The 143,632-nt window shown below is 34.7% G+C and overlaps 1 long non-coding RNA gene, 48 other non-coding genes and 8 pseudogenes across 49 annotated transcripts; 8 read left to right on the forward strand and 49 right to left on the reverse strand.

Moving 5' to 3' along the window:
* The first annotated feature begins 1,000 nt into the window (after positions 1 to 1,000).
* LOC141681183 (U1 spliceosomal RNA) lies at positions 1,001 to 1,159 on the forward strand. Its single transcript, XR_012558625.1, has one exon. It is a non-coding gene; the product is annotated as a U1 spliceosomal RNA (small nuclear RNA).
* Positions 1,160 to 2,080: 921 nt separating this feature from the next.
* On the reverse strand, positions 2,081 to 2,276 carry LOC141681937 (U2 spliceosomal RNA). The gene has a single exon (XR_012559352.1). It is a non-coding gene; the product is annotated as a U2 spliceosomal RNA (small nuclear RNA).
* A 12,374-nt stretch (positions 2,277 to 14,650) lies between these two features.
* LOC141681428 (U1 spliceosomal RNA) lies at positions 14,651 to 14,797 on the forward strand (annotated as a pseudogene).
* A 904-nt stretch (positions 14,798 to 15,701) lies between these two features.
* On the forward strand, positions 15,702 to 15,895 carry LOC141681917 (U2 spliceosomal RNA). Its single transcript, XR_012559332.1, has one exon. It is a non-coding gene; the product is annotated as a U2 spliceosomal RNA (small nuclear RNA).
* Positions 15,896 to 16,506: 611 nt separating this feature from the next.
* Positions 16,507 to 16,665, forward strand: LOC141681207 (U1 spliceosomal RNA). The gene has a single exon (XR_012558649.1). It is a non-coding gene; the product is annotated as a U1 spliceosomal RNA (small nuclear RNA).
* A 904-nt stretch (positions 16,666 to 17,569) lies between these two features.
* On the forward strand, positions 17,570 to 17,741 carry LOC141681948 (U2 spliceosomal RNA; annotated as a pseudogene).
* Positions 17,742 to 18,352: 611 nt separating this feature from the next.
* On the forward strand, positions 18,353 to 18,498 carry LOC141681379 (U1 spliceosomal RNA; annotated as a pseudogene).
* Positions 18,499 to 19,455: 957 nt separating this feature from the next.
* On the forward strand, positions 19,456 to 19,651 carry LOC141681930 (U2 spliceosomal RNA). The gene has a single exon (XR_012559344.1). It is a non-coding gene; the product is annotated as a U2 spliceosomal RNA (small nuclear RNA).
* Positions 19,652 to 20,262: 611 nt separating this feature from the next.
* Positions 20,263 to 20,421, forward strand: LOC141682257 (U1 spliceosomal RNA). The gene has a single exon (XR_012559659.1). It is a non-coding gene; the product is annotated as a U1 spliceosomal RNA (small nuclear RNA).
* A 9,936-nt stretch (positions 20,422 to 30,357) lies between these two features.
* On the reverse strand, positions 30,358 to 30,516 carry LOC141682160 (U1 spliceosomal RNA). The gene has a single exon (XR_012559561.1). It is a non-coding gene; the product is annotated as a U1 spliceosomal RNA (small nuclear RNA).
* A 611-nt stretch (positions 30,517 to 31,127) lies between these two features.
* On the reverse strand, positions 31,128 to 31,322 carry LOC141681947 (U2 spliceosomal RNA). The gene has a single exon (XR_012559361.1). It is a non-coding gene; the product is annotated as a U2 spliceosomal RNA (small nuclear RNA).
* Positions 31,323 to 32,239: 917 nt separating this feature from the next.
* LOC141681958 (U2 spliceosomal RNA) lies at positions 32,240 to 32,406 on the reverse strand (annotated as a pseudogene).
* Positions 32,407 to 33,308: 902 nt separating this feature from the next.
* Positions 33,309 to 33,467, reverse strand: LOC141682319 (U1 spliceosomal RNA). Its single transcript, XR_012559721.1, has one exon. It is a non-coding gene; the product is annotated as a U1 spliceosomal RNA (small nuclear RNA).
* A 611-nt stretch (positions 33,468 to 34,078) lies between these two features.
* Positions 34,079 to 34,279, reverse strand: LOC141681797 (U2 spliceosomal RNA). The gene has a single exon (XR_012559220.1). It is a non-coding gene; the product is annotated as a U2 spliceosomal RNA (small nuclear RNA).
* Positions 34,280 to 35,192: 913 nt separating this feature from the next.
* LOC141681478 (U1 spliceosomal RNA) lies at positions 35,193 to 35,339 on the reverse strand (annotated as a pseudogene).
* A 617-nt stretch (positions 35,340 to 35,956) lies between these two features.
* LOC141681935 (U2 spliceosomal RNA) lies at positions 35,957 to 36,155 on the reverse strand. The gene has a single exon (XR_012559350.1). It is a non-coding gene; the product is annotated as a U2 spliceosomal RNA (small nuclear RNA).
* A 924-nt stretch (positions 36,156 to 37,079) lies between these two features.
* LOC141681269 (U1 spliceosomal RNA) lies at positions 37,080 to 37,237 on the reverse strand. Its single transcript, XR_012558710.1, has one exon. It is a non-coding gene; the product is annotated as a U1 spliceosomal RNA (small nuclear RNA).
* Positions 37,238 to 38,038: 801 nt separating this feature from the next.
* Positions 38,039 to 38,195, reverse strand: LOC141681049 (U1 spliceosomal RNA). The gene has a single exon (XR_012558492.1). It is a non-coding gene; the product is annotated as a U1 spliceosomal RNA (small nuclear RNA).
* A 611-nt stretch (positions 38,196 to 38,806) lies between these two features.
* LOC141681613 (U2 spliceosomal RNA) lies at positions 38,807 to 39,002 on the reverse strand. The gene has a single exon (XR_012559041.1). It is a non-coding gene; the product is annotated as a U2 spliceosomal RNA (small nuclear RNA).
* A 904-nt stretch (positions 39,003 to 39,906) lies between these two features.
* Positions 39,907 to 40,065, reverse strand: LOC141682233 (U1 spliceosomal RNA). Its single transcript, XR_012559635.1, has one exon. It is a non-coding gene; the product is annotated as a U1 spliceosomal RNA (small nuclear RNA).
* A 611-nt stretch (positions 40,066 to 40,676) lies between these two features.
* LOC141681735 (U2 spliceosomal RNA) lies at positions 40,677 to 40,872 on the reverse strand. Its single transcript, XR_012559160.1, has one exon. It is a non-coding gene; the product is annotated as a U2 spliceosomal RNA (small nuclear RNA).
* A 902-nt stretch (positions 40,873 to 41,774) lies between these two features.
* Positions 41,775 to 41,933, reverse strand: LOC141681111 (U1 spliceosomal RNA). Its single transcript, XR_012558553.1, has one exon. It is a non-coding gene; the product is annotated as a U1 spliceosomal RNA (small nuclear RNA).
* Positions 41,934 to 42,544: 611 nt separating this feature from the next.
* LOC141681932 (U2 spliceosomal RNA) lies at positions 42,545 to 42,736 on the reverse strand. The gene has a single exon (XR_012559346.1). It is a non-coding gene; the product is annotated as a U2 spliceosomal RNA (small nuclear RNA).
* An 808-nt stretch (positions 42,737 to 43,544) lies between these two features.
* LOC141681941 (U2 spliceosomal RNA) lies at positions 43,545 to 43,741 on the reverse strand. The gene has a single exon (XR_012559355.1). It is a non-coding gene; the product is annotated as a U2 spliceosomal RNA (small nuclear RNA).
* Positions 43,742 to 45,502: 1,761 nt separating this feature from the next.
* On the reverse strand, positions 45,503 to 45,661 carry LOC141682123 (U1 spliceosomal RNA). Its single transcript, XR_012559525.1, has one exon. It is a non-coding gene; the product is annotated as a U1 spliceosomal RNA (small nuclear RNA).
* Positions 45,662 to 46,148: 487 nt separating this feature from the next.
* Positions 46,149 to 49,178, reverse strand: LOC141676803 (uncharacterized). The gene is made up of 3 exons (XR_012557148.1): positions 49,032 to 49,178; positions 47,541 to 47,732; positions 46,149 to 46,410 (listed from the first exon to the last, which is right to left on the reverse strand). It is a non-coding gene; the product is annotated as an uncharacterized LOC141676803 (long non-coding RNA).
* A 1,718-nt stretch (positions 49,179 to 50,896) lies between these two features.
* LOC141681858 (U2 spliceosomal RNA) lies at positions 50,897 to 51,092 on the reverse strand. Its single transcript, XR_012559278.1, has one exon. It is a non-coding gene; the product is annotated as a U2 spliceosomal RNA (small nuclear RNA).
* Positions 51,093 to 51,995: 903 nt separating this feature from the next.
* Positions 51,996 to 52,154, reverse strand: LOC141681342 (U1 spliceosomal RNA). The gene has a single exon (XR_012558782.1). It is a non-coding gene; the product is annotated as a U1 spliceosomal RNA (small nuclear RNA).
* Positions 52,155 to 52,765: 611 nt separating this feature from the next.
* LOC141681846 (U2 spliceosomal RNA) lies at positions 52,766 to 52,963 on the reverse strand. The gene has a single exon (XR_012559268.1). It is a non-coding gene; the product is annotated as a U2 spliceosomal RNA (small nuclear RNA).
* Positions 52,964 to 53,657: 694 nt separating this feature from the next.
* Positions 53,658 to 53,796, reverse strand: LOC141681514 (U1 spliceosomal RNA; annotated as a pseudogene).
* A 609-nt stretch (positions 53,797 to 54,405) lies between these two features.
* Positions 54,406 to 54,601, reverse strand: LOC141681924 (U2 spliceosomal RNA). The gene has a single exon (XR_012559339.1). It is a non-coding gene; the product is annotated as a U2 spliceosomal RNA (small nuclear RNA).
* Positions 54,602 to 68,144: 13,543 nt separating this feature from the next.
* On the reverse strand, positions 68,145 to 68,340 carry LOC141681649 (U2 spliceosomal RNA). Its single transcript, XR_012559076.1, has one exon. It is a non-coding gene; the product is annotated as a U2 spliceosomal RNA (small nuclear RNA).
* Positions 68,341 to 69,243: 903 nt separating this feature from the next.
* LOC141682111 (U1 spliceosomal RNA) lies at positions 69,244 to 69,402 on the reverse strand. Its single transcript, XR_012559513.1, has one exon. It is a non-coding gene; the product is annotated as a U1 spliceosomal RNA (small nuclear RNA).
* Positions 69,403 to 69,955: 553 nt separating this feature from the next.
* LOC141681928 (U2 spliceosomal RNA) lies at positions 69,956 to 70,151 on the reverse strand. Its single transcript, XR_012559342.1, has one exon. It is a non-coding gene; the product is annotated as a U2 spliceosomal RNA (small nuclear RNA).
* Positions 70,152 to 71,053: 902 nt separating this feature from the next.
* LOC141682221 (U1 spliceosomal RNA) lies at positions 71,054 to 71,212 on the reverse strand. The gene has a single exon (XR_012559623.1). It is a non-coding gene; the product is annotated as a U1 spliceosomal RNA (small nuclear RNA).
* A 611-nt stretch (positions 71,213 to 71,823) lies between these two features.
* Positions 71,824 to 72,019, reverse strand: LOC141681662 (U2 spliceosomal RNA). Its single transcript, XR_012559088.1, has one exon. It is a non-coding gene; the product is annotated as a U2 spliceosomal RNA (small nuclear RNA).
* Positions 72,020 to 100,167: 28,148 nt separating this feature from the next.
* Positions 100,168 to 100,326, reverse strand: LOC141681135 (U1 spliceosomal RNA). Its single transcript, XR_012558577.1, has one exon. It is a non-coding gene; the product is annotated as a U1 spliceosomal RNA (small nuclear RNA).
* Positions 100,327 to 100,933: 607 nt separating this feature from the next.
* On the reverse strand, positions 100,934 to 101,129 carry LOC141681809 (U2 spliceosomal RNA). Its single transcript, XR_012559232.1, has one exon. It is a non-coding gene; the product is annotated as a U2 spliceosomal RNA (small nuclear RNA).
* An 896-nt stretch (positions 101,130 to 102,025) lies between these two features.
* Positions 102,026 to 102,184, reverse strand: LOC141681330 (U1 spliceosomal RNA). The gene has a single exon (XR_012558770.1). It is a non-coding gene; the product is annotated as a U1 spliceosomal RNA (small nuclear RNA).
* A 564-nt stretch (positions 102,185 to 102,748) lies between these two features.
* LOC141681748 (U2 spliceosomal RNA) lies at positions 102,749 to 102,945 on the reverse strand. The gene has a single exon (XR_012559172.1). It is a non-coding gene; the product is annotated as a U2 spliceosomal RNA (small nuclear RNA).
* A 2,792-nt stretch (positions 102,946 to 105,737) lies between these two features.
* LOC141681957 (U2 spliceosomal RNA) lies at positions 105,738 to 105,925 on the reverse strand. Its single transcript, XR_012559367.1, has one exon. It is a non-coding gene; the product is annotated as a U2 spliceosomal RNA (small nuclear RNA).
* Positions 105,926 to 107,175: 1,250 nt separating this feature from the next.
* LOC141681952 (U2 spliceosomal RNA) lies at positions 107,176 to 107,427 on the reverse strand (annotated as a pseudogene).
* A 905-nt stretch (positions 107,428 to 108,332) lies between these two features.
* LOC141681367 (U1 spliceosomal RNA) lies at positions 108,333 to 108,491 on the reverse strand. Its single transcript, XR_012558806.1, has one exon. It is a non-coding gene; the product is annotated as a U1 spliceosomal RNA (small nuclear RNA).
* A 611-nt stretch (positions 108,492 to 109,102) lies between these two features.
* LOC141681526 (U2 spliceosomal RNA) lies at positions 109,103 to 109,297 on the reverse strand. The gene has a single exon (XR_012558955.1). It is a non-coding gene; the product is annotated as a U2 spliceosomal RNA (small nuclear RNA).
* A 1,451-nt stretch (positions 109,298 to 110,748) lies between these two features.
* On the reverse strand, positions 110,749 to 110,943 carry LOC141681870 (U2 spliceosomal RNA). The gene has a single exon (XR_012559290.1). It is a non-coding gene; the product is annotated as a U2 spliceosomal RNA (small nuclear RNA).
* Positions 110,944 to 111,832: 889 nt separating this feature from the next.
* Positions 111,833 to 111,991, reverse strand: LOC141682343 (U1 spliceosomal RNA). Its single transcript, XR_012559745.1, has one exon. It is a non-coding gene; the product is annotated as a U1 spliceosomal RNA (small nuclear RNA).
* Positions 111,992 to 112,602: 611 nt separating this feature from the next.
* On the reverse strand, positions 112,603 to 112,798 carry LOC141681551 (U2 spliceosomal RNA). The gene has a single exon (XR_012558979.1). It is a non-coding gene; the product is annotated as a U2 spliceosomal RNA (small nuclear RNA).
* Positions 112,799 to 127,748: 14,950 nt separating this feature from the next.
* LOC141681220 (U1 spliceosomal RNA) lies at positions 127,749 to 127,906 on the reverse strand. The gene has a single exon (XR_012558661.1). It is a non-coding gene; the product is annotated as a U1 spliceosomal RNA (small nuclear RNA).
* A 611-nt stretch (positions 127,907 to 128,517) lies between these two features.
* On the reverse strand, positions 128,518 to 128,713 carry LOC141681833 (U2 spliceosomal RNA). The gene has a single exon (XR_012559257.1). It is a non-coding gene; the product is annotated as a U2 spliceosomal RNA (small nuclear RNA).
* Positions 128,714 to 128,989: 276 nt separating this feature from the next.
* On the reverse strand, positions 128,990 to 129,185 carry LOC141681933 (U2 spliceosomal RNA). The gene has a single exon (XR_012559348.1). It is a non-coding gene; the product is annotated as a U2 spliceosomal RNA (small nuclear RNA).
* Positions 129,186 to 130,089: 904 nt separating this feature from the next.
* LOC141681465 (U1 spliceosomal RNA) lies at positions 130,090 to 130,247 on the reverse strand. Its single transcript, XR_012558896.1, has one exon. It is a non-coding gene; the product is annotated as a U1 spliceosomal RNA (small nuclear RNA).
* A 540-nt stretch (positions 130,248 to 130,787) lies between these two features.
* LOC141681588 (U2 spliceosomal RNA) lies at positions 130,788 to 130,983 on the reverse strand. Its single transcript, XR_012559015.1, has one exon. It is a non-coding gene; the product is annotated as a U2 spliceosomal RNA (small nuclear RNA).
* Positions 130,984 to 131,259: 276 nt separating this feature from the next.
* On the reverse strand, positions 131,260 to 131,455 carry LOC141681915 (U2 spliceosomal RNA). The gene has a single exon (XR_012559331.1). It is a non-coding gene; the product is annotated as a U2 spliceosomal RNA (small nuclear RNA).
* A 909-nt stretch (positions 131,456 to 132,364) lies between these two features.
* On the reverse strand, positions 132,365 to 132,521 carry LOC141681233 (U1 spliceosomal RNA). The gene has a single exon (XR_012558673.1). It is a non-coding gene; the product is annotated as a U1 spliceosomal RNA (small nuclear RNA).
* Positions 132,522 to 133,132: 611 nt separating this feature from the next.
* LOC141681946 (U2 spliceosomal RNA) lies at positions 133,133 to 133,328 on the reverse strand. The gene has a single exon (XR_012559360.1). It is a non-coding gene; the product is annotated as a U2 spliceosomal RNA (small nuclear RNA).
* A 909-nt stretch (positions 133,329 to 134,237) lies between these two features.
* LOC141681355 (U1 spliceosomal RNA) lies at positions 134,238 to 134,391 on the reverse strand. Its single transcript, XR_012558794.1, has one exon. It is a non-coding gene; the product is annotated as a U1 spliceosomal RNA (small nuclear RNA).
* A 619-nt stretch (positions 134,392 to 135,010) lies between these two features.
* Positions 135,011 to 135,188, reverse strand: LOC141681955 (U2 spliceosomal RNA; annotated as a pseudogene).
* Between the last annotated feature and the right edge of the window lie 8,444 nt (positions 135,189 to 143,632).

Genomic DNA, 143,632 nt, shown 5'->3' on the forward strand with positions numbered 1-143,632 from the left:
AATTCACAACAACTAAAATACAAGTTTAAATACCTTTGTACAAGTTCCGTTGTCTAATTTTTCTAACATCTTCATCCTCTCGCAGCGGAGATCTTTCTAACTTCTGCTATCTACTCAAAGCTATTCACTTTTATCCTCATTTATTTCTGAAAAATAAGAATTTACAAAGCAAGAGTGAGCCAAAAATGTCCAGCAAGTATATAATTGAGTTCCAAGCATCAATATGAAAGGAAAATTTCCGGACAAAATCTTTAAATAATTTTAGACAATTTTATCTATTTGAGGGAGTTGAGCGAATAAATATTGGCCGTTACCAGCCTTTGATTATAAATCAAAAGTAACGAGCAATTCCCAAATTCATCTCCTGAATCAGGGTTTTGTCCGGTTTTGGAATCATAAAACTTTTCGAGAGAGAATGTCGTTAATGGCGATCAACAATAAATTAGACTAGACACTAGTTCACACTCATATTCTGCTGATTAGTCAGGATATATTGTAGATCTATACCCACCCATATAGATCCATTCAGGTACCCAAGCACTATCGCCCAAGGGTCCGGTCCATCCCCGACCCATAGGATCCAGCTCATCACTGGCCCTCACAGTAACCATCCAGCCCGTAGAGTATTTTGATGTCAAATCATCTTGATTTCAAAACATTCCAATTCAGGGTTCGCAAATAACCCGGAAGAATAGGTATTTTCTCAAGAGATCAATCGATAATATAGGAACAATAATGAAAGGAACTTGCATAATTAAGAGTAATTGCGGCGAAATATAAAATAGTTAACTATTTTAAACTTAGAATATGAATGAAGTATTTGCAGTATATTACGAGAAAAGTTAGGAATACTTGCCTTGATAAGCTTTAACCACTACTACTGGTTGACTTTGGTTCGACTTGAACGTTCGGCTTTATCGTCAAGCCACTATCCTATTCTGGATACAATTCTATCCTTTATGTCCTTCGATTGGAATCTTTATACGGCCTACATGAAAACTTACTTACCTGGATGGGGTCAATGGGCGATCATTAAGGTCCATGGCCCAGGGAAGTGACATCCATTACACTTTGGATGGGTTCTTGTCTAAGGTCTACCCAAGTGGTGGAGCCTACAACATAATTTGTGTTCGGGGGCTTGCATTCGCGCGGCCCCGCCAACTATATTACATAATTTGTTATTCATGAAACCTGGTAAACCAAGGGGATTTAAAACTTGGGGTGGCGAAATCTAAAATTCGGGATTAATCAATTAAAAACTTCATTCATTTAAAGTTATTACTATTTATTGAATATTTGCAAGTAAAAATTACTCTTATTAACACACAAATGAATTTATAGTCTCTCACTAAATAAATTCATCATAATATAATATAAGAGATCATAGGTGAGGTAAATATTCACAATTACAAACATCAACATGCACATTATTGTACTGCGCCATTATCTTGTTCACATTAAGGGTTTCGTTTTCTTTTAAGTTTGATGACATACTGTGCTTAAAAATTAATTCCCCTCTTACGTGGAGTTTTTTTAATTTTAAAGGATACAATTATATCCTTTATGTCCTTCGATTGTAAATCTTGTGATGATGTATTTGACTATAATTTCGTAGTGCGAGTGTCATGTAATTTAAAATTTGGGAGTTATTTGTCTTAAATAAAAAACAAGGAATATCTATATCTCCAAACGTAATTTTTTACACCACCGGTACCTTTATGCAGTTTGCGGTCGATGAGTGAAAATAGCTTTGGGTGACATAATAACTCGGTTCGTTGAACATGGATCGAAATGAGGTACAATCTTTGTACTTGAATCTGGAAAATCAGAACTTTATTATTTATTGTCGTGCATTCTATTATAAAGGGTGAAATTGAAACTATATTACTTATTTTCGTGAAATATTATATTAAAAAGGTGAAATTGAGGCATTAGTTATAAATTGTTACATTAAGTTAAATTATATTTTAAATATATCGTCGTAGTTTTAAACTTTCATCTGGAAACAATCGGAATAGCAATTTTTTTTCTCCGGCAAAGAGTTTGTGTCCTTAAAAAAATTATTTATTGTTTGATTTGGTGGGGGTGCGCTAGGCCCGAGCAGTAGTGCAACACTTAGGCGACACATGAAGACCTCAATAGCAAGCTATTGTTCGAATCTTCCCCGATAAAAAAATTAATTTAATATCGTGTGGATCATTAGCCCACATATCAGATAATAAACTCATAAAAATAGAAACTACACTTGATCTTAGCCAAAAGGCCGAGAAAGGTATGAATGAACAAGCTATCTGACCTTGTTTATATGGATGAGTTCGGCACATCTACCGAAAAGTAACAAATTTAGTATATTGCGAGACTTGTGTTTTGTCTTCAAATTTAAACTAAAACTAAAACAGGAAAGCAATACCGGGGAACACCTTAAATATAAATGATGCAGAAAAACCGTGTTGTGAGAAACCATGTGCGTCTTTAGTTGACACGGTTTTTGTCATTGTAACCGGAAAATAAAATTAAAAAACTCCACGTAAGAGGAGAATAAATTTTTAAGCACAATATATCATCAAACTTAAAACAAAACGAAACCCTTAACGTGAACAAGATAATGGCGCAGTACAATATGTGTATGTTGACGTTTGTAATTGTGAATATTTACCTCACATATCATTTCTTATATTATATTATGATGAATTTATTTAGTGAGAGACTATAAATTCATTTGTGTGTTAATAAGAATGTTGGATATATTTGAGATGTCATGTCTAATATGTTTCATGTTTAGTTTTCAGATCTTAACTAACAGGAAATATCAGTTCTTACTGAAATCAGGACTTACTGGAAGTCAGGACTTAAGGATATCGGGACTTAGATTATCAGAAGATAATATCAGAAGATGGATATCAGAACTTAAGTACTGGAGGACTAACAGTTAAGGAAGGAAGCTGATTTACAGGAAAGAAGATCGAAACTAATACGGAATAAGATATGCATGGAAAGAGTTCGAGGACTAGAAGAATTATATAAGATATCTGGTTGATATATTTTAGGAGAAAGAATTATATTCCATATCAACTAGAAGTTATCTTGTAACTGTGTGTCTATATAAACACAGACATAGGTTTACTCTATAAGAGTTAAGATCATCAAGAAGATCATATATTGTAACCTAGCAGCTCTCGTGATATTTGTTCATCACTGAGAGAGGACAGTTCCATTGTAACAGATTTTGTTATATCGAATACATCTATTTTCTGTTACTTGTGCTTTAAATCGATTTGATTGTATTCTACACTGTATTCAACCCCCTTCTACAGTGTTGTGTGACCTAACAAGTGGTATCAGAGCTAATCTGTTAACACACATACAGTAAAGATCCAAAACAATCATGTCTGAAGAAGCAGAAAATCCAACCAAGCCCGCTAAAACTGAAGAAACTCTAAAGACTCAAACCCATAGTCGATATGAGACTATCAGGGTTATCATGCTGAGACCGTCTGAGTATCCCATATGGAAAGTGAAGATGGCTATGTTTCTGGAAGCTACAGATCCAGAATACCTTGACAGAATTTATGAAGGACCGCATAAGCCAACCAAGCTCTCTGTTGTAGTTGCAGATCAGCCAGCAAAGACCATACCAAAGGAGAAAAGTGAATACACAGCTGAAGATATCTCATCTATTGCCAAGGATGCAAAGGTAAGGCATTTACTGCATAGTGCCATTGATAATGTCATGTCAAATAGGGTAATTCAATGCAAGACTGCAAAGGAGATATGGGATTCTTCGGAGAAAAGGTGTCAGGGAACTGATGCAATCAAGAAAAACAGGAGGACTATACTCACTCAAGAGTATGAGCACATTGACTCAAAAAGTGATGAGTCATTAACTGACTTATATGACAGGTTTGTCAAACTCTTGAATGATCTGTCACTGGTGGACAAGGAATATGACATTGAAGATTCAAATCTAAAATTCCTTTTAGCTCTTTCTGAAAGTTGGGATTTGAAAGCTACTATTATAAGAGATAACTATGCTCTTGATGAAACTACTCTTGATGAAATTTATGGAATGCTCAAGACTTATGAACTTGAGATGGATCAAAGAAGCAAGAGACATGGGAGAAAGTCAAGAATAGTTGTTCTTAATGCTGAGAAGGAATCCCCCAAAGTGTCTGTCTTAAAGAAAGGAAAAGGAAAGGCTCTCATCATAAAGTCTGATTCAGAATCATCAAGTTATGATGATGATTCAGAAACTGAAAGTCTACCTGAAGTAGATGCTGATGAAGAGATGATGAAGCTATGTGCTCTTATGGTGAAGGGTATCACAAAGATAGCCTAAAGGAAATTCAGAAGGGGAAAGAAATTTTCCAGGAAAGGAAGAAGTTCTGATAGGAAGGGTTTCAGAAAATCTGAAGGCAAAGGAGGAAAGTCTGACAGAAGAGATTACTCAAATGTCACATGCTACAACTGTGGTGAGAAAGGCCACATATCTCCTGATTGCAAGAAAGGAAAGAGTGACAAAGGCAAGGCACTTGTCACAAAGAAGAAAAGCTGGACAAACACCTCAGATTCTGAAGATGAGGAGAACTATGCCTTGATGGCAAATGCTGATAACAGTTCTGATGCTGCTGAGTTAAAGGTACCTCAAATAACTTACGCCTTTCATACTGATGATATTACTGAGTTGAGATTATATCTTAAAACCATGTTTATTAGCTATAGAGATCAAACTTTAACATGTGAAAGATTAACCTCTAAAAATCTTGCTTTTAAAAAGAGGAATGATTATTTAGAAAAAGAGTTAGTTATGTTCCATCAAACTCAGAAGGATAGAGATGATGCTTTCTATGTGAGAGATGAAGTGCTAAAAATGAATAAATCTCTAAAAACTGAGTTAGAAAAGGAGAGAGACATTATCAGGACTTGGACTAACTCTGGCAGAACAATTCAGAATATACTAAGTAGTGAGAACTGGAAAGAGGGCTTAGGTTATGGAGATGAGAAAAGTGAAAAGGAACTGAACAATTTAAGCCAATTATTGTTAAACAGACTACTAAGACAAAGGTAAATCCTATTAAAATTTGTAACTGAAACTGTAAAGTCTGATTCTAAAAAGATGAAAGATGTTGAGACAAAAGTGATAGCAGAGTCAACTTCTGACAAATTAGAACAGGATAAACCAACTGAAGTTAACATAGGCTTAATGACACAGAAGCAGCTTAAATATAAGCTGAAAGAGATTACCAGTGTAAACACGGTAAAGGAAGCTAGGAAAAATAGGAATGGAAAGGAAGGTGTGAATAAAAGCAACAATTATATGCCTGTTCCTAATGCTCCTAGAAAGAAATGCTATAACTGTGGAAATTCTAACCATCTGGCTTTTTTTTGCAGGAAGAATAAGAATATAAACTCCTTACCTTCTAAGTCAGGAGTTAAGAGTCAGTCTGTTAGGTTTAAGCCACAAAATCCTTGTTTTCATTATGGTAGTGTGTGGCATTCCATTTATACTTGTAAGGAATATCATAGTTTGTACTATGATTATTATCAGATAAAACCTTCTTTGAAGAAAGTTACTTTAATTCTTTCTAGTGTAAAGTATGATGCAAAGTCTGATAATGTTAATACTGATAAGAAAATTGTTAGCATAAACTCTGATGTTAAATCCGCTGCAATAACAAACTTAAAAATGCCAAAGGATCCAAGCAAGTCTGGGTCCTTAAAACTAACCTTTAGTGGTCTTTGTGATTGCAGCGCAACATGAAGAACATCCTAGTCCTGGACAGTGGATGTTTAGGACATATGACTGGAAATAAAGCCCTGCTATCAGACTTTATGGAGAAAGCTGGCCCAGGAGTTTCTTATAGAGATGGAAACATTGGGAAAACTCTCGGATATGGCAAGATCAATCTTGGGAATGTCATCATTGAATCAGTAGCTCTAGTCTCAGGACTTAAACACAATCTGTTGAGTATAAGTCAAATCTGTGACAGAGGTTATCATGTGGATTTCTTTGAAGAACACTGTGAAGTTATAAGTAATTCAACAGGCAAAGTGGTTTTGAAAGGATATAGGCATGGTAACATTTATGAAGCCAGACTTTCAACAAGTACTGATGGTTCTGCAATCTATCTGTTGATTAGAGCATCAATTAAAGAAAGATGGAATTGGCAAAAGAAACTCTCTCATTTAAATTTCAACAATATAAATGATCTTGTAAAGAAAGATCTTGTGAGAGGACTGTCAAAAAAAGTATTTGCTCCTGATGGCCTTTGTGATTCATATCAGTCAATGTCATGTCTATTGCAAAGAAAAAATATGCTATGGTTATAGTGGATGAGTTCACAAGGTACACATGGGTGTACTACTTGCACAAAAAGACTGAAACTGCATCTACCCTAACTGGTCATGTCAGACAGCTGGATAAATTGATCAAAGATTCTGTTAAAATCATAAGTAGTGACAATGGTATTGAGTTCAAGAATTCAATCATGGAAGAGTTCTGCAAAGATCATGGAATTAAACAAGAATTTTCTGCACCTGGAACTCCACAGCAAAATGGAGTTGTAGAAAGAAAGAACAGGACTCTCATTGAAGCTGCACGAACAATGCTTGATGAAGCAAAGCTACCAACCTATTTTTGGGCTGAAGCTGTGCAGACTGCTTGATTTACACAAAATGCAACACTCATAAACAAGCATAGAAAAACACCATATGAAATAGTGAAGAAGAAGAAGCCAAATCTGAAATACTTTCATGTATTTGGTTACAAGTGTTTTGTTCTTAAGACTCATACTGAGCAGCTGTCAAAATTTGATCTAAAAGCTGATGAAGGAATTTTTGTTGGATATCCACTTTTCACAAAAGCCTTCAGAGTCCATAATTTAAGAACAAGAGTTATCATGGAATCTATCAATGTCTCTTTCGATGATAAGAAGATTACTGGACTTGAAGATTTTGATGATCATGATCAGCTGAGATTTGAGAATGAAGATTTAAATTCTGATTCTGAAAATTCAGATCCTGTAAGTTCTGATGTCATTGAAACTGTGGTAACAACTTCAAAGGAAAATGCACCTGTCCAGGGGGAGCAAGATGAAGATCCTACCACATCTCAAGACTCTCGAGAAGCATCAAAACCTGTCACTAGCTCTTCAAGTTTTGATTTATCTAGTTCTGATGAGCCAAAGTCTGATAATTCTGGAAGCTCTGATTCTTCAATTTCTGAAAAATCAAATTCATATTCTGAAGTCTCAGAGAGCATAACTGTAACGACCGAGAATTTTGCGTCGTAATTAAGAAAGTAAAGTACGTGTTATGTCATGAGATTATAATTATGTGATTAAGTGGTAATTATTTGTCTTATTTGTATTCTAGAGTTAAGGAGCGTGGATAAAAACGTTCCAATTTAAAGAGTCAGCTTAGAAGTCAAGCTGTGGTTTCGGGCCATCAGGTAGAACGGAACCCGTCCTAGTATGAAAATTAAATAATATAAAATGTGAATTATATGAGAAGTGAATGAATAAAGTATTTTGTCTTAAGAGACGTGTTGATTGGCAAAGATAATGAGAAGCGTAATCGAAACGCTGAGCGTCGGGCTGTCAGGCTGAACGTGACCCGGTACGCGTAAAAGAGGATAAAGATTTAAGAGTGATATATTCTATGATCAGACCTGAGTCGTTATGTGACTATATGCGTGTGATTGCTTGACTGTGTGCATGATTATATGTTCTGTGTTAATTTCTGTGAATTTTAAAGGAATTATGTGATTTACAAAAGGGTATATTTTAACCTTCGTGCATTTTTATAAAATCATCTGAGATGGATAAAAACATGGGAATTGTTCTTTTATCTTCATAGAGGTCCTAGAGACTTTTTAAAAATGATAAGTGAATTTAATTGTGGGTCTTTGCATTTTTAAATTGATTTTAAGTGGAAAATGTATTTATTAAAGCGAGTTTGTGAAATTCATATAAAATCAACCGCTCGCTCAAATTCTTATTATGAGTAATGGATAAAAAGCTAATTTCGAGGCCTACGCGTTAAAAATGTCATTTTTAATAATTCTCGACTTTCCGAGAGAGATATATTTTGTATTTGAATTTTATCGCATTTTAGTAAAAAGAAAAGGAATGAGTGAGTAAAAGGAAGTTGGTAAATTACTAGATTGCCCTTGTTTCTAAGTGCTATATATAACCCACTTCTCTTTCTTTTTCTTTCTTTTCACTCATTCTCTCTTTTCTCTCTTCTTTCTTTCTTTTCCCTCGTCTCTCTCCCGAACACTCTCTCTCTCTTTCACTCCCTCTCGGCCCTCTCATCTCTCATCTCTCTCACTTGCATGCAACCCCCAAATCTTACTCAAACTCAAAGATATTGCTACCTTTAGCCTTTATCTTCGGTATACTTCTTGATTCCTATTTGCATGTAAGTATTTGCAAGTATTTTGATGATTGATCATTATGGTTGTGTTTAAGAAAAACAATTTCTTGAAGCATAACTATAAGAGTGATTTTAAGAGGTTTTGGAGGTCATAAACTCGAGAGGAGATCCGTCATGGACTCTCTCAAGTTCGACCACCACCGGCCATGATCCAAAGGAGAGCCGGTGGGTTTTCCATGATGTGATTGTTAGATTTTAATGTTGCATGTTATGATTTCTTGAAAATTTGGAAAAAAAAGGGTTTTGGCTTCTTTGATAAAAATCGAGTGGGTGCTTGGTAAAATGATTTCCTTGATTATAAAATGAATGTGTGCAAGTGATTGTTGCTTAGAAAATCAGAATTTATGATTTGCATGTGAGTTTTTGCTTCGGCTTTATGCTAATAAAAGGGAAATTGAATTTTGTGACGTGATCTTGGTGTAAACTAAGTTTAATTAGTAAGAAATAGAGTTGCATGTTGATTTAAAAGAGGAGTTTGTGATACATGTCATTGTTTGGTTCTTGGATTGTGAATTTTGAATTCTTGCCGAATAGAAAATGGGTTTAGAAGAGATTGATTTGTGATTAAGTGAATGCATGCATGTTGATTGAATAATTTGATTAAGGTTTGAGTCATTAGGTGATGTTTGGCTTTGTGCTTCGAAAATCTTGATGAAAATGAGAGCAATGACTAAGTTAAGGCTTAAAACAAGTTGAAAATGTGATATAAGACTTTGCATGTCAAGATTGAACTTTGCATGTGTATTTTCTTGATGAACCCGAATGGGTCTTAGGCTTAAAAAGAGAATTGAGTTGATTTTGTTTGCTAAAAATCTTAGTGACTAATGAAGAAAATAGTGCTAGTTTAAATGTTGGATCATGCTAGAACTAAAATTGTATGGTGTGATTTTTGAGAAATTTGATTGTATATGTATGATTATGGTTCGGATTTTTATGATTAAAAGAAAGGAGAGTGGTTCTTTAAAGGTTGTTGAATGAGATACGTGTTTATTTGAATTAAAGTGAGTATTGGATTGATTTTATGGTGGATATTTGCAATAAGGCCGAATAGGCCATAAGAAATAAAGGTCAAAACTTGATTTTGGTAATTGAAAGAATGATTGAGTGTTATATGTGAAAATCTTTAATTTTGCTTGATTGGATTGTTGTTTTGGTTCGAATTAAGGAATAAAAGAAAAGGGAATTAAGTCGATTGATATATGTGATAGTATGCACGTAAATGTTTGGTTGTGAATGTGTCTAGTACTCGTAAAAGAGTCGTGTTAGTTTGATTTGAGAAATAGCCTAGGTCAAGCGAGTACGCTTTGATTGCTAGGTATATAAGGATATGAAAACTACTAGAAAGAATTGTGCTATGTGCTATGTGCTGTGTGCTTATTTGTATAAGCTATACTCGTATAGTTCGAGTCAAAGATATAATCGAGTTATCGTATAGAGAGATCGTTCCGGGAACGAGAGTCGGGAATCTAATTAAGATTTCTGGTTTTATTGTAGATTCGGAGCGTGAGGGCATTCGGGCTAGGAAAGGGAAAAGTATACTAGGTGGCAGTAGTTCAACCCTCAGGAAAGCAATTTCAGGCAAGTAACTCTGATTACTTGTATAAAGGATTATAAAGGAAATGTTGTTCATACCATGTAGAGTATTGAACTATTAAAGTATGAAACCCTTGCTTTATGAAACCCTGATATTGATTTGAAGTACCCTTGTTCTTGATAACCTGTTATTGATAATCCTATTGATTTCACCCTTTGATAATCTGCCTTTCTGTTCCAGTTCCCTATAATTCCATGAATCATATTGAACCTTTAATTATCTTGGATAACTCTGTTAATGATACCCTGTTTCTCTTGATCGCCCTAATGATCCCTAAGTTATTACTGATCCTTCAAATTTAGTACCTTATTATCTTTGATGCAGAATCCTTGAGAATTGTTCTTTGCGTATCTTTGATTAACTCCCTGAACTTTGTTTCTTTAAAATCTGAATTAAGAATGAGTTTCGACTTGAAAGAGTCCGAATGATTTCAAAGGCTTGGTAATGATAAAATGAATTTTAGAAAATCTATTGTTTTCCAACTCAAGGTTTTCCAAATGAATTCCTGATGGATTGGATTGAGACGTAAGAGGCTAGTGGGACTAGTCCAGTCATGGTAAGAGGCTAGTGGGACTAGTCCAATTTAAGGCTAAAATTATGCCGAATGGTACCTTAAAGACCAGAATGGAGGTCGATACGGGCTGATCACCCGTATATAATGAAATGGAAAGATAAGTGATCCAATCATGGGTTCTAAATGATTATTTACAAGGGAACTGAAACTTTTATTCAGTAAATTGATTTTTGGAAATGAAAATGGTTTATACTATTTTGAAAAGAGTTGATTATGTTAATGAGGAGCTTAAAGCTCAGAACCCTGAATCCTGAAATTGTTGATCATACGAATGATTCTATATCTTGAAATACTGTTGCTTTCCTCTATCGAAAGATCTATTTTGATCCTATAATGAATTGTGATGAATGTCGGCTTTTGTCCTGTTTCGAGCTTTGTTTTCTTGAAAGCCCAACTATTCTTCGGATACCCTTTCCTTATTTCAAAGAAAGCAAAAATAAATATATGGAAATCTGCCACCTAGATTAGCTAAAGTAGAATGCCCTAGTTTGTTCAAAGTATATTGAGAATTGATATTGTAGAACTGCTGTATAGTTACTTGCTGAGTTTTATACTCATTATTTTGTCTTAATCTAACTATGGCAGTTAAGCAAGAAGATGGCCAGGCTTAGGCGCACTGCTCGTAAGAGCGTACCTGGTGGTCCCTACCGTGTTGAGGGCTTCCAGTTGCCAGAGCAGGTAGTACAGGTTATGAGTGAGCTCGCGCCTAGAAAGTGGTGTTTAAAGATACAATGGGTTATCTGTCGGTTCCCAGCCGGAATCGATACTGATTATTTAATAATATTTTGGGTTTGTAAGTTATATTCTGTGATTGGTAGTTGTAATCTTGTCTCATACTTTATCCTGTTGATCCTGTTAGTAGTTAATCGGGGTTTATGCATATTTAATTAGTAGATTAGAGGTGTGTGAGTCCTCATTTCCTAACCCCGAGATTGAGGTCGTCACAATAACTACATGGGGAGCATCAAAAAATGCTGATGGAGACAACATGGATCATGGGGGAGGATCCAGTTCTAGAGATCAACTTCCATCTGCAAGGAAGTGGACTAAAGCATATACACCTGATTTAATCATTGGAGATCCTGAAGCAGGAGTCAGAATTAGAACTGCAACTTTAAATGAATGTCTCTATCATTCCTTTCTATCTCAGACTGAACCAAAGAAAGTGGAAGAAGCTCTTCAAGATGCTGATTGGGTGCGAGCAATGCAGGAAGAGTTAAATGAATTTGAAAGAAATAAAGTCCGGACCCTAGTGCCAAGACCAAAGAACAGATCAGTTGTTGGTACAAAATGGGTGTTCAGAAACAAAACTAACAGTGATGGAATAATTATAAGGAATAAAGCAAAACTGGTTGCTAAAGGTTACTCTCAGCAGAAGGGTATTGATTATGATGAAACATTTGCACCAGTTGCTAGATTAGAAGCCATAAGGATCTTTTTGGCTTATGCTGCTCACAAGAAGTTTAAAGTCTTTCAAATGGATATGAAAAGTGCTTTTTTCAATGGAGAACTGGAAGAAGAGGTATATGTTGAACAACCTCCAGGCTTTGTAGATCCTAAATTTCCCAATCATGTCTACAGGCTTGACAAAGCACTTTATGGCCTTAAGCAAGCTCCAAGAGCATGGTATGAGACTTTAGCTCAATTCCTTCTGAAAAGTGGATTTCATAGAGGCACAATTGACAAGACTTTATTCTACCTCAACCATGGAAAGGACTTACTTTTGGTACAGATATATGTTGATGATATCATATTTGGTTCTACTAATTCCAAACTGTGTGAGAAGTTTGCAAAGCTAATGTAGTCAAGATATCAAATGAGTATGATGGGAGAACTCAGCTATTTTCCGGGCCTTCAAGTCAAGCAAACGGACGAAGGCACTTTTATCTGTCAATCCAAGTATACCAGAAATTTACTGAAGAAATTTGGAATGCAAGATTGTTCAACTGCATCCACTCCCATGGCCAGTGCAACCAAGTTAGATAAGGATACTGGTAAATCAGTAGATATTACTGATTATAGAGGTATGATTGGCTCATTACTCTATCTAACTGCAAGTAGACCTGATATCATGTATGCTTCCTGTCTTTGTGCAAGATTTCAGGCTGATCCAAGAGAACCTCACTTATTAGCTGTGAAAAGAATTTTTAAGTACCTCAAGGGTACAGCTGATCTAGGATTGTGGTATCCTAGGGAATCAGATTTTAAGCTAATTGGTTACTCAGATGCAGATTTTGCAGGATGCAAAATAGACAGGAAAAGCACTAGTGGAAGCTGTCAATTTCTTGGAGGCAGATTGGTTTCTTGGTTTAGCAAGAAACAAAAGTCAATTTCCACATCAACTGCAGAAGCAGAATATATTGATGCAGGACGTTGTTGTGCATAGATTCTTTGGATGAAGAATCAATTACTGGATTATGGGTTAGAATTTTCTAAAATTCCTATTTACTCTGATAATCAAAGTGCTATTCCTATGACAGGTAATACAGTTTAACACTCAATGACAAAGCACATCAGCATTAGGTACCATTTCATAAGGGAACATGTTGATGAAGGTACAGTGGAATTGCATTTTGTTCCAACAGATCAACAGCTAGCAAATATTTTCACACAACCACTATGTGAAGCTACTTTTATAAGATTGGTAAATGAACTTGGAATGGTTTCAGGTTCTTTCTCTAAATCTGCTTAGTTTTTGTTCTCATGCATCAGACTTTATGATCAGTGTTTACAGACTATATTATCTATATGTAATCTGTGCTTAATTTGAAAATTCTTTAAATGCTGATTATCTGATATGGATTTATATACTGTGATAAGTCTTTTGAATGTTCTGTGACTATTCAATCCAATGAGGATAACTGTGCTAAATGCTGACCTAGTAGTATTTAACATACTAGAAATCCCATGTTTGAATTAGTTGTTTATGTGGAAACTCATTAACACAAGCAGATTCTGATATTGAGCCTAGTCGAGTTTACTTTGTGTATCTTATTACTAAGTAACAAACTAGATTCTTATTTCTTATCTGTCAAATTCTGATGTCAGTAAATCTTAAGAATGAACTAAGTGCTGATAAGCCTCACTTATCAAAAGAAAAGAAAAGAAAAGAAAAGAATAAAAGTCAGGTACTCCTTTGAGATCTAGAGTAAAAAATTTGAAAGGGAAGACCGAAGTGCATTGCTGGTATTAAGTAATATGCATTAGAAAAGCAAAAAAAAAATTGGTGACTTTTCACACTCTATGATTACTGGAGAAATACTCTGATGACAACATAAATTCTGATAAGCAGTCGTGACTCACTTACACTGAGAAGCCACTGTAAAAAAGAATTTCAAAAGATGCATAAAATGAGCACAAACAGTTGAGGTGGACTCTTGCATAAATTTGTTCTATAGTAGACATCATGACTGATGACAGATTTTAAGCATTTTTCTTAGCTATTCCTTATTTCTAAGATGTACTGAAGTTGATCAGACTTTAATCCTTATATGATATTTTGCTGAATGCACACACTTTCACTCCATATGAATGATGAAAATTCCTATACTGATTAAGTTGTTTTTGATAAATAGTTAAGTGTCATTTGCATAAATTCTGAGGACAAGTTCTGATGGAAGTTCTGATGATTAAAATAGTGTCAATTTCACCCTTTATAATAGAATGCACGATAATAAATAATAAAGTTCTGATTTTCCAGATTCAAGTACAAAGATTATACCACATTTCGATCCATGTTCAACGAACCGAGTTATTATGTCACCCAAAGCTATTTTCACTCATTGGCCGCAAACTGCATAAAGGTACCAGTGTTGTAAGAAATTATGTTTGGAGATATATATATTCTGTGTTTATTATTTAAGACAAATAGCTCCCAAATTTTAAATTACATGTCAATCGCACTACGAAATTATAGTCAAATACATCATCACAAGATTTACACTATTGTTGATAACAAAAGTCTGCTCTGAGAACTTCCCACATCGACCGATCTAAGGTAAAATATTCCAACAACGCTATAAGTAGAGATATACGGCCTACATAAAAACTTACTTACCTGGATGGGGTCAATGGGCGATCATTAAGGTCCATGGCCTAGGGAAGTGACTTCCATTGCAGTTTGGATGGGTTCTTGCCTAAGGTCTACCCAAGTGGTGGAGCCTACATCATATTTTGAATTAGGGGGCGCGGCCCCGCCAACTATATTACATAATTTATTATATTATTGAATTTCATGAAACCTGGTAAACCAAGGGGATTTTAAACTTGGGATGGCAAAATCTAAAATTCGGTATTAATCAATTAAAAACTTCATTTATTTAAAGTTATTACTATTTATTGAATATTTGCAAGTAAAAATTACTCTTATTAACACGCAAATGAATTTATTGTCACTCACTAAATAAATCATCATAATATAAAATAAGAAATGATAGGTGAGGTAAATATTCACAATTACAAACATCAACATGCACATATATTGTACTGCGTCATTATCTTGTTCACGTTAAGGGTTTCGTTTTCTTTTAAGTTTGATGACATATTGTGCTTAAAAATTAATTCTCCTCATACGTGAAGTTTTTTTAATTTTATTTTCTGCAACAATGACAAAAACAGTGTAAACTAAAGACGCATATGGTTTCTCACAACACGGTTTTTCTGCATCATTCATATTTAAGGTGTTACACTGTATTGCTTTCCCGTTTAAGTTTCAGTTTAAATTTGAAAATAAAACATAAGTCTCGTAACATACTAAATTTGTTGTTGGGTGTGGTTGCATAAAATTTCCAGCAAGTAACTGAATATGAATTCGTATTGCACCAAGAGTGATAGAAAAGCAGTTGACTTGCATATTATTAATTAAACATTTTTGGAAAACATTTTACGCACTAACTCCAACAGTATATTATTTTTTATTTTTCGTGGGAAAAGTCAATTTGTATGTACTCGAACAATTCATATTCATATCTTATTCCACGCTTTACAGAATTGCTTACATTAGTATTTATATGTACCTGGAGTTCGGTACCACCTCGAGATACTTTTCGGTAGATGTGCCGAACTCATCGATATAAACAAGGTCATATAGCTTGTTTATTCATACCTTTTTCGGCCTTTTGGCTAAGATCAAGTGTAGTATCTGTTCTTATCAGTTTAATATCTGATATATGGGCCACTGGTTCACGCGATATTAAATTATTTTTTATTGGGGAAGATTCGAACAATAGCTTGCTATTAAGGTCTTTATACGTCGCATAAGTGTTGCACTACTGCTCGGGCCAGGCGCACCCCCACTAAATCAAAGAATAAATATATTTTTAAAAGACACGAACTCTTTGCCGGAGAAAAAAATCGCTATTCCGATTGTTTCTAAATGAAAGTTTAAAACTATGATGATATATTTCAGATATAATTTAACTTGTTGTAATAATATATGAATATTGCCTCAATTTCACCTTTTTAATATAATATTTCAGGACAATAAGTAATATAGTTTCAATTTCACCTTTTATAATAGAATGCACGACAATAAATAATAAAGTTATGATTTTCTAGATTCAATTACAAAGATTGTACCTCATTTTGATCAAAGTTCAACGAACCGAGTTACTATGTCATCCAAAGCTATTTTTACTCACTGGCCGTAAACTGCATAAAGGTACCGATGGTGTAAGAAAATATGTTTGGAGATATAGATATTCCGTGTTTTTTATTTAAGACAAATAACTCCCAAATTTTAAATTACATGTCAATCGCACTACGAAATTATAGTCAAATACATCATCACAAGATTTACACTATCGTTGATAACAAAAGTCTGCTCTGAGAACTTCCCACATCGACCGATCTAAGGTAAAATATTCCAACAACTCTATGAATAGAGATATACGGCCTACATGAAAACTTACTTACCTGGATGGGGTCAATGGGCGATCATTAAAGTCCATGGCCTAGGGAAGTGACTTCCATTACACTTTGGATGGGTTCTTGCCTAAGGTCTACCCATGTGATGGAGCCTATATCATAATTTGTGTTAGGGGGCTTACGTTCGCGCAGCCCCGCCAACTATAGTACATAATTTGTTATATTACTTAATTTCCTGAAATCTGGTAAACCAAGGGGATTTTAAACTTGGGGTGGCGAAATCTAAAATTCGAGATTAATCAAATAAAACTTCATTTATTTAAATTTATTATTATTTATTGAATATTTGCAAGTAAAAATTACTCTTATTAACACGCAAATGTATTTATAGTCTCTCACTAAATAAATTCATCATAGTATAATATAAGAAATGATAGGTGAGGTAAATATTCACAATTACAAATATCAACATGCACATATATTGTACTACGTCATTATCTTGTTCACATTAAGGGTTTCGTTTTCTTTTAAGTTTGCTGACATATTGTGCTTAAAACTTAATTCTCCTCTTACATGGAGTTTTTTAATTTCATTTTCCGGCAACAATGACAAAAACCGTGTAAACTAAAGACGCATATGGTTTCTCACAACACGGTTTTTCAGCATCATTCATATTTAAGGTGTTCCACGGTATTGCTTTCCCTGTTTAAGTTTCAGTTTAAATTTGAAAATAAAATACAAGTCTCGCAACATACTAAATTTGTTTTTGGGTGTGGTTGCATAAAATTTGCAGTAAGCAACTGAATAGGAATTCGTAATGCACCAAGAGTGATAGAAAAGCAGTTGACTTGCATATTATTAATTAAATGTTTTGGAAAAACATTTTATGCACTTACTCCAACAGTTTAGTATTTTTTATTTTTCGAGGGAAAAGTCAATTTGTATGTACTTTAACAATTCATATTCATATCTTATTCCACACTTTACAACATTTCTTATATTAGTAGTTTATATGTACCTGGAGTTCCGTACCACCTCGAGATACTTTTTGGTAGATGTGCCGAACTCATCCATATAAAAAAGGTCAGATAGATTGTTCATTCATACCTTTCTTGGCCTTTTGGCTAAGATCAAGTGTAGTATCTGTTCTTATCTGTTTAATATCTGATTTTAAAATAATTTTTTTATCGGGGAAGATCCTAACAATAGCTTGCTATTGATGTCTTCATGCGTCGCATAAGTGTTGCACTACTGCACGAGCCTGGCGGACCCCACCAAATCAAAGAATTATTAATTTTTTTAAAGGACACGAACTCTTTGCCGGAGAAAAAAATCGCTATTCTGATTTTTTCTAGATGAAAGTTTAAAACTACGACGATAAATTTTAAATATAATTTAACTTAATGTAACAATTTACAACTAATGCCTCAATTTCACCTTTTTAATATAATATTTCATTACAATAATTAATATAGTTTCAATTTCACCCTTTATAATAGAATGCACGATAATAAATAATAAAGTTCATATTTTCCAGATTTAAGTACAAAGATTGTACCTCATTTCGATCCATGTTCAACGAACCGAGTTATTATGTCACCCAAAGTTATTTTCACTCATTGGCCGCTAACTGCATAAAAGTATCGGTGGTGTAAGAAATTACGTTTGGAGATATAGATATTCCGTGTTTTTTATTTAAGATAAATAACTCCCAAATTTTAAATTACATGTCAATCGCACTACGAAATTATAGTCAAATACATCATCACAAGATTTACACTATCGTTGATAACAAAAGTCTGCTCTGAGAACTTCCCGCATCGATCGATCTAAGGTAAAATATTCCAATAACGCTATGAATAGAGATATACGGCCTACATGAAAACTTACTTACCTGGATGGGGTCAATAGGCGATCATTAAAGTCCATGGCCTAGGGAAGTGACTTCCATTGCACTTTGGATGGAATTTTGCCTAAGGTCTACCCAAGTGGTGGAGCCTACATCATAATTTGTGTTAGGGGCCGTGGCTCTGCCAACTATATTACATATTTTGTTATATTATTGAATTTACATCATAATTTGTGTTAGGGGGCGCGGCCCCGCAAACTATATTACATAATTTGTTATATTACTGAATTTCATGAAACCTGGTAAACCATGGGGATTTTAAACTTGGGATGGCGAAATCTAAAATTCGGGATTAATCAATTGAAAACTTCATTTATTTAAATTATTACTATTTACTGAATATTTGCAAGTAAAAATTACTCTTATTAACACGCAAATGAATTTATAGTCTCTCACTAAATAAATTCATCATAATATAATATAAGAAATGATAGGTGAGGTAAATATTCACAATTACAAACATCAACATGCACATGTATTGTTCACGTTAAGGGTTTCGTTTTCTTTTAAGTTTGATGACATATTGTGCTTAAAAATTAATTCTCCTCATACATGAAGTTTTTTTAATTTTACTTTCCGCAACAATGACAAAAACCGTGTAAACTAAAGACGTATATGGTTTCTCACAACACGGTTTTTTCGCATCATTCATTTTTAAGGTGTTACACTATTTTGCTTTCCCGTTTAAGTTTCAGTTTAAATTTGAAAATAAAACACAAGTCTCGCAAAATACTAAATTTTTTGTTGGGTGTGGTTGCATAAAATTTTCAGCAAGGAACTGAATAGGAATTCGTCTTGCACCAAGAGTGATAGAAAAGCAGTTGACTTGCATATTATTAATTAAACGTTTTGGAAAAACATTTTACGCACTAACTCCAACAGTTTATTATTTTTTATTTTTTGAGGGAAAAGTCAATTTGTATGTACTCGAACAATTCATATTCATATCTTATTCCACGCTTTACAGCATTGCTTACATTAGTATTTATATGTACCTGGAGTTCGGTACCACCTCGAGATACTTTTCGGTAGATGTGCCGAACTCATCCATATAAACAAGGTCAGATAGCTTGATCATTCATACCCTTTTCGGCCTTTTGGCTAAGATCAAGTGTAGTATCTGTTCTGATCTGTTTAATATCTTATATGTGGGCCATTGGTCCAGACGATATTAAATAATTTTTTTTATTGGGGAAGATCCGAACAATAGCTTGCTATTGAGGTCTTCATACGTCGCCTAAGTGTTGCACTACTGCTCGGGCCTGGCGCACCCCCACTAAATCAAAGAATAAATATTTTTTTAAAAGACACGAACTCTTTGCCTGAGAAAAAAATCGCTATTCTGATTATTTCTAAATGAAATTTTAAAACTATAGTGATATATTTTAGATATAATTTAACTTATTGTAACAATTTACGAATATTGCCTCAATTTCACCTTTTTAATATAATATTTCAGGACAGTAAGTAATATAGTTTCAATTTTACCTTTTATAATAGAATTCACGATAATAAATAATAAAGTTCTGATTTTCCAGATTCAATTACAAAGATTGTACCTCATTTTGATCCATGTTCAACGAACCGAGTTACTATGTCATCCAAAGCTATTTTTACTCACTGGCCGCAAACCGCATAAAGCTACCGATGGTGTAAGAAATTACGTTTGGAGATATAGATATTCCGTGTTTTTTATTTAAGACAAATAACTCCCAAATTTTAAATTACATGTCAATCGCACTACGAAATTATAGTCAAATACATCATCACAAGATTTACACTATCTTTGATAACAAAAGTCTGCTCTCAGAAATTCCCACATCGACCGATCTAAGGTAAAATATTCCAACAACGCTATGAATAGAGATTTACGGCCTACATCAAAACTTACTTACCTGGATGGGGTCAATGGGCGAACATTAAGTTCCATGGCCTAGGGAAGTGACTTCCATTGCACTTCGGATGGGTTCTTGCCTAAGGTCTACCCAAGTGGTGGAGCCTACATCATAGTTTATGTTAGGGGGCTAGCGTTCGCGCGGCCCCTCCAACTATAGTACATAATTTGTTATATTACTTAATTTCCTGAAATCTGGTAAACCAAGGGGATTTTAAACTTGGGGTGGCGAAATCTAAAATTCGGGATTAATCAATTAAAAACTTCATTTATCTAAAGGTACTATTTATTGAATATTTGCAAGTAAAAATTATTCTTTGTTAGGTCACACAACACTGTAGAAGGGGGTTGAATACAGTGTAGAATACAATCAAATCGATTTAAAGCACAAGTAACAGAAAAAAGATGTATTCGATATAACAAACTCTGTTAAAATGGAACTGTCCTCTCTCAGTGATGAACAAATATCACGAGAGCTGCTAGGTTACAATATATGATCTTCTCGATGATCGTAACTCTTATAGAGTAAACCTATGTCTGTGTTTATATAGACACATAGTTACAAGATAACTTATAGTTGATATGGAATATAATTCTGTCTCCTAAAATATATCAGCCAGATATCTTATATAATTCTTCTAGTTCTCGAACTCTTTCCATGCATATCTTATTCCGTATTAGTTTCGATCTTCTTTCCTGTAAATCAGCTTCCTTCCTTAACTGTTAGTCCTCCAGTACTTAAGTTCTGATATCCATCTTCTGATATTATCTTATGATAATCTAAGTCCTGATATCCTTAAGTCCTGACTTCCAGTAAGTCCTGATTTCAGTAAGAACTGATATTTCCAGTTAGTTAAGATCTGAAAACTAAATATGAAACATATTAGACATGACACCTCAAATATATCCAACAATCTCCCCCAACTTGTAAATTATGTAAGAATGTACAAGTTAATAGATTTGATGATGTCAAAAACATTTAAGTTCAAATATAATAATAGTTTAATAAGAGTATTAACTACAACTTACAAAACATCCAGCTTTACCAACATCACTGAGTCAATCTGAATCCATAATGATTCTTAACAAAATCATTTATCAGATTAACTTCAGATTTCTTCAGAACTTCTGCTAGCTGTGCTTTGACCTGCATCAGTTCTTCTTCTTTACTGTCACCAATTTGATAAATGGCTATTCTGAGAGCTTGAATGGATGTTCTTTCAAGTCCATCACCAAGTCTGATAACCTTAGGATGTGAAGAGTTTTCATTATAACATAAGCATCTTCCTTTCAGAATAACTTCCACCTTAGCAGAATTCTTCAGCATAGGAATTTCTCTTCCATCACCTTCAGTAATCATTGCACTGTAATGAGAAGTCTTTGTACCAGAGATTCTGAATAGATCTCTTATAGCCTTCAAAATATATTCTGACCATCTTCTTGTAACATCAGATTTTACTTCCAGATGATAATGGATATGTTGAAGTTCTTTGATAAACTTCTTTAATATATCAGAATCAGCTAATCTATAAGTCCTTCCATTATTGAGAAATAAGATTAATTTCTCTTTTAGATTCTCCTTATCATGAGCATCTATCACAACTTGAGCAGACAACACCTTGTCAAGGTGCCTTTGTTTGATTTGTTCATATGGTTTGTCTGTCAATATGAAAGGATCTCTTAGAGTAACCTCTACTCCTGTTTGAATCTTCTCTTCGTCAGAACCAAATCCAACTCTATCTCTAGGTTGCTTGGCTTTCAACCCAAATGTAGCAAGTTGATTAATCATGATATTGGATTTTGGTTCAACTAGAGTAGCTTTCTTCCATAAAAGCTTCTTCTTATCAGTAATTGTCAATTTATTCAAATCAACTTGAGCATTGTCAGTAGTTGATGTTTTGATAGCTTGATCAGAATTTACTGTTTCTTCTGTACCTTCCTATCCTTTATTCTGAATAACAACTTGAGCAGTGTCAGAGGTTGTTTTAGAATCTTCACTTGTCTTTCTTCTTTTCAGAATTTGAACAGTTTCATCTTCAACAAGATTATCATCAGATACTTGAACCATTTTACACACTGGTTTCATCAGATCTTGAGAAGTTTTCAAGTCCGGTGACTTGGTTGGTTCATTAATTTTTCCTTTCCCTTTGTCTTTGGGATTACTCTCAGTCTGTGATCTAGTTCTGAACTTTGAAGTTTCAGAATTTAACTTTTCCTTGATCACAATGCCCTTTTCCTTTGGCATTGGAGGTTTCTTTGCATCAGAAGCTTTAGACTTAGGATTTGTCTTTTCAGCAGCAAATCTAGCTTCCCCCTCCTTGAGAGATTCTAAATCCATTCCTGGATTGTGTTTCAGAAATAATCTTCTTGATATCTCCTCATCAAGTGTCGGGATTTTAGGATATTTGTAATAAATAGTAGTTTGCTTCCCCTTTAACTTCAGAGTTTGCAAGAACTTTTGAGAGTCTTCAGATCCTGACTGAATCAGAATATCAGAACTTGACATCAGACTTTGCTTATCACCACTTGACTTCAGTCTTTGAGCATTAACAACATCAAAACTTGACTTGTTCTGAATAGAAGATTTTCCTTGAACTTTTCTTTGACCTCTGCTCTCTTCAGAGTTTCCCTGGTCATCACCTTTATCATCCTTTTTCTTCAGTTCTTGAGTAGGTGAGCATTTGGACTTAACTATATTCTCCCCCTTTTTGGCATCATCAGGAAGTAAGAGAGAAAGAAGAAGTTCAACTGAAGATTGGATTTCATCCAACTGAGCTTTCTGAGAAGCTTGATTAACCAGAACCTCAGCAATTTAGGCCTGTTGCTTCTCTTGAGTTTTCTCAATGGCTGCAACTTTTTCAGAAATAGGTCTGATATACCTCTGTTTGTTAAGCTTGACCACCTGATCGAGCTTATCAACTTGTTCTCTAAGTGTATCAACCTTTTCATGAGTTGCAGTATATAGACCGTGAAGATGTTTTATAGACAGAGCTGTAATCTTGAGTTGTGTCCTGAAATCAGCATTTGTGAGCAACTCATCAGCTTTTGCAATATGCTCTGTCAGAATTTTAGAACATGGAATAAAATCTGATTCATTCCACTTCTTGGTCCACTCAATACCTCTGTGAGTATCCTCCCAAGGAATAGGTGTTTCCTTTTCAACAAATTTCTTCACCAATTCTTCCTTGCCCAGAATAGGTACTGGAGTCTTAGCAGAAACACTGTCATCAAAACTTGAGGAAGATTCATTCTGTTCTGAGAGCTCAACAGTGTGTGAAGCAACTGGAGATTCAGGAATTACATCATCTAAATTCTGATCAGCAGAATTTATCTCCAGAGCTGGTGTCTTTGATGTAGATAGAGCTTCTAGATAAATAACTTTAGGTATATTCAAATTATGAATATCTATTTCAGAAATATCAGTTTGTTCTTTAGCATCATCTGTAGCTTTAATAGGAGAGATATGAGGGGTTAGAACTGTGTCATTAGCAGTGTCTTCGGTTTGAGCTGGAAGGGCTGCAATTATAATTGGTTCTTGTGAGATCAGAGATTCCTGATCCCCTTTTTCAGCTTCTTCAGTATCTTCTGATATAGCCTTAGCCAAATACCTTCTTGCCAATGAAGGAGTTGCTTCAGCTGAATCAGAATTTACAGATTTCCTTTTCAAAGTATCAGAACTTTGAGCTGCTGTTTCTTTCTGAGAAGTAACATTCTCAGCTTCAACAGATGCATGAACTCATGCTTCAATTATTTCCTCTTCACTCTCAGACTCATCTCGGAGAATCATCTTCCTTCTCTTTTGTGGAGGTTGAGGAACCGACTTTGTTCTCTTAGAAGGTTTGGAAGATGAAGGTCTGGTTGTTTGTGCTGATGGTTGAGAAGTCTGAGGTGTTCGTGTAGAGGTGGTAGGTGCTGATGGTTGAGGTTCTGATGGTTGGACATCAGGATATAATGCAGTGTATTTCACTGGATCATAGATTATTAAGGCTTGTTTGACAGATAAAGGTATTTGGAGGGGTCTCAATACAGCCTTCTTATTATCAGTAGATAATAAGTCATTAAAAGCTCTTTTGGCTAGTTTGAATGATGGAAGTAATTGATGAGCTACTTGGGGCTTATTATCATAACAAAAGCTATAAATAAGATGACTGAATCTAGAAAAATAGAAAGTATTTCTATCTTCTGTCATCCTATCCCCAATGAAACCTAAAACAACACTTGCATAATCAAAATTAGTTTGATTAACGAGAGCATACCCGATTTGTTGACTCAGGATGGGAATGGCATCAAAATTGGAACATTTGTTTGCAAAAGCCTTGGTGATGCAGTCAAAGAAGAAACTCCATTCCCTCCTTATGTAAGCTCTCTTCAATTGACCCAGCTTGGCCAATGTCCTTTCATACCCCAGACTGGCCATCATATTTTGAAGAACTGGCTCCTCAACAGTGGAATAGGGGTAGTTCTCAGGCAGCTGCAGTGCTTGGCGTACTGTAGCCAAAGTTACGACATGCTCGTCCTCCCCTGATGAAAAGATTATACTTGGGGACCCTTGAGCACCACCAACATCATACACTCCACTTCTCTAGAACTCCATCATTTGAGTTCCAGAGACTACATCAGGTTGGGTTAGAGCGTACCCAATATCAAAATTAGTGAGAAAATCCTAAATGAAGTGAAGTTTCGATGGAGCTTCATCCTTGCTAAGAATGGCGGAGTAGTTGTTAGGAACAAACTTAGGTCCATTGAAAATCACGTGTTTTGGTGCCATCTCTGTAAGAAATAAAGTGAGACAGAGAGTATTTGCAAAGTATTTGATAAAAGTCCTGAAAGAAGACCACTTCAGAGAATATTAGAGAAAGAGAGAATAAGAGAGATGAAAAATAGAAAAGTAAATAAAAGATTAGAAAATCTGTTCACTCCCAAATATATACTTTCTTCACTCAACATTATATTTTTGAAGCATGGGATACACTTTACACCTGGAAACGCATGAACGGTCAGTAAAAAGTTAAAACAGGAGTTAATGGGCACGTAAAATAGGCAATAATTATCGTGCACATGCAGTTATTCAAAACCAACACGTTAACCACTAACCCATAATGATTATGACTGTTTTTAACTTACCCAAATTTATTCTGATTTAAATATGACTGTTTCAGATTTTACCACAAATAAGTCAAGTAAAGAAAAATACCACGTAAGCATCAAAAATTCCATCAGGATTTAATATCAGAACTTAACTCATATCAGATTTTAAAAGTCATCAGAACATGGCTTCTGTACTCAAATAGTGAATATCTTTTTCTGTGATTCTTCATACAAATACTAACTTGTTTTCTTCAGAGTTTAATCATCAGAACTTCAAAAGCCATGTTCTGATGACTGTTAAAATCTGATATGAGTTAAGTTCTGATATTAAATCCTGATTGAATTTTTTATGCTTACGTGGCATTTTTCTTTACTTGACTTATTTGTGGTAAAATCTGAAACAGTTATATTTAAATCAGAATAAATTTGGGTAAGTTAAAAACAGTCATAATCATTATGGGTTAGTGGTTAACGTGTTGGTTTTGAATAACTGCATGTGCACGATAATTATTGCCTATTTTACGTGCCCATTAACTCCTGTTTTCACTTTTTACTGGCTATTCATGCGTTTCCAGGTGTAAAGTGTATCCCATGCTTCAAAAATATAACTGTTGCGTGAAGAAAGTATAAAGATATGGGAGTGAAAATATTTTCTAATCTTTTATTTACAGTACACCAAGCACTGCAGCTGCCTGAGAACTGCGCCTATTCCACTGTTGAGGAGCCAGTTCTTCAAAATATGATGGCCAGTCTGGGGTATGAAAGGATATTGGCCAAGATGGGTCAATTGAAGAGACCTTACATAAGGAGGGAATGGAGTTTCTTCTTTGACTGCATCACCAAGGCTTTTGCAAACAAATATTCTAATTTTGATGCCATTCCCATCCTGAGTCAACAAATCGGGTATGCTCTCGTTAATTAAACTAATTTTGATTGTGCAAGTGTTGTTTTAGGTTTCATTGGGGATAGGATGACAGAAGATATAAATCTTGTCTATTTTGCTAGATTCTGTCACCTTATTTATAGCTTTTGTTGTGATAATAAGCCCCAAGTAGCTCATAAATTACTTCTATCATTCAAACTAGCCAAAAGAGCTTTTAATGACTTATTATCTACTGATAATAAGAAGGTTGTGTTGAGGCCCCTCCAAATACCTTTATCTGTCAAACAAGCCTTAATAATCTATGATCCAGTGAAATACACTGCATTATATCCTGATGTCCAACCATCAGAACCTCAACCATCAGCACCTACCACCTCTACACAAACACCTCAGACTTCTCAACCATCAGCACAAACAACCAGACCTTCATCTTCCAAACCTTCTAAGAGAATAAAGTCTATTCCTCAACCTCCACAAAAGAGAAGGAAGATGATTCTCCGAGATGAGTCTGAGAGTGAAGAGGAAATAATTGAAGCACGAGTTCATGCATCTGAACCTGTGATAGTTGAAGCTGAGAATGTTATTTCTCAGAAAGAAACAGCAGCTCAAAGTTCTGATACTTTGAAAAGGAAATCTGTAAATTCTGATTCTGCTGAAGCAACTCCTTCATTGGCAAGGATGTATTTGGCTAAGGCTATATCAGAAGATACTGAAGAAGCTGAGAAAGGGGATCAGGAATCTCTAATCTCACAAGAACCAATTATAATTACAGCCCTTCCAGCTCAAGCCAAAGACACTGCTAATGACACAGTTCTAACCCCTCCTGTCTCTCCTATTAAAGCTATAGATGATGCTAAAGAACAAACTGATATTTCTGAAATAGATATTCATAATTTGAATATACCTAAAGTTATTTATCTAGAAGCTCTATCTACATCAAAGACACCAGCTCTGGAGATAAATTCTGCTGATCAGAATTTAGATGATGTAATTCCTGAATCTCCAGTTGCTTCACACACTGTTGAGCTCTCAGAACAAAATAAGTCTTCCTCAAGTTCTGATGACAGTGTTTCTGCTAAGACTCCAGTACCTATTCTGGGCAAGGAAGAATTGGTGAAGAAATTTGTTGAAAAGGAAACACCTATTCCTTGAGAGAATACTCACACAGGTATTGAGTGGACCAAGAAGTGGAATGAATCAGATTTTATTCCATGTTCTAAAATTCTGATGGAGCATATTGCAGAAGCTGATGAATTGCTCACAAATGCTGATTTCAGGACACAACTCAAGATCACAGCTATGTCTACAAAACATCTTCACGGTCAACATACTGTTACTCATGAAAAGGTTGATACACTCAGAGAACAAGCTGATAAGCTCGATCAGGTGCTCAAGCTTGACAAACAGAGGTATATCAGACCTATTTCTGAAAAAGTTGCAGCCATTGAGAAAACTTAAAAGAAGTAACATGCCCAAATTGCTGAGGTTCTGGTTAATCAAGCTTCTCAGAAAGCTCAATTGGATGAAATCCAATCTTCAGTTGAACTTCTTATTTCTCTCTTACTTCCTGATGATGCCAAAAAGGGGGAGAAGGTAGTTAAGTCCAAATGCTCACCTACTCAAGAACTGAAGAAAAAGGATGATAAAGGTGATGACCAGGGAAACTCTGAAGAGAGCAGAGGTCAAAGAAAAGTTCAAGGAAAATCTTCTATTCAGAACAAGTCAAGTTCTGATGTTGTGAATGCTCAAAGACTGAAGTCAAGTGGTGATAAGCAAAGTCTGATGTCAAGTTCTGATATTCTGATTCAGTCAGGATCTGAAGACTCTCAGAAGTTCTTGCAAACTCTGAAGTTAAAGGGGAATCAGACTACTGTTTATTACAAAGATCCTAAAATCCAGACACTTGATGAGGAGATAGCAAGAAGATTATTTCTAAAACACAATCCATGAATGGATTTAGAAACTCTCAAGGAGGAAGAAGCTAGATTTGCTGCTGAAAAGACAAATCCTAAGTCTAAAGCTTCTGATGCAAAGAAACCTCCAAGGCCAAAGGAAAAGGGCATTGTGATCAAGGAAAAGTCAAATTCTGAAACTTCAAAGTTCAGAACTAGATCACAGACTGAGAGTAATCCCAAAGACAAAGGGAAAGGAAAAATTGATGAACCAACCAAGTCACTAGACTTAAAAACTTCTCAAGATCTGATGAAATCAGTGTGTAAAATGGTTCAAGTATCTGATGATAATCTTGTTGAATATGAAACTGTTCAAATTCTGAAAAGAAGAAAGATAAGTGAAGATTTTAAAACAACCTCTGACACTGCTCAAGTTGTTATTCAGAATAAAGGATAGGAAGGTACAGAAGAAACAGTAAATTCTGATCAAGCTATCAAGACATCAACTGCTGACAATGCTCAAGTTGATTTGAATAAATTGACAATTACTGATAAGAAGAAGGTGTTATGGAAGAAAGCTACTCTAGTTGAACCAAAATTCAATCTCATGATTAATCAACTTGCTACATTTGGGTTGAAAGCCAAGCAACCTAGAGATAGAGCTGGATTAGGTTCTGACGAAGAGAAGATTCAAACAGGAGTAGAGGTTACTCTAAGAGATCCTTTCATATTGACAGACAAACCATATGAACAAATCAAACAAAGGTACCTTGACAAGGTGTTGTCTGCTCAAGTTGTGATAGATGCTCATGATAAGGAGAATCTAAAAGAGAAATTAATCTTATTTCTCAATGATAGAAGGACTTATAGATTAGCTGATTCTGATATATTAAAGAAGTTTATCAAAGAACTTCAACATATCCATTATCATCTGGAAGTAAAATCTTATGTTACAAGAAGATGGTCAGAATATATTTTGAAGGCTATAAGAGATCTATTCAGAATCTCTGGTACAAAGACTTCTCATAAGGTGATGGAAGAGAAATTCCTATGCTGAAGAATTCTGCTAAGGTGGAAGTTATTCTGAAAGGAAGATGCTTATGTTATAATGAAAACTCTTCACATCCTAAGGTTATCAAACTTGGTGACGGACTTGAAAGAACATCCATTCAAGCTCTCAGAACAGCCATTTATCACATTGGTGACAGTAAAGAAGAAGAACTGATGCAGGTCAAAGCACAGTTAGCTGAAGTTCTGAAGAAATCTGAAGATAATCTGATAAATGATTTTGTTAAGAATCATTATGGATTCAGATTGATTCAGTGATGTTGGTAAAGCTGGATGTTTTGTAAGTTGTGGTTAATAGTCTTATTAAACTATTATTGTATTTGAACTTAAATGTTTTTGACATCATCAAATCTATTAACTTGTACATTCTTGCATAATTTACAAGTTGGGGGAGATTGTTGGATATATTTGAGGTGTCATGTCTAATATGTTTCATGTTTAGTTTTCAGATCTTAACTAACAAGAAATATCAGTTCTTACTGAAATCAGGACTTACTGGAAGTCAGGACTTAAGGATATCAGGACTTAGATTATCAGAAGATAATATTTGAAGATGGATATCAGAACTTAAGTACTGGAGGACTAACAGTTAAGGAAGGAAGCTGATTTACAGGAAAGAATATCGAAACTAATACAGAATAAGATATGCATGGAAAGAGTTCGAGGACTAGAAGAATTATATAAGATATCTGGTTGATATATTTTAGGAGACAGAATTATATTCCATATCAACTATAAGTTATCTTGTAACTATGTGTCTATATAAACACATACATAGCTTTACTCTATAAGAGTTACAATCATCGAGAAGATCATATATTGTAACCTAGCAGCTCTCGTGATATTTGTTCATCGCTGAGAGAGGACAGTTCCATTATAACAAAGTTTGTTATATCGAAAACATCTGTTTTCTGTTACTTGTGCTTTAAATCGATTTGACTATATTCTACACTGTATTCAACCCCCTTCTACAGTATTGTGTGACCTAACAAAGAATAATTTTTCCTTGCAAATATTCAATAAATAGTACCTTTAGATAAAAGAAGTTTTTAATTGATTAATCCCGAATTTTAGATTTCGCCACCCCAAGTTTAAAATCCCCTTGGTTTACCAGATTTCAGGAAATTAAGTAATATAACAAATTATGTACTATAGTTGGAGGGGTCGCGCGAACGCTAGCCCCCTAACACAAATTATGATGTAGGCTCCACCACTTGGGTAGACCTTAGGAAAGAACCCATCCGAAGTGCAATGGAAGTCACTTCCCTAGGCCATGGAACTTAATGTTCGCCCATTGACCCCATCCAAGTAAGTAAGTTTTCATGTAGGCCGTAAATATCTATTCATAGCGTTGTTGGAATATATTACCTTGGATCGGTCGATGTGGGAATTTCTGAGAGCAGACTTTTGTTATCAATGATAGTGTAAATCTTGTGATGATGTATTTGACTATAATTTCGTAGTGCGATTGACATGTAATTTAAAATTTGGGAGTTATTTGTCTTAAATAAAAAACATGGAATATCTATATCTCCAAACGTAATTTCTTACACCATCGGTAGCTTTATGCAGTTTGCGGCCAGTGAGTAAAAATAACTTTGGATGACATAGTAACTCGGTTCGTTGAACATGGATCAAAATGAGGTACAATCTTTGGAATTGAATCTGGAAAATCAGAACTTTATTATTTATTATCGTGCATTCTATTATAAAAGGTTAAATTGAAACTATATTACTTATTGTCCTGAAATATTATATTAAAAAGGTAAAATTGAGGCAATATTCGTAAATTGTTACAACAAGTTAAATTATATCTAAAATATATCACCATGGTTTTAAACTTTCCTTTAGAAATAATCGGAATAGCGATTTTTTTCTCCGGCAAAGAGTTCATGTCTTTAAAAAAAATATTTATTCTTTGAATTAGTGGGGGTGCGCCAGGCCCGAGCAGTAGTGCAACACTTAGGCGGCGTATGAAGACCTCAATAGCAAGCTATTGTTCGGAACTTCCCCAATAAAAAAATTATTTAATATCGCGTGGACCAACGGCCCACATATCAGATAGTAAACATATCAGAATAGATACTACACTTGATCTTAGCGAAAAGGCCGAAAAAGGTATGAATGAACAAGCTATCTGACCTTGTTTATATGGATGAGTTCGGCACATCTACCGAAAAGTATCTCGAGGTGGTACCGAACTCCATGTACATATAAATACTAATGTAAGCAATGCTGTAAAGCGTGGAATAAGATATGAATACGAATTGTTCGAGTACATACAAATTGACTTTTCTCTCAAAAAATAAAAAATAATAAACTGTTGGAGTTAGTGCGTAAAATGTTTTTTCAAAACGTTTAATTAATAATATGCAAGTAAACTGCTTTTCTATCACTCTTGGTGCAAGACGAATTCCTATTCAGTTCCTTGCTGCAAATTTTATGCAACCACACCCAACAAAAAATTTAGTATGTTGCGAGACTTGTGTTTTATTTTCGAATTTAAACTGAAACTTAAACGGGAAAGCAAAACAGTGTAACACCTTAAATATGAATGATGCGGAAAAACCGTGTTGTGAGAAACCATATGCGTCTTTAGTTTACACGGTTTTTGTCATTGTTGCGGAAAGTAAAATTAAAAAAACTTCACGTATGAGGATAATTAATTTTTAAGCACAATATGTCATCAAACTTAAAAGAAAACGAAACCCTTAACGTGAACAATATATGTGCATGTTGATGTTTGTAATTGTGAATATTTACCTCACCTATCATTTCTTATATTATATTATGATGAATTTATTTACTGAGAGACTATAAATTCATTTGCGTGTTAATAAGAGTAATTTTTACTTGCAAATATTCAATAAATAGTAATAATTTAAATAAATGAAGTTTTTAATTGATTAATCCCGAATTTTAGATTTCGCCATCCCAAGTTTAAAATCACCTTGGTTTACCAGGTTTCATGAAATTCAGTAATATAACAAATTATGTAATATAGTTGGCGGGGCCACGCCCGCTAACACAAATTATTATGTAAATTCAATAATATAACAAAATATGTAATATAGTTGGCGGGGCCGCGGCCCCTAACACAAATTATTAGGATCTTCCCCGACAAAAAAATTATTTTAATATCAGATATTAAACAGATAAGAACAGATACTACACTTCATCTTAGCCAAAAAAACCGAGAAAGGTATGAATGAATAATCTATCTGACCTTGTTTATATGGATGAGTTCGGCACATCTACCGAAAAGTATCTCGAGGCGGTACGGAACTCCAGGTACATATAAACTACTAATGTAAGAAATGCTGTAAAGCATGGAATAAGATATGAATATGAATTGTTAAAGTACATACAATTGACTTTTCCCTCGAAAAATAAAAAATACTAAACTGTTGGAGTAAGTGCATAAAATGTTTTTCCAAAACATTTAATTAATAATATGCAAGTCAACTGCTTTTCTATCACTCTTGGTGCATTATGAATTCCTATTCAGTTGCTTGCTGTAAATTTTATGCAACCGCACCCAAAAACAAATTTAGTATGTTGCGAGACTTGTATTTTATTTTCAAATTTAAACTGAAACTTAAACGGGAAAGCAATACCGTGGAACACCTTAAATATGAATGATGCTGAAAAACTGTGTTGTGAGAAACCATATGTGTCTTTAGTTTACACGGTTTTTGTCATTGTTGCCGCAAAATGAAATTAAAAAACTCCACGTAAGAGGAGAATTAAGTTTTAAGCACAGTATGTCAGCAAACTTAAAAGAAAACGAAACCCTAAATGTGAACAAGATAATGGCTCAGTACAATATATGTGCATGTTAATGTTTGTAATTGTGAATATTTACCTCAGCTATCATTTCTTATATTATACTATGATGAATTTATTTAGTGAGAGACTATAAATTCATTTGCGTGTTAATAAGAGTAATTTTTACTTGCAAATATTCAATAAATAGTAATAAATTTAAATAAATGAAGTTTTATTTGATTAATCTCGAATTTTAGATTTCGCCACCCCAAGTTTAAATTCCCCTTGGTTTACCATATTTCAGGAAATTAAGTAATATAACAAATTATGTACTATAGTTGGTGAGGCTGCGCGAACGCAAGCCCCCTAACACAAATTATGATGTAGGCTCCACCACTTGGGTAGACCTTAGGCAAGAACCCATCCAAAGTGCAATTGAAGTCACTTCCCTAGGCCATGAACTTTAATGATCGCCCATTGACCCCATCCAGGTAAGTAAGTTTTCATGTAGGCCGTATATCTCTATTCATAGAGTTGTTGGAATATTTTACCTTAGATCGGTCGATGTGGGAAGTTCTCAGAGCAGACTTTTGTTATCAACGATAGTGTAAATCTTGTGATGATGTATTTGACTATAATTTCGTTGTGCGATTGACATGTAATTTAAAATTTGGGAGTTATTTGTCTTAAATAAAAAACACGGAATATCTATATCTCCAAACATATTTTCTTACACCATCGGTACCTTTATGCAGTTTACGGCCAATGAGTAAAAATAGCTTTGGATGACACAGTAACTCGGTTCGTTGAAATTCGATCAAAATGAGGTACAATCTTTGTAATTGAATCTGGAAAATCATAAATTTATTATTTATTGTCGTGCATTCTATTATAAAAGGTGAAGTTGAAACTCTATTACTATTGTCCTGAAATATTATATTAAAAAGGTGAAATTGAGGCAATATTCGTAAATTGTTACAACAAGTTAAATTATATCTGAAATATATCACGATAGTTTTAAACTTTCATTTAGAAACAATCGGAATAACGATTTTTTTTCTCAAGCAAAGAGTTCGTGTCTTTTAAAAAAATATTTATTCTTTGATTTAGTGGGGGTGCGCCAGGCCCGAGCTGTAGTGCAACACTTATGCGACGCATGAAGACCTCAATAGAGAACTATTGTTCGGATCTTCCCTAATAAAAAATAAAAAATAATTTAATATCGCGTGAACCAATGGCCCACATATCAGATATTAAACTGATAAGAACAGATACTACACTTGATCTTAGCCAAAAGGCCGAGAAAGGTATGAATAAACAAGCTATCTGACCTTGTTTATATCGATGAGTTCAGCACATCTACCGAAAAGTATCTCGAGGTGGTACCGAACTCCAGGTAGATATAAATACTAATGTAAGCAATTTTGTAAAGCGTGGAATAAGATATGAATATGAATTGTTCGAGTACATACAAATTGACTTTTCCCACGAAAAATAATAAACTGTTGGAGTTAGTGCGTAAAATGTTTTCCCAAAACGTTTAATTAATAATATGCAAGTCAACTGCTTTGCAATCACTCTTGGTGCAATACGAATTCCTATTCAGTTACTTGCTACAAATTTTATGCAACCACACCCAACAACAAATTTAGTATGTTGCGAGACTTGTGTTTTATTTTCAAATTTAAACTGAAACCTAAACGGGAAAGCAATACTGGGGAACACCTTAAATATGAATGATGCAGAAAACCGTGTTGAGAGAAACCATATGCGTCTTTAGTTTACACGGTTTTTGTCATTGTTGCCGGAAAACACGGTTAAAAAAACTCCACGTAAGAGGAGAATTAATTTTTAAGCAGAATATGTCATCAAACTTAAAAGAAAAATAAACCCTTAATGTAAACAAGATAATGGCACAATACAATATATGTGCATGTTGATGTTTATAATTGTGAATATTTGCCTCACCTCACCTCACCTCACCTATCATTTCCTATTTTATATTATGATGAATTTATTTAGTGAGAGACAATAAATTCATTTGTGTGTTAATAAGAGTAATTTTTACTTGCAAATATACAATAAATAGTAATAACTTTAAATAAATGAAGTTTTTCATTTATTAATCCCGAATATTAGATTTCGCCATCCCAAGTTTAAAATCCCCTTGGTTTACCAGGTTTCATGAAATTCAGTAATATAACAAATTATGTAATATAGTTGGCGGGGCCGCGCCCCCTAAGACAAAATATGATGTAGGCTCCACCACTTGGGTAGACCTTAGGCAAGAACCCATCCGAACTGCAATGGAAGTCACTTCCCTAGGCCATGGACCTTAATGATCGCCCATTGACCCCATCTAGGAAAGTAAGTTTTCATGTAGGCCGTATATCTCTACTCATAGCGTTGTTGGAATATTTTACCTTAGATCGGTCGATGTGGGAAGTTCTCAGAGTAGACTTTTGTTATCAACGATAGTGTAAATCTTGTGATGATGTATTTGACTATAATTTCGTAGTGCGATTGACATGTAATTTAAAATTTGGGAGTTATTTGTCTTAAATAAAAAACAGGGAATATCTATATCTCCAAACGTAATTTCTTACACCACCGGTACCTTTATGCAGTCTGCGGCCAATGAGTGAAAATAGCTTTGGTTGACATAATAACTCAGTTCATTGAACATTGATCGAAATGAGGTACAATCTTTGTACTTGAATCTGGAAAATCACAACTTTATTATTTATTATCGTGCATTCTATTATAAAGGGTGAAATTGAAACTATATTACTTATTGTCATGAAATATTATATTAAAAAGGTGAAATTGAGGAATTAGTTCTAATGGTTACATTAAGTTAAATTATATTTGAAATATATCGTCGTAGTTTTAAACTTTCATCTGGAAAAAAATCAGAATAGCGATTGTTTCTCCGGCAAAGAGTTCTTGTCCTTTAAAAAAATTATTAATTATTAATTCTTTGATTTGGTGGGGTGCGCCAGGCTCGAGCAGTAGCGCAACACTTACTCGACGCATGAAGACCACAATAGCAAGCTATTATTGTTAGGATCTTTCCCAATAAAAAAATTAATTTAATATTGAGTGAACCATTGGCCCACATATCAGATATTAAACTAATAAGAACATTTACTACACTTGATCTTAGCCAAAAGTCCATGAAAGGAATGAATGAATAAGCTATCTGACCTAGTTTATATGGATGAGTTCGGCACATCTACCGAAAAGTATCTCGAGGTGGTATGGAACTCCAGGTACATATAAACTACTAATGTAGGAATAAACTACTAATGTAGGAAATGCTTTAAAGCGTGGAATAAGATATGAAAATAAATTGTTAAAGTGCATACAAATTGACTTTTCCCTCGAAAAATAATAAAAAATAAACTGTTGGAGTAAGTGCATAAAATGTTTTTCCAAAATGTTTAATTAATAATATGCAAGTCAACTGCTTTTCTATCACTCTTGGTGCATTACATATTCCTATTCAGTTGCTTGTTGAAAATTTTATGCCACCACACCCAAAAACAAATTTAGTATATTACGAGACTTGTGTTTTATTTTCAAATTTAAACTGAAAATTAAACATGAAATCAATACTGGGGAACACCTTAAATATGAATGATGCAGAAAAACCGTGTTGTAAGAAACCATATGCGTCTTTAGTTTACACGGTTTTTGTCATCGTTGCCGGAAAATAGAATTAAAAAAACTCCACGTAAGAGGAGAATTAATTTTTAAGCACAATATGTCATCAAACTTAAAAGAAAAAGAAACCCTTAATTTGAAGAAGATAATGGCGCAGTACAATATATGTGCATGTTGATGTTTGTAATTGTGAATATTTACCTGACCTTTCATTTCTTATAGCAATTATGATGAATTTATTTAGTGAGAGACTATAAATTCATTTGCGTGTTAATAAGAGTAATTTTTACTTGCAAAAATACAATAAATAGTAATAACTTTAAATAAATGAAATTTTTAATTTATTAATCCCAAAAATTTAGATTTCGCCACCCCAAGTTTAAAATCCCCATGGTTTACAAGATTTCAGGAAATTAAGTAATATAACAAATTATGTAATATAGTTGGCGAGCCGCGCAGACGCAAGCCCCCTAACACAAATTTTGATGTAGGCTCCACCACTTGGGTAGACCTTGGGCAAGAACCTATCCAAAGTGTAATGGAAGTCACTTCCCTAGGCCATGGACCTTAATGATCGCCCATTGACCCCATCCAGGTCAGTAAGTTTTCATGTAGGCCGTATATCTCTATTCATAACGTTATTGGAATATTTTACCTTAGATCGGTACATACAAATTGACTTTTCCCTCGAAAAATAAAAAATAATAAACTATTGGAGTAAGTGCATAAAATGTTTTTCCAAAACGTTTAATTAATAATATGCAAGTAAACTACTTTTCTATCACTCATGGTGCATTACGAATTCCTATTCAGTTGCTTGTTGCAAATTTTATGCCACCACACCCAAAAACAAATTTAGTATGTTGCGAGACTTGTGTTTTATTTTCAAATTTAAACTGAAACTTAAACGGGAAAGCAATACCGGGTAACACATTAAATATGAATGATGCGGAAGAACCGTGTTGTGAGAAACCATATGCGTCTTTAGTTTACACGGTTTTTTTCATTGTTGCCGAAAATAAAATTAAAAAAACTCTACGTAAGAGGAAAATTAATTTTTAAGCACAATATGTCATCAAACTTACAAGAAAACGAAACCCTTAATATGAACAAGATAATGGCACAGTACAATATATGTGCATGTTGATGTTTGTAATTGTGAATATTTACCTCACCTATCATTTCTTATGTTATATTATGATGAATTTATTTTGTAAGAGACTATAAATTCATTTGCGTGTTAATAAGGGTAATTTTTACTTGCAAATATTCAATAAATACTAATAACTTTAAATAAATAATGTTTTTAATTGATTTTTAGATTTCGCCACCCCATGTTTAAAATCCTCTTGGTTTACCAAATTTCAGGAAATTATGTAATCTAACAAATTATGTACTATAGTTGGCGGGCCGCGCGAACGCGATCCCCTAACACAAATTATGATGTGGGCTCCACCACTTAGGTAGACCTTAGGTAAGAACCCATCCAAACTGCAATGGAAGTCACTTCCTTAGGCCATGGACCTTAATGATCGTCCATTGACCCCATCCAGGTAAGTAAGTTTTCATGTTGGCCGTATATCTCTGTTCATAGCGTTGTTGGAATATTTTACCTTAGATCGGTCGATATTGGAAGTTCTCAGAGAAGACTTTTGTTATCAACGATAGTTTAAATCTTGTGATGATGTATATGACTATAATTTCGTAGTGCGATTGACATGTAATTTAAAATTTGGGAGTTATTTGTCTTAAATAAAAAACACGGAATATCTATATCTCCAAACGTAATTTCTTACACCACAGGTACCTTTATGCAGTTTGCGGCCGATAAGTGAAAATAGCTTTGGGTGACATAATAACTCGATTCGTTGAACATGGATCAAAATGATGTATAATCTTTGTACTTAAATCCGGAAAATCAGACCTTTATTATTTATTGTCGTGCATTATGTTATAAAGGGTGAAATTGAAACTATATTACTTATTGTCATGAAATATTATATTAAAAAGGTAAAATTGAGGCAATATTCGTAAATTGTTACAACAAGTTAAATTATATTTGAAATATATCGTCGTAGTTTTAAACTTTCATCTGTAAAATAATCGGAATAGCGATTTTGTTTTCCGGAAAAGAGTTCGTGTCCTTTAAAAAATATTTATTCTTTGATTTGGTGGGGTTGCGCCAGGCCAGAGAAGTAGTGCAACACTTAGGCGACGCATGAAGACCTCAATAGCAAGCTATTGTTATTATCTTCCCCGATAAAAAAATTAATTTAATATCGTGTGAACCATTGGCCCACATATCAGATATTAAACTGATAAGAACAGATACTACACTCGATCTTAGCCAAAAGGCCGAGGAAGGTATGAATGAACAAGCTATCTGACCTTGTTTATATGGATGAGTTCGCCACATCTACCGAAAAGTATCTCGAGGTTGTACGAAACTCCAGGTACATATAAACTACTAATGTAAGCAATGCTGTAAAGCGTGGAATAAGATATGAATATGAATTCTTAGAGTACATACAAATTGACTTTTCCCTCGAAAATTAAAAAATAATAAACTGTTGGAGTAAGTGCATAAAATGTTTTTCCAAAACATTTAATTAATAATATGCAAGTCAACTGCTTTTCTATCACTTTTGGTGCATTACGAATTCCTATTCAGTTGCTTGCTGCAAATTTTATGCAACCACACCCAACAAAATATTTAGTATGTTGCGAGACTTGTGTTTTATTTTCAAATTTAAATTGAAACTTAAACGGGAAAGCAATACCGGGTAACACCTTAAATATGAATTATGCGGAAAAATCGTGTTGTGAGAAACCATATGCGTCTTTAATTTACACGGTTTTTGTCATTATTACGGAAAATAAAATTAAAAAAACTCCACATAAGAGGAAAATTAATTTTTAAGCACAATATGTCAACATACTTAAAAGAAAACGAAACTCTTAATGTGAACAAGATAATGGCGCAGTACAATATATGTGCATGTTGATGTTTGTAATTGTGAATATTTACCTCACCTATTATTTCTTATATTATATTATGATGAGTTTATTTAGTGAGAGACTATAAATTCATTTGAGTGTTAATAAGAGTAATTTTTACTTGCAAATATTCAAAAAATAGTAATAACTTTAAATAAATGATGTTTTTAATTGATTAATCCCGAATTTTAGGTTTTGCCACCCCAAGTTTAAAATCCCTTTGGTTTACCAGGTTTCATGAAATTCAGTAATATAACAAATTATGTAATATAGTTGGCGGGGTCGCGCGAACGCATGCCCCCTAACACAAATTTTGATGTAGGCTCCACCACTTGGGTAGACCTTAGGCAAGAACCCATCCAAAGGGCAATGAAAGCAACTTCCCTAGGCCATGGACCTTAATGATCGCCCATTGACCCCATCCAGGTAAGTAAGTTTTTATGTAGGCCGTATATCTCTATTCATAGCGTTGTTGGAATATTTTACCTTAGATCGGTCGATATGGGAATTTCTCAGAGCAGTCTTTTGTTATTAACGATAGTTTAAATCTTGTGATGATGTATTTGACTATAATTTCGTAGTGCGATTGACATGTAATTTAAAATTTGGGAGTTATTTGTCTTAAATTAAAAACACAGAATATCTATATCTCCAAACGTAATTTCTTACACCGCCGGTACCTTTATGCAGTTTGCGGCCGATGAGTGAAAATAGCTTTGGGTGACATAATAACTCGGTTCGTTGAAAATGGATCGAAATGAGGTACAATCTTTGTACTTGAATCTGGAAAATCAGAACTTTATTATTTATTGTCGTGCATTCTATTATAAAGGGTGATATTGAAACTATATTACTTATTGTCGTGAAATATTATATTAAAAAGGTGAAATTGAGGAAATATCCGTAAACAGTTACAACAAGTTAAATTATATTTGAAATATATCGTCGTGGTTTTAAACTTTCATCTGGAAACAATCGGAATAGCGATTTTATTCTCCAGAAAAGAGTTCGTGTCCTTTAAAAAATTATTTATTCTTTGATTTTGTGGGGGTGCGCTAGGCCCGAGCAGTAGTGCAACACTTAGGCGACGCATGAAGACCTCAATAGCAAGCTATTGTTAGGATCTTCCCCGATAAAAAAATTAATTTAATATCGTGTGAACCATTGGCCCACATATCAGATATTAAACTGATAAGAACATATACTACACTTGATCTTTGCCAAAAAGCCGAGAAATGTATGAATGAACAAGCTATCTGACCTTGTTTATATGGATGAGTTCGACACATCTACCGAAAAGTATCTAGACGTGGTACGGAAATCCTAGAAAATATAAACTACTAATATAATCAATGCTGTAAAGCGTGGAATAAGATATGAATATGAATTGTAAGAGTACATACAAATTGACTTTTCCCTCAAAAAATAAAAAATAATAAACTATTGGAGTAAGTGCATAAAATATTTTTCCAAAACATTTATTTAATAATATGCAAGTCAACTGCTTTTCTGTCACTCTTAGTGCATTAAAAATTCCTATTCAGTTGCTTGCTGCAAATTTTATGCAACCACACCCAACAACAAATTTAGTATGTTGCGAGACTTGTGTTTTATTTTCAAATTTAAACTGAAACTTAAATGGGAAAGCAATACCGGGTAACACCTTAAATATGAATGATGCGAAAAAACAGTATTTTGAGAAACCATATGCGTCTTTAGTTTACACGGTTTTTGTCATTGTTGCGGAAAATAAAATTAAAAAGACTCCGCGTAAGAGCATAATTAATTTTTAAGCACAATGTCATCATACTTAAAAGAAAACGAAACCTTTAACGTGAACAAGATAATGGCGTAGTATAATATATGAGCATGTTGATGTTTGTAACTGTGAATATTTACCTCACCTATCGTTTCTTATATTATGCTATGATGAATTTATTTAGTGAGAGACTATAAATTCAATTACGTGTTAATAAGAGTAATTTTTACTTGCAAATATTCAATAAATAGTAATAACTTTAAATAAATGAAGTTTTTAATTGATTAATCCCGAATTTTAGGTTTCGCCACCCCAAGTTTAAAATCCCCATGGTTTACCAGGTTTCATGAAATTCAGTATTATAACAAATTATGTAATATAGTTGGCAGGGTCGCGCGAACGCAAGCCCCCTAACAAACATTATGATGTAGGCTCCACCACTTGGGTAGACCTTAGGCAAGAACCCATCCAAAGTACAATGGAAGTCACTTCCCTAGGCCATGGACCTTAATGATCGCCCATTGCCCCCATCTAGGTAAGTAAGTTTTCATGTAGGCCGTATATCTCTATTCATAGCGTTGTTGGAATATTTTACCTTAGATTGGTCGATGTGGGAGTTCTCAGAGCAGACTATTGTTATCAACGATAGTGTAAATCTTGTGATGATGTATTTGACTATAATTTCGTAGTGCGATTGAGATGAAAATTAAAATTTGGGAGTTATTTGTCTTAAATAAAAAACACGGAATATCTATATCTCCAAACGTAATTTCTTACACCACCGGTACCTTTATGCAGTTTGCGGCCAATGAATGAAAATAGCTTTGGGTGACATAATAACTTGGTTCGTTGAACTTGGATCGAAATGAGGTACAATCTTTGTACTTGAATCTGGAAAACCAGAACTTTATTAATTATTGTTGTGCATTCTATTATAAAGGGTGAAATTGAAACTATATTACTTATTGTCGTGAAATATTATATTGAAAAGGTGAAATTGAGGCATTAGTTGTAAATTGTTACATTAAGTTAATTTATATTTGAAATATATCGTCGTAGTTTTAAACTTTCATCTGGAAACAATAGGAATAGCGATTTTTTTCTCCGGGAAAGAGTTTATGTCCTTTAAAAAAATTGTTTATTCTTTGATTTAGTAGGGGTGCGCCAGGCCCGAGCAGTAGTGCAACACTTAGGCAACGAAGACCTCAATAACAAGCTATTGTTAGGATCTTCCCCGATAAAAAAATTAATATAATATCGTCTGAACCATTGTCCCACATATCAGATATTAAACCGATAAGAACAGATACTACACTTGATCTTAGCCAAAAGGCCGAGAAAGGTATGAATGAACAAGCTATCAGACCTTGCATATATGGATGAGTTCGGCACATCTACCGAAAAATATCTCGAGGTGGTACGGAACTCCAGGTATATATAAGCTACTAATGTAAGCAATGCTATAAAGCGTAGAATAAGATATGAATATGAATTGTTAGAGTACATACAAATTGACTTTTCCCTCGAAAAATAAAATATAACCCAAAAACAAATTTAGTATGTTACAAGACTTTTGTTTTATTTTCAAATTTAAACTGAAACTTAAACGGGAAAGCAATACCGGGTAACACCTTAAATATGAATGATGCGGAAAAACAGTGTTGTGAGAAACCATATGCGTCTTTAGTTTACACGGTTTTTTTCATTGTTGCCGGAAAATAAAATTAAAAAAACTCCACGCAAGAGGAGAATTAATTTTTAAGCACAATATGTCATCAAACTTAAAAGAAAACGAAACCCTTAATGTGAACAAGATAATGGCGCAGTACAGTATATGTGCATGTTGATGTTTGTAATTGTGAATATTTACCTCACCTATCATTTCTTATATTATATTATGATGAATTTATTTAGTGAGAGACTATAAATTCATTTGGGTGTTGATAAGAGTAATTTTTACTTGCAAATATTCAATAAATACTAATAACTCTAAATAATTGAAGTTTTTAGTTGTAAATTGTTACATTAAGTTAAATTATATTTGAAATATATTATCGTAGTTTAAAACTTTCGTCTGGAAATAATCGGAATAACAACTTTTTTCTCCGATATAGATTTCGTGTCTTTAAAAAAAATATTTATTCTTTGATTTGGTGGGGGTGCGCCAGGCCCGAGCAGTAGTGCAACACTTAGGGCGACGCAAGAAGACCTCAATAGAAAGCTATTGTGAGGATATTCCCCTATAAAAAAATTAATTCAATATCGTGTGGACCATTGGCCCACATATCAGATTTTAAATTGATAAGAACAGATACTATAGTACATCTTAGCCAAAAGGCCGAGAAAGGTATGAATGAACAAGCTATCTGACCTTGTTTATATGGATGAGTTCGGCACATCTACCGAAAAGTATCTCGAGGTGGTACGGAACTCCAGGTACATATAAACTACTAATGTAAGCAATGCTGTAAAGCGTGGAATAAGATATGAATATGAATTGTTAGAGTACATACAAATTGACTTTTCCCTTGAAAAATGAAAAATAATAAACTGTTGGAGTAAGTGCATAAAATGTTTTTCCAAAACATTTAATCAACTGCTTTTCTGTCACTCTTGGTGCATTACGAATTCCTATTCAGTTGCTTGTTGCAAATTTTATGCCACCACACCCAAAAACAAATTTAGTATGTTGTGCAACTTGTGTTTTATTTTCAAATTTACACTGAAACTTAAACGGGAAAGCAATACCAGGGAACACCTTAAATCTATACTATACTATTATAAGCAGAACACCCTCTATTTAGTTGGTCGATTGCTCGGTACTGTTGTTTGGTACGGTAAATAACAATCGTCAGATCTAAAAATAGATAGATGAGAACCATTAGATATAATAATAAAATAATATTATGGGCCTGTTTGGCACGCTACTTATAAGCCACTTATGGCTTATAAGCCCTTAACAGCTTATCGACGAGTGTTTGTCGACCCAACTTATAAGCTGAATTTACAACTTATAAGCTGATAAGTTGAAAGTTGGCAGTGACGTACTTTTTTCCAACTTATTTTCATTTTTTCACTTTTTTCTAAAGTTTTGATTTTAAAATATAAATTTTTAAATATTTTCTAATTTAAGATTCATGAACTAAGATAATTATATTTAATAATTATTTGTTTTAATTCATTTAAGTAAAAAAAATTCTGACTTATAAGTAAATTTATCCAAACACTTATAGAACTTATAAGTATTTATCAACTTATCACTTATTTCGCACTTAATCATTTTAAGTCATAAGTTACTTATTTTAAAATTTCCCAAACGGGCACTATATTAATATTTAAACTGCTCTCATAAGTTCAGGGTTCGAATCCTGTTAACAGAATATTATATTTAAACTTTTATATTCTTTATTTTTAACAATTTCTACAGGTTTAAGGTTCGAATCCTATGAACAACATATTATATATTATATTATTTATTTTCAGTTAAGTCTCAAGTTATTATAAAATTATATATAGTTATTATTTATTATGTTCTCCAATTTATTTTTTCAGCAATTAAAAATTATATTATAAAATATATTATTAAAAATTATCGTGTGTTAAAAGCAATTCGTGCATCGCACGGGTTATTGGCTAGTATGAATGATGCGGAAAAACAGTGTTATGAGAAACCATATACGTCTTTAGTTTACACAGTTTTTTTCATTGTTGCGGAAAATAAAATTAAAAAAACTCCACGTAAGAGGATAATTAATTTTTAAGCACAATATGTCATCAAACTTAAAAGAAAACGAAACCCTTAACGTCAACAAGATAATGGCGCAGTACAATATATGTGCATGTTGATGTTTGTAATTGTGAATATTTACCTCACCTATCATTTCTTATTTTATATTATGATGAATTTATTTAGTGAGAGACTATAAATTCATTTGCGTGTTAATAAGAGTAATTTTTACTTGCAAATATTCAATAAATAGTAATAACTTTAAATAAATGAAGTTTTTAATTGATTAATCCCAAATTTTAGATTTCGCCACCCCAAGTTTAAAACCCCTTGGTTTACCGGGTTTCATGAAATTCAGTAATATAACAAATTATGTAATATAGTTGGCGGGGCTGCGCGAACGCAAGCCCCCTAACACAAATTATGATGTAGGCTCCACCACTTGGGTAAACCTTAGGCAAGAACCCATCCAAAGTGCAATGGAAGTCACTTCCCTAGGCCATGGACTTTAATGATCGCCCATTGTCCCCATCCAGGTAAGTAAGTTTTCATGTAGGCTGTATATCTCTATTCATAGCGTTGTTGGAATCTTTTACCTTAGATGGGTCGGTGTGGGAAGTTCTCAGAGCAGACTTTTGTTATCAACGATAGTGTAAATCTTGTGATGATGTATTTGACTATAATTTCGTAGTGCTATTGACATGTAATTTAAAATTTGGGAGTTATTCGTCTTAAATAAAAAAAACGGAATATCTATATCTCCAAACGTAATTTCTTACATCACCGGTACCTTTATCTAGTTTACGGCCAATGAGTGAAAATAGCTTTGGGTGACATAATAACTCGGTTCGTTGAACATGGATCGAAATTGTAACGCCCCCAATTCCGGGGTCAAGGGATTTGGTCGTCAGTATGAAATCTCAATCCAAATCAACCTGTTTAATCAATAAATAAATGCTAGTGGAAGATATTTATCATTTATGACCCCAAACTAATCCAAGATCTTTTAAGGTTACCGTTCTAGAAACAAGAATTCCAAACTTCACCAATACATTTTTCACTTTTAAAATTCTTTTCAATAATTATCAATCTTAAAACTTAACCCGCTAGTATAACTTCGAGAAGAAGTATACTAGGCCCAACTATAAAATACATAACTATAATATAATATAATATAAACAACTTTACACAATAGAACTTACACTAGTTCACAAACCCTGGACCAATCACCTTCCAAAAGCTTCTTCTTTGCTTCCTTGAATTACGCAGCTAAACAGTGCAAGCTAATCCTCACTGGAGGTTAAATTCGAAAACAGGCAAGTATGAGCGAAAGAAATGCTCAGCAAAATCATTGTAATATATATATATATGGTTGTTTCGATATAAAACCGACATCTGCAATAGCGCAGATCATTTTAAAATCATAATTGTTGAACCATAAAATTTATTAAAGAATCGGATGATTATTTCTCACTGTATTCAAAACTCTTTTTGATATTTTCGAGCGAAATGCTTCAGCAATACTTTGAATCTTGACGAAAATAAAACTTGTAAAACAGTGTTTACGGAAATATCGTAAACAACAATAATATGAAACAATGATTATGGACTGAATTATAACCTTTATTCAAAACCGAACTCTTGATATTAATACTCATTTTGTTGTCATATCAAAATTAGATATCAATACGAACTATGATGCTCACAACATCCCATACTAAAGTCAACATCAATCATCTGTACTAATACCACATTTGATATTTAACAACAAACTAAATATCCATATCAAGCAGAAACTGAATCAAAATTGCATTTCACCTTTAATCCAAAACAAAACAGTTGATAAATTATTTATTCTATGATTATCAAAACAATAAAGAATTTTAGATATCAATTTAGATTGGAACCAATTATATTTCATGATGTTCCAGATGATCAGTCACGAAACAGCACCGGTATCCCGCAGCCATACCGTAAATATAGGTATTACCCGTATCCCGCAGCCATGCGGTACCTATAGGGCGCCAGAAAAGGCATTTATTCGCTTTGTAAGATATTACAGCTGGACCGATGTCTCGATCACCTACGTTGTAACCAGTAACCATCCAATCTTAAAACCTTTATTATTGAAAAGGAGCCGACTCAATCGTCATCCTAAATAATTTTATTCCCCCATTCATTTGGGCAGGAATACTCGCAACAAAATCATCTTTCTCAAATTCCAAAACGTTTATAAATCCAGTAATTTGATAAGTAAAACATTTAACTATTTTGAACATAGAATAGCAGAGAGTACTTGCATGATAATTCAGCGATATGTAAAACATTTATCTATGCTGAAGTGAGAATAGGAAAGCAATACTTGCAAAATGGGATTCAAAATAAATAACACTTAAACAATAAGTGATGATATGGATACTTGCCTTTGAGATTTAGCAGTTAGTCACACTCGCAATGACGCAACTATTCTGACATTCTGTCTCAAAACATCACTGTCCTTCTTTTCAACACTTTACTGATATGATGCTCCTGCGATTTCTACAAGCCAGTTATCCAATACCATTCCATCTCATTCTTCCCAATGTCTTGTCCCGATCAACTCGAGCAATCCGCATCTATAATTAAAAGATACAATTTTAATCGCCTAAATGATAATTACTCGACGAACTGCGCGTGAAAATCCTATCGTCTACCCAAACGATAGCCCCCACATAAAGAAGACAGTCAAATACAATACTCTTGACCCACGTACGCACGTAATTCACATAACATATAAACATGTAACTCACATATCACATAATTCATATAACACACGACTCGGTTCGCCAAAAGGTTCGACTTCAACACTCAGGCTCTTTGGTTGAAACCCTACTGAGCTCGTCGACTGTCCACTAGGTTATCCTTAGTCCAACATTCACTTTCGGTTTTTCCCCGACTAGAACCTACAGGGTCGAAATACTCTATGTTAGACGTCCAGGTATGCTTGACATATCCTCAATAACAAATCTACCCATTCGATATCAAACCCCGACTCGTACTTATATGTACTATTATAATACATACAACAATCTTGGTTCACATACTCAAAACTCGACTCGATGTTCATTTTCGGAAAACGCATATTCTCGCTGTTTTAGGAAACAAGTTGTCAGTTATATTTCGTAAAATATTAATTTATAATTATATAACTATTTACATTCAACTGGTAGTTCCGATATTTTACAGGATATGCTCCCGAAAATCGGGCAGCGTCTCCTTTGTTTATCGGACTACCCGTCGAATACAATTGACATCAATTCACAACCAATCAACAAACAACCCAATAATCGATCATTCCTAATCCAAACCAATCACACAATCCAACAACCACCATCACAATTAATTAACGATACGACTTTTAAAATAATTAATTATTTTTGTTCCGAAAAATAATTTTACGAACTAATTTAATATTTAAAAATTTTAGGACTCAGAATCGCGTCATCACAGTCCACCGTCGGCTCGCCGAGGCACATTGCCGACGACGGTAAAATTTGCGGGTAACCAATTAAATTCGGATTTCCAACGCAAACTCTACCGATAAAATTTTAAGTATTTAGAAGCAATATTTCGATTAATCATAGAAATTCATTCGAGAATTCAATAAATTAGCAACTTGAAATATGCGAATTGGCAGCTCAAATTCTTTCACGGAAAATCCAAGAATTAGACCAGAAAATTCGCATATCAGTTAGCTTATCTGGATTATACTCACGCGTACACGAATACCCACGACCCAGCCTGCATCACCAAGCCAGGCGACCGGAATATATAAAAGAAAAGGACGGCGGAAGAAAGGAAACAGGGCAGCTATCGCCGGAAGCTAGCAGCGAAGCTTACCAGAAAACAAAACAAAAAAAAGCCGAGCTATTTACCTGAGAAATCGAGAGAGGAGGTCGCGAGAGTGATGATGATCAGGGAAGGGGTGGGTTGCATCTGTATGTATATTTATGTTTTCTTGTTTTGTTTTGTTTTTCTTGTTTCTTTTTTTTATACACACCACAATATTAAAAAAACAAGCAATAAGATCCTGCCACGATTCCAATTGCTTACTTAGAGACGCAACAACACATGTACAAGTTGACACCTGAGAGCTTAATTTTGTACCACATTTCACAACTTATCGAATCAAGGTATGCATAAAACAAATTCATAAAATTACAAAAATAGTCTTAAAATTTTCTAAAAATCCCAAAAGTAATAAAATAAAATTTTCATAATTTTTAAAGCATTTTTGAATCGCGTTTTATACCCGCAATTCACAATTAATGCACCAAGCTATACTTAAAACAAATTCAGAAAATCACGAAAATAGTCTTAAAATGTTACAAATATCCCGAAATTTATAAAAACATAAATTTTGTAATTTTAAAATAATTTCTGAAACACAATTTATACCCGCTTTTATCAATTAAACGAATCAACGCGAGAGTGAAATTAATCCCAAAAATTCCCAAAATAATTTTAAAATTCTCGGAATATTTCAAACTTATGTAAATATGAGTTTCATAATTTTTGAAGGATTCTGGAATTGAATACGGATTTTACGAATAAATGCAATCAAAAAATCATACAGGGGTAAATAATTGATTAAATATTGATTTCTAAATTTTGTAAAATCCCAAAAACACTTATTGTAATTATAAAATCATAAAAACAATTTTAGAGACATTCCAAATACTTATGCAAATAAATTTGCATTAAATTCACTTTTAAAAGTGAAAACAATTCAACACACATAAAACGCGTAACGCAAATAAACACACGTCTAGTTTACAGATCGATTCATATAAATGCATTTTAAAACACATAACCAGTATCCCATTGGATCATATCGGATCTGAAAATAGATTACTTAACGGCTAAGTAACTATAAATCGATACAATTTAATATCAGATTTGGAGAATTATCAAAACCAAGCCTCTTATAAAACATCATGTGAGAAAATAATGTAAAATATCTAGTCTCTCGAGAATACGGGTTTTATTGATTTACCGAAATGATTATCGTATCGAAAATTTTGCGCCGAGATGCGCACGGGTCAAACAGTACTCCGAATCGAAAATGTTAAAACACGGAAAATGTCCGGAATTACCAAATTGGGTTAGGAAGGAGTTTTCCGAAGAGTTTCGGGTTGAAAAAACGCAAAAACGGATGATTTTGGACGATTCCCAGCTTTATAAAATAGTTTTTTAATTACTCTGAAAATAATTAATAAATCCATAAATCATTATAAAATTATATAACAGTCCAAAAATTACCAGAAAAATATCACCATTATCTATATTTTATTTTAGACCTAAAAAAATTAGTATACTCAAAGAATATCATATATAAACACCCAAAACATCAACTCCAACTATCATATAATTCACCAAAATTCACATAAAATCATGTAAACAATTCAAATAATATTAATAATAATATATGAAATAAGGGATATTACAGAAATGAGGTACAATCTTTGTACTTGAATCTGGAAAATCGGAACTTTATTATTTATTATCGTGCATTCTATTATAAATGGTGATATTGAAACTATATTACTTATTTTCGTGAAATATTATATTAAAAAGGTTAAATTGAGGCATTAGTTGTAAATTGTTATATTAAGTTAAATTATATTTGAAATATATCATCGTAGTTTTAAACTTTCATCTGGAAACAATCGGAATAGCGATTTTTTTCTCCGGCAAAGAGTTCGTGTCCTTTAAAAAATTTATTAATTCTTTGATTTGGTGGGGGTGCGCGAGGCCCGAGCAGTAGTGCAACACTTAGGCGATGCATGAAGACCTTAATGGCAAGCTATTGTTAGGATCTTCCCCGATAAAAATATTAATTTAATATCATGTGAACCATTGGCCCACATATCAGATATTAAACTGATAAAAACAGACACTACACTTGATCTTGGCCAAAAGGCCGAGAAAGGTATAAATGAACAAGCTATCTGACTTTGTTTATATGGATGAGTTCGGCACATCTATCGAAAAGTATCTCGAGGTGGTACGGAACTCCAGGTACATATAAACTACTAATGTAAGCAATGCTGTAAAGCTTGGAATAAGATATGAATACGAATTGTTAGAGTACATACAAATTGACTTTTCCCTCAAAAATAAAAAATTATAAACTGTTGGAGTAAGTGCATAAAATGTTTTTCCAAAACATTCAATTAATAATATGCAAGTCAACTATTTTTTTATCACTCTTGGTGCATTACGAATTCCTATTCAGTTGCTTGCTGCAATTTTTATGCAACCACACCCAACAACAAATTTAGTATGTGGCGAGATTTGTGTTTTATTTTTGAAATTTAAACTGAAACTTAAACGGGAAAGCAATACCGGGTAACACCTTAAATATGAATGATGCGGAAAAACCGTGTTGTGAGAAACCATATGCGTCTTTAGTTTACACGGTTTTTGTCATTGTTGCGAAAATAAAATTAAAAAAACTCCACGTAAGAGGAGAATTAATTTTTAAGCACAATATGTCATCAAACATAAAAGAAAATGAAACCCTTAATGTGAATAAGATAATGGCGTAGTACAATATATATGCATGTTGATGTTTGTAATTGTGAATATTTACCTCACCTATCATTTCTTATTTTATATTATGATGAATTTATTTAGTGAGAGAGTATAAATTTATTTGCGCGTTAATAAGAGTTATTTTTACTAGCAAATATTCAATAAATAGTAATAACTTTAAATAAATGAAGTTTTTATTTAATTAATCCCGAATTTTAGATTTCGCAACCACAAGTTTAAAATCCCCTTAGTTTACCAGGTTTCATGAAATTTAGTAATATAACAAATTATGTAATATAGTTGGCGGGGTCGCACGAACACAAGCACCCTAACACAAATTATGATGTAGGCCCCGCCACTTGGGTAGACCTTAGGCAAGAACCCATCCAAAGTACAATGGAAGTCACTTCCCTACGCCTTGGACCTTAATGATCGCCCATTGACCCCATCCAGGTAAGTAACTTTTCATGTAGGCCGTATATCTCTATTCATAGAGTTGTTGGAATATTTTACCTTAGATCGGTCGATGTGGGAAGTTCTCAGAGCAGACTTTCGTTATCAACGATAGTGTAAATCTTGTGATGATGTATTTGACTATAATTTCTTAGTGCGATTGACATGTAATTTAAAATTTGGGAGTTATTTGTCATAAATAAAAAACACGAAGTATCTATATCTCCAAACGTAATTTCTTACACCACCGGTACCTTTATGCAGTTTGCGGCCAATTAGTGAAAATAGCTTTGGGTGACATAATAACTCGGTTCTTGAACATGGATCGAAATGAGGTACAATCTTTGTGCTTGAATCTGGAAAACCAGAACTTTATTATTTACTGTTGTGCATTCTATTATAAAGGGTGAAATTTAAACTATATTACTTATTGTCACGAAATATTATATTAAAAAGGTGAAATTGATGCATTAGTTGTAAATTGTTACATTAAGTTAAATTATATTTGAAATATATCGTCGTAGTTTTAAACTTTCATCTGGAAACAATCGGAATAGCGATTTTTTTCTCCGACAAAGAGTTCGTGTCCTTTAAAATAATTATTTATTTTTTGATTTGGTGGGGGTGCGCCAGGCCTGAGGAATAGTGCAACATTTAGGCAACGCATGAAGACCTCAATAGCAAGCTATTGTTAGGATCTTCCCCGATAAAAAAAAATTAATTTAATATCGTGTGAACCATTGACCCACATATCAGATATTAAACTGATAAGCACAGATACTACACTTGATCTTAGCCAAAAGGTCGAGAAAGGTATGAATGAAAAAGCTATCTGACCTTGTTTATATGGATGAGTTCGACACATCTACCGAACAGTATCTCGAGGTGGATGAGTTCGGCACATCTACCGAACAGATACTACACTTGATCCTATTCAATTGCTTGTTGCAAATTTTATGCCACCACACCCAAAACCAAATTTACTATGTTGCGAGACTTGTGTTTTATTTTCAAATTTAAACTGAAACTTAAACGGGAAAGCAATACCGGGGAACACCTTAAATATGAATGATGCAGAAAAACCGTGTTGTGAGAAACCATATGCGTCTATAGTTTACACGATTTTTTTCATTGTTGCCGGAAAATAAAATTAAAAAAACTCCACGTAAGAGGAGAATTAATTTTTAAGCACAATATGTCATCAAACTTAAAAGAAAACGAAACCCTTAATGTGAACAAGATAATGGCACAGTACAATAATGTGCATGTTGATGTTTTTAATTATGAATATTTAACTCACCTATCATTTCTTATATTATGTTATGATGAATTTATTTAGTGAGAGACTATAAATTCATTTCCGTGTTAATAAGAGTAATTTTTACTTGCAAATATTCAATAAATAGTAATAACTTTAAATAAATGAAGTTTTTAATTGATTTTTAGATTTCGCCACCCCAAGTTTAAAATCCCCTTGGTTTACTTAGATTTCAGGAAATTAAGTAATATGCGAGCCGCTAATAGAAATTAAGATGTATGTTCCACCAGTTGGGTAGACCTTAGGCAAGAACCCATCCAAAATACAATGGAAGTCACTTCCCTAGGCCTTGGACCTTAATGGTCGCCCATTGACCCCATACAGGTAAGTAATTTTTATGTAGGCCGTATATCTCTATTCATAGCGTTGTTGGAATATTTTACCTTTGATCGGTCAATTTGGGAAGTTCTCAGAGCAGACTTTTGTTATCAACGATAGTGTAAATCTTGTGATGATGTATTTGACTATAATTTCGTAGTGCGATTGACATGTAATTTAAAATTTGGGAGTTATTTGTCTTAAATAAAAAACACTGAATATCTATATCTCCAAACGTAATTTCTTACACCACCAGTACCTTTATGCAGTTTGCAGCCGATGAGTGATAATAGCTTTGGGTGACATAATAAATCGGTTCGTTGAACATGGATCGAAATGAGGTACAATCATTGTACTTGAATCTGGAAAATCAGAACTTTATTTTTTATTATCTTGCATTCTATTATAAAGGGTGAAATTGAAACTATATTACTTATTATCGTGAAATATTATATTAAAAAGGTGAAATTGAGGCATTAGTTGTAAATTATTACATTAAGTTAAATTATATTTAAAATATATCGTCGTAGTTTTAAACTTTCATCTGGAAACAATCGGAATAGCAATTTTTTCTCCGGCAAAGAGTTCGTGTCTTTAAAAAATTTATTTATTCTTTAATTTGGTGGGGTTGCGCCAGGCCCGAACAATAGTGCAACACTTAGGCGACGCATGAAGACCTCAATAGCAAGCTACTGTTAGGATAGTCCCCGATAAAAAAATTAATTTAATATTGTGTGGACCATTGGCCCACATATCAGATATTAAACTGATATGAAAAGATACTATAGTTGATCTTAGCCAAAAGGCCAAGAAAGGTATGAATGAACAAGCTATCTGACCCTTTTTATATGGATGAGTTCGGCACATCTACCGAAAAGTATCTCGAGGTGGTATGGAACTCCACGTACATATAAACTACTAATGTAAGCAATGTTGTAAAGCGTGGAATGAGATATGAATATGAATTGTTAGAGTACATACAAATTGACTTTTCCCTCGAAAAATAAAAAATAATAAACTGTTGGAGTAAGTGCATAAAATGTTTTTCCAAAATATTTAACTAATAATATGCAAGTCAACTGCTTTTCTATCACTCTTGTTGCATTACGAATTCCTATTCAGCTGCTTGTTGCAAATTTTATGCCACCACACCCAAAAACAAATTTAGTATGTTGTGAGACTTGTGTTTTATTTTCAAATTTAAACTGAAACTTAAATGGGAAAGCAATACCGGGTAACACCTTAAATATGAATGATGCGGAAAAACCGTGATGTGAGAAACCATATGCGTGTTTAGTTTCACGATTTTTATCATTGTTGCGAAAAATAAAATTAAAAAAACTCCACGTAAGAGGAGAATTAATTTTTAAGCACAATATGTCATCATACTTAAAAGAAAACGAAACCCTTAACGTGAACAAGATAATGGCGCAGTACAATATATGTGCATGTTGATGTTTGTGATTGTGAATATTCACCTCACCTATGATTTCTTATATTATATTATGATGAATTTATTTAGTGAGAGACTATAAATTCATTTGCGTGTTAGGTCACACACACTGTAGAAGGGGGTTGAATACAGTGTTTACTACAATCAAATCGAATTAAAGAACACAAGTAACAGAACACGGATTTTATTCAACATAATAAACTATATTACAATATGGAACTGTCCTCTCTCAGTGATGAACAAATTATCACGAGAGCTGCTCGGGTTATATAGAATAATAACTTCGATTAAGATAACACATATAGTGTAAACCCTATGTTTGTGTTTATATACTACACAGTTACAAGATAATCTTCTAATTGATATGGAATATAATTCTGCTTCATAATATATATCAATCAGGTATCTTTTCTTCCAAGTATTCTATTCTTCATAGAATTTTTCTCTATGCATATCTCTTCTTGTTTTAGTCTTGATCTTCTTTCCTTTCAATCAGTCGCCTGCCTTATCTGAAAGAAACCTTAAGTCCTGATATTATCTCCTGATAAATATCTTCTGATAACTTAAGTTCTGATAACTTAAGTTTTGATATCTTAAGTTCTGTCTTCAATATAAGTGCTGATTTCCAGTTAAGTACTGATTTGTCCTGTTAAGTAAGATCTGAAAACTAAACACAAATCATATTAGTCATGACATCACAAATATATCTAAAAATCTCCTCCAACTTGTAAATTAGCATAATATACAAGTTCAACAGATATTTGATGATGTCAAAAACATTAAGTACAAATGCATGAGAATTTGACTAGATAACTACAACTTACAGTCCTTGTAGCTTTACCATCTTAAGGACTGATAACAGCTTCAGTCTGTATACACTTCAGAATTTAAGCAGTTATAGATCTTTTACTTGGCTTTAATTTCTGATCTCTTTGATATCAGGAGTTGTTCTGAGATAATTCCTTAAAAGACTTCTCTCAACATATCAAGTTCATTAACCGTACTCCTTTTTGCATCTTTCAATTCAGCTGTATCTTCACCAGTTTGAAAAATAGCTGCTCTGAGATCATTTATCTTAGCTTTTCTTATCTCCTGATCTAGTCTGATCAGATATGCCTTGTCAGACTCTAGATTAAATTCCACAGCCTTATAACCCAGAAAAGTAGTTATGATCTTAGCAGAGTTAGACTTCATTTCGACAATATCACCTTTGTGATCTCTGTACTTGGGACAGTATGTGCTGTCAGACTTTACAGAATAAAGCTTCTTCTGTCTTTGAATTTGTGACTTTAAATAACCTGCAGCACTATCTGTTAATCTGTCTTTCACTTGAAGTAGGAATAGAACATGTTCCAGTTCCTCAAAATACTTCAGTGGTATTGCATTCTGCCTGATATGGTATACCCTTCCATCTGTCATAAAATATAACAAGATATGTTCTTTCAAAAAAGTATGGTAAACCATTTGTACAGATTCAAGTCGATTTAATCTTTCAGGAGTTGCTCCAACACCTGGTTCACTTAAGGAAGTTGGATCGTTGGTAATGTTATGTACTCTTCTTTCATCAGAACTACCCAATCCAGATTTATCTCTTGCTTCCTTTCCTGTAACAACTCTTGCTTCAAAACCACTTGTTGCAGTCTTCAAAGGTTGAGTCTGTTTAGCTTTGGTGAATCCTGGTAGGAGTATCTATGAAGGTTTAACATGAGCAATGTCAGAGGTTTCCTTTTCCTTATCTTCTGATATCAAGCCAACTTGAGCTATGTCAGAGGTTTCTTGCTTCACTATTATATCAGAACTTACTACATCTTGACTCTGAACAACATGAGCCATGTCAGAGGTTGTTTGAAAAATCTTCTTTGAAATCAGAGTAAGACTAGCATCTTCTTCATCATCAATTATTTCTTCATCCATGACTGGCATATAAACCTTTACAGGTTCATCAACTTTTTCTTTGCCCTGGACCTTGGATCAATTTCCACTTGTGATTTGGCTTTGGTTGCCTCAGAATTTGTTCTTTCCTTTATCACAATACCCTTAGGCTTTGGAAATTTCTTTTCAACAACAGAAGCTTTAGATTTTATCTTGACACCTTCTGCTTTGAGTCTAGCTTCTTCTTCCTTTTGACTCTCAAAGTCCATTTCTGGATTTTCTTTAAGAAATAACTCCTTTGAAATTTCTTCATCAAGTTCCAGATGTTCACCAGAACTTATCCTTTTACCAGTTTCAGAACTTATTCTTCTCCCAGTATCAGAACTTGTTCCTTGACTTGTAATTCTAGCTTTACTTGATGAAAATCCTTTTCCTTGACCTTGACCTCTACCCTTATTAGAGTTTCCCTGATCAATATTTCCATCATCCTTTCCCTTCAGTGTCTGAATAGATTTGCATTTGGACTTAATCACCTTCTCCCCCTTTTTGGCATCAGTAGGTAAAAAAAGTGAGACAAGCAATTCCACTGAGGATTGGATCTCATTGAGTTGAGTTTGCTAAGAAGCTTGATTCTTTAGAATTTCAAAAATCTGAGCTTGTTGCTTCTCCTGAGTTTTCTCAATGTTGGCAATTCTATCAAAGGCAGGCTTGAAAAATCTGTTCTTTTCAAGTTTGGTATTCATATCTTACTGGATCAAGGTTTTTTGAATTTTATTCACCTTGGCATGAGTTGTTGAGTGTTGACCTTGAAGGTCCCTAGTACTCAATGCAGTAACTCTCAGCTGTGCCTTGAAATACTCAGCAAGAATCTTTTCAGAAGGAACAAAACTAACTGTGTTCCATTCCGTAGTCCACTCCTTTCCTCTAGGAGTTTCACTCCAAGGTACTGGTGCTTCCTTAACAAACTTCTTGATTAGATCAGTTTTATTAACTGTTTGGTGAGGTGCATGTCCTGATGGACCAGCTGCATCAACATCTAAATTAGTAGCGGCTTCACCAGTAATATCTTCATTGGCAGCATCAGAACTTGTAGGTCCTGCAGGATCAGCATCCTCTGATAAAATAGCAGTATGTGAGGCTATAGAGGCTTCAACATCATCCTCTAAATTATGATCTACAGCCAAGTTCTGATCAACATCCAAAATTGGTGTTGTTGGTGGAGTGAGTTAAATTGGTGGAGCTTCCAAGTACAAAACCTCAGGCACAATCAAGTTATGAATATCAATTTCAGCACTTGTACCTGGTTCTTCAGTATGTACTGGATCAACTATAGGTGATATAGGAAGTGTAAGTATTCTGTCTTGAGCAGTTTCTGGTTGTACAGAAGGAAGTGATTCAATAACAATTGGTTCTGTTGAGATCAGATATTCCTGATCCCCTTCCTTAGCTGCTTCCACTACATCCCTTGAATCTGACTCAACTATGTCCCTGTGAGCTCTCTGTTTCTTTAATTTCTTCAAAGGTGGAGACACTGTAGGAGCTTGATCATCAGAATTTAACTTTCTAAGCCTTTTGAGGGGCCTAGAACTCCCAGTTACAGTATCTTTCTGAGAAGAGACCTTCTCAGCTTCTATAACAACAAGTTCTGATATTGGAACTTGTTCCTCAATATCTGATTTATCTCTCAGAATCATTCTCCTCCTCTTCTGTTAAGACTGAGGCACAGCCTTTGACCTCTTTGGTTTAGAAGATGAAGGCTTCACAGGATGTGCTGAAGGTTGAGGCTGAGAAGTTTGAGCTGTTTGTGTAGAAGTGGTAGGAGCTGATGGTTGAGGTTCTGATGGTTGGACATCAGGATATAATTCAGTGTATTTAACTGGATCATAGGTTATTAAGGCTTGTTTGAAAGATAAAGGAACTTGGAGGGGTCTTAACACAGCCTTCTTATTATCAATAGATAATAAGTCATTAAAAGCTCTTTTAGATAGTCTGAATGATGAAATTAATGCACTAGCTGATTGGGGCTTATCATCATAACAAAAACTATAAATAAGCTGACATAATCTAGCAAAGTAAACAGTATTTCTGTCTTCTGTCATTCTATCCCCAATGAAACCTAAAACAGCACTTGCATAATGAAAATCAGTTTGGTTAATGAGAGCATACCCGATTTGTTGGCTAAATATGGGGATTGCATCGAAATTAGAGCATTTGTTTGCAAAAGCCTTGGTTATGCAGTCAAAGAAGAAACTTCATTCCCTCCTTATGTAAGATCTCTTCAACTGACCCAGCTTTGCCAATGTCCTCTCATACCCCAGACTGGCCATCATGTTTTGAAGAACTGGCTCCTCAACAGTAGAATAAACACAGTTCTCAGGCAGCTGCAGTGCTTGTCGAACCGTGGCCAATGTCACGACATGCTCATCCTCCCCTGATGAAAAAATAATACTTGGGGACCCTTGAGCACCACCATCATCATATACTCCGCTTCTCCAGAACTCCAGCACTTGAGTACCAGAGACTGCATCAGGTTGAGTCAGAGCGTACCCAATATCAGAACTAGTAAGAAAGTCCTGAATGAAGTGAAGTTCTGATGGGGCTTCTGACTTGTTAAGAATAGCGGAGAAGTTAATAGGAACAAACTTAGCCCCATTGAAAATTACGTCTTTTGGTGCCATCTCTGTAAGAAATTAAGTAAATAAGAGTATGTTTGCAAAGTGTTTGTAAAAAGTCCTGAGAGAAAAACAACTTCAGAAAATAAGAGAGTGAGAGAGAGAGAGAGAAAGTAAAAGAGATTTAGAATAGAAAAGTAAGTAAAAGATTAGAAAATCTTTTATCTCTCATATATATACTTTCTCCACTCAACAGTTGTATTTTTGAAGCATGGGATACACTTTACACCTGGCACCATGTGAACAGTCAGTAAACGGTTAGAACAAGAGTTAATGGGCACGTAAAATAAGCAATAATTACCGTGCACATGCAGTTTTTCAGGACATACACGTTAACCACTAACCCATAATGATTATGACTGTTTTATCTCACATTAACCAATATTCTATAAAAATATTATAGTTCAAGTAATGACCAAAAATAAACCAAGTAAATAAATACTGTCACGTCACCATCAGAACTTGATTATGATCAGAATTTAAAAGTCATCAGAATATGTCTTCTTAACACGAAAAGTGAATGTTTATTCCTGTAATTCTTCACAAAAATACTGATATAGTTACATCAGAACTTAATCATCAGAACTTCCATCAGAACTTGTCCGCAGAATTTATGCAATCTGACACATAAACTGTTCATCTAAAATAACATTTATCACCACAGTAATTTTAATCATTCATATGGAGTGTAATTGTGTGCATTAAACTAAATATCAGACAAAAAGTAAAGTCTGATTCACTTCAGTACATCTTAGAAATAAGGCATAACTAAGAACTTTGCTCAAACTCTGTCATTATTCTGAAGTCTACTATAGAATGAGTTCATGCATGAGTCCACCTCAACTGTTTTGTGCTCATTTTATGCATCTTTTGAAATTCCTTTTTACAGTGGCTTCTCAGTGTAAGTGAGTCACGACTGCTTATCAGAATTTATGCTGCTATTAGAGTATTTCTCCAGTAATCATAGAGTATGAAAAGTCACCAAGAAAATTTTATTTTTCTTTTCTAATGCATATTACTTAATACCAGCAATACATTTGGGTCTTCCCTTCCATATTTTACTCTAGATCTCAAAGGAGTACCTGATATTTATTTATTTTTCTTTTCTTTTTCTTTTGATAAGTGAGGCTTATCAACACTTAGTACATCCATAAGATTTACAAACAATAGAACTTAACATATAAGAAGCACTATTCTAGTTTTTGACTTAGTAATAAGATACACAAAGTAAACTTCAACTAAGCTCAATATCAGAATTTGCTTGTGTTAAAAGATTTCCACATAAACAATTACTTCAAACATGGGATCTTTAGTATATTAAAGACTACTAGGTCAGCATCTAGCACAGTTATCCTCATTGGATTGAATAGTCACAGAAACATTCATATCACTATCAGAGTTTAGAAATTCACATCAGACAACAATCATCACTTAAGCAAATTTCAATTTAAGAACATAATACACAGAGATAGTAATATCTATAAATACTGATCATAAAGTCTGATGTATCAAAACATAAACTAGGCAGATTTAGAGAAAGAACCTGAAACCATTCCAAGTTCATTTACCAATCTTGTAAAAGTAGCTTCACACAATAGTATTGTGAAGATATCTGCTAGTTGTTGATCCGTTGGAACAAAATACAATTCCACTGTACCTTCATCCACATGTTCCCTTATGAAATGGTACCTAATGCTGATGTGCTTTGTCATTGAGTGCTGCACTGGATTACCCGTCATAGCAATAGCACTTTGATTATAACAGTAAATAGGGATTTTAGAAAATTCTAACCCATAATCCAGTAACTGATTCTTCATCCAAAGAATCTGTGCACAACAGCTTCCTGCAGCAATGTATTCTGCTTCTGTAGTTGATGTGGAAATTGACTTCTATTTCTTGCTAAACCAAGAAACCAATCTGCCTCCAAGAAATTGGCAGCTTCCACTTGTACTTTTCCTGTCAATTTTGCATCCTGCAAAATCTGCATCTGAGTAACCTATTAGATTAAAGTTTGATTCTCTAGGATACCACAATCCCAGATCAGTTGTACCCTTAAGGTACTTGAAAATTCTTTTCACAGCTGTCAAGTGAGGTTCTCTTGGATCTGCTTAAAATCTTGCACAGAGACAGGTAGCATACATGATATCAGGTCTCCTTGCAGTTAGATAGAGTAGAGAGCCAATCATACCTCTGTAATCAATAATATCTACTAATTTACCAGTATCCTTATCCAATTTTGTTGCAGTGGCCATAGGAGTGGATGCACTTGAACAGTCTTGCATTCCAAATTTCTTCAACAAATTTCTGGTGTACTTAGATTGACAAATAAAAGTTCCTTCTTCATTCTGCTTGACTTGAAGGCCCAGAAAATAGCTAAGTTCTCCCATCATACTCATTTGATATCTTGACTGCATTAGCTTGGCAAACCTTTTGCAAAGTCTGTCATTTGTAGAACCAAAAATGATATCATCAACATATATCTGCACCAAAAGTAAGTCCTTTCCATGGCTGAGGTAGAACAATGTTTTGTCAATAGTCCCTCTGTTAAATCCACTTTCCAGAAGAAACTGAGCTAATGTCTCATACCATGCTCTTGGAGCTTGCTTAAGGCCATAAAGTGCTTTATCTAGCCTGTAGACATGATTGTGAAATTTGGGATCTACAAAGCCTGGAGGTTGTTCAACATATACTTCCTCTTCCAATTCTCCATTAAGAAAAGCACTTTTCACATCTATTTGAAAGACTTTAAACTTTTTGTGAGCAGCATAAGCCAAAAATATCCTTATGGCTTCCAATCTAGCAACTGGTGCAAATGTTACATCATAATCAATTCCCTCCTGTTGAGAGTATCCTTTTGCAACCAGCCTTGCTTTATTCCTTGTAATTATACCATCACTGTCAGTTTTGTTTCTGAACACCCACTTTATACCAATAACAGACCTGTTCTTTGGTCTTGGCACTAGGGTCCAAACTTTATTTCTTTCAAATTCATTTAACTCTTCCTGCATTGCTTGCACCCAATCAGCATCTTGAAGAGCTTCTTCCACTTTCTTTGGTTCAGTCTGAGATAGAAAACAATGATAGAGACATTCATTTGATGTAGTTGTTCTAGTTCTGACACCTGTATCAGGATTTCCAATAATTAAGTCAGGTGTATGTGCTTTAGTCCACTTCCTTGCAGATGGAAGGTTATCTCTAGAACTGGATGCTCCCCCATGATCCATGCTGTCTCCATCAATATTTTCTAATGCTCCCCCTGAAATTATGTTCTTTGAGTTGGATCCTTCAGAATTTGAGTTTCCAGAAATATCAGAACATGAGTTTCCAGAATTATCAGAACTTGGCCCATCAGAACTTGAAGAGCCTTTTGTAGGTTCTGATGCTTCTTGAGATGTGATCGGATCTTCAATATGCTCCCCCTACACAGGTGCATTTTCCTTAGGCGTAGTCACCACAGTTTCAATAACATTAGAGTTTAATCCATCAGAGTTTGCAGTATCAGGATTTACAGAATCAGAATTTAAAACTTCATTTTCGAATCTCAGCTGATCATGATCATTGAAATTTTCAAGTCCAGTTATTTTCATATCATCAAAAGAGACATTGATAGATTCCATGAAAACCCTTGTTCTTAAATTGTAGACTCTGAAGGCTTTTGTGGAAAATGGATATCCAATAAAAATTCCTTCATCAGCTTTTAGATCAAATTTGGATAGCTGTTCAGGATGAGTCTTAAGAACAAAACGCTTGCATCCAAATACATGAAAATACTTCAGATTTGGCTTCTTTTTCTTCACCATCTTATATGGTGTTTTTCCATGCTTGTTAATGAGTGTAACATTCTGAGTAAAACAAGCAGTCTGCACAGCTTCAGCCCAAAAGTAGGTTGGTAACTTTGCTTCATCAAGCATAGTTCGTGCAGCTTCAATAAGAGTTCTATTCTTTCTTTCAACAACTCCATTTTGCTGTGGAGTTCCAGGAGCAGAGAATTCCTGCTTTATTCCATAGTCTTTGCAGAACTCTTCCATAATCAAATTCTTGAACTCAGTGCCATTATCACTTCTTATGATTTTCACAGAGTCTTTGACCAATTTATCCAGTTGTTTGACATGATCAATCAAGATAGATGCATTTTCACTTTTTGTGTACAAGAAATACACCCATGTGTATCTGGTGAACTCATCCACTATGACCATAACATATTTCTTCTTTGCAATAGACATGACATTGACTGGACCAAATAGATCAACATGTAGTAGGTGATAAGGCTCAAGAATTGATGATCCAGTCTTGCTCTTGAATGAAGATTTTCTTTGTTTTGCCTTCTGACAAGAATCACAAAGGCCATCAGGAGCAAATACTGATTTTGGCAGTCCTCTCACAAGATCTTTCTTGACTAGTTCATTTATATTATTGAAATTTAAATGAGAGAGTTTCTTGTGCCAATTCCAGCTTTCTTCAATTGATGCTTTACTTAACAGACAGATTGCAGAACCATCAATACTTGTTGAAAGCTTGGCTTCATAAATGTTACCATGCCTGTATCCTTTCAGAACAACTTTGCCTGTAGATTTGCTTACAACTTCACAGTGTTCTTCAAAGAAATCCACATGATAACCTCTGTCACAGATTTGACTCACACTCAGCAGATTGTGTGTAAGTCCTGAGATCAGAGCTACTTTTTCAATAATGACATTCCCAAGATTGATACTGCCATATCCCAGAGTTTTTCCCATATTGCCATCTCCATAAGAAACACCCGGGCCAGCTTTCTCCACAAAGTCTGATAGCAGGGCTTTATTTCCAGTCGTATGTCCTGAATATCCACTGTCCAGAACTAGGATGTTCTTCCTGTTGCCCTGTAATCACAAAGACCACTAATGATTAGTTTTAAGGACCCAGACTTGCTTGGATCCTTTGGTCTTATTAAGTTTGTTAACATTTGCAGCGGATTTAGCATCAGAGTTTATGTTAACAGTTTTTTTATCAGAATTTGCAATATCAAACTTTGCATCAGAACTTACACTAGAAGGAATAATGCTAACTTTATTTAAAGAAGGTTTTATTTGATAATAATCATAGTACACACTATGATATTCCTTATAAGTATAAATGGAATGCCATAAACTACCACAATAAAAACAAGGATTTTGTGGCTTATATCTAACAGACTGACTCTTAACTCCTGACTTTGAGGGTAAGGAGTTTATGTTCTTATTCTTCTTGCAAAAAGAAGCCAGATGGTTAGAATTTCCACAGTATGACATGTTTTTCTAGGAGCATTAGGAACAGGCTTATAATTATTACTTTTGTTCACACCTTCCTTTCCATTCCTATTTTTCCTAGGTGGCTTTACCTTGTTTACATTTTTAACCTATTTCAGCTTATGCTTAAGCTGCTTCTTAGTCATTAAGCTTATGTTAACTTCAGTTGGCTTATCCTGTTTAGTTTTGTCAGAAGTTAATTTCTCCTTAACTTCTGATTTCTCAATATCAGATTTTGGAGTTACAAACTTAACAAGATTTACCTTTGGTTTTTGTTTAACAACTATTGGCTCAGTTTCTACAGTTCCCTTACTGTTCTTATCATCTCCATAACCTAAGCCCTCTTTCCAGTTTCCACTACTAAGAATATCCAGAGTTGCTTTACCAGAGTTAGTCCAAGTCCTGATAATCTCTCTTTCCTTTTTTAACCCAGTTTTCTGAGTTTGATGGAACATGACTAACTCTTTTTCTAAATAATCATTCCTCTTTTTATAAGCAAGATTTTCAGAAGTTAATCTTTCACATGTTAAAGTTTGATCTTTATAACTAATGAACATGGTTTTAAGATATCTTCTCAACTCAGTAATATCATCAGTATGAAAGGCATAAGTAGTTTGAGGTACCTTTATGTCAGCAGTATCAGAACTGCTATCAGCATTTGCCATCAAGGCATAGTTTTCCTCATCCTCAGAATCTGAAGCATCTGACCAGTTTTCTTCTTTGTCACACGAGCTTTGCCTTTTTCACTTTTCCCTTTTCTGCAATCATGAGATATGTGGCCTTTCTCACCACAGTTGTAGCATTTAACATTTGAGTAATCTCCTCTGTCAGACTTTCCTCCTCTGCCTTCAGATTTTCTGAAACCTTTCTTATCAGAACTTGCACCTTTCCTGGAAGACTTCTTTCCTCTTCTGAATTTCCTGTATACAATCTTTGTGATTCCTTTCACCATAAGAGCACATAGCTTCATCATCTCTTCATCAAGGCCCATCTCAGGTATACTTTCAGTTTCTGAGTCATCATCACTATCAGAACTTGATGACTCAGTATCAGACTTTGTGATGAGAGCCTTTCCCTTGCCTTTCCTTGAGGCAGGTTCTTTAGGAATTTCCTCCTCAGCCACAAAAGCAATTGTCCTTGACTTACTTCCATTCCTCTTGCTTCTTTGTTCCATCTCAAGTTCATGAGTCTTGAGCATGCCATAAATTTCATCAAGAGTTGTTTCTTCAAGATTATAGTTGTCTCTTATTATTGTGGCCTTCAAATCCCATCTTTCAGAAAGAGCTAACAGGAATTTAAGATTTGAATCTTTAATATCATATTCCTTGTCCACTAGTGACAAGTCATTCAAGAGTTTGACAAATTTGTCATATAAATCAGTTAATGACTCATCAGGCTTTGAGTCAAAGTGCTCATACTCTTGAGTGAGTATAGTCTTCCTGTTATTCTTGATTGAATCAGTTCCCTGGCACCTTGTTTCCAAAGCATCCCATATCTTTTTTGCAGTATTGCATTGAATTACCCTGTTTGACATGACATTATCAAGGGCACTATGCAGCAAGTGTCTTACCTTTGCATCCTTTGCAATTGATGATATATCTTCAGCAGTGTAATCACTTTTCACCTTTGGTACAGACTTTGCTGGTTGACCTGCAACTTCCACAGAGAGTTTGGTTGGCATATGTGGTCCTTCATTAATCCTGTCTAGATATTCTAGATCTGTAGCTTCCAGAAACATAGCCATCTTCACTTTCCATATGGGATACTCAGAAGGTTTCAACATGGGAACTCTTATAGTCTCATATCGACTATGGGTTATGGTTTTTGGAGGTTCTTCAGTTTTGGTGGGCTTGGTTGGAGTTTCTGTTTCAGACATGATTGTTTTTGGATCTTAAACTGTATGTGTGTTAACAGATCTGCTCTGATACCACTTGTTAGGTCACACACACTGTCGAAGGGGGTTGAGTATAGTGTTTACTATAATCAAATTGAATTAAAGAACACAAGTAATAGAACACAGATTTATTCAACACAATAAAGTCTGTTACAATATGGAACTGTCCTCTCTCAGTGATGAACAAATTATCACGAGAGCCGCTAGGGTTACAAAGAATAATAACTTCGATTAAGATAACACATATAGTGTAAACCCTATGTCTGTGTTTATATACTACACAGTTAAAAGATAATCTTCTAATTGATATGGAATATAATTCTGCTTCCTAATATATATCAATCAGGTATCTTTTCTTCCAAGTATTCTATTCTTCATAGAATTCTTCTCCATGCATATCTCTTCTTGTTTTAGTCTTGATCTTCTTTCCTTTCAATTAGCCGCCTGCCTTATCTGAAAGTCACCTTAAGTCCTGATATTATCTCCTGATAAATATCTTCTGATAACATAACTTCTGATAACTTAAGTGCAATGGAAGTCACTTCCCTAGGCCTTGGACCTTAATGATCGCCCATTGACCCCATCCAGGTAATTAAGTTTTCATGTAGGTCGTATATCTCTATTCATAGCGTTGTTGGAATATTTTACCTTCGATCGGTCGATGCGGGAAGTTCTCAGAGCAGACTTTTGTTATCAACAATAATGTAAATCTTGTGATGATGTATTTGACTATAATTTCGCAGTGCGATTGACATGTAATTTAAAATTTGGGAGTTATTTTTCTTAAATAAAAAACAGGGAATATCTATATCTCCAAACGTAATTTCATACACCACTGGTACCTTTATGCAGTTTGCGGCCGATGAGTGAAAATAGCTTTGGGTGACATAACAAATCGGTTCATTGAACATGGATCGAAATGAGGTACAATCTTTGTACTTGAATCTGGAAAATCAGAACTTTATTTTTTATTATCGTGCATTCTATTATAAAAGGTGAAATTGAAACTATATTACTTATTGTCGTGAAATATTATATTAAAAAGGTGAAATTGAGTCATTAGTTGTAAATTATTACATTAAGTTAAATTATATTTAAAATATTTCGTCATAGTTTTAAACTTTCATCTGGAAATAATCGGAATAGCGATTTTTTTCTCAGGCAAAGAGTTCGTGTCTTTAAAAAATTTATTTATTCTTTGATTTGGTGGGGTTGCGCCAGGCCCGAGCAATAGTGCAACACTTAGGCGACACATGAAGACCTAAATAGCAAGCTATTGTTAGGATAATCCCCGTTCAAAAAATTAATTTAATATCGTGTGGACCATTGACCCACATATCAGATATTAAACTGATAAGAACAGATACTACAATTGATCTTAGCCAAAAAGCCGAGAAAGGTATGAATGAACAAGCTATCTGACCTTGTTTATATGGATGAGTTCGACACATCTACCGAAAAGTATCTCGAGGTGGTACAGAACTCCACGTACATATAAACTACTAATGTAAGCAATGCTGTAAAGCGTGGAATAAGATATGAATACTAATTGTTAGAGTACATACAAATTGACTTTTCCCTCGAAAAATAAAAAATAATAAATAGTTGGAGTAAGTGCATAAACTGTTTTTCCAAAATATTTAACTAATAATATGCAAGTCAACTGTTTTTCTATCACTCATGGTGCATTAAGAATTCCTATTCAGCTGCTTGTTGCAAATTTTATGCCACCACACCCAAAAACAAATTTAGTATGTTGCGAGACTTGTGTTTTATTTTCAAATTTAAACTGAAACTTAAACGGGAAAGCAATACCGGGTAACACCTTAAATATGAATGATGCAGAAAAACCGTGATGTGAGAAACCATATGCGTCTTTAGTTTCAAGGTTTTTGTCATTGTTGCGGAAAATAAAATTAAAAAAACTCCACGTAAGAGGAGAATTAATTTTTAAGCACAATATGTCATCATACTTTAAAGAAAACGAAACCCTTAACGTGAACAAGATAATGGCACAGTACAATATATGTGCATGTTGAAGTTTGTGATTGTGAATATTCACCTCACCTATAATTTCTTATATTATATTATGATGAATTTATTTAGTGAGAGACTATAAATTCATTTTCGTATTAATAAGAGTAATTTTTACTTGCAAATATTCAATAAATAGTAATATCTTTAAATAAATGAAGTTTTTAATTGATTAATCCCGAATTTTAGATTTCGCCACCACAAGTTTAAAATCCCCTTGGTTTACCAGGTTTCATGAAATTCAGTAATATAACAAATTATGTAATATAGTTGGCGGGGCCGCGCGAACGCAAGCCCCCTAACACAAATTATGATGTAGGCTCCACCACTTGGGTAGACCTTAGGCAAGAACCCATCCAAAGTGCAATGGAAGTCACTTCCCTAGGCCTTGGACCTTAATGATCGCCCATTGACCCCATCCAGGTAAGTAAGCTTTCATGTAGGCCGTATATCTCTATTCATAGCATTGTTGGAATATTTTACCTTCAATCGGTCGATGTGGGAAGTTCTCAGAGCAGACTTTTGTTATCAACGATAGTGTAAATCTTGTGATGATGTATTTGACTATAATTTCGTAGTGCAATTGACATGTAATTTAAAATTTGGGAGTTATTCGTCTTAAATAAAAAACACGAAATATCTATATCTCCGAACGTAATTTCTTACGCCACCGGTACCTTTATGCAGTTTGCGGTCGATGAGTGAAAATACCTTTGGGTGACATAATAAATTGGTTCGTTGAACATGGATCGAAATGAGGTAAAATCTTTGTACTTGAATCTGGAACTTTATTTTTTATTGTCGTGCATTCTATTATAAAAGGTGAAATTGAGGCATTAGTTGTAAATTATTACATTAAGTTAAATTATATTTCAAATAAATCGTCGTAGTTTTAAACTTTCATCTGGAAATAATTGGAATAGCGATTTTTTTCTCCGGCAAAAAGTTCGTGTCTTTAAAAAATCTATTTATTCTTTGATTTGGTGGAGGTGCGCCAGGCCCGAGCAATAGTGTAACACTTAGGCGACGCATGAAGACCTCAATAGCAAGCTATTGTTAGGATAGTCCCCGATAAAAAAATTAATTTAATATCGTGTGGACCATTGGCCCATATATCAGATATTAAACTGATAAGAACAGATACTATAGTTGATATTAGCCAAAAGGTCGAGAAAGGTATTAATGAACAAGCTATCTGACCTTGTTTATATGGATGAGTTCGGCTCATCTACCGAAAATTATCTCGAGGGGGTACGGAACTTCGCATACATATAAACTACTACTGTAAGCAATGCTGTAAAGCGTGGAATAAGATGTGAATATGAATTGTTAGAGTACATATAAATTGACTTTTCCCTCGAAAAATAAAAAATAATAAATTGTTGGAGTAAGTGCATAAAATGTTTTTCCAAAATATTTAAGTAATAATATACAAGTCAACTGCTTTTCTATCACTCTTGTTGCATTACGAATTCTTATTCAGCTGCTTGTTGCAAATTTTATGCCACCACACCCAAAAACAAATTTAGTATGTTTCGAGACTTGTGTTTTATTTTCCAATTTAAACTGAAACTTAAACGGGAAAGCAATACCGGGTAACACCTTAAATATGAATGATGCTGAAAAACCGTGTTGTGAGAAACCATACGCCTCTTTAGGTTCACGGTTTTAATCATTGTTGCGGAAATTAAAATTAAAAAAACTTCACGTAAGAGGAGAATTAATTTTTAAGCACAATATGTCATCATACTTAAAAGAAAACGAAACCCTTAACGTGAACAAGATAATGGCGTTGTACAATATATGTGCATGTTGATGTTTGTAATTGTGAATATTCACCTCACTTATAATTTCTTATATTATATTATGATGAATTTATTTAGTGAGAGACTATAAATTCATTTGTGTGTTAATAAGAGTAATTTTTACTTGCAAATATTCAATAAATAGTAATATCTTTAAATAAATGAATTTTTAATGGATTAATCCCGAATTTTAGATTTCGCCACCCCAAGTTTAAAATCCCCTTGGTTTACCAGGTTTCATGATATTTAGTAATATAACAAATTATGTAATATAGTTGGCGGGGCCGCGCGAACGCAAGCCCCCTAACACAAATTATGATATAGGCTCCACCACTTGGGTAGACCTTAGGCAAGAACCCATCCAAAGTGCAATGGAAGTCACTTCCTTAGGCCTTGGACCTTAATGATCGTCCATTGACCCCATCCAGGAAAGTAAGTTTTCATGTAGGCCGTATATCTCTATTCATCGCGTTGTTGGAGTATTTTACCTTCGATCGGTCGATGTGGGAAGTTCTCGAGCTGATTTTTGTTATCAACGATAGTGTAAATATTGTGATGATGTATTTGACTATAATTTCGTAGTGCGATTGACATGTAATTTAAAATTTGGGAGTTATTTGTCTTAAATAAAAAACACTGAATAACTATATCTCCAAAAGTAATTTCTTACATCACCGGTACCTTTATGCAGTTTACGGCCAATGAGTAAAAATAGCTTTGGGTGACATAATAACTCGGTTCGTTGAACATGGATCGAAATGAGGTACAATCTTTGTACTTGAATCTGGAAAACCAGAACTTTATTATTTATTGTTGTGCATTCTATTATAAAGGGTGAAATTGAAACTATATTACTTATTGTCTTGCAATATTATATTAAAAAGGTGAAATTGAGGCATTAGTTGTAAATTGTTACATTAAGTTAAATTATATTTAAAATATATCTTCGTAGTTTTAAACTTTAATCTGAAAACAATCGGAATAGTGATTTTTTTCTCCGCAAAAGAGTTCGTGTCGTTTAAAAAATTTATTTATTTATTTATTTGGTGGGGGTGCGCCAGGCCCGAGCAGTAGTGCAACACTTAGGCGATGCATGAAGACCTCAATAGCAAGCTATTGTTAGGATCTTCCCCGATAAAAAAATTAATTTAATATCGTGTGAACCATTGGCCCACATATCAGATATTAAACTGATAAGAACAGATACTACACTTGATCTTAGTCAAAAGGCCGAAAAAGGTATGAATGAACAAGCTATCTGACCTTTTTTATATGGATGAGTTCGGCACATCTACCGAACAGTATCTCGAGGTGGTACAGAACTCCACGTACATATAAACTACTAATGTAAGTAATGCTGTAAAGCGTGGAATATGATATGAATATGAATTGTTAGAGTACATACAAATTGACTTTTCCCTCGAAAAATAAAAAATAATAAACTGTTGGAGTAAGTGCATAAAATGTTTTTCAAAAACATTTAATTAATAATATGCAAGGCAACTGCTTTTCTATCATTCTTGGTGCATTACGAATTCATATTCAGTTGCTTGTTGCAAATTTTATGCCACCACACCAAAAAACAAATTTAGTATGTTGCGAGACTTGTGTTTTATTTTCAAATTTCAACTGAAACTTAAACGGAAAAGCAATACCGGAGAACACCTTAAATATAAATTATGCAGAAAAACCGTGTTGTGAGAAACCATATGCGTCATTAGTTTACACGATTTTTTTCATTGTTGCTGGAAAATAAAATTAAAAAAACTCCACGTAAGAGGAGAATTAATTTTTAAGCACAATATGTCATCAAACTTAAAAGAAAACGAAACCCTTAATATGAACAAGATATTAGCGCAGTACAATATATGTGCATGTTGATGTTTGTAATTGTGAATATTTACCTCACCTATAATTTCTTATATTAAATTATGATGAATTTATTTAGTGAGAGACTATAAATTCATTTGCGTGTTAATAAGATTAATTTTTACTTGCAAATATTCAATAAATAGTAATAGTAATAACTTTAAATAAATAAAGTTTTCATGTAGGCCGTAATCTCTATTCATAGCGTTGTTGGAATATTTTACCTTAGATCGGTCGATGTGGGAAGTTCTCCGAGCAAACTTTTTTTATCAACGATAGTGTAAATCTTGTGATGATGTATTTGACTATAATTTCGTAGTGCGATTGACATGTAATAAAATTTGGGAGTTATTTCTCTTAAATAAAAAACACGGAATATTTATATCTCCAAACGTAATTTCTTACTCCACCGGTACCTTTATGCAGTTTGCGGCCGATGAGTGACAATAGCTTTGGGTGACATAATAACTCCGTTCGTTGAACATGGATCGTAATGAGGTACAATCTTTGTACTTGAATCTGGAAAATCAGAAATTTATTATTTATTGTCGTGCATTCTATTATAAAGGGTGAAATTGAAACTATATTACTTATTGTCGTGAAATATTATATTAAAAAGGTGAAATTGAGGCATTAGTTGTAAATTGTTACATAAAGTTTAATTATATTTGAAATATATCGTCATAGTTTTAAGCTTTCATCTGGAAACAATCGAAAGAGCGATTTTTTTCTCCGGCAAAGAGTTCGTGTCTTTTAAAAAAAATTATTCTTTGATTTGGTGGGGGTGCGCCAAGTGTAACACTCCAAATCCGGGGTCAAGATTTGGTATCACTAAACAATCTTTACATAATTTGAAATGATATACAAATAACCCTTTAAACCTGATCATTTACAGGTTATGGTGTAAAACAAGAATCTAACCTTCTACAATTCATAACAACTAAAATACAAGTTTAAATACCTTTGTACAAGTTCCCTTGTCTAATTTTTCTAACATCTTCATCCTCTCGCAGTGAAGATCTTTCTAACTTCTGCTGTCTACTCAAAGCTATTCACTTTTATCCTCATTTGTTTATGAAAGAAATAAGAATTTACAAAGTGTTAGGAATATGTGTATTAGTTTGATGATAAGTTCAGCAAAACACTTAAGTAGAAATCTAGTGTTTGTAGCCTCAACGGATAAGACCATCTTGGCTATCCGTTGAAGGAGTAGCCTTACTTAGCAATAAGTTTGGTATTGTAGCACATCTCACTCTCTGATTTCAAGCTGTAATTCTTAGATGTTGTTAGGAGATAATCAGTCATGTTGACTACTAATGGATGTACAAATAGGAGGGCTAATTGTAAATATTTCATGCCTTGTAATTTTGTATAAGTGAAGAAGTGTCAACGGATATTGAAGACCTTCAACGGATGAGAAACTAAGCTTCAACGGATGCCTCTAATGCTTCAACGGATAATATCCATCAACGGATAAGTGCTTCAATGGATAAAGCTTCAACTGCTAGAGCATCAACGGATAAAGCCATCAACGGATGAAAGCTTCAACGGATGCACTCCTAGAGCATCAACGGATAAAGCCATCAACGGATGAAAGCTTCAACGGATGCTCAGTCTCATAGCAGTTGATAGTGACAGTTAACAAAGCTGACAGAGGCACATGGATTGACAGAGATGTGGTAGCCTATTTCAGGAACAGCAGAAAAAGCAGCCGTTTTTAGTCTGGTTCAAAATGGAAAGTCAACAGATAATTCCATATTACACTGGATAAAAATGGAACAGAAACAAGTGGAGAACTATTGTCTTATTGTACTTTATATTTGTCTTCACTTGTAAACTTGGTATATATAAACCAAGTAGTAGCTAGTAATTAGTAAGGAATTTTCCCTGAGCTGTTTAGAAATATCAAGAGAGAAAATCATCTAGTTTGTACTAGGAAGCAGCTGTGATTTAATTTTGAATCACAGATTTTCTGAAATAACACATCTCTGGTGGAACAACAAATCCACCAGAAAAGTTTTTAAGTTCTTTGTGTTCATTTCATTTGTGTTTGAATATATATCTGTCTGCATCAGCTCCAAGCAATTCACACACATTTGTTCACTCAAACACTTAGTCTTACAAACTGCTCAAAACTTGAAAAAGTTTTGAGATTTACATTCAACCCCCCTTCTGTAAATCTCATTGTTAGTCCACTGGGAATAACAATTGGTATCAGGGCAAGCTCTTAACATACAGAGAGTTTAAAGATCTATTCTGCTAACATCATGAGTAAGAAGGATATTGGTATAAAGATTCCAATCCTGGAAAGAGATAACTATCATCACTGGAAGGTGAAGATGCATTTACATCTTCTCTCTCAAGATGAAAGCTACATCAACTGCATTGAGAATGGTCCTCACATCCCACACAAAGTGGCCACAGCTGCTACTGCTACAGTTGCTGTTGGACAGTCTATTCCCAAGCCAAAGGCAGAATGGACTGTTGAAGATATTGAAGAAGTCCACAAGGACAAGAAAGCCATGAACATTTTGTTTAATGGCCTGGATCAAGATATGTTTGACAATGTCATCAATAGCCAAACTGCTAAGGAAATTTTGGATACTGTGCAGCTTATCTGTGAAGGCACGGAGCAAGTTAGAGAAAACAAAATGCAGCTTCTCATTCAACAATATGAATATTTCCACTTTGAAGAAGGAGAATCATTGAATGATACATTCAACAGATTTCAGAAACTATTGAATGGATTAAAGCTGTATGGGAGAATGTACCAATCAAGGACTCCAATCTAAAATTTCTAAGGTCTCTACCAAAGGAATGGAAGCCTATGACTGTTTCTCTAAGAAATTCTCAAGATTATAAGGACTTCACACTTGAAAGATTATATGGAATTTTGAAGACTTATGAACTTGAGATGGAGCAAGATGAGCTGTTGGAAAAGGGAAAGAGAAAAGGAGGATCAGTTGCACTTGTAGCTGACAGTGAAAAAGTTGAAGCCAGAAATGAGGGAAAGACAATGCCAAGTCTCAAAATTGGTACATGTAAATCAGAATCAAGCAAGGGTAAAGAGCAAGTTGCTGAGGATGAAGACAATTCCAGTCAGGATGAATCTGATGATATTGATGAACATCTGGCCTTTCTGTCCAGGAGGTTTGCAAAGATGAAGTTCAGGAAAAACACAAAGTTCACTAAGCCAAACAAAAACATGGTGGACAAATCAAAGTTCAAATGTTACAACTGTGGCATTAGTGGACACTTTGCAAGTGAGTGTAGGAAGCCAAATTCTGAGAAAAAGAAATTTGAGCAAGTTGATTACAAAAGGAAGTATTTTGATTTTCTCAAACAAAAGGAAAGAGCTTTTCTCACTCAAGATGATTGGGCAGCAGATGGGGTAAATGAAGATGATGATGTGGAATATGTCAACCTAGCCCTGATGGCTAATTCTGATGAAAATGAAACTAGTTCATCAAACAACCAGGTAATTACTACTGATCTCTCTCAGCTTTCTAAACATGAATGCAATGAAGCCATAAATGATATGTCCAATAAATTATATCATTTGTGTGTTTCTCTTAAATCACTAGCTAAAGAAAACACTAGGATCAAAGAAAATAATGTGTTTTTAAGTGATAGGAATGCTGTGTTAGAGAGTCAGGTAATTGAGCTTGAAAAGATTAAACTTAAATGCTTGACTGTCGAGAGTGAACTAGAAGAAGCTGTTAAGAAAGTAGAAATTCTTTCTAAACAGTTAAAAAGTGAGCAAGAGGTAATCAAGGCCTGGAAAACATCTAGGGATGTTGGTGTTCAAATTGCCAAGGTTCAGGGAATTGAATCATTCTGTGAGGATGCCTGGAAGAAAAACAAAAAGAAGTTAGAATTAATTGATGGATTGTCAACGGATGTGGAATCAACGGATGATGAAAGTTATCCGTTGAAGGAAGAAAAGGAGCATCCGTTGAAGGCTCATCAATTAAAACAGGCAAGTTCTTTTAAAAATAAAAAGAATGATTCAACTCTCAAGAACTTTGTCAGAGAAGGAGCTAATACATCCAGAGATGTCAGTAAGGTGAATATAGGACACATGACTTTAGATCAGTTGAAAGATAGGCTTAAGTTGGTTGAGGATAAGAAGGAAACTAAAAGAAAATCTAAAAGAAATGGGAAGGTAGGGATTAATAAACATAACAATTACACACCTGATAGGTATGCTCCTAGAAAAAGCTGTGTACATTGTAAAAGTGTTAATCACCTATCTGATAATTGCAAATCTGTTAAAAATGCTCCCATGCCTTCAAATCCCTTCATGCCTAACATGTCTATGTCACCTCTGCATGCTATGCCTGTTATGTCTCACCAGAATCCCCATGCACATTTTGCAAACATGCCATACATTAACAATCCTTACTTTACTGCATTTAGTATGCCTCAAATGCCATACAATATGCCTATATGGAATAACATGTTTGCACAACCTATGCCTTATCAAATTCAATCAAATGTGTTAAATGATTCCGTGACTAACCCTACACTTCAACCAACCACATCTGAGACCAAGGTTGACCCAAAGTTACCTAAGTCAAAAGATGCAGGAGGAATGAAGTCTAGGAATAAGACTAACAAGGCTGGACCCAAGGAAACTTGGGTACCAAAATCAACTTGATTGATTTTGTTGTGTGTAGGGACAAAGAAGGAATCTATGGTACTTGGACAGTGGTTGTTCAAGACACATGACAGGAGATTTCACCCTGCTCACAGAATTTAAGGAGAGAGCTGGCCCTAGCATAACCTTTGGAGATGACAGCAAAGGATTCACTATGGGATATGGCTTGATTTCAAAAGAAAATGTCATCATTGATGAAGTTGCATTGGTTGATGGTCTCAAACACAATTTATTGAGCATCAGTCAACTATGTGACAGAGGGAATACTGTTTCCTTCAATTCTGAAGCCTGTATTGTCACAAGTAAAAAGGACAATAAAGTGGTTCTAACTGGAGTTAGAAAAGGAAATGTGTACTTAGCTGATTTCAACTCTACAGATGCAGAATCCATTACTTGTCTTCTCAGCAAAGCAAGTCCAGTTGAAAGTTGGCTATGGCATAAGAAGCTGTCCCATTTGAATTTCAAGACAATGAATGATCTGGTCAAAAAGGACTTAGTTAGAGGAATGCCTCTAATGGAATTCACAAGGGATGGACTGTGTGATGCTTGTCAGAAAGGAAAGCAAAAGAAAGTATCATTCAGTAAGAAGCTTGAATCTGCAATTAATGAACCACTGCAACTTCTACACATGGATCTCTTTGGACCAGTCAATGTATTGTCAATTTCAAGGAAAAGATACTGCCTAGTGATTGTAGATGATTTCTCAAAGTTTTCATGGGTTTATTTTCTTGGATCAAAGGATGAAGCTAGTGAAATCATCATTAAACATATCAAGCAAGTCAACAATCATCATGATTTCAAAGTAAGGAATATTATGAGTGACAATGGAACTGAGTTCAAGAATTCAACCATGAAGATGTTCTGTGGAGTTAATGGGATCATGCATGAGTTCTCAGCTCCAAGAACTCCACAACAAAATGGTGTGGTGGAAAGGAAGAACAGATCACTAATTGAAGCTGCAATGACAATGCTTGAGGAGTCAAAGCTCCCAACTTATTTTTGGGCTGAGGCTGTTAACTGTGCATGTTACACTCAGAATATTTCTCTAATCAATCAAGCAAAATGCATGACTCCCTATCAATTATTCAAGAGAAGAAAACCAACTTTAAACTTTCTACATGTCTTTGGTTGCAAATGTTACATCTTAAGGAATCAATCTGATCACAAAGGAAAGTTTGATGCAAAGGCTGATGAAGGAATATTTGTTGGTTATTCTGCTGGAAAATCTTATAGGGTCTACAATCTAAGAACCAACATTGTCATGGAATCTGTACATGTTGTGTTTGATGATAAGAAGATTAATGGACTAACAGATGAGGGACATCATGAAGGAATCATATTTGAAAATATTGAGATATATTGTGATGATAGTGAAGATGAGAATGATGAAGAAGACATCTCAAGAAGAAACCAAAGTCTGTCTCTGGATAATGCACAGAATGCTGCATCCATTGAAAGTCAAAATTCAGCTTCCGTTGAAAGAAGCAATGCAGCATCCGTTGAAAGACAAAGTGGATCATCCGTTGAAGTTCATAACGAAGCATCCGTTGATCACAGTCTGTCAACGGATAATCACTTCACCTCATCAGTTGATAGAACTCCCATTTCCTTTCAAAGGATCAGCAACTCAGGGGGAGTTTCAACAAATCAACATTCTATCTCACATCATGACAATACTGAGGCAACCTCATTAAGGGCTAATCTACCACCTCAAAGGAAATGGACCAAGAATCACCCTTTTGAACTGATTATTGGGAATGCTACATCAAAAGTACAAACTAGAAGGGCTACTCAAGATGAATGTCTGTATAGTAGCTTTCTATCACAGGAGGAACCTAAGAGAGTGGAAGAAGCTCTATTGGATCCAGATTGGATTTTAGCAATGCAAGAGGAGCTAAATCAATTTGAGAGGAACAAAGTATGGAAGCTGGTACCCAAGCCAAAGAACAAGAGTTCTATTGACACAAAATGGGTATTCAGAAACAAGATGGATGAAAATGGCATTGTCATAAGGAATAAAGCCAGATTGGTTGCCAAAGGCTATTCTCAACAAGAGGGAATAGATTTTGATGAAACATTTGCTCCAGTTGCAAGACTTGAAGCCATCAGAATCTTTCTAGCCTATGCAGCTAATGCCAATTTCAAAGTCTATTAGATGGATGTCAAGAGTGCACTTCTAAATGGGGAATTGGAGGAAGAAGTTTATGTAACCCAACCTCCTGGTTTTGAAGATCCAAATTTTCCAGACAATGTGTATTATTTGTTGAAAGCACTCTATGGACTAAAGCAAGCACCTAGAGCCTGGTATGAGACTTTATCAAAGTTCCTTCTAGATAATCACTTCACAAGAGGTACTGTTCACAAAAGTCTCTTCTTTAGAAATGTTAATGGCTCTAAGATACTTGTACAAATTTATGTAGATGATATTATATTTGGATCTACAGATGATAAACTTTGTAAAAAGTTTGCTAAATTAATGCAAAGTAAATATGAAATGAGCATGATGGGAGAACTAACTTACTTTCTTGGTTTACAAGTTAAACTAGTTAGTGGTGGAATTTTCATTAGTCAAACTAAATATATTTATGATCTTTTAAAGAAGTTTGACTTAATGGATTGTTCACCTGCAAAAACTCCCATGGCCACTGCCACCAAGCTTGAATTAAACAAGGCTGAAAAGTCTGTGGATATTACAAGTTATAGAGGCATGGTTGGCTCACTTTTATATTTAACTGCCAGTAGACCTGATATTATGTTTTCTACATGTCTCTGTGCTAGATTTCAAGCTGACCCTAAAGAATCTCACTTAGTGGCTATTAAAAGAATTTTCAGATATCTCAAAGGGACTCCAAATCTAGGAATTTGGTACCTTAGAGAGTCTGGTTTTGATCTAATTGGCTACTCAGATGCAGATTATGCAGGTTGCAAATTAGACAGGAAAAGCACAACAGGCACCTGTCAATTTCTAGGAAACAAGCTTGTATCATGGTTCAGCAAGAAGCAGAATTCTGTTTCCACATCAACAGCTGAAGCTGAATACATTGCAGCTGGTAGTTGCTGTGCACAAATACTGTGGATGAGGAATCAGTTATTTGACTATGGTATAACTGTTGACAAAATTCCAATATTTTGTGACAACACAAGTGCCATTGCCATTACTGAAAATCCAGTGCAGCACTCAAGAACCAAGCACATTGATATCAAGTACCACTTCATTAGGGAACATGTGATGAAAGGTACGGTGGAACTTCATTTTGTTCCAAGTGAAAAGCAGATTGCAGACATATTTACCAAGCCACTTGATGAATCAACATTCACAAGATTAGTAAGTGAGTTAGGTATGCTTAACTATTCATAATCTATGTCATCTATGTAATCTGTCTTGTAGCCTGAAATGAATTTGCTGCAAGAACAAAGTTGGCTTTAATCAAGACTTATCCTATCAACGGATATTCCCTATCCGTTGAAAGCCAAAATTGTTCTATCAACGGATATTCATTATCCGTTGAAAGACAAATACATTTCTGGTAATTTTATCCTTCAACGGATAAAATAGTGTTATTCATCAACGGATAATTATTTACCTTATCCGTTGATGTGTCACGTTAGTGAGTCACAGCCGTTGATTCTTTTACTCAACCGTTGATACAGATATACAGTGTTGTATGTATTTGTATTTACGGTAGTTTTCAGAATTTCTACAGTTTCTTTTATTTCTGAACGGCTTTCACTTACTTAAAAGTATCATTTAATTGTTTTAATTTGTGTTTTAATTCAAGAAAGTATAAAAGCCCAATTGAATTCTTATTTTCACTTTACGCTTTCTTGCAATTATCATTCTCTTTCTCTCTCAATTCTCAAGTTCTTCTCTGCAACCTCTACTCACAAAAATGGCACCAGTAGTCAAAATTATGTCTCAAACAGGATTTGTTTATGAAAAGAATAATTTCATAGTCTTGGTTGAAAAGAAGGAAGCCCATTCTGATTATCACAAGATGATGGACTTCATCAAGAACTGCAAACTAAGCTATGCAATGCTGGAAGCCCCAACCATCTACTGTGAAGTGATTGAGGAGATTTGGACAACAGCAGAGTTCAACTCCACAGATATGACCATTGCCTTCTCTCTCAAAGGTAAGGACTATTGCATTAATTGTGATGATTTACAATCTTGCTTTAAGTTTCCTGAGAATAATGCCATGACACCACACACTGACAAAGATGTCTCTGCTATGCTAGATTCCATAGGCTATGCTTTTGATTCTACTAGTTTAGGTAGTATTAGAAGGAAAGGCCTTAGGAAAGAATGGAGTTTTCTTGGAGATGCCTTTATTAAGGTTTTCTCTGGGAAGATTAGCAATTTTGATGCTATCACTTCATCTCTTGTTAATATGCTTTATATGCTAGTTTCTGATAGGTACTTTAATTTTAGCAACTGTGTTATGCTAGAATTAGGTTCCAGATTAGGTAACAAAGCTAATAGACCACATAACATCTACTTTGCTAGATTCTTTATGTTATTGGCTAACCATGTTGCTGAAGGTTTGGTTATATCCAATGAGAATAATAAACTCAAATGCTGGGCACAAGAGAAAAGGGTCCTTGCAGACCTTTTGAGAATGAACCTCAACAGCCAGGTGCCATTGGTATACTTGCCAATCATGAATGCACCATAGGTAAGTGAGGTAAATGTTTCTATAACTCCTACTATTTCCAACCCCAATGTTTCTTTGCCTTCTAGTGTGGCTATGGAACCTGTGTCATTGTCCAAACAGGCTCCTACCAAAGCCACCAAATCTAAAATCTCCAAAGTCAAGTCAAAGAAACCTACCTCTGTTGTTTCTCAAAAGACAACAGTTGTAACAACTACCATAAACCCTGAAGGGAGTGAACAGGGTGTGAGTGGTGAGGGGAGGGGTGAACATCAAAAAGCCCCCCAGGATAAGGTGGGAGAGGTGAGTGGTACCCAAACCAGCCAAGCCACAGTCTCTCAAAAGATTGTGGTGGTTCAAAAGGAGTCCAAAACATCCCTAGTTGCATCCTCCCAAAAGGTTGTAACTATTGAAAATAGTCCCCAACCAGGGACACAGAACAAAAGAGGGAGGGACACTGAAGCTAAACATTCACCAATTCAAGCCTTTTCAAGGAAGAAGAAGGCCAAAACCCTAGTTTCCACACAAGGGGCACACACAGCACAGATACACCCACCAGTATCTGTGCCTTCTCAAATTCAGCTTGATGTGATTCCAGCAAATATGGAATCACAGCCCCATTCTCTCAATATAGACACACACCATTCCTCCAACTCTCCTACACCCTCTCTGGATGTGGATATGATATTCACATCAATTCCTGATTCTCCCTCATTAAAACTCAGGGAGGAGCCCCACTCAAAACCTGGTGATCATCATCTTTTAGATGATTTGTTGGATCATCAGCCAATTCTTTTAGATGTAGTTGCAGAATCTGTGTCACCTCACTTAAAATCAATCCACACAGATTCAACAATTATATCACTTTCTATCTCTACATCATTTCCTTCTTCAATGAATATCTCTCATCCGTTGACAAGTGGTTGTTCTTCAACGGATAAGCTTAACAGCAGTTATCCGTTGATACCATCAGTTTCCACTTCAACGGATACTCCCTATCCGTTGATGGCCTCTACACACTTAACAGAAACAACTCCAACTGTAGAGGACATGGCAACTGTACAATCACTTTTAGGCTTGAGGGAAGGGAGTGAGTTTTTGAGTGAGAGGCTGGGTTGCTCCCAGGCAAAAGGAGAGGTTGAGAGTCACCAAATGCATGCTATTTCTTCCAGCATGGCAAATGTAAGTGAGAGGAGTGCCACCTTAGAAGGTGAAGGTGAGGGTGTGAGGGTGTGTGTGAGCCAGGGGGAGCCCCTGATGCAAGAAAAGAGAGAAATTGAGAGAAAGGCAGGTACAGAAGCTATAAGGGTGGATCCAGCCATTGCTAGTGAGTTAATGAAAGTGGATGATGCAGATAAGGGAAGACAATTTCAGCAACACTACAAAGCTGTCATTGATAACATTTCCTTGGATGCTGACACTTTTACTCACCCTGTTTCAGCCTATCAATTATTGGCTGCACAGGGCAATGTGGAGGCAGAATAGACACTACACATTGTACACACTTCAGAATCTCTTCTCAGAGACAAAGCTGCTGTCAACAGGCTGCCTTCTCAAGCTGGTGAGCCATCTGAAGAATTTGGAGTAAATTCTAATGATGATGACTCTAATTCTTTGAATGAGAGCATGAACTTAGGGGGAGTAGCAGACCCAAGTTCTGTTCCTAATCTTCCTGCATGGGCATGGGCCAAACCATCAACACCAGGAGAGTTTGGTGTCACTTTGGTCAAACAAGTCATGACAATTCAGCAAGCCATTCAGGAGACTCAGGATGCTGGCACCAAGGCAATTCTTCAAGCTCATCTGGAATCTCTGCATCTCTTGCAGTTGCAGCATTACCAGCACAATCTAAGTGTGGATGAGCTCAAGCTGGACATTGCTGATCTGAAATCCTACAATGCTGAGAAATTGGATTCAGTTATACCCTATGGCACCATGCAAGATTTGTTGGGGAGACTAAGGAAGGCCTCTGATGCTGATAAGAGGTTGGCCAGATTGGAAGATAGGGTTCAAATAATTGAAGACTCTATGGTCACCATTCTTCAGAATCAACAAACTCAAACAAATCTCCTCATGCAGCTGGCACAAGCACAAGGCTTGACCCCTACCCTTGATGATAACAAAAAGGGGGAGAATAAAGGGGAAGGGGAAGGAGAGCCATCTACAACAGTTCAGATTTCTCAAGTGCTAGTTCCTGTCATCACAACTTCTCCACCAATTCAAGTCAAAGGAAAGCTAGATGGAATTGATCTAATCCAGATAGCAGCAGCTGAATTGCAAGTCAAAGAGCAAAGGAAGAAGATTGATGAAAAGATGCAACTAATATTTGGTTCTACAACCTCTCAATCACAATCTGTGAAGCATAGCACAAAAGTGGAATCAATTATTATGGAACTCAAGCCAGTAGGGAGGCATAAGGATGGAGAAACTTCTTCCAAAGATCTGCAACCTATGGTTCTCAAGCCCAACAACAGATCCAATAAGGACTCTACAAAGAATCCTATAAAAGAGGTGGATTTTCCTCTTCCAAAAGCAGATGAGGACAAGCTTTTAGGAAGAAGTATTGCATATCTCAAAGAGACCATGGATGAGGCTGTAAGGAGAAACATGGCTATTATTTTCAGAGAGGGAAAGAGCATATGTGTGATGCAAGGACATCCCAAATTCTCAATAGCCAAGAAGGAAGAAACCAAAAGGTTGAAGGAAGAAGCCAAACAGCTAAAGGCTGACAAAAGAGCACAAGCAAAGCTTGAAAAACAGCTAGAGTCAAGTCAGGCTGATGATCAGAAAGTAATTGAAGACAAAGGTGAAGATGAAGCTATGGGGGACATGGTTGATACTGAGATGGAGGAAAGAAGTAAGGAAGAATGGCAGAAAGGGAAAAGAAAGAAGGTCAATGCAAAGAGAAAGAAGGTAGATAAGACTGAAGAAACCAAATCAATATCCAAACCACTACCCTTTATTCCTGAACCCATTGTACCTGACCCCTTCATGAACATTCATGGTGAAACAATCATTCCCAAGGAGGAACCAATTGATTGGGACACCATCAAATTGCCCACCTTCCTAACCTCTTCTCCACCATCAAAGAAGCAGAAAAGAAGAATCAAATCAACACCCTCTAAAGCCTCAATCAAATTCACACAGAAGCCCAAGTCCAAACCTCAAAACTCTAAAGATGATTATGTTCACATATGTGACATAAAAGAATTTTCAGACATTGAACTCTATCTGGATGAGCTGGAGGATGTAAGGGGAATAGCTGCCTACAGACAGCTACCAGAAAGACTAGTGTTCAAATACAAAGAAGCTGGGGAAAGAACATGGCCTCTTCACATAATTCTGAATGAAGGCTACACTACCTTGATTAGAGTCTACTCAGCCATACATAAGGATTCTGGCTTTACCAGAACTGCCAGGACTGAGATTCTCAACAAGATTGCCAACATAAGGAAAACTTGGAGGGAGCCCAATGCTTTGCCTAGAACTTTACTCATTCAAGAGAGAGGTATTACAATTCACAAATCACCTTATTGGTTGATGGAGTTCAGAGATAACAATGGAGTTAGAAGATTTTTCAGAATTGAAGATCAGCTAAAGATTGCCAGTAATGAAACTCTCAAGGATATGCAATCTAAGTTAGATATCAATGAAGAAGATGAAGCTGAATTCTACAGACAACTTCAACTTCAAATAGAGGAGAATGACAGGAGGCTAGGAAAGAAAACCAGGGATCAAAGGAAAAGAAAGTAATTTGCTCAGGCTAAAGGAGCACCCTTGGAAACAATGTACTTCTTCAATTTCATCTCAGCATATACACTTTTGCAGCACTTTTGAATTTCTGCTTTGTTACAGTTAATATATTTGTTAAGTGTTTTGTTATCATCAAGCTAAACACAAATTTATGCCTACAGTTCTAGCAGACATAAATAGGGGGAGATTGTTAGGAATATGTGTATTAGTTTGATGATAAGTTCAGCAAAACACTTAAGTAGAAATCTAGTGTTTGTAGCCTCAACGGATAAGACCATCTTGGCTATCCATTGAAGGAGTAGCCTTACTTAGCAATAAGTTTGGTATTGTAGCACATCTCACTCTCTGATTTCAAGCTGTAATTCTTAGATGTTGTTAGGAGATAATCAGTCATGTTGACTACTAATGGATGTACAAATAGGAGGGCTAATTGTAAATATTTCATGCCTTGTAATTTTGTATAAGTAAAAAAGTGTCAACGGATATTGAAGACCTTCAACGGATGAGAAACTAAGCTTCAACGGATGCTTCTAATGCTTCAACGGATAATATCCATCAACGGATAAGTGCTTCAACGGATAAAGCTTCAACTGCTAGAGCATCAACGGATAAAGCCATCAACGGATGAAAGCTTCAACGGATGCACTGCTAGAGCATCAACGGATAAAGCCATCAACGGATGAAAGCTTCAACGGATGCTCAGTCTCATTGCAGTTGATAGTGACAGTTAACAAAGCTGACAGAGGCACATGGATTGACAGAGATGTGGTAGCCTATTTCAGGAACAGCAGAAAAAGCAGCTGTTTTTAGTCTGGTTCAAAATGGAAAGTCAACAGATAATTCCATATTACACTGGATAAAAATGGAACAGAAACAAGTGGAGAACTATTGTCTTATTGTACTTTATCTTTGTCTTCACTTGTAAACTTGGTATATATAAACCAAGTAGTAGCTAGTAATTAGTAAGGAATTTTCCCTGAGCTGTTTAGAAATATCAAGAGAGAAAATCATCTAGTTTGTACTAGGAAGCAGCTGTGATTTAATTTTGAATCACAGATTTTCTAAAATAACACATCTCTGGTGGAACAACAAATCCACCAGAAAAGTTTTTAAGTTATTTGTGTTCATTTCATTTGTGTTTGAATATATATCTGTATGCATCAACTCCAAGCAATTCACACACATTTGTTCACTCAAACACTTAGTCTTATAAACTGCTCAAAACTTGAAAAAGTTTTGAGATTTACATTCAACCCCCCTTCTGTAAATCTCATTGTTAGTCCACTGGGAATAACACAAAGCAAGAGTGAGCCAAAAATGCACATCAAGTATATAATTGAGTTCCAAGCATCAATATTAAAGGAAAATTTCCGGACAAAATCTTTAAATAATTTTAGACAATTTTATCTATTTGAGGGAGTTGAGCGAATAAACATTGGTCGTTACCAGCCCTTGATTATAAATCAAATGTAACGAGCAATTCCCAAATTCATCTCTTGAATCAGGGTTTTATCCGGTTTTGGAATCATAAAACTTTTTGAGAGAGAATGCCGTTAATGGCGATCAACAATAAAATAGACTAGACACTAGTTCACACTCATACCCTGCTGATCAGTCAAGATATAGTGTAGATCTCTACCCACCCGTATAGATCCATTCAAGTACCCACGCACTATCGCCCAAGGGTCCGGTCCATCCCCGGTCCATAGGATCCAACTCATCACTGGCCCTCACAGTAACCATCCAGCCCGTAGAGTATTTTGATTTCAAATCATTTTGATTTCAAAACATCCCAATTCAGGATTCGTAAATAACCCGGAAGAATAGGTATTTGCTCGAGAGGTCAATCGATAATATAGGAACAATAATGGAAGGAACTTGCATAATTAAGAGTAATTGCAGCGAAATATAAAACAGTTAACTATTCTGAACTTAGAATAAGAATGAAGTATTTGCAGTATATTACGAGAAAAGTTAGGATTACTTGCTTTGATAAGCTTTAACCACTACTACTGGTTGACTTTGGTTCGACTTGAACGTTCGGCTTTATCGTCAAGCCACTAGCCTATTCTGGATACAATTCTATCCTTTATGACCTTCGATTGGAATCTTGATGAGTCTGACGATTGACCACTAGGCCATTCTTAGTCCGACGTCAATCCTCGGGTATTCCGACTAGGACCTACAGGGTTGAGATACCCTAATTCAGATTATCGCTATCACTTCTACCCATACAATTTCATATCCCGACTCATATTTATATGTATTATTACAATCCACATAATAATTATGGTTCACATCTTCGAAACTCGGTTCGGTACTCATTTTTGGAAAGTACGTATACTCGTTATTTTGAAAAAAGGGTAATCGATTATTTATAAAAATCTTGTCCCAACACGTAATTAGGTTCGTATAATATGATTATATATATTCACTCGACGTCTCTGATAATTATAGGGTACGTCCCCATATTTTCGGAATTAATTTTCAGGAAAATCGGGCAGTGTCTCCTTTGTTTATCGTCCTACCCCTCGAATCAATTCGACGTCAAATCACAACAACAATCCAATCACAACAACAACAACTAACCACAATTCGTAATCCCAATCACCGATACGACTTATAATAATAATATCTTTTTTTTTGTTTCGAAATTAATGTCACAACTAATTTTATTTATTTATAATTTAGGAATCAGAATTAATCATCATCGCCCACCGTCGGCTCGCCGAGGCTCATCGCCGACGGCGGTAAAATTCGTCGGTACCCGATAAATTTCGGGTTTCCTTACGAATTCTACCGATTAATTAGTTTCTTTTACTGCATGAATTTATTTATTTCACGAAACTTTACTCAAATAATTTTCTGCAAAAATTCAATAAATAAATTAATAAATAAAATCTTAACCTGAAAAACAGAACCAAGAAAATCGAATAGCAACAACACGCTGCACGCGCACCACGTGCCACCGCGCAAAACTCACACACACACACTCGCGTACACACAGACAATAACACACACGATATACACAGAGATATACATATACAGCATAGCAGGAATAATCGAAGCCACAACCGGAACAAACGATGGCCTGAAAAAAGAAAGTGGCGGCCGGAAAAAGAATTACCGGAATAAGGCGGCGGTGCTCGCCGGAAAAGAGAAAACAACGGCGGCAGAAATGGTAGCCTGAAACAGAGGAAGAAGAGACGGGGAAAAGAAAAGAAAAGAGTGGAGTGGAAGAGAGAAGAGATTCGGGAGCGATTGGAGAGAGTGAGGAGAGAGAGCCGAGAGAGGATTAGAGAGAGAGAGAGAGAGAGAGAGAGAGAGAGAGACTGCGGCGGTGCTGGGGGTAAAATTAGGTTTATGTATTATTTTTTTTCTTTATTTTGTCTTACTCCCGTTATAATCATGTTTCGGTCACCAAATCGTAAATTTATCGATACATGTTGCGTGCGAGAACTCATCAAAATAATATCAAAATAATTTCTAAATTTTATAAATATTGAAGCAAATAAAACATGAATTTCTAACTTTTTAAAATATTTTTGAAATACATAACATTTTTGCAATTAATGATTTAACGAATGAAGTTGCGGGTGCATAAAAGTCAGAAAATTACCGGCATAATTTTAGAATCTCAGAAATAATCAAAAAGTAATAAAATAAAATTTTCATAATTTTTGAAGAATTCTAGAATTTGGTACAGAATTTACATTTAAATGTAATCAGAAAATCATTTAGGGGTAAATAATTGATAGAATATTGATTTCTGAATTTTATAAATTCCTAAAAAAAATTAATAAAATTATAAAGCAACAAAAATAATTTTAGAAACAATTTTACCATTTATGAGAATAAATTTTCAATTAAATTACTTTCAAAAGTAAAACAAAACCATACAATTTAATAATTAATTATACAAATAATCTTCGTACCAACAAATCACACACAATTAATAATAAAGCAACGCACAACTGACAGAACCATCAAGTATTTTGTTTATCCAATAATTCCTATAATTACACTTATGTATTGAATTCGAAAATAGATTACTTAGCAGCTAAGTAACTATATAACGATACGATTTTATACCAAATTTGGATGATTATCAAAACAGAGCCTCTTATAAAACACTTTATACAAAATAGGGTAATAATACCTCGCCTTTCGAGAATATGGGTTTTATCGATCTATAAAATTATTAGCGTATCCAAAATTTTACGCCGGGGCTCATACATGTCAAACCGTACCCCGGATCGAAAAAGTCAAAACACAGAAAGTGTTCAGAATTATCAGATTAGGTTAGGAAGGAGTTTTCTGAAGAGTTTCGGGTTGTAGAACGCAAAAACCGTTGAAGTGGGATGATTCCCAATTCTAAAAAGTAATTTCATAATTACGTAAAAATAATCATTATTAATTTTATAAATTCTTATAAAATCACATAACAATCCAAAAATTCCCAGAAAAATACCAAAATTATCTATATTTTATTCTGGATAATTAAAAATTAAAATATCCTAATTTTATCAGACATAAGCACCTAAATATTAATATCAATCATCAAATAATTCACCAAAATTCACATAATAATCACATAAAAATATTTATTGTTAAAAATAATTACACGATATTTTCCTGATGTTACATCCTTCCCCCCTTAAAAAGATTTTATCCTCAGAATCATACTAAGGAACAGACAATGATACTTTTCAAGTATCTCACTTATTATTTCTTAGAACTCATCACTTTAATCACTACTCAACGGTCTCCTACCGACATCAAATCTATCAGTTGCTCATGCAATTCAACTCAATCTTTACTTCATACATTTGGAGCTAAATTACTCTTCCTGGTTGTACACATATAAATGTCTTGTGAACTCGTTATACCTGTAACAACAAGGCCAACTCATTTGTAATTGTTCTACCTATCTCATTGTCTCAAAGGACTAACTTAATTTATACTAATCTTCTTTTCTTTCTAATTCTAATAATTTGTGCTCATGAATGCCTCCCATTTTCACTGACTGTTCTACTTCACTTCTCATGTCTCTTTTTGCTTAATTAGCCTGACTTGTGATAGCTTTCAATCGTATTCGAGAACCTTTAATCGATCTCTTGTACTTTTCATCCATCTGCATATGATATACTAAGCTCATGGCATCTTCGATCTCTAAACGTCTTAAGTCCACTCTAAAATTTAGAATTAAAGAGAAAATCTCGACAATTACATTTAACTTACCACTTAATCACTATTTAAAATTTTATTATAATGCTTTTCTCTGATGTTTCGCCACATATAACGTTCTTTCTTTTCTTCATGTCACCTTACCAGAAAATCGTCTTCTATCTTTATGTCTTGTATCATATTCTCGGAGTAACCTAAATTTCCCGAGTTGCCACTATTTAACCAACCCCTATTTCTTACTTCTGGCTTATTTCTGTCTATCTATTCATGAAGGGTATAACTTATTTCGGTTCGTCACGGTTCGTAGTGTTTCCCACACTTCTGCAAACATATTAATCAGATCAATTAATTAAAATTTATACTTGAATCTGGTAACATGCTACAATCTCGTTGAAGTAATAACGACTTAATTCCCCGGGTAAAGCATTTAACAATAAAAGGTTAATCAGGTTTGGTCGACCTATTCCTAATAATTCAAATAACGCTTTCTTCGTCTCTGGTTTTTGACCTATATTCATTTTGAGATCATTACAATATCATATTCAGCCCTTTGATACAGATTTTTGGTACTTCAGTAGCTATGACAATTACTTACATATCCTTCCCTTTCAAAACCGAACTCTTGGTACTAAAACTCATTTTGTTGTCATATCAAATCAGTACGAACTTTGATGCTCACAACATCCCATGCTGAAGTCAACATCAATCATTTATACTAATACCTCCTTTGATATTTAGCAACAAAGTAAGTATCAACATAAATCAGAAACTGAATCAAAACTGCATTTCATCTTTTATTCAAAATAGAATCAGTTGATAAATCATTTATTCTATGATTATTAAAACAATTTAGAAAAAACAGTTTAAATTGGAACAGATTATATTTCATGCTGTTCCTGATGATCGTTCATGAAACAGCACCGGTATCCCGCAGTTATACGGTACCTATAGGGTGCCAGAAAAGGCATACTTTCGCCACCAATACCTTTGTTTTATCTTCCTTGTTTACGCGCATTCTTTGAATGAAATTCCTATCTCTAATTATCGACGTTTCCCTTCATTCTCATATTAGTTCCGGCATAACTGACGTTCACAACTTGCTTATATCCTGGACTATTTTATAAAATTTCTTTTATCATCATTTTGAGTCCACTTCTCTTCTTAATTAGTTCTCCATTCTCATTATTTATTATTTCTTTAAACATAAGAGATTTCTTTTTCCTGATAATATTAATCTTGTTCGTTACTAGATAAGCCATTTCTGGAGTTAACACTGGAATGAAGGCTTTTATTTATAATATTTAGATTCTTACTAACAGAATTATTAAAATTCATCGGTAGCTATTTTCTTAGCCTCGCTTCAATCATCACTGATCGCATATTTGGCTTTCCCCCAATTGATCAACATTTCTTTTTCCTGACTTCACATACAGACTTCGTCAGTCTCTGTCTTACATCAGATAATTGTATTTACGAGTTTTCCACTATTTTACAGTAACTTCCATTAAATCGTCATTTAATATGGTATACATCCAAGTCTTTCCTGGAATACTATTACAGATGATAAAATCTCTTTGCTCTATCTTGAACCTTCAGTTCTTGAAAATATTCTTCTCACTATCATATACAATAATTTTTTTTATTCTTCTTATTCATTGCAAAAGGGCATATTCATCTAAATAAAGCCTCGGACGGACTTGCAGTAACTTCGTGCTAATTTTACAAAACTTCCGATTTCTACTAATATCTTTACTTTCTCCAAATTCCTAATTGCTTGGATTTCAGATCTGAAAATCATGTCAGAATTTGACTTAATCTAATTGGAATCGATTTCCATTTAACTAACCATTAGTTGGTAAAGTTGATCAATTAACTCTTTGAACTGGTCAATTAAACCAAGTGATGACTAGCCAACGGGAATCAAAGACCAATTATATAAAGTAGGTTTGGTCATAACAATCTTTCTCAAGAACCGAGATCGCAATCATTTGGGGTACCAATGGGAATCTCAGTAACATATGAAAGTATACTTTTTTATCCTTAAAAGTAGGGTAATTTCTGAAAATTTGGGCAGCACTTCCCCTATATTATCGACTACCAGTCGGACTCAAGCCGACACCATCAACCAACCAAACCATCCACAAGCATATCGATCCACTTCCATCCACCAACTCATCAATTCACCATAATTCAAAATATATCATTTTGATCAACATATGTACTATTAACTGGCATAACATATATCTTATGAATTGAACTAAGGTCTTAAACCAACAATGATTAATATCACCATACCTTTTCTCAATCCTTTTAGAATATTACTAAATGTTATTAATGAACTTAAGATTATCTTGTTGTTTCTCAAAAAATTTATTTCGCGATTCTTTTAACTTATTTCTTACCATTACTAATTGTGTATAGTTACTTTTAAAAATCATGCCGCATCCTTCAACTAATCACACCAATCCTCTATCTTTGACGATACACACTCAATTTCATTAACTAATCTATTTATCTTTTAATAACCACGCATGGTCTTAATTATCATCATCACAATCTAGGGAAAACTCAATCCTCAAATCATTATTTCTTAAAAGGTTTCGCAGTCGAATCACCATTACTTCATCTCCACTTATGTTCCCGTATCGAACTTTCGTCACTGACCCGGTTAGGAGTATTAAATTCACCATAACTTATTTACTCAAGTTAGAGAACTTAACAATTTCTTGAAGAACACATTCGAAATTTGTTTGCAATTAAGATTTCTTCGATCTTGAATCTTTACGACAAATATCTTCTCACGACGAAGGGATGCTTCATATATTAATTGCATGTCTGCATTATTGTTCAGAATTCCTTGATCTTCGGTTGTCGTCCCGACACTCATTCGCTTTTTTTGATGTATACAGCGTTACTTCCTTATTTTATAATTAATTTATTACGGTTCACTAACTATTCATTTCATGTCGAAATCTTCTGATTTGAAGTGTGTCGCGTTAACGCAATCTACCGTACTGATGAAATCATCGTAACACGAACAACTTTCTGATTTGATGTCTTTATCACGACCACGTTATCGGTGAATTCGTTCTTCCTCGCCCGCAGATGTCCACCATTTATCGGCTCGCAATCATACCTATATTTGACATATAATTCTATCTGCTACACGGGACTATTCTATTTCTTTTTAAGATCGTCAAAGAATAGACTCTACGCAAAAGGAGAGTTTGTGTATATGTTTCTGATTGAAAAATTGGGTAAAGAACAACAATGCAACAAAATAATTGAGAGAATCTGTAAGTCAATAAATTGAAGGAAGAAGAATGGGCGAAGATTTAGATATGATTGAGATAACCATATTTGTACTCAAGATGGCCAGTCTTTCATACTATATGGCATACAGTACATGATTAGGTGGCGTCCCACCCGACTCCTCGTCATTTCGATAAAGCGTCACATCACAACAATGTTTGTCTCAATCAATAAGCAATATTTTGAGAAGAGAAATAATCCAAAAGGAATACAATAAATTTTCTTTCATTTTTGCCTCATATAATTTATTACTACAAGAAGCTCGTACATATTCAGGAATCAAGAAGAATATATGTCAACGTATTAGAGGAAAGAATGACAGGGTTGGTCACCGTCCACGCTTCAATTAAATATAATTCAAAGATCATTCGAATAATAGATTCATAATTTCGGACACATCATCACTTCGGAATGTCGTCTGGAAATGCCTTCACATTAAATGCTTTAATAATTCGATCATAATTGCGTCCTTACGAAATTTATAATTACTGCTTCCGATTTCAAAATGCCACGTAGAATAATCATCGATCACGTAACGCCTCAACATCGTCGATAGAAACACGATTCTTCTCCAATCATCTGGAAGAGTCTTCCATTTCCTTCAATCATCTTCTGTCTGTTCGAATCACGAATCTTGTTAAATTTTAATAATTTCATGAATTGGGTAAATAATTTTTTAACATGTTGATTCAATTATTGATATTATTAAACAAAATTTACATTCGTCTTTCACGGAAAAACTTTAAACTTTCTTCCTGCTAGTGGGTCTACTTGGTCCTCCGAACTAACAACACTGAGTCTAGATCCATTATTCTTTCAGGTCATTTTCTACTTATAATAACAAGAACTTAAGTAGTAATTCAACAACCACATTGTGAAACTCATTTTATACAAAGATCTTCTGAAAATTTATTAAAAGAATCTCTTTCGGAAACTCGTTTTAGAATTTTGAAAATCCGACATTTGGTCGTCATTACTATATAAGTTACTCGCTATTCTTATAATCCGCTAATGAGATATCTAATTAAAGGAATGCCCATATAAGGGTATCTCCACTTTGGTATATCTTCTATTTCTCTTTGGATTCTGCTCGCATTTATTGATCGACGAAACTTTATTTTACCGTTGAATATCATTCTATTCGTAACTCTAACCCGATACTGACGCTTGCCACTGTCTTTGATATTCTCGTCGTCGTCCTTGATGTTATGCTAACAACCACTAATGAAATTTGACGTTCTGTCTATAAATAAGGCGGCACCTTCTTTTTGGTCTTAAGTATACCTAATATGGTAAAACTCATTCCTTGCGCAGCGCCCAATAAGTGATAAGAATCTTCTCGTCACGGTGGTGCCTTTGAAACTTACAACTTTGGCTCTTCACTAGCTTCCGTCAACTCGTTTCCTCCAGCGTGGAGCTCGTCCTACTACCTAATTCTAAGTTAAATTGTACTAAAACTCACCTAGCTTTCCTTACACGAAGCTCTCACAATAATCAATTGCATTTTTCTTTAAAACCACCTGAAAACTAGGGTAACATACCCAATTTACGTCGAGTTGTCGACTCCTCATTACTATAGCATCTGAGAACTCAATATATCTATAGCGTTGTTATATTCGCCTTACACTTTCCTCAACAATCCTATCTTACTAAATCCATATCGGATCCGCTAATCCTAATTCGCACTCAATTCAAACTTAAACTTAGTATGCCTAGGTCTTTCCAACCTTATAAGGCCTATCACTCCTATCTTACTCTCACCAATTCTTATTTCAGGGATGAATAACCTGTTGCTCTGATGCCAACTTGTAACACTCCAAATCCGGGGTCAAGATTTGGTGTCACTAAACAATCTTTACATAATTTAAAATGATATACAAATAACCCCTTAAAACCGGATCGTTTACAGGTTATGGTATGAAAAAAGAATCTAACCTTTTACAATTCACAACAACTAAAATACAAGTTTAAATACCTTTGCACAAGTTCCCTTGTCTAATTTTTCTAACATCTTCATCCTTTCACAGCGGAGATCTTTCTAACTTCTGCTATCTACTCAAAGCTATTCACTTTTATCCTCATTTGTTTTTGAAAGAAATAAGAATTTACAAAGCAAGAGTGTGCCAAAAATGCTCAGCAAGTATATAATTGAGTTCCAAGCATCAATATCAAAGGAAAATTTCCGGAGAAAATCTTTAAATAATTTTAGACAATTTTATCTATTTGAGGGAGTTGAGCGAACAAACAATGGTCGTTACCGGCCCTTGATTATAAATCAAAAGTAACGAGCAATTCCCAAATTCATCTCCTGAATCAGGGTTTTATCCGGTTTTGGAATCATAAAATTTTTCGAGAGAGAATGCTGTTAATGGCGATCAACAATAAATTAGACTGGACACTAGTTCACACTCATACCCTGCTGATCAGTCAGGATATAGTGTAGATCTATACCCACCCGTATAGATCCATTCAGGTACCCAGGCACTATCGCCCAAGGGTCCGGTCCATCCCCAGCCCATAGGATTTAGCTCATCACTGGCCCTCATAGTAACCATCCAGCCCGTAGAGTATTTTGATGTCAAATCATCTTGATTTGAAAACATCCCAATTCAGGGTTTGCAAATAACCCGGAAGAATAGGTACTTGCTCGAGAGATCAATCGATAATATAGGAACAATAATGAAAGGAACTTGCATAATTAAGAGTAATTGCAGCAAAATATAAAACAGTTAACTATTCTGAACTTAGAATAGGAATGAAGTATTTGCAGTATATTATGAGAAAAGTTAGGAATACTTGCTTTGATAAGCTTTAACCACTACTAATGGTTGACTTTTGTTCAACTTGAACGTTCGGCTTTATCGTCAAGCCACTAGCCTATTCTGGATATATTCTATCCTTTATGTCCTTCGATTAAAATCTTGATGAGTTTGACGATTGACCACTAGGGAATTCTTAGTCCGACGTCAATCCTCGGGTCTTCCGACTAGGACCTACAGGGTTGAGATATCCTAATTCAGATTATCGCTATCACTTCTACCCATACGATTTCATATCCCAACTCATATTTATATGTATTATTACAATCCACATAACAATTATGGTTCACATCTTCGAAACTCGGTTCAGTACTTATTTTTGGAAAGTACGTATACTCGTTGTTTTGAAAAACAGGGTAATCGATTATTTATAAAATATCTTGTCCCAACACGTAATTAGGTTCATATAATATGATTATATATCTTCGTTCGACGTCTCCGATAATTATAGGGTACGTCCCCATATTTTCAGAATTAATTTTCCCGAAAATCGGGCAGCGTCTCCTTTGTTTATCGGCATACCCATCGAATCAATTCGACGTCAAATCACAACAACAATCCAATCACAACAACAACCAACCAACCACGATTCGTAATCCCAATCACCGATACGACCTATAATAATAATATCTTATTTTTTTGTTTCGAAATTAATGTTACAACTAATTTTATTTATTTATAATTTAGGACTCATAATTAATCATCGTCGCCCATCGTAGGCTCGCCGAGGCTCATCGCCGACGGCGGTAAAATTCGTCGGTACCCGATAAATTTCGGGTTTCCTTACAAATTCTACTGATTAATTAGTTTCTTTTCCTGCATGAATTAATTTATTTCACGAAACTTTACTCAAATAATTTTCTGCAGAAATTCAATAAATAAATTAATAAATAAAATGTTAATCTGAATAACAGAACCAAGAAAATCGAACAGCAACACCACGCTGCACGCGCACCGCGCGCCACCGCGCAAAACTCTCACACACACACACAATAACACACACGATACACACAGAGATATACATATACATTATAGCAGGAACAATTGAAGCCACAACCGGACCAAGAAAATAATTTTCTGCAGAAATTCAAAAATAAATTAATAAATAAAATGTTAATCTGAATAACAGAACCAAGAAAATCGAACAGCAACACCACGCTACACGCGCACCACGCGCCACCGCGCAAAACTCACACACACACACACAATAACACACACGATACACACAGAGATATACATATACAATATAGCAGGAACAATTGAAGCCACAACCGGAACAAACGATGGACTGAAAAAAGAAAGAGGCGGACGGAAAAAGAATTACTGGAATAAGGCGGCGGTGCTCGCCGGAAAAGAGAAAACAATGGCGGCAAAAACGGTAGTCTGAAACAGAGGAAGAAGAGACGGGGAAAAGAAAAGAAAAGAGTGGAGTGGAAGAGAGAAGAGATTCGGGAGCGATTGGAGAGAGTGAGGAGAGAGAGCCGAGAGAGGATTAAAGTGAGAGAGAGAGTGCGGCGGTGCTAGGGGGTAGAATTGGGTTTATGTATTATTATTTTTCTTTATTTTGACTTACTCCCGCTATTATCCTGTTTCGGTCACCAAATCGTAAATTTATCGATACATGTTGCGTGCGAGAACTCGTCAAAATAATATCAAAATAATTTCTAAATTTTATAAATATTCCGAGGCAAATAAAATATGAATTTCGAACTTTTTAAAATATTTTTGAAATACACAACATTTCTACGATTAATTATTTAACAAATGAACTTGCGGGTGCATAAAAGTCAGAAAATTGCAGGCATAATTTTAAAATCTCAGAAATAATCAAAAAGTAATAAAATTAATTTTTCATAATTTTTGAAGAATTCTGGAATTTGGTACAGAATTTACATTTAAATGTAATCAAAAAATCATTTAGGGGTAAATAATTGATAGAATATTGATTTCTGAATTTTATAAATTCCCAAAAATAATAAATAAAATTATAAAGCAACAAAAATAATTTTAGAAACAATTTTACCATTTATGAGAATAAATTTTCAATTAAATTACTTTCAAAAGTAAAATAAAACCATTCAATTTAATAATTAATTATACAAATAATCTTCGTACCAACAAATCACATAAAATTAATAATGAAGCAACGCACAGCTGACAGAACCATCAAGTATTTTGTTTATTTAATAATACTTATAATTACACTTATGTATTGAATTCGAAAATAGATTACTTAGCCGCTAAGTAACTATATAACGATACAATTTTATACCAGATTTGGATGATTATCAAAACAGAACCTCTTATAAAACACTTTATACAAAAATAGGGTAATAATACCTCGTCTTTCGAGAATATGGGTTTTATCGATCTATAAAATGTAGTCTCGAAAATTTTACGCCAGAGCTCGTACAGGTCAAACCGTACCCCGGATCGAAAAAGTCAAACCATAGAAAGTGTTCAAAATTATCAGATTAGGTTAGGAAGGAGTTTTCTGAAGAGTTTCGGGTTGTAGAATACAAAAACGGTTGAAGTGGGATGATTCTCAATTCTAAAAAATAATTTTATAATTACGTAAAAATAATCATTATTAATTCTATAAATCCTTATAAAATCACATAACAATCCAAAAATTCCCAGAAAAATACCAAAATTATCTATATTTTATTCTGGATAATTAAAAATTAAAATATCCTAATTTTATTAGACATAAACACCAAAATATTAATAACAATCATCAAATAATTCACAAAAATTCACATAATAATCACATAATAAATATTTATTGATAAAAATAATTACACAATATTTCCCTGATGTTGCACTAGGCCCGAGCATTAGTGCAACACTTAGGAGACGCATGAAGACCTCAATAGCAAGCTATTATTAGGATTTTCCCTGATAAAAAAATTAATTTAATATCGTGTGAACCATTGGTGAGAGAGACTATAAATTCATTTGCGTGTTAATAAGAGTAATTTTTACTTGCAAATATTCAATAAATAGTAATAACTTTAAATAAATGAAGTTTTTAATTGATTAATCCTGAATTTTAGATTTTGCCACCCCAAGTTTGAAATTCCCTTGGTTTACTAGGTTTCATGAAATTCAGTAATATAAAAAATTATGTAATATAGTTGGTGGGGCCGTGCGACCGCAAGCCCCCTAACATAAATTATGATGTAGGCTCCACCACTTGGGTAGACCTTAGGCAAAAACCCATCCAAAGTGCAATAGAAGTCACTTCCCTAGGCCATGAACCTTAATGATCGCCCATTGACCCCACCCAAGTAAGTAATTTTCATGTAAGTCGTATATCTATATTTATAGCGTTGTTGGAATATTTTACCTTAGATCGGTCGATGTGGGAAGTTCTCAGAGCAGACTTTTGTTATCAACGATAGTGTAAATCTTGTGATGATGTATTTGACTATAATTTCGTAGTGCGATTGACATGTAATTTAAAATTTGGGGGTTATTTGTCTTAAATAAAAAACACGGAATATCCATATCTCCGAACGTAATTTCTTACACTATCGGTACCTTTATGCAGTTTGCGGCCAGTGAGTGAAAATAACTTTGGATGACATAGTAACTCGGTTCGTTGAACATGGATTAAAATGAGGTACAATATTTGTACTTGAATCTGGAAAATTAGAACTTTATTATTTATTGTCGTGCATTCTATTATAAAAGGTGAAATTGAAACTATATTACTTATTATCCTAAAATATTATATTTAAAAGGTGAAATTGAGGCAATATTTGTAAATTGTTACAAGTTAAATTATATTTGAAATATATCACCATATTTTAAACTTTCATCTAGAAACAATCGGAGTAGCGTTTTTTTTCTCTGGCAAGGAGTTCGTGTCTTTTAAAAAAAATATTTATTCTTTGATTTGGTGGGGGTACGCCAGGCCCGAGCAGTAGTGTAACACTGAGGCGACACATGAAGACCTCAATAGCAAGCTATTGTTAGGATCTTCCCCGATAAAAAAATTAATTTAATATCGTGTGGCCCATTGGCCCACATATCAGATATTAAATTGGTAAGAATAGATACTACACTTGATCTTAGCCAAAAGGCCAAGAAAGGTATGAATGATCAAGCTATCTGACCTTATTTATATGGATGAGTTCGGCACATCTACCAAAAAGTATCTTGAGGTGGTACGGAACTCCAGGTACATATAAACTATTAATGTAAGCAATGCTGTAAAGCGTGGAATAAGATATGAATATGCATTGTTCGAGTACATACAAATTGACTTTTCCCTCAAAAAATAAAAAATAATAAACTGTTGGAGTAAGTACATAAAATGTTTTTCCAAAATGTTTAATTAATAATATGCAAGTCAACTGCTTTTCTATCACTCTTGGTGCATTACGAATTCCTATTCCGTTGCTTGCTGCAAATTTTATGCAACCACACCCAACAACAAATTTAGTATGTTGCAAGACTTGTGTTTTATTTTCAAATTTAAACTGAAACTTAAACGGGAAAGCAATACCGGGTAACACCTTAAATATGAATAATGCGGAAAAACCGTGTTGTGAGAAACCATACGCGTCTTTAGTTTACAAGGTTTTTGTCATAATAAAATTAAAAAAACTCCACGTAAGAGGAGAATTAATTTTTAAGAACAATATGTCATGAAACTTAAAAGAAAAGGAAACTCTTAACGTGAACAAGATAATGGCGCAGTACAATATATGTGCATGTTGATGTTTGTAATTGTGAATATTTACCTCACCTATCATTTCTTATATTATATTATGATGAATTTATTTAGTGAGAGAGACTATAAATTCATTTGCGTGTTAATCAGAGTAATTTTTACTTGCAAATATTCAATAAATAGTAATAATTATAAATAAATGAAGTTTTTAATTGATTAATCCCGAATTTTAGATTTTGCCACCCCAAGTTTAAAATCCCCTTGGTTTACCAGGTTTCATGAAATTCTGTAATATAACAAATTTTGTGATATAGTAGGCGGGGCCGCGCGAACGCAAGCCCCCTAACACAAATTATGATGCCGGCTCCACCACTTGGGTAGACCTTAGGCAAGAACCAATCCAAAGTTCAATGGAAGTCACCTTCCTAGGCCGTGGACCTTAATGATCCCCAATTGGCCCCATCTAGGTAAGTAAGTTTTCATGTAGGTCGTATATCTCTATTCATAGCGTTGTTGGAATATTTTACCTTAGATCGGTCGATGTGGGAAGTTCTCAGAGCATACTTTTGTTATCAATGATAGTGTAAATCTTGTGCTGATGTATTTGACTATAATTTCTTAGTGCGATTGACATTTAATTTAAAATTTGGGAGTTATTTGTCTTAAATAAAAAACACAGAATATCTATATCTCCAAACGTAATTTCTTACACCACCGGTACCTTTATGCTGTTTCTGGCCAATGAGTGAAAATAGCTTTGGGTGACATAATAACTCGGTTCGTTGAACATGGATCGTAATGAGGTACAATCTTTGTACTTGAATCTGGAAAATCAGAACTATATTACTTATTGTCGTGAAATATTATATTAAAAAGGTGAAATTGAGGCATTAGTTGTAAATTGTTACATTAAGTTAAATTATATTTGAAATATGTCGTCGTAGTTTTAAACTTTCATCTGGAAACAATATGAATAGCGATTTTTTTCTCCGGGAAAGAATTCGTGTCCTTTAAAAAACATATTTATTCTTTGATTTGGTGGGGGTGCGCCAGGCCCGAGCAATAGTGCAACACTTAGGCGACGCATGAAAACCTCAATAGCAAGCTATTTTTAGGATCTTCCCTGATAAAAAAAATTAATTTAATATCATGTAAACCATTGTCCCACATATCAGATATTAAACTGATAAGAACAGATACTTCACTTGATCTTAGCCAAAAGGTCGAGAAAGGTATGAATGAATAAGCTACCTGACTTTGTTTATATGGATGAGTTCGGCACATCTACCGAAAAGTATATCGAGGTGGTACGGAACTCCAGGTACATATAAACTACTAATGTGAGCAATGCTGTAAAGCGTGGAATAAGATATGAATATGAATTGTTAAAGTACATAGTAATATTATTAATTATTATATTCAGTCTAGGATAACTACTTGTTTTTGTTTGAATCATAAAAAAACCATTAACTATTATATTCAATTTAGCATATTTACTTATTTTTATTTAAATCGTGAAAAAATTAGATTATTTTATTTTAGATCCAGGATCGTGTATTATTTTAACATCAAACTATCTTTATATTATTGTTAGGGTTATGACCAAACCAAATAATATTATTTAACTAAAACTATCCTGAAATTGAAGAAAAAAATAGTTACAAATTTTGTATTAACTATCTTATTCAATTTAGTATACCTGTACTTTATTTTTCGTTTAAATCATGAAAGTATTTACCCAATTTAGAAAGCCTAATCATTTTAGATTTAAAACACTAACATATAGAATGTTCTAATATTTGAGATCGTTACGTTGATAGTTAGGTTATATTAATACCAAATATTTGAATAAGGAGATAATTAGCATACTAATACAAAATCTTAAAAGGACGGCACAAATACAATCCTACTTGAATTTGAATTGTCACGTACCGCCTAAGTACTAGTAATGTGTTACAAGTTCCCACATCGATAATATACAGCAACAAACACTACTCACTACCTATAAATATAGACAATGTTCCTACTTTCAAATTTACATACCTAGATGGGGTTAATGGGTGATGAAGAATGCTCAATGCCTAGGTCAGTGATCTTCATTTCACTTAGGAGGGGTGCGAGCCTAAGGTCTATTGGCTGGCGTCCGCACAGCCCCTTCCAATCTAGTTCTAAATTTTGTACCTTGTATCTCAAGCTTGAGGAGATAAATTTCTCGCAACTATATGATTTTGAACCTAATTGGTTCGTCTTTTTAACAGTAAGTAAGCTCCTAGCTTACGAAAAGAAAATTTTGTTAAACTAGCGAAGCATTTTTTGACCCAATTTTACTGGCCAAAAGGCCTTGCACGTCGTTGACGGAAAGAGCCTTCCACGTCGTTGACGTACAGAAAGAGCCCCAAGCTTTTGTTAAGGGTCTGTTTATCAAATCAGTTAAGTTGGCTTATTGACTTATAAGTCCGTAACAGCTTGTTGACAAGTATTTGTCGACCCAACTTATAAGTTGAATTTACAACTTATAAGCTGATAAGTTGAATGTTAGTAACGACGTACTTTCTTTCAACTTATTTTTTATTTTTCATTTTTTATCAATTTTATTTTTAAAATATATTTTTTTAATATCAATCTAACTTAAAATATAAAAATTAAGATAATTATATTTAAAAATGATTTATTTTAATATTTAAATAAAAAAATTCTAACTTATAAGTTAAATTATCCAAACACTTGTATAACTTATAAGCATTTATCAACTTATCACTTATCAGTCACTTATTCGATTTAAGTCTAAGTTATTTATTTTATGATTTCCCAAATGGGCACTAAGTTTTAAAACTTCATAAAAATTAATACAAATAGAGACTGCATTGACAATATTCTATAGTACTAACTTCTTATAGCTTTGGATACATACTGCTAAATCAAACACAAACATAGGAAACTCTACACATGATAAATCACCAGAGACCATCGAGGGTTAATTTATGTTAGAGCTAGTCCAACAGATCCCTTAAACATGCTCTAACTCCAAATAAAAAAATATGATAAAAAATTGCACTCCAACAATATCTTAGTGGTTCCTTATATCACTAAGATATATCTCTCATACCTTATCTTTAAGGAACCACAAGTCATCCCTTATTTTATTTTTATCAATAAAAAATTAATTTTTCTCTCTTCGTTTTAGTCCTTTTCTCTCTCTTCCTTTCATATCTCCTACAAATTTATTATTATAATAATAATTAGGAATGAAGATAAGGATCATTTTTGGAGTCCAAATTCAAAAGAATGTCTTAAATTACTAAGAGTTAATATTTTATAATATTTATAAGGAACCTATTAAGAGACTGTTGGACTTGCTCTTATAGCTTGCTTGTATAATGAATGATAAATTTTACTGGCCAAAGATAAATGATAATATTGGAAATAAATTAGATTTCGGACGAATTTACCAAGCCTTTTTTTAAATTTAGGGAAAATAATTGAATGGTCCTTTAATTATTGTTGTTTTACTGTTTGGTCCCTCAAATAAAGATTTTGTACTTCAGATCATTTAACTTTCAATTTTTCCAGCTTTAAGTCATTCCGTTACTGGATCAGTAATAGACGTTACATTTCGCCGACGTGGCGCGCGCCTTTTCCTGAGTTCTTGAACTGTTCTGAGAGCCGAAGGTCCGGTTGAAAGTGTTAGTCACCTCCAAATCACAAGTTCTAGTAACCAAATTGAAGCCCAAATCAAAATCTACCTAGTTCTAACCTCAGATTTTACGATTGGTATAATTTCAAATTTCTGGTGGCTGGAGTTTAACGTTCGCTGGAATTTTTAAGTTTTGACCAGAAAACATTAAATTCAGCCAATTTTTCGACTTCGTTGGTGCATATGTATAGATCGGTTAATTGTGGACCTAAAGCTATTTTATTTTGACTTTTTCGAGACGTTTTAGGCTTGTCCGAATTTGTTTCAATTAAAAACAATCCAGATTAGCGAGGTTTTTCTCCATCTAGGAGTTTAAAAGTGTTAATAAAAAAATATTTATTCTTTGATTTGATGAGAATGCAACACTTAAGAGACGAAGACCTCAATTACAAGATATTGTTTGGAACTTCACAGTTAAAATAAGTAATTTAAAATCAGGATGACCATTGACCCACATATAAGATATTAAACTAATAAGAACAAATACACACTTGATCTTAGCCAAAAGGACGAGAAAGATATGAATGAACAAACTATCTGACCTTGTTTATAAGGATGAGTTCGGCAGATCTACCGAAAGTATCTCAAGGTAGTACGAAACTCCAGGTTCATATAAACCACTAATGTAAGCAATGCTGTAAAACCTGGAATAAAATATGGATATGAATTGTTTGAGTACATAAAAATTGACTTTTCCCTCGAAAAATAAAAAATAATAAACTGTTATGGTAAGTGCAAAAAACTTAAAAGAAAACGAAACCCTTAATGTACAAGATAATGGCGCATAATAATATATTTGTATGTTCATGTTTGTAATTGTGAATATTCACCTCACATATCATTTCTTATATTATATTATGATGAATTTATTTAGTGAGAGACTACAAATTCATTTGTGTGTTAATAAGAGTAATTTTTGCTTGCAAATATTCAATAAATAGTAATAACTTTAAATAAATCAAGTTTTCAATTGATTAATCCCAAATTTTAGATTTTGCCACCCCAAGTTTAAAATCCCCTTGGTTTACCAGATTTCAGGAAATTAAGTAATATAACCAATTATGTACTATAGTTGGCTACTTGGGTAGACCTTAGCCTAGAATCCATTCAAAGTGCAATGGAAGTCACTTCCCTAGGCCATGGAACTTAATGATCACCCATTGACCCCATCCAAGTAAATAAATTTTCATGTAGGCCGTAAATCTCTATTCATAGCGTTGTTGGAATATTTTACCTTAGATCGGTCGATGTGGAAAGTTCTGAGAGCAGACTTTTGCTATCAACGATAGTGTAAATCTTGTGATGATGTATTTGACTATAATTTCGTAGTGCGATTGACATGTAATTTAAAATTTGGGAGTTATTTGTCTTAAATAAAAAACACGGAATATCTATATCTCCAAACGTAATTTCTTACACCACCGGTACCTTTATGCAGTTTGCGGCCAGTGAGTGAAAATAACTTTGGATGACATAGTAACTCGGTTCGTTGAACATGGATCAAAATGAGGTAGAATCTTTGTACTTCAATCTGGAAAATAAGAACTTTATTATTTATTGTCGTGCATTCTATTATAAAAGGTGAAATTGAAACTATATTACTTATTATCCTGAAATATTATATTTAAAAGGTGAAATTGAGGCAATATTCATAAATTGTTACAAAAAGTTAAATTTCATTTGAAATATATCGCCATTGTTTTAAACTTTCATCTGCGGCAAAGAGATTACAAGTTCGTGTCTTTTAAAAAAATATTTATTCTTTGATTTGGTGGGGATGCTTCGGGCCCGAGCAGTAGTGCAACACTTATGAGACGCATGAAGACCTCAATAGCTAGCTATTGTTAGGATCTTCCTCGATAATAAAAAAATTAATTTAATATCGTGATAAAAAATGATGAATGGGATTGTGGCACTCCACTCACCTCCAATGCGGAAGGTGAACCATTGACCCACATTTCAGATATTAAACTGATAAGAACAGGTACTACACTTGATCTTTCCCAAAAGGCCGAGAAATGTATGAATGAACAAGCTATCTGACCTTGTTTATATGGATGAGTTCGGCACATCTACTGAAAAGTATCCCGAGATGGTACGGAACTCCAGGTACATATAAACTACTAATGTAAGCAATGCTGTAAAGCGTGGAATAAGATATGAATATGAATTGTTCGAGTACATTCAAATTGACTTTCCCTCAAAAAATAAAAAATTAAAAAACTGTGGGAGTAAGTGCATAAATTGATTTTCCAAATCGTTTAATTAATACTACGCAAGTCAACTGCATTTCCATCACTCTTGGTGCATTACAAATTTCTATTCAGTTGCTTGCTGCAAATTTTATGCAACCACACCTAACAAGAAATTTAGTATGTTGCGAGACTTGTGTTTTATTTTCAAATTTAAAGTGAAACTTAAACCAGAAAGCAATACTGGGTAACACCTTAAATATGAATGATGCGGAAAAACCGTGTTGTCAGAAACCATATGCGTCTTTAGTTTACACAATTTTTTTCATTGTTGCGGAAAATAAAATTAAAAAAACTCCAGGTAAGAGGAGAATTAATTTTTAAGCGCAATATGTCATCATACTTAAAAGAAAATGAAACCCTTAAAATGAACAAGATAATGGCGCAATACAATATATGTGCATGTTGATGTTTGAAATTGTGAATCTTTACCTCACCTATCATTTCTTATATTATTTTATGATAAATTTATTTAGTGAGAGACTATATAAATTCATTTGCGTGTTAATAAGAGTAATTTTTACTTGCAAATATTCAATAAATAATAATAACTTTAAATAAATGAAGGTTTTAATTGATTATTCCCGAATTTTAGATTTTGCCACCCCAAGTTAAAATCCCCTTGGTTTACCAAGTTTCATGAAATTCAGTAATATAACAAATTATGTAATATAGTTGGCGAGGCCGCGCGAACACAAGCCCCTTGACACAAATTATGATGTAGGCTCCACCACTTGAGTAGACCTTAGGCAAGAACCCATCTAAAGTGCAATGGAAGTCACTTCCCTAGGCCATGGACCTTAATGATCGCCGATTGACCCTATCCAGGTAAGTAAGTTTTCATGTAGGTCGTATATCTCTATTCATAGCATTGATGGAATATTTTACCTTAGATCGGTCGATGTGGGAATTTCTCAGAGCAGACTTTTGTTATCAACGATAGTGTAAATCTTGTGATGATGTATTTGACTATAATTTCGTAGTGTGATTGACATGTAATTTAAAATTTAGGAGTTATATGTCTTAAATAAAAAACACGGAATATCTATATCTTCAAACATAATTTCTTACACCACCGGTACCTTTATGCAGTTTGCGGCTAATGAGTGAAAATAGCTTTGGGTGACATAATAACTCGGTTCGTTGAACATGGATCGAAATGAAGTACAATCTTTGTACTTGAATCTGGAAAATAAGAACTTTATTATTTATTGTCGTGCATTCTATTATAAATGGTGAAATTGAAACTATATTACTTATTGTCGAGAAATATTATATTAAAAAGGTGAAATTAAGGCAATATTCGTAAATTATTACAACAAGTTGAATTACATTTGAAATATATCATCGTAGTTTTAAACTTTCATCTAAAAATAATCGGAATAGCGATTTTTTTCTCCAGAAAAGAGCTCGTGCCCTTTAAAAAAATATTTAATCTTTGATTTGGTTGGGGTGCGCCAGGCCTGAGCAGTAGTGCAACACTTAGGCGACGCATGAAGACCTCAATAGCAAGCTATTGTTAGAATCTTCCCCGATAAAAAATTAAATTAATATCGTGTGAGCCATTGGCCCACATATCAGATATTAAACTGATAAGAACAGATACTACACTTGATCTTAGCTAAAAGGCCGAGAAAGGTATGAATGAACAAGCTATCTGACCTTGTTTATATGGATGAGTTCGGCACATCTACCGAAAAGTATCTCGAGGTGGTACTTTACTCCAGGTACATATAAACTACTAATGTAAGCAATGCTGTAAAGCGTGGAATAAGATATGAATATGAATTGTTCGAGTACATACAAATTGACTTTTCCCTCAAAAAATGAAAAAAATATTAAACTGTTGGAGTAACTGTATAAAATATTTTTCAAAATTGTTTAATTAATAATATGCAAGTCAACTGCTTTTCCATCACTCTTGGTGCATTACGAATTCAGATTCAGTTGCTTGCTGCAAAACCGTGTTGTGAGAAACCATATGCGTCTTTAGTTTACACAGTTTTTGTCATAATTGCGGAAAATAAAATTAAAAAAACTCCACGTAAGAGGAGAATTAATTTTTAAGCACAATATGTCACCAAACTTGAAAGAAAACGAAACCCTTAATGTGAACAAGATAATAGCGCAGTACAATATCATTTCTTATATTATATTATGATGAATTTATTTAGTGAGAGACTATAAATTCATTTCCGTGTTAATAAGAGTAATTTTTACTTGCAAATATTCAATAAATAGTAATAACTTTAAATAAATGAAGTTTTTAATTGATTAATACCGAATTTTAGATTTCGCCACCCCAAGTTTAAAATACCATTGGTTTACCAGGTTTCATGAAATTCAGTAATATAACAAATTATGTAATATAGTTGGCGCCTAACACAAATTATGATGTAGGCTCCACCAAAGTGCAATGGAAGTCACTTCCCTAGGCCATGGACCTTAATTATCGCCATTGACCCCATCCAAGTAAATAAGTTTTCATGTAGGCCGTATACCTCTATTCATAGCGTTGATGGAATATTTTACCTTAGATCGGTCGATGTGGGAAGTTCTCAAAGCAGACTTCTGTTATCAACGATAGTGTAAATCTTGTGATGATGTATTTGACTATAATTTCGTAGTGCGATTGAATGTAATTTAAAATTTGGGAGTTATTTGTCTTAAATAAAAAACACGGAATATCTATATCTCCAAACGTAATTTCTTCTTACTCCACCGGTACCTTTATGCAGTTTGCACCCAATTAGTGAAAATAGCTTTGGGTGACATAATAATTCGGTTCGTTGAACATGGATCGAAATGAGGTACAATCTTTGTACTTGAATCTGGAAAATCAGAACTTTATTATTTATTATCGTGCATTCTATTATAAAGGGTGAAATTGAAACTATATTACTTAATGTCATGAAATATTATATTAAAAAGGTGAAATTGAGGCAATATTCGTAAATTGTTACAACAAGTTAAATAATATTTGAAATATATCGTCATAGTTTTAAACTTTCATCTGGAAACAATCGGAATAGCGATTTTTTTCTCCGGCAAAGAACTCTTGTCCTTTAAAAAATTATTTATTCTTTGATTTTGTGGGGGTGCGCCAGGCCCGAACAATAGTGCAACAATTAGGCGACGCATGAAGACCTCAATAGCAAACTATTGTTACGATCATCCCCGATAAAAAAATTAATTTAATATCGTGTGAACCATTGGCCCACATATCAGATTTAAACTGATAAGAATAGATACTACACTTGATCTTAGCCAAAAGGCCGAGAAAGGTATGAATGAATAAGCTATATGACCTTGGTTATATGGATGAGTTGGGCACATCAACCGAAAAGTATCTCGAGGTGGTACAGAACTCCTGGTACATAAAAACTACTAATGTAACCAATGTTGTAAAGCGTGGAATAAGATATGAATATGAATTGTTCGAGTACATACAAATTGACTTTTCCCTCGAAAAATAAAAAATAATAAACTGTTGGAGAAAGTGTATAAAATGTTTTTCTAAATCGTTTAATTAATAATATGCAAGTAAACTACTATTTTATCACTCTTGGTGCATTACGAATTCCTATTCAGTTGCTTGCTGCAAATTTTATGCAACCACACCCAATAAAAAATTTAGTATGTTGCGAGACTTGTGTTTTATTTTCAAATTTAAACTGAAACTTAAATGGGAAGGCAATACCGGGTAACACCTTAAATATGAATTATGTGGAAGAACCGTGTTGTGAGAAACCTTATGCGTCTTTAGTTTACAAGGTTTTTGTCATTGTTGCGGAAAATAAAATTAAAAAAACTCCACGTAAGAGGAGAATTAATTTTTAAGCACAATATGTCATCATACTTAGAAGAAAACGAAACCCTTAACGTGAACAAGATAATGGCGCAGTATAATATATGTGCAGTATAATTATTTACCTCACCTATCATTTCTTATATTATATTATGATGAATTTATTTAGTGAGAGACTATAAATTCATTTGTGTGTTAATAAGAGTAATTTTTACTTGCAAATATGCAATAAATAGTAATAACTTTAAATAAATGAAGTTTTTAATCGATTAATCCCGAATTTTAGATTTTGCCACTCCAAGTTTAAAATCCCCTTGGTTTACCAGGTTTCATGAAATTCAGTATTATAACAAATTATGTAATATAGTTGGCGGGGCCGCGCGAACGCAAGCTCCGTAACACAAATTATGATGTAGGGTCCACCACTTGGGTAGACCTTAGGCAAGAACCCATCCAAAGTGCAATGGAAGTCACTTCCCTAGGCCTTGGACCTTAATGATTGACCATTGACCCCATCCAGGTAAGTAAGTTTTCATGTAGGCCGTATATCTTTATTCATAGCGTTGTTGGAATATTTTACCATAGATCGGTCGATATGGGAAGTTCTCAGAGCAGACTTTTGTTATCAACGATTGTGTAAATCTTGTGATGATGTATTTGATTATAATTTCATAGTGCGATTAACATGTAATTTCAAATTTGGGAGTTATTTGTCTTAAATAAAAAACACAGAATATCTATATCTCCAAACGTAATTTCTTACACCTCCGATACCTTTATGTAGTTTGCGGCCAATGAGTGAAAATAGCTTTGGGTGACATAATAACTCGGTTTGTTGAACATGTATCGAAATGAGGTACAATCTTTGTACTTGAATATGGAAAATCAGAACTTATTATTTATTGTTGTGCATTCTATTTTAAATGGTGAAATTGAAACTATATTACGTATTATCGTGAAATATTATATTAAAAGGGTGAAATTGAGGCATTAGTTATAAATTGTTACATTAAGTTAAATTATATTTGAAATATATCGTCGTAGTTTTAAACTTTCATTTAGAAACAATTGGAATAGCGATTTTTTCCTCTGGCAAAAAGTTCGTGTCCTTTAAAAAATTTATTTATTTTTTGATTTGGTGGGGGTGCGCCAGCCCAAGCAGTAGTGCAACACTTAGGCGACGCATGAAGACCTCAATAGCAAGCTATTGTTAGGATCTTCCCCGATAAAAAAAATTAATTTAATATCGTGTGAACCATTGGCCCACATATCAGATATTAAACTGATAAGAACAGATACTACACTTGATCTTAGCCAAAAGGTCGAGAAAGGTATAAATGAACAAGCTATTTGACCTTGCTTATATGGATGAGTTCGGCATATCTACCGAACAGTATCTCGAGGTGGTACGGAACTCCAGGTACATAAAAACTACTAATGTAAGCAATGCTGTAAAGCGTGGAATACGATATGAATATGAATTATTAGAGTACATACAAATTGACTTTTCCCTCGAAAAATAAAAAATAATAAACTGTTGGAGTAAGTGCATAAAATGTTTTTCCAAAACATTTAATTAATAATATGCAAGGCAACTGCTTTTCTGTGGCGCCCCAAAATCCGGGGTCAGGAATCTCGGAGGCCACACCATCTAAACCACTATAAACCACATACCTCACACCACAATATATAAATACTCACACTTTACAACCCCCCACTTATCACACACTCACACTTACAGGTTATTTTCTTGGAAACGAACCGTTCATTACTAGAGTAAATCAAACCACAAAGTGATAATTATTACAACCCAAAAGTAGTTAAGTTTTACCGGGGAATAACCTTTAAGTATGGCTAGTCCGTCAGCCAAATATACATTTCTTATTTATTACCTTACATAAGTCATACTTATAAATAAGCCGAACTAAAAATAGCTGAAAACCAATCCAGCTTATTCAGATTACCTGTGGTGCAACACTAAACAACCTATGAAATAGCTGGTCGTTTCCTACCCGTATCCTGGCTGTGGTTCTCATGGTAGGCATCTTGATTCACTGTTGTGTTGTGTCAATTTAAGAAAACAAGTGTGAGATATAATGCCCAACATAATAATGTACAGTATGAAAATGACTGTATGATAAACTTACGTAAGACATCATATATGATAATTATGTTTTATTCAAAAATAGTTTTCCTTAATGATACACACCTTCTTATGAAAACAATTTTTTAGGGGATTTTATTATCCTGCGAATACCTTAATAGTAAACCCAGCACATAGGCTTGGGTTACGGTATTGCATCACAATTCCAATTGGAAGAATAGGACATTCGTTGGAGCCACCGCATATGATGATCAGTGGTACTATGATAAAAGTAACCTTTTCTACTAGTAGAAGGACGACACCTTCGTATCCCGGTTATCACCCTAGCCGCATACGGGCTATGTGTCCTTATTTCGGGTATACACACACTTCACAGGTCCTTAGTTACATATTGTACCGTCTCCTACGGCACCAGTAGTCTATCCAATAAACGAAGTACTTGGATCCTACCCTCCCTTGTCCTTTAGGATATCCTATCATATCTCGAGAACTCGAACACATCGAAGTTCCCCCAACCGTTTTGCTTGTTGATAGGCATAACAATACTTCATATATCTTTATGTACTTCCGAAAGTTTTCGGAGGAAGTACTAAGAATGTGACTTGACTGTTGTCAACAGATAATTAAATAAGGGGGGGGGGGAGTTTCTCTTTGAAACTATATTCAAAATATTCAAAATAAGTCGAGATAATATTCTTCGATGATCTGAAATTATTCGAATGATTTTTCGAAAATCAGAAAGTATTTTTAAATCAGGTTTTATGATTTTTAAATCATAAATAAACCCTTTAATAAGATAATAATTAATTAAATGATAATCGATAAATAATTAAACCTCGAAGGAGTTTACTTTAAAAGAATATTTGAAGTAATATTCCTCAACTAATTTATGTTTACATAATTTAAAGTAATTTTTAATATTTAATCGGGTTTGAAATAAATAAGCGTTGGAGAATACTTCTCCTATAATAAATGATTAGTAGATAATAATTCTTGTCCGAACGATAAAGTATAGTTGAGGGAATACGATCTTTGGAAATCGTTTTAATAAAAGTTTGAGGTGTTTAATATTTGTAAGTGGACGTTAAGTCCCTTTAAAACGTACTACTATGGACTTGTAATCGTCCTATAATATCACCAGAATGATTCCCGGGTTTTATCTTGAAATCCCGACCGACACTCGGTCTTATTATAATACGTCACGCTTATATCGGAATAAACATTTCACGATATATACTTATCGTACAACATCGCTATATTATGCGAAAATTCAATAACTACGTATCATGGCAAACATGGTATTTATGCAAAGATAATAAAACAATCCTTTCACAACACAACAGTATATGGAGTTGGGTTCGTAAACTTGCCTGGGTATCTCGAGGTGGAGGATGCTGTAGGTTCCGCTGGGAAATCTATAATCATAAACACAATTCATTTCGTTAGGTCCCGTTCTAATTTATGGCTACCCGCACTCATGCGCTAATTATTTTGCACCTCTGAACTTATTTTACCCTTATTATTCCTTTAAGTCCTTATACACATTATGGTCGCTTCCTTTTTCTAAGTATCTTAAGTTCATCTTCATTTTCGCCGTCGGCTCCGCTTATGGATTCTACGGTTTCTAATCGCGCAGTCTCGGCTCCGATATTTTTGTAAAATTGAAAAATCATTATTCTCACTTGAAATATTTATGGCCGTTAGGAAACACAATATGCTACTCTCTGTAAAAATTTCATGATTTATGGATCTTCTTAAGTCGATCCTTTATATTTTCAAATTTCGTAATTCGTAGCAGTTTTTGTCGCGTAAATCACTTTTAGTAAAATGGCCATAACTTTTGATCCGTAAATCGGAATCAAGTAATTCAAGCGCCTAAACGATCATTATAACATAGTATATCATAATAAAGGATTATTTTTCAAGAAACTACAATTTACATCTTCGGGACTTTCTGCAGAAACTTAAAGTTATGTTTTGTTCATTTTTGACTAATTACGTTTACGATCGGAGTTTCGTTTACGCCTGAAATCTTTATACTACCACCAAAAATCAACATATCATCATCAACATAGTAAATCCTCTAAAGAACATCATGTTCTTGAGGCAACAACAATCAACCTTAAATCTACTTAAATCAATACTCCCACCAAAACTATATTTATAACTACATACTAAAAGGATCTTGAACATAAATCTTAAATAAAGTTGGGTCAAAGATTTTCACCTTTATTGAGAGCTTGAGATGTGTTCTTGATGATGATGAAGTCTTGGGAGTGCTTAGTATAGGTTTTGGAACCTAAAATAACCATTGAAATCAAGAAACCACAGAAGAGTTATTATTCATACTATTCATTATCAACTTTCTTGATTTTATTTCACCCATCAAACCTTGATAAAAAGATCTCAAAGATTTATATTACATTATTTTGGTTGTTAGGAAGCTTCAAAATTAATGGGAGGATTTATCCATGGCTAGAGCTTGAAGATTTGAAATTGATTTCTTGGTTGAAGATGAAAGGGCCGAATGGGAGATTTTTTGGGAGAGAAGAAGTGTTTTTATGCTTGCTTCCTTGGTTGCTTCTTGGAAATGAGGTTGTGATATCTTTTTATTGATTGATATTCTCAAGTTTACAATTTAGGATTTTATTCTTGTTGCAAATTTTGGGGACAAATCCAACTAGCTTCCTAGTTTACAAGCTAAGCTACTTGTGTTAGCTTCATTAGCTTACTATTCTCTTAGCCTTGGTTGATCATCGTATCTCTAGCTCACTATTTGATAAAGTAACCATGGTTACTTTCTTACCATGGTTAGTTAGTGCGTTACGTTTATTTAATCGTTTACGCGTTCGCTCGGTCGCTTAAACGTTTTCGTAATACTTCCTCGTAAATGGTTCGTGACGTAATTCCTTTCGTATTTATTCCTTATGTTTTGAATTATCATACTTGGATATAAATCCGTAGGGTTTTAATTTTGTAATTATATTGTGATTCCCGTAATCCTCAATGATTCGTAAATATGATCGTTTTTTAAATTTTAATTTCTTCGAAAACTAATAGCGTTTACATACACTCATTTGGTACGTATAATCATAATATTAACTCCGAAACTCATTTTCTCATGCACTACATAGTGTGGGCTAAAAAAAATTTCCCCGTCCGTTAGGGTTACTATTCATTAAACTTTTACAAGGTCTCAAAAATTCGAGTTATCATATTCTTCCCCTCTAACAAGGATTCCGTCCCGAAATCAATTAGAAAATAAGTGGGGATATCTATTCCTCATTGCGTCCTGGAGTTCCCAAGTTGACTTTTCGACATTTTGATTCCTCCACAAGATTCTAACCAGCTTCACAGTCTTGTTCCTCAGCACTTGTTCTTTTTGGTCTATTATCCTTACTGGCTCTCGATGTAGGTCAGGTCTGGTTGTAAATCTACCAGCTCGTATTCTATTACATGTCGTGCATCTGCATGGTACTTCCTTAACATGGACACGTGGAACACGTTGTGCACATGTTGCAGATTAGGAGGCAAAGCGAGCTCGTAAGCTAGAGGTCCTATTCTCCTCAAAATTTCAAAGGGTCCTATGAATCTGGGACTCAGCTTCCCTTTCTTCCCAAATCTCATCACTCCTTTCCACGGAGATACCTTCAATAGCACTGAATCTCCTACTTCATATTCCCTATCCTTCCTGGTCTTGTCATCATACTTCTTTTGTCTATCCTGAGCTGCTACCAGTCTTTTCCTGATGAGTCCCACCATTTCCCTGGTCTGTTGGACTAACTCTGGTCCCATTATCTTGTGTTCTCCAACTTCATCCCAACATAGGGGAGAGCGACATCTCCTTCCGTAAAGAGCTTCATACGGAGGCATTCCTATGCTAGCATGATAGCTGTTGTTGTAAGCAAAATCGATCAGGGTTAAGTGGTCATTCCAGTTTCCTTTAAAATCAATGGCACACACTCGTAACATATCTTCTAGGGTCTGAATAGTTCTTTTGCTTTGTCCATCAGTCTGGGGGTGGTAAGCGGTACTCATGTTTAGTCTGGTGCCTACGCATTCCTGGAAGCTTCTCCAAAATCGGGAATTAAACCTTGGGTCTTTATCTGACACTATGGCTACAGGAACGCTGTGTCTCACTACAATTTCCTTCAAGTAAATATCCACCAGCTTATCTACGGTGTACCTTTCGTTGATTGGTAGAAAGTGTGCGGACTTGGTCAGTCTATCTATAATAACCCATATGGCGTCATGATTGGTCTTTGTTCTTGGTAGGCCTGTCACAAAATCCATGGCTATATGCTCCCATTTCCATTCCGGAATCTCCAGGGGCTGTAATAGTCCACTTGGTCGCTAATGTTCAGCCTTCACTCTCTGGAAGGTCAAGCACTTGCTAACCCACTCTGCTACTTCTCTCTTCATGTTAGGCCACCAATAATATTCCTTAAGGGCACGGTACATCATCGTACTTCCTGGGTGGATTGAATATCTGGAGCTGCTGCACGATAACTCTTGCACATTTGGAATCCAAATTCGGGACGCATACCTCATGATCCCTTTCTCGTCCTTCTCGCATCTCACTTCCTCACCGGTCAATGTTCCTCTTTCTTCACTCATCTTCTTTTACTGATATACTCGTATCTTTTCAGTCAGTTCCGGCACTAGCTTAATCTCAAATAATCCTTCCGTTCCTTTACCGGTCATTCTCACGTCAATTTCCATCTTCTCAAATTCTTTAATTAGCTCCTCTGATGTCATTATCATCTTGAGTCTTTCCTTCCTACTAAGGGCGTCAGCCACCACATTGGCTTTACCCGGGTGATACAGAATTTCACAGTCGTAGTCCTTAATCAACTCTAACCATCTCCTTTGTCTCATGTTCAATTCTTTCTGAGTAAAAATATATTTGAGGCTCTTATGGTCTGTGTAAATCTCGCATTTCTCACCGTACAGGTAGTGTCTCCAAATTTTTAGGGCAAACACTATGGCTGCTAATTCTAGATCATGCGTCAGGTATCTGCTCTCATACTCCTTCAATTGCCGAGAGGCATACGCTATAACTTTGCCGTGCTACATAAGCACACATCCTAATCCCTTAAGCGATGCGTCACTGTATATCACAAACTTTCCCTTTCCATCGGGAAGTGCGAGCACTGGTGCTGACACCAGTCTCCTTTTCAGTTTCTGAAAGCTTTCCTCACATTTCTCTGTCTATACAAACATTTCTGTTTTCTGGGTAAGTCTAGTCAGTGGACCGGCTATCTTGACAAAATCTTGCACGAATCTTCGGTAATATCCTGCTAAACCCACAAAGCTCCTAACCTATGTTAGACACCGCCTCTATCTTGGCGGGGTCAACTAAAACTCCTTTGCTACTCACCACATGTCCTAAGAACTGAACTTCCCTTAACCAAAATTCGCACTTCGAGAACTTGGCATACAGTTTCCCGTCCCTCAAGATTTCTAAGACTATCCTCAAATATTCTGCATGTTCTTTCTCTGTCTTTGAGTAGATTAGAATATCATCTATAAAAACTATCACACACATATATCTAGGTACTTTTTGAACACTCTGTTCATCAAATCCATAAAGGCTGCGGGTGCATTGGTTAGTCCAAACGACATGACTAAGAACTCATAGTGTCCATACCTAGTGTGAAAAGCAGTCTTCGGTATATCCTCAGGTTTGATTTTCAACTGTGATATCCTGTCCTCAAATATATTTTTGAAAAATGTATAGCTCCCTTGAGTTGGTCGAATAGGTCATCAATCCTAGGGAGAGGGTACCTATTTTTAATAGTCAGCTTATTCAATTCTCGATAGTCTATGCATAATCTCATACTGCCGCCCTTTTTCTTTACAAACAGTACTAGCGCTCCCCACGACGACACACCGGGTCTTATCATTCCATTATCCAATAATTCTTGCAGTTAAGAAGCTAATTCCTTCATCTCAATTGGGGCTAGCCTATATGGGGCCTTGGATACTGGTGTCGTTCCTGGTGCTAATTTTATAGCGAACTTTATTTCCCTGTCGGGTGGCAACCCTGGTAAGTTATCTGGAAACACATCCTCGAATTCGTTCACTACGGGTGTGTCCTGTATATTAGGAACTTCCTTCTTAGTATCTACCACATAAGCCAAATAGGCCTCGTTACCTTTCCTTAACAATCTTTTTGCCTATAGCTTGGTCAGAAATTTCTGGTTCTGTCGTTGACCTCTAAACACTACTTCTTTTCCATTTTGCACTCTTATCTTTACCCTCTTCCGCTCAAAATCTATTTGCGCTCCATTACTGGATAGCCAATCCATTCCTAAGATTATATCGAATTCTCCTAACGCAAATGGGATTAGGTCAACCTCGAAGACCTTCCCTTCAAATTTCAACTTGCACTTAGGGTGTACTTGATTCACAGGGATTATTTCTTTGTTTGCTATTTCCACTTGTAATATCTCACGTAAGGGTACGGCGTTAAGTTTTAACTTTTTAGCAAAATCTTGAGATATAAATGACTTGGTTGCTCAAGAATCAAATAGGACATTTGCATGTTCGGAATTTAACAGAAGGGTACCTGCTATCACGTCAGTGTTTCAGACAGCATCCTGAACGGTCATGTTGAAGGTCCTAGCAGCTGGGGGCCGGTTTGATGCAGCTCTTCTCATCCCTGAGGCTGGGGGCTTCAATGTCGGGCAATCCTTCCTCATGTGTCCTACTTTTTCACATTGGAAACATATCTTGTTGTATTGGGGACAGTTGTTGGCAAGGTGTCCGGGTTGGTCGCACCTGTAACATTTCAGAGGGGCTCTCGCCTGGGTGCACACTCCAAGGTGTCTTTTTCCACATGTCTGACATTCCGGTATTGGGGCACGGGGTTGGCTATGAAATGTTGCCCTAGATTGTCCGCCACCCTGGCTAACACTCTCACTAGGGGCCTTTCTAAATCCGGGGCCTCTCGCAGGTTGGGACACTACTCCCCTGACAAACCTGCTTGGAAGACTCCTGTTCCCGGTTCCTACTCCTCCTCCTCCGCCTTGGTTTCCTATCTTCCTCTTCTTATTTTCCTTTTCCTTCACACTTTGCTCACTGCTAGCTTCAACAATCAAGGCTTTCTGCACTAAGGTGGCATAGTCTGTCAGCTCTAGTACCACCACTCAGTTTTGGATCCACTATTTCAGACCAAGCTGAAACCTTCAAGCTTTCTTCTCTTCGGTATTCATAAACTCAGGCATAAATCTCGACAACTCAGCAAAATTGGCCTCATATTCTGCCACAGTCATCTTATCTTGTTTCAACTCCAGAAACTTAATCTCCATCTGGGTCTCCATAAACCTAGGGAAATACTTGTCTAAGAACAGTTGGGTAAATCTATCCCATGGAATCACAGAATCAGTTTCTAGGTTTCGTTTGGACTCCCACCAGTAATTAGCTTCTCCTTTCAACATGTAAGAAGCGAAAATGGTCTTGTGTCATTCTTCTACACCTAGTATCTCGAAGGACTTTTCTATCTCCTTGAGCCAGGCCCGTGCTTCTACGGGGTCGGCAGATCCTAGAAACTCTGGGGGTTTAAGGGATTTGAATGCCCTGAAGGCAGTGGCTGCAGTCTTGGGCAACATATGGTTGTGGTGGAATGGGCTGTTGGTTCAGATTTGCTCTTAAAAGTTCCATAAATTCATTCATGGGGTTCCCTCCCTGATGGGTATCCTCAGCCTCTTCTTCTGCATAGTCTTCCTCATCATATTCATTATAGTCTAGGTCTTCTTCATTTTCCTCATTCACTACAGGGTCAGGTTCATTCCGTTGTTGGTTAACAGATTCTGCGGGCTGTGCCCTGGTTCCTCTTCTACGGGGTGGCATTGTTCTGATAATAAAAATTTGTCAATATAAATGCAAATATTTTACAATTGGATTATTTTATTCATATGTAAGCATGTTATTTATTATCGAGCATATTTTTTTTCAAGTGCAATAATATGGAAATCAATTTCTTAATAACTGCTAGATATATACCATAGGGTCTCCCAATTATATCTTGGGGACAAAACAACTAACCGAGTTCATACATGGCCTGATTATAATACATCATTACTTGTAATGAATACTGAAATATAAATACATAAGTTGTGTACCCTGAAGGGCTAGGAACGCTATCTACTACTAGCTATCCTATCAAAATTGGTGACAAGTCACCCAGCCTTCTTCAAGGTCCATATCTAGTCACTAGTCCCTTAGTCACTGTCACTGCGCATGAGATCACGCACCCTCCTCATCGCTCCTGCCAACATCGGCTCTGCATCAACTACCGGGATGTATCCTCCAATTGCCGTCATCCTCATCTGAACCCGGGTACGGAGCTCGATCCCATCAATCTCCCTACGGGCTATGGCTGGGGAAGCAGCTCTGAAGTCCCCTGGGTATCCTAGTCTGGTGGCTCTCTCAGCTGTCAGTGCCTGGTGTAACTCCATAATGCGAGTATATGCCGCAGTGATCTCAGTATTAAGCTGAGCCACTATCCAGTCGTGTACAGCTACATGTATGGTCGTCGGGGGTGGTAGAGGTGAGTCTGGTTCGCTAGAGGATATTTCATAAGCCTCGTAGATCTGTGCATCCATCCCATTCTCCTCGTCTTCATCAGTATAGGGAAAAGGACTCTGCATCCCTGGGTGTGGTGTAGGAGAGCGAACAGTTGGGTGAGGGAACATCTCTACATCCCTCCAGCCTAAGTCATCCCCCTCGGTCATCTCAACGTCATCAGCTATGGGGACAGGAAGGTCAGTCTCCTCCTCTGGGGCATCCTCAGTAGGGTCATCATCTGAGTCATCAATGGGTGGGTCCTCTGGCTCGGGAGTAGGGTCACGCTCAGGTACCATAACATCGTCAACAGGGTCAACCTCCCCCATAGGCTCCACTGGTACCTGACACAATAGGCAAGGTGTTACTAACTTAGAGTCAGAATTCCCTTAAGGGTAAAACTGCCAAGACTACCCATGTAGCCTGACGACGAACTCGACTTGAGCTCTAATTGATTATTTTATCATTCCTATGTCTATGTATTTTATATCCTTTCGTTTCCAAGATTTAATAACCTAAGGCTCTGATACCATTTCTGTGGCGCCCCAAAATCCAGGGTTAGAAATCTCGGGGGCCACGCCATCTAAACCACTATAAACCACATACATCACACCATAATATATAAATACTCACACTTTACGACCCACACTTATCACACACTCACACTTAAAGGTTATTGTCTTAGAAACGAACCATTGATTACTAGAGTAAATCAAACCACAAAGTGATAATTATTACAACCCAAAAGTAGTTAAGTTTTACCGGGGAATAACCTTTAAGTAAGGCTAGTCCGTCGGCCAAATATATATTTCTTATTTATTACCTTACATAAGTCATACTTATAAATAAGCCGAACTAAAAATAGTTGAAAACCAATCCAGCATATTCGGACTACCTGTGGTGCAACACCAAACAACCTACGGAACAGCTGGCCATTTCCTACCCGTTTCCGGTTGTGGTTCTCATGGTAGGCATCTTGATTCACTGTTGTGTTGTGTCAATTTAAGAAAACAAGTGTGAGCTATAATGCCCAGCATAATAATGTACAGTATGAAAATGACTGTATGATAAACTTACATAAAACATCATATATGATAATTATATTTTATTCAAAAATAGTTTTCCTTGGTGATACACACCTTCTTATGAAAACAATTCTTTAGGGGATTTTATTATCCTGCGAATACCTTAATCGTAAACCCAGCACCTAGGCTTGGGTTATGGTATTGTATCACAATTCCAATTAGAATAATAGGACATTCGTTGGAGCCACCGCATACGATGATCAGTCGTACTATGATAAAAGTAACCTTTTCTACTAGTAGAAGGATGACACCTTTGTATCCCGGTTATCACCCTTGCCGCATACGGGCTATGTGTCCTCATTTAGGGTATACACACACTTCGCAGGTCCTTAGGTACATATTGTACCGTCTCCTACGGTACCAGTAGTCTATCCAATACACGAAGTACTTGGATCCTACCCCTCCCTTGTCCTTTAGGAAATCCTATCATATCTCGAGAACTCGAACCACATCGAAGTTCCCCTAAGCGTTTTGCTTGTTGATAGGCATAACTTTACTTCATATATCTATATGTACTTTCGAAAGTTTTCAGAGGAAGTACTAAGGATGTGAGTTGACCGTTGTCAATAGATAATTAAATAAGGGGGGGGGGTTCTCTTCAAAACTATATTCAAAATATTCAAAATAAGTCGATATAATATTCTTCGACGATCTGAAATTATTCGAATGATTTTTCGAAAATCAGAAAGTATTTTAAATCAGGTTTTATGATTTTTAAATCATAAATAAACCCTTTAATAAAATAATAATTAATTAAATGATAATCGATAAATAATTAAACCTCAAAGGAGTTTACTTTAAAAGAATATTTGAAATAATATTCCTCAACTAATTTATGTTTACGTAATTTAAAGTAATCTTTAATATTTAATCGGATTTGAAATAAATAAGCGTTGGAGAATACTTCTCCTATAATAAATGATTAGTAGATAATAATTCTTGTCCGAGCGATAAAGTGTAGTTGAGGGAATACGATCTTTGGAAATTGTTTTAATAAAAGTTTGAGGTGTTTAATATTTGTAAGTGGACGTTAAGTCCCTTTAAAACGTACTACTATGGACTTGTAATCGTCCTATAATATCACCAGAATGATTCCCGGGTTTTATCTTGAAATCCCGACCGACTCTCGGTCTTATTATAATACGTCACGCTTATAGCGGAATAAACATTTCACGATATATACTTATCGTACAACATCGCTATATTATGCGAAAATTCAATAACTACGTATCATGGCAAACATGGTATTTATGTAATGATAATAAAACAATCCTTTCACAATACAACAGTAAATGGTGTTGGGTTCGTCAACTTTCCTGGGTATCTCGAGGTGGAGGATGCTCTAGGTTCCGCTCGGAAATCTATAATCATAAACACAATTCATTTCGTTAGGTCCCGTTCTAATTTACAATTTACGGCTACCCACACTCATGCACTAATTATTATGCACCCTCTCAACTTATTTTACCCTTCAGGACTTTCGGGACTTTCTGCAGTTTACATCTTCGGGACTATCTGCAGAAACTTAAAGTCACGTTTTGTTCGTTTTTGAGTGATTACGTTTAAGATCGGAGTTTCGTTTACGCCTTAAATCTTTATACTACCACCAATAATAAACATATCATCATCAACATACTAACTCCTCTAAAGAACATCATGTTCTTAAGGCAACAACAATCAACCTTAAATCTACTTAGCTAAACATCAAGATTACAACAATACTCCCACCAAAACTATATTTATACCTACATACTAAAAGGATCTTGAACTTAAATCTTAAATAAAGTTGGGTCAAAGATTTTTACCTTTCTTGAGAGCTTGAGATGTGTTCTTGATGATGGTGAAGTCTTGGGAGTGCTTAGTATAGGTTTTGGAACCTAAAACAACCATTGAAATCAAGAAACCAGAGAAGAGTTACTATTCATACTATTCATTATCAACTTTCTTGATTTTATTTCACCCATCAAACCTTGATCAAAAGATCTCAAAGATTTATCTTACCTTATTTTGGTTGTTAGGAACTTGAGAATTAATGGGAGGATTTATCCATGGCTAGAGCTTGAAGATTTGAAATTGATTTCTTGGTTGAAGATGAAAGGGCCGAATGGGAGGTTATTGGGTGAGAAGAAGTGTTTTTATGCTTGCTTCCTTGGTTGCTTCTTGGAAATGAGGTTGTGATATCTTTTTATTGACTAATATTCTCTAGTTTACATCCTAGGATTTTATTCTGGTTGCAAATCTTGGGGACAAATCCAACTAGCTTCCTAGTTTACAAGCTAAGCTACTTGTTTTAGCTTCCTTAGCTTACTATTCTCTTAGCCTTGGTTGATCATCCTATCTCTAGCTCACTATTTGATAAAGTAACCATGGTTATTTTCTTACCATGGTTAGTTAGTGTGTTACGTTTATTTAATCGTTTGCGCGTTCGCTCGGTCGCTTAAACATTTTCGTAATACTTCCTCGTAAATGGTTCACGACGTAATTCCTTTCATATTTATTCCTTATATTTTGAATTATCATACTTGGATATAAATCCGTAGGGTTTTAATTTTGTAATTATATTGTGATTCCCGTAATCCTCAATGATTCGTAAATATGGTTATTTTTCAAAGTTCGTTTTCTTCGAAAACTAATAGCGTTTACATACACTCATTTGGTACGTATAATCATAATATTAACTCCGAAAATCATTTTCTCATGCACTACATAGTGTGGGCTAAAAAAACTTTCCCCGTCCGTCAGGGTTACTATTCATTAAACGTTTTACAAGGTCTCAAAAATTCGAGTTATTATATTTTTCCCCTCTAACAAGGATTTCGTCCCGGAATCAATTAGAAAATAAGTGGGGATATCTATTCCTCATTGCGTCCTCGAGTTCCCAATTTGACTCTTCGATATTTTGATTCCTCCACAAGATTCTAACCAGCTTCACAGTCTTGTTCCTCAGCACTTGTTCTTTTTGGTCCATTATCATTACTGGCTCTCGATGTAGGTCAGGTCTGGTTGTAAATCTACCAGCTCGTATTCTATTACATGTCGTGCATCTGCATGGTACTTCCTTAACATGGACATGTGGAACACGTTGTGCACTTGTTGCAGATTAGGAGGCAAGGCGAGCTCGTAAGCTAGAGGTCCTATTCTCCTCAAAATTTCAAAGGGTCCTATGAATCTGGGACTCAGCTTCCGTTTCTTCCCAAATCTCATCACTCCTTTCCACGGAGATACCTTCAATAGCACTGAATCTCCTACTTCATATTCCCTATCCTTCCTGGTCTGGTCGTCGTACTTCTTTTGTCTGTCCTGAGCTGCTACCAGTCTTTTCCTGATGAGTCCCACCATTTCCCTGGTCTATTGGACTAACTCTGGTCCCATTATCTTGTGTTCTCCAACTTCATCCCAACATAGGGGAGAGCGACATCTCCTTACGTAAAGAGCTTCATACGGAGGCATTCCTATGCTAGCGTGATAGCTGTTGTTATAAGCAAATTTGATCAGGGGTAAGTGGTCATTCCAGTTTCCTTTAAAATCAATGGCACACACTCGTAGCATATCTTCTAGGGTCTGAATAGTTCTTTCGCTTTTTCCATCAGTCTGGGGGTGGTAAGCGGTACTCATGTTTAGTCTGGTGCCTACGCATTCCTGGAAGCTTCTCCAAAATCGGGAATTAAACCTTGGGTCTCTATCTGACACTATGGCTACAGGAACGCCGTGTCTCACTACAATTTCCTCGTAAATGGTTCACGACGTAATTCGTTTCGTATTTATTCCTTATGTTTTGAATTATCATACTTGGATATAAATCTGTAGGGTTTTAATTTTGTAATTATATTTTGATTCCCGTAATCCTCAATGATTCGTAAATATGGTCGTTTTTCAAAGTTCGTTTTCTTCGAAAACTAATAGCGTTTACATACACTCATTTGGTATGTATAATCATAATATTAACTCTGAAACTCATTTTCTCATGCACTACATAGTGTGGGCTAAAAAGTTTTTCCCCGTCCGTCAGGGTTACTATTCATTAAACGTTTTACAAGGTCTCAAAAATTCGAGTTATTACATTTTCTATCACTCTTGGTGCATTACGGATTCCTATTCAGTTGCTTGTTCAAATTTTATGCCACCACACCCAAAAACAAATTTACTATGTTGCGAGACTTGTGTTTTATTTTCAAATTTAAACTGAAACTTAAACGGGTATGCAAACTTAAAAGAAAACGATACCCTTAATGTGAATAAGATAATGGCGCAGTACAATATATGTGCATGTTGATGTTTGTAATTGTGAATATTTACCTCCCCTATCATTTCTTATAATATATTATGATGAATTTATTTAGTGAGAGACTATAAATTCATTTATGTGTTAATAAGAGTAATTTTTACTTCCAAATATTCAATAAATAGTAATAACTTTAAATAAATGAAGTTTTTCATTGATTTTTAGATTTCGCCACCCCAAGTTTAAAATCCCCTTGGTTTACCAGATTTCAGGAAATTAAGTAATATAACAAATTATGTACTAAGTTGGCGGGCCGCGCGAACGCGAGCCCCTAACACAAATTATGATGTAGGCTCCACCATCAGGGTAGACCTTAGGCAAGAACACATCCAAAGTGCAATGGAAGTCACTTCCCTAGGCCATTAACCTAAATGATCGCCCATTGACCCCATCCAGGTAAGTAAGTTTTCATGTAGGCCGTATATCTCTATTAATAGCGTTGTTGGAATATTTTACCTTAGATCAGTCGATGTGGGAAGTTCTCAGAGCAGACTTTTGTTATCAACAATAGTGTAAATCTTGTGATGATGTATTTGACTATAATTTCGTAGTGCGATTGACATGTAATTTAAAATTTGGGAGTTATTTGTCTTAAATAAAAAACACGGAATATCTATATCTCCAAACGTAATTTCTTACACCATCGGTACCTTTATGCAGTTTGCGGCCGATGAGTGAAAATAGCTTTGGGTGACATAATAACTCGGTTCGTTGAACATGGATCGAAATGAGGTACAATCTTTGTACTTGAATCTTGAAAATCAGAACTTTATTATTTATTGTCGTGCATTCTATTATAAAGGGTGAAATTGAAACTATATTACGTATTGTCGTGAAATATTATATTAAAAAGGTGAAATTAAGGCAATATTCGTAAATTGTTACATTAAGTTAAATTATATTTGAAATATATCACCATATTTTTAAATTCTCATCTACAAACAATTGGAATAACGATTTTTTTCTCCGGCAAAGAGTTCGTGTCTTTTAAAAAAATATATATTCTTTGATTTGGTGGGGGTGGGCCATGCCCGGGCAGTAGTGTAAAACTTAGGCGACGCTTGAAGACCTCAATAACAAGCTATTGTTAGGATCTTCCCCGATAAAAAAATTAATTTAATATCGTGTGGACCATTGGCGCACATATCTGATATTAAACTGATAAGAACAGATACTACACTTGATCTTAGCCAAAAGGCCGAGAAAGGTATGAATGAACAAGCTATCTAACATTGTTTATATGGATGAGTTCGGCACATCTACCGAAAAGTATCTCGAGGTGGTACGGTACTCCAGGTATGTCGTGAATATTAAAAAGGTGAAATTGAGGCAATAGTCGTAGATTGTTATAATAAGTTAAATTTCATTTGAAATATATCGCCTTAGTTTTAAACTTTCATCTTTAAATAATCCGAATAGCGAATGTTTTCACCGGCCAAGATATTACAAGTTTGTATCCTCTAAAAAATATTTAATCTTTGATTTGGTGGGTGTGCGCCAGGCCCGAGCAGTAGTACAACACTTAGGCGATGCATGAAGACCTCAATAGCAAGCTATTGTTCCGAGCTTCCCTGATAAAAAAATTAATTTAATATCGTGTGGACCATTGGCGCACATATTAGATATTAAACTGATAGGAACAGATACTACATTTGTTCTTAGCCAAAAGGCTGAGAAAGGTATGAATGAACAAGCTATATGACCTTATTTATATGGATGACTTCGGCACATCTACCGAAAAGTATCTTGAGGTGTTACGAACTCCAGGTACATATAAACTACTAATGTAAGCAATGTTGTAAAGCATGGAATAAGATATGAATATGAATTGTTCGAGTACATACAAATTGACTTTTCCCTACAAAAACATAAAATAATAAACTGTTGGAGTAAGTGCTTAAAATGTTTTGCTAACAAGTTTAATTAAAAATATGCAAGTCAACTGTTTTTCTATCACTCTTGGTGCATTACGAATTCATATTTAGTTTCTTGCTGCAAATATTATGCAACCACATCCAAAAAAAAATTAGTATGTTGCGAGACTTGTGTTTTATCTTCAAATTTAAACTGAAACTTAAACGGGAAAGCAATACCGGGGAACACCTTAAATATGAATGATTAGGAAAAACCGTGTTATGAGAAACCTATGCGTGCTTTAGTTTACACGGTTTTTGTCATTGTTGCCAAAAAATAAGATTAAAAATAACTCTACGTAAGAGGAGAATTACTTTTTAAGCACAATATATCATCAAACTTAAAAGAAAACGAAACCGTTAACGTGAATAAGATAATGGCGCAGTGCAATATATGTGTATGTTTATGTTTGTTATTGTGAATATTTACCTCACATATCATTTTTTATATTATATTATGATGAATTTATTTAGTGAGAGATTACAAATTTATTTGCGTGTTAATAAGAATAATTTTTATTTGCAAATATTCAAAAAATAGTAATCAATTTAAATAAATGAAGTTTTTAATTGATTAATCCCAAATTTTAGATTTCCCCACCCCAAGTTTAATATCCCCTTGGTTTACCAGATTTAAAAAAATTAAGTAATATAACATATTATGTATTGTAGTTGGCTCGGCCGCGCGAACGCAAGCCCCCTAACACAAATTATGATGTAGGCTCCACCACTTGGGTAACCTTAGGCAAGAACCCATCCAAAGTGAAATGGAAGTCACTTCCCTAGGCCATGTACCTTAATGATAGCCCATTAACCCTACCCAGGTAAGTAAGTTTTCATGTAAGCTGTATATCTCTATTCATAGCGTTGTTGGAATATTTTACCTTTGATCGGTCGATGTGGGAAGTTCTCAGAGCAGACTTTTGTTATCAACGATAGTGTAAATCTTGTGATGATGTATTTAACTATAATTTCGTAGTCAAATACAATTTCTTACACCATCGGTACTTTTATGCAATTTGCGGCCAGTGAGTGAAAATAGCTTTGGATGACATAGTAACTCAGTTCGTTGAACATAGATCAAAATAAGGTACAATCTTTGTACTTGAATCTGGAAAATCATAATTTATTATTTATTGTCGTGCATTCTATTATAAAAGGTGAAATTGAAACTATATTACTTATTATCCTGAAATTTTATATTAAAAAGGTGAAATTCAGGCAATATTCGTAAATTGTTACAACAAGTTAAATTATATTTGAAATATATCACCATAGTTTTAAACTTTCATCTAGAAACAATCGGAATAGCGATTTTTTTCTCCTGCAAAGAATTCTTGTCTTTTAAAAAAATATTTATTCTATGATTTGGTGGGGGTGCGCCAGGCCCGAGCAGTAGTGTAACACTTAGGCAACGCTTGAAGACCTCAATAGCAAGCTATTGTTAGGATCTTCCCCGATAAAAAAATTAATTTAATATCGTATGGACCATTGGCCCAAATATCAGATATTAAACTAATAAGAACAGATACTACACTTGATCTTAGCCAAAAGGCCGAGAAAGGTATGAATGAACAAGCTATCTGACCTTGTTTATATGGATGAGTTCGACACATCTACCGAAAAGTATCTCGAAGTGGTACGAAACTCCAGGTATGTCGTGAATATTAAAAAGGTGAAATTGAGGCAATAGTCGTAAATTGTTACAATAAGTTAAATTTCATTTGAAATATATCGCCATTGTTTTAAACTTTCATCTTTAAATAATCCGAATAGCGAATGTTTTCTCCGGCCAAGATATTACAAGTTTGTATCCTCTAAAATATATTTAATCTTTGATTTAGTGGGTGTGCGCCAGGCCCGAGCAGTAGTACAACACTTAGGCGACACATGAAAACCTCAATAGCAAGCTATTATTACGAGCTTCCCTGATAAAAAAATTAATTTAATATCGTGTGTACCATTGGCCCACATATCAGATATTAAACTGATAAGAATAGATACTACATTTGATATTAGCCAAAAGGCCGAGAAAGGTATGAATGAACAAGCTATCTGACCTTGTTTATATGGATGACTTCGGCACATCTACCGAAAAGTATCTTGAGGTGGTACGAACTTCAGGTACATATAAACTACTAATGTAAGAAATACTGTAAAGCATTGAATAAGATATGAATATGAATTGTTCGAGTACATACAAATTGACTTTTCCCTCCAAAAACAAAAAAAAATAATAAACTGTTAGAGTAAGTCCATAAAATGTTTTGCCAAAAAGTTTAGTTAATAATATGCAAGTACTCTGTTTTTCTATCACTCTTAGTGCATTACGTATTCCTGTTAAGTTTCTTGCAGGCAAATATTATGCAACCACATCCAAAAAAAATTAGTATGTTGCGAGACTTGTGTTTTATCTTCAAATTTAAACTGAAACTTAAACGGGAAAGCAATACCAGGGAACACATTAAATATGAATGATCAGGAAAAACCGTGTTGTGAGAAACCATATGCGTGCTTTAGTTTACACGGTTTTTGTGATTGTTGCCGGAAAATAAGATTAAAAATAACTCTACGTAAGAGGAGAATTACTTTTTAAGCACAATATATCATCAAACTTAAAAGAAAACGAAACCATTAACGTGAACAAGATAATGGCGCAGTGCAATATATGTGTATGTTTATGTTTGTAATTGTGAATATTTACCTCACATATCATTTCTTATATTATATTATGATGAATTTCTTTAGTGAGGGACTAAAAATTTATTTGTGTGTTAATAAGAGTAGTTTTTACTTGCAAATATTCAATAAATAGTAATAACTTTAAATAAATGAAGTTTTTAATTGATTAATCCCAAATTTTAGATTTCCCATCCCCAAGTTTAATATCCCCTTGGTTTACCAAATTTAAAAAATTAAGTAATATAATATATTATGTATTGTAGTTGGCTGGGGCGCGCAAACACAAGCCCCTTAACACAAATTATGATGTAGGCTCCACCACTTGGGTAGACCTTAGGCAAGAACTCATCCAAAGTGCAATGAAAGTCACTTCCCTAGGCCATGGACCTTAATGATTGTCCATTGACCACATCCAGGTAAGTAAGTTTTAATATTGGCCGTATATCTCTATTCATAGAGTTGTTGGAATATTTTACCTTAGATCGGTCGATGTGGGAAGTTCTGAGTGCAGACTTTTGTTATCAATAGTGTAAATATTGTGCTGATGTATTTGACTATATTTTCGTAGTGCGATTAACATGTAATTTAAAATTTGGGAGTTATTTGTCTTAAATAAAAAACAAGGAATATCTATATCTCTAAACGTAATTTCTTACACCACTGGTACCTCATGCAGTTTATGGACAGTGAGTGAAAATAGCTTCGGATGACATAGTAACTCGGTTCGTTGAACATGGATCAAAATGAGGTACAATCTTTGTACTGGAATCTGGAAAATCAGAACTTTATTATTTATTATCGTGCATTCTATTATAAAAGGTGAAATTGAAACTATATTACTTATTGTGGTGAACTATTATATTAAAAAGGTGAAATTGAGGCAATAATCGTAAATTGTGACAAGTTAAATTTCATTTGAAATATATCGCCATAGTTTTAAACTTTCATCTAGAAACAATCCGAATAGAGAATTTTTTTAATTGCCAAGATATTAGAATTTTGTGTCCTTTAAAAAATATTTAATCTTCGATTTGGTGGGGGTGCGCCAGGCCCGAGCAGTAGTGCAACACTTAGACGATATATGAAGACCTCAATAGCATGCTATTGTTTGGATCTTCCCCGAGAAAAAAATTAATTTAATATCGTGTGGACCATTTGCCCACATATCATATATTAAACAGTTAAGAACAGATACTACACTTGATCTTAGCGAAAGGACCGAGAAAGGTATGAATGAACATGCTATATGACCTTGTTTATATGGATGAGCTCGACACATCTACCGAAAAGTAACTCGAGGTGGTACGGAACTCCAAGTACATATAAACTACTAATGTAAGTAATGTTGTAAAGCGTGGAATAAGATATGAATATGAATTGTTCGAGTACATACAAATTGACTTTTCCCTCGAAAAGTAAAAAAATCAAAAACTGTTGGAGTAAGTGCATAAAATGTTTTATCAAAAAGTTTAATTAATAATATGAAAGTCAACTACTTTTCTATCACTCTTGGTGCATTACGAATTCCTATTTAGTTGCTTGCTGCAAATTTTATGCAACCACACCCAACAACAAATTTAGTATGTTGCGAGACTTGTGTTTTATCTTCAAATTTAAACTGAAACTTAAACGGGAAAGCAATACCAGGGAACACCTTATATATGAATGATGCAGAAAAACCGTGTTGTGAGAAACCACATGCGTGCTTTAGTTTACATGGTTTTTGTCATTGTTGCCGGGATATAAGATTAAAAAAATATGTAAGAGGAGAATTAATTTTTAAGCACAATATATCATCAAACTTAAAAGAAAAAGAAACCCTTAACGTGAACAAGATAATGGCACAGTGCAATATATGTGTATGTTTATGTTTGTAATTGTGAATATTTATCTCGCATATCATTTCTTATATTATATTATGATGAATTTATTTAGTGAGGGACTAAAAATTCATTTGCGTGTTAAAAAGAGTAATTTTAACTTGCAAATATTCAATAAATAGTAATAACTTTAAATAAATGAAGTTTTAAACTGATTAATCCCAAATTTTAGATTTCGCCACCCCAAGTTAAAAATCCTCTTGGTTTACCAGATTTCATAAAATTAAGTAATATAACATCTTATGTACTATAGTTAGCGGGGCCGCGCGAACGCAAGCAAACTAGAACAAATTATGATGTAGGCTCCACCACTTGGGTAGACTTTAGACAAGAACCCATCCAAAGTGCAATGGAAGTCACTTCCCTAGGCCATGGACCTTAATGATCGCCCATTGACCACATCCAGGTAACTAAGTTTTAATGTCGGTCGTATATCTCTATTCATAGTATTGTTGGAATATTTTACCTTAGATCGGTCGAAGTGGGAAGTTCTGAGAGCAGACTTTTGTTATCAAGGATAGTGTAATTATTGTGATGATCTATTTGACTATAATTTCGTAGTGCGATTGACCTGTAATTTAAAATTACGGAGTTATTTGTCTTAAATAAAAAACACGGAATATCTATATCTCCAAACATAATTTCTTACACCATCGGTACCTTTAGGCAGTTTGCGGACAGTGAGTGAAAATAGCTTCTGATGACATAGTAACTCGGTTCGTTGAACATGGATCGAAATGAGGTGCAATCTTTGTACTTGAATTTGGAAAATCAGAACTTTATTATTTATTATCGTGCATTCTATTATAAAAGGTGAAATTGAAACTATATTACTTATTGTCGTGAACTATTATATTAAAAAGGTGAAATTGAGGCAATAGTCGTAATTTGTTACAAAAAGTTAAATTATATTTGAAATATATCACCAGAGTTTTAAACTTTCATCTAGAAAAAATCCTAATAGCGAATTTTTTCTCCGGTCAAGATATTACAAGTTCGTTTCCTTTAAAAAAATATTTAATCTTTGATTTGGTGGGGGTGCGCCAGGCCCGAGCAGTAGTGCAACACTTAGGATCTTCAATAGAAAGCAATTTTTCGAATCTTCCCCGAGAAAAAAAATTAATTTAATATCGTGTCGACCATTGGCCCACATATCATATATTAAACTGATAAGAACAGATACTACACTTGATCTTAGCCAAAAGTGTAATATCCGGGATATTACGTGTAATTATTTTATCAATAAATGATTATTATGTGATTATTATGTGCATTTTTGGTGAATTAATTGTTGATTGGTATTTATTAATAAATGTATATATTTGATAAGGTATGAGTATGTTAATTGTTGATTTATAGATTTAATAATTATTTTCTGAATAATTACCGGGAATCGTCCAACCTCAACAATTTTTACATTTTTACAACCCGAAACTCTTCCGAAAACTCCTTCTTAATCTAATCTGGTAATTCCGGACATTTTCTGTGTTTTGACTTTTTCAATCCGGATTACGGTTTAACCCGTACGCGTCCTAGCGTATAATTATCGATAAGATAGTCATTTCGATAAAGCAACAAAATCCGTATTCTCGAAAGACGGGATATTATTACATTATTTTCGTATAAAGTGTTTTATAAAAAGCCTGGTTTGGATAATTATCCAATACGGGTATCAAAACGGATCATTTTTATAGTTACTTAGCGGCTAAGAAACTAATTTAACGATCCAATACGATCCAACACGATCCAACACGAACCAATATTCCATAAATATATATAGCCCTTTTATTATTTCATTTTAGTAGTATAATCACAATCAGTCAGTTAAAACTATTAATTTACAGTGAAAAATCCTAAAAACGTTGCGTTCTTCATAATCAAACCCACGAACAAAGGCGTTATCGAACTCCGATTCAAGCGTGCTATATATCAAATCGAAGCTCTCGAAAAACTCTTTCTGAATCAATCAACTATTTTTATGCAGAAATTAAGGTATTTTTCTTATTTAATTATTTTGTTTCGAATTAATTATAGATTAAATTATGAAAATTTGTTCTTGATGTTTTTGATATGATTTGATGATTCCATCGTGTAGATAATCTTTTTCTGGTCATTTTGGTATATTATACGATGAATTTGGAGTCCAATAACATGTAGAAATTGACGTTTGATTCTGGAAAATGGAAATTAGGGTTCTAATAGTTTGAATGTTCTTAAGTCGAATTGGATATTTCATTTTTATTGATTCTGGGTTGAATTAGGTGATACCAGCTTGTAGATCGTATTAAAATGAGTTTAATTATGTGCTTAAATGCTCCGTTGGTTTCCGGAAAAATATCGCCAGAAAAGCTTGAAGCTTCGCCGGCGATAATGGCATTTTCGCCGGGGAACTGGTTTCAGGGGTTGTACGCGAGATAGAAGCACCTCCCTAGGTTGCTGCTAAAGCCAGGAATCGTTTGATATACAGAATCGTACAAACCGATTTGTGTTTGCTACTAATTCGACACGACGGATTCTTTCCCCGACCATCGGATTCTGCAAACCGGCCGGCTGTTCTTCAGCGAATAGGGTGACCTGTTCGGGTCGACTGTGACCCGGGGGTTTCACCCAGTGTTAATCAGTAAAAACCCAAATTAAATACTGAAAATATGTTTCAGATTTTTGATTTTTACAAATAAAGCAAAAATCTAATTTCTTTTATTCTAAAATTCTTTTAATTATTTATAATTCAGAAAATGTTTATTTATTTAGTTTAAATCCAGAAAGGATATGGAATTTGAAGACGGAGATCTAGTGTTACTGAAAGTGTCACCATGGAAAGGATTGATTAGATTTGGAAAGAAGGGAAAGCTGAGTCCTAGTTACGTTGGACCTTTTTAAATTTTGAAACATGTCGGCAAGGTAGCATACGAATTGGCGTTACCCCCGCACATGGAGCACATTCACGATGTTTCTCACGTATCGATGCTTAAGAAGTATAATCCAGATTCTAGGCATGTAAGCGAGTATGAGCCGATAGAACTTCAGGCAGATTTATCGTATGTAAAGAATCCATTAGAGATTCTAGAAGAAAGTGAAAAGATATTGAGAAATAAAGTTGTAAAGTTAGTGAGAGTATTATGGAGAAACCCAAGGGTTGAAGAGTCAACCTGGGAATTAGAAAGTTATATGCGAGAAAAGTACCCTCATTTGTTTACTTAGGAGATTCTGAGGACATAATCCTTTTAAGGGGGAGGATGTAATATCCGAGATATTGCGTGTAATTATTTTATCAATAAATGATTATTATGTTATAATTATGTGCATTTTTGGTGAATTAATTGTTGATTGGTATTGATAAATAGATGTATATATATTATAAGATATGAGTATGTTAATTTTATTATGTCCAGAATAAAATATAGATAATTGTGATATTTTTCTGGTAATTTTTGGATCATTATATGATTTTATAATGATTTATAGATTTAATAATTAGTTTCTGAATAATTACCGGGAATCGTCCAACCTCAACCGTTTTTACAACCCGAAACTCTTCCGAAAACTCATTCTTAACCTAATCTAGTAATTCCGGACATTTTTCATGTTTTGACTTTTCAATCCGGATTACGGTTTGACCCGTACGCGTCCCGGCGTACAGTTTTCGATACAATAGTCATTTCGATAAAGCAACAAAACCCGTATTCTCGAAAGACGGGATATTATTATATTATTTTCGTATAAAGTGTTTTATAAGAAGCCCGGTTTGGATAATTATCCAATACGGATATCAAAACGGATCTTTTTTGTACTTACTTAGCGGCTAAGCAACTAATTTAATGATCCAATACGATCCAACACGAACCAATATTCCATAAATACATATAGCCCTTTTATTATTTCATTTTAGTTGTATAATCACAATCAGTAAGTTAAAACTATTAATTTATAGAGAAAAACCCTAAAAACATTGCGTTCTTCATAATCAAACCCACGAACGAAGGCGTCATCAAACTTCGATTCAAAGGTGCTATATATCAAATCGAAGGTCTCGAAAAACTCTTTCTGAATCAATCAACTATTTTTGTGCAGAAATCAAGGTATTTTTTTTATTTAATTATTTTATTTTGAATTAATTATAGATTAAATTATGAAAATTTGTTCTTGATGTTGTTGATATGATTTGATGATTCCATCGTGTAGAGAATCTTTTTCTGGTCATTTTGGTATATTATATGATGAATTTGGAGTCCAATAACATGTAGAAATTGACGTTTGATTCTAGAAAATGGAAATTAGGGTTCTAATAGTTTGAATGTTCTTAATTCGAATTGGGTTTTCATTTTTATTGATTCTGGGTTGAATTAGGTGATACCAGCTTGTAGATCGTATTAAAACGAGTTTAATTATGTGCTTAAATGCTCCGTTGGTTGCCGGAAAAATATCGCCGGAAAAGCTTGAAACTTCGCCGGCGATAATGGCGTTTTCGCCGGGGAACTGGTTTCAGGGGTTGTAAGCGAGACAGAAGCACGTCCCTGGGTTGCTGCTAAAGCCAGGAATCGTTTGTTATACAGAATCGAACAAACTGATTCGTGTTTTCTGCTAATTCGTCTCGGCGGATTCTTTCCCCGGCCACCGGATTCTGCAAACCTGCCGGCTGTTCTTCAGCGAATAGGGTGACCCGTTCGGGTTGACTGTGATCCGGGGGTTTGACCCGGTGTTAATCTGTAAAAACCCAAATTAATTACTGAAAATATGTTTCTGCTTTTTGATTTTTAAAAATAAATCAAAAATCTAATTTCTTTTAGTCTAATATTTCTTTCAATTATTTATAATTCAGAATATGTTTATTTATTTAGTTTAAATCCAGAAAATTGTTTTAATTATTTATTTATTTAAAAACAAATCTGATTTATTTTATTAATTAACCTTAATTAGTTTTTAATTATTTTAATTAATCGATTAATCTTATATTAATTGATTAATTAATTTAATTAATTTAATTAATTATTAATTGATTTTAATTGATTTAATAATTAAATTTAATCATTTAATTGGACAAATAGTTTCGAGCTTTAAAATATTATTTAAAATTATTTTCAAAGCTCGATAAATAGTATTAAATCTTTTTAAAGTCAGATTCAGGTATTAGAACCTTGTTATTTAATTATAAAATGATTCAGAGACCCGTTTTAATTCCGAAAAATATTCAAAAATTTATATTAAATACATGGAAAATTATTTTAACCCCGAATCTTCTTCGAATAATTATTATAATTAAATATGTTACGTGCTATGTGTTATACATGATCCAATTGTTGTACAATATGACTATATGTGCATTGTTTGACTGTTTTTGCTGTAATTTTCAATCCGTACATCAGATTTGGGTGAAACGAAGGGTAGTTAGAAGCTTGTAACGAATAGAACGAGATGAGAATGAGTATTGATAAGTACATTTGATGTTTAACAAAGGAAATGAGACATAGAAAGGGAAAGCAGGTGGTGAGTGAGTGGGAACTAATTGACGAGCGCAAGTAGAATAAAAGTGAATTGATAAGGCAAGTGTTTCTGCTCTTCCTTGTAATATAATTGCAAGTATTCCTATTGGTTCTTGTTCTATATTGCAAGTACTTTGAAGTAATTAACCCTAAACCCTGATTCTTATTGATCTTGAGCCGCAAGCCTAATTTCTTGTAAACCATTGATTGTTGAATTCTTGAATACGAACCACACCTATACGATACTACTCCACAAATACATATCTACCAAATACTGATTCTTGATACGAAATTGCTTAACATATCACCCCTTATGTCCTGTATAACAAAAGACCAATTCTTGAACCTCTGGGTCTTCTGCATTCTGATTCTTTCCTTGATTGACAGCCAATCTTTTTTGAATTCCTTGTTATACCTTCTGGTATTATGAATCACCCTATGCTTCAAGATAAATATTGTTTATAATTCAGCTTATTGATTTACATTGTTTATCATATTGTTATTCTGGAATTGGATTGTTTTTAAATATGGACCAAATTCGTGGTCGGACTAGATTTGTGGTCATAATAGGCCAATGTGTGCCTTGGATCCAGTATATAGAACAAAGTTGGGAGCCTTGCTCGGGATTAGTGCGTGACTGATCAGCAGCCTAACCTTGATTTTTAAAATAAAAGTGAATATCCACCTCTAATCATTGCTTATCAGTAAACTTGATTCCTTATATCACTTCAACTGATCATTGTTTAATCTCAGTGTTATCATTATGACTTGCTGATCTAGTTAGCTCACTCTTGCAAATCTGTTTATATTCTTTTCCAGTGAAGAAGGAAACTGGTGGTAGCGAGGATCCCTAGACAAGTGTGCGAGCTAGGCATCCAAGTTGAGATGGAATAAGCTAGCAGATGATGTTGGTTTAGTTTTTTTTGATAGTTGTAATAATGTTTACTTCCGTTGTAAGATAAATAAACTGGGATTTGGAACGTTGTATTATAAATAAGGTTGTGGCTTGTGGGAATACTTTAAACTGAGTCGATCCATGGATTATGGTAAGTAGGATCATTGCATATATATCATTATTATATTCATAAACAAGTTTAAATATGGTATGTGTGTGTGTTGTGGACCCCAAACTTCTAACCCGGGTTTGGAGGGCGTCACAGGTTTGGCATCAGAGCTACGGTTTAAAGTCACTGCCACAAGCCTAGATTGTCGGGAATGGGTAGAGGGTTAAGATTAGTATTAGGAAATAAAGAAATAAAACATCGAGAAGTTGAGTACGACTAAATAGTAGGCTTTAGTATGATTCATGACGAGATTCGAGATTCTTATCTAGCAACATGATTTTCAGATTACAGCGATGGCAGATTCCTTCATTTCGATATCATCTGATCACTCAGAGCCTTCAGTCGAAGGACCGTCATCTGATCCACGTCCTACTCTTTCGCCGGTATCAACTATAATACTTGTTGCGACGGTTACACCACTACGAGCTATTCCACCTCCAGGTATGAGACCACCTATTCGAGGACCCCCACCTGCTGATTCTGACTCTACTGGACATTCGGTTGCGGGTGCATCTTTCCAGTTTACTCCACACCTTGTTCCATACTATAAGTATGAGGCTCTTCTTTTGGAACGAGAAGCCCTGTTGGCACAGATCCAGGAGCTACAGCATATTATAAGAACTATAGATGTTGACAGGAAAGTGAAGGAGATTCAGAATGAGATTCAGGTAACCCGGAGAGTACTTGAGGCCAGACTTCATGGAGCTACTTGTAAGTATGCAGCCCTAGATGCTCTTATGGGATGGGCCAGAGAGGTATTTGAGGATTTGGAAAGGCTTGGTGGGCCAGAGTTTCCCTGAAACTAGGCAATGGGAATGATGTGATGGCGAATATATGTATAATAGTGTGTAATGTGTGTTATCAAACTTTTGGTAGGGTTTATAAATAAACAAGACTTGTTGAATAATGGATAGGCCTATTGTACCTTTGCCTTAATAAAACCTTTCATGTTTGTACCGCCAAACTTTGATATATATTGGTACCTTTTATTTTTCAGCATTGTCATTTACTTTACCATATCTGTTTTATCTTAATGAACCAGTTATAAAACTCTTATGATAACATGTACCCTTTTTCCCTTAACTGTTTACATTCTATAAGGAAGCATGTAATTTACTTAGTTCAACGATTGAAAATGTTTTCAAAAAGAGATGTTTCTGTTTTATAAAAACCTTTTCATAAAAAGGGTTTTGTTATAATGGCTAAATAAGTTGTTTGATTCTTTACAGAAAATACCTCCTACAAGAAACACCCGTTCCACCAACCAAAATGAAGAAACCAACAACAACAACAATACCCAAAATAGGAATAACCAGAATGTGAATCCAGGTCCTATAGACCCAACTGTAGCCCATATTCTTCAGATCTTGACCCAACAGACAGTTCACCTGACTCAACAACAGAGGCAGACCAATCCTCAGGTAACCTTTAAGACCTTTCAGGCGGTGAATCCACCAGAGTTTAATGGTTCTGTAGATCCTATTGAGTTAAGGGTCTGGTTGAAGGAGATTGAGAAGGCATTTGCCTTAATCAAGTTGGGAGAGGAACAGACGACTGAGTTTGCAAGTTACTACCTGAAGAATAAAGCCACTTACTGGTGGGAAACTATTAAAGTATTGGAAGGTACAAATGATGTTACGTGGGAGAGATTCAAGGAATTGTTTCTAGAGAAGTATATCCCCAAGTTTGTTCAGGATCAAATGGAATTGAAATTTCTGAAGCTCAAGCAGGGGAATATATCGGTAGTAGATTATGAAAGTAAGTTTGAGGAATTATCGAGGTTTGTGCCATCCTATGTGGACATGATAGAAAGAAGGCTAAGAGGTTTCAGCAAGGACTCAAGCCATGGATCCGAGGGAAGGTGGTCATATTTGAATTGGACACATATACGGGAGTTATATAGAAAGCCATGATTGCGGAGACAGAAAGTGAAATGTCTTAGAAAGAAAAGGAAAGTAAGAAGAGAAAGTTTGAAGGGAGTGAAGGACAGTCTCAAGCAGGGAAGTTTCCAAATTTCAATCAGAGGAAAGGAAAGTTCCAGCCCGGAAGGAATGTTAATAGGCAGAACGCAGGCAGTGGAGGACAAGGAAATTGTCCAGCCACTGGGAACCAACCAACCCAGCAGAGGTCAGCTATACTAGATTGCCAAGTCTGCAGGAAGAAGCATGGTGGAGTTTGTAACAAGTTGAATATGGTCTGCTACAGATGTAACCAGAGAGGGAACTATTCAAAGGAGTGCTGTAATCAGCCAGTCAGGGAGCCAGTCAACAAGGATCAGCCTACCAGGAATCAGGCAGGTAAAGTTCCGGCAATGGGGTATACCTGGTTCAAGTACGGAAAGCCAGGACAAATAGCAAGGGATTGCAAGACACTAGTTCTGGTCAATAATACACTGCGAATCATGGGAGCCCCTTCAACAGTGAATGAACCTCCCAGAGCTAGAGTTTATGACATGTCTGTGAAGGATGCTATTATGGACACTAATGTTGTGGTAGGTACGCTTAGTGTGAATTCTTTATGTGCTAAAGTGCTGGTGGATTTGGGAGCAACTCGATCATTTTTTCTCAAGATTTTGTTGATAAGTTGAATTGTCCAGTTGAATTGCTAAGTGAAATTATGGCGGTAGAATTAGCAAATCAAGAGCGTGTATCAGTTAACCAAGTGTGTAAGAACTGTGAGATTAAGACTCTGGCAATAAGTTTAACGTTGACTTGATACCATTCAAGTTAGAAGAATTTGATGTTATCCTAGGAATAGACTGGCTATTTAAGCATGATGCTCAGATAGACTGTCGTAAAAAGAAGGTAATTTTGAAGACGGCAGACGAGAAAGTGGTGATATTTAAAGGCCAGAAGCAAGCAAAGAAGTTCTTGATGATAATTCAAGCCAAAAATTTATTGCAACAAGGATGCAAGCACTTCATTGTGTATGTGATAGATAGAAGTCAGGAGCCAGCAAAACTGGAAGACATCCCAGTGGTAAATGAATTTCCAGACGTGTTTCCAGACGAATTACCAGGACTTCCTCCATATAGAGAAATTGAGTTTGCAATCGACTTAGCACCTGGAACGGAACCAGTATCTAAGGCCCCGTACAGAATGGCGCATGTTG

The sequence above is a fragment of the Apium graveolens genome, chromosome 8 (assembly GCF_009905375.1).
Source record: "Apium graveolens cultivar Ventura chromosome 8, ASM990537v1, whole genome shotgun sequence".
NCBI lineage: Eukaryota > Viridiplantae > Streptophyta > Magnoliopsida > Apiales > Apiaceae > Apium > Apium graveolens.